General features: G+C 36.0%; 9 protein-coding genes and 3 pseudogenes across 10 annotated transcripts; 4 read left to right on the top strand and 8 right to left on the bottom strand.

Moving 5' to 3' along the window:
• The first annotated feature begins 13,148 nt into the window (after nucleotides 1–13,148).
• LOC137715899 (auxin response factor 18) lies at nucleotides 13,149–17,459 on the top strand. Its single transcript, XM_068455260.2, has 4 exons — nucleotides 13,149–15,146; nucleotides 15,936–16,843; nucleotides 16,964–17,029; nucleotides 17,208–17,459. Exons 1-4 carry the CDS (start codon nucleotides 14,031–14,033, stop codon nucleotides 17,287–17,289), a joined length of 2,172 nt encoding a protein of 723 aa, XP_068311361.2. The 5' UTR covers nucleotides 13,149–14,030; the 3' UTR covers nucleotides 17,290–17,459.
• Nucleotides 17,460–24,023: 6,564 nt separating this feature from the next.
• Nucleotides 24,024–25,021, bottom strand: LOC137714320 (pleiotropic drug resistance protein 2-like; annotated as a pseudogene).
• A 4,187-nt stretch (nucleotides 25,022–29,208) lies between these two features.
• LOC137716610 (ubiquitin-like protein 5 pseudogene) lies at nucleotides 29,209–29,920 on the bottom strand (annotated as a pseudogene).
• Nucleotides 29,921–31,028: 1,108 nt separating this feature from the next.
• On the bottom strand, nucleotides 31,029–40,771 carry LOC137715186 (uncharacterized). Of its 2 annotated transcripts, none has more exons than XM_068454424.2 (19): nucleotides 40,343–40,771; nucleotides 39,510–39,613; nucleotides 39,217–39,303; nucleotides 38,995–39,070; nucleotides 38,833–38,907; nucleotides 38,697–38,750; nucleotides 38,341–38,400; nucleotides 38,132–38,248; nucleotides 37,404–37,498; nucleotides 37,093–37,301; nucleotides 36,442–36,539; nucleotides 36,106–36,209; nucleotides 35,802–35,967; nucleotides 35,417–35,539; nucleotides 34,989–35,071; nucleotides 33,788–33,929; nucleotides 33,682–33,711; nucleotides 33,017–33,087; nucleotides 31,029–32,227 (listed from the first exon to the last, which is right to left on the bottom strand). In XM_068454424.2, the coding sequence occupies exons 1-19, from the start codon at nucleotides 40,379–40,381 to the stop codon at nucleotides 31,405–31,407; spliced, it is 2,556 nt and encodes an 851-aa protein (XP_068310525.1). In that variant the 5' UTR covers nucleotides 40,382–40,771; the 3' UTR covers nucleotides 31,029–31,404. The 2 variants fall into 2 exon arrangements, with proteins under 2 accessions (XP_068310525.1, XP_068310524.1); XM_068454423.2 differs by having other exon boundaries at nucleotides 31,029–32,230; nucleotides 40,343–40,741.
• Nucleotides 40,772–45,258: 4,487 nt separating this feature from the next.
• LOC137715714 (CASP-like protein 5A2) lies at nucleotides 45,259–47,308 on the top strand. The gene is made up of 3 exons (XM_068455055.2): nucleotides 45,259–45,744; nucleotides 45,878–46,010; nucleotides 46,849–47,308. Exons 1-3 carry the CDS (start codon nucleotides 45,530–45,532, stop codon nucleotides 47,038–47,040), a joined length of 540 nt encoding a protein of 179 aa, XP_068311156.1. The 5' UTR covers nucleotides 45,259–45,529; the 3' UTR covers nucleotides 47,041–47,308.
• Nucleotides 47,309–59,600: 12,292 nt separating this feature from the next.
• Nucleotides 59,601–66,488, bottom strand: LOC137715211 (homeobox-leucine zipper protein REVOLUTA). Its single transcript, XM_068454457.2, has 18 exons — nucleotides 65,301–66,488; nucleotides 64,815–64,974; nucleotides 64,485–64,570; nucleotides 64,280–64,370; nucleotides 64,050–64,145; nucleotides 63,812–63,925; nucleotides 63,631–63,714; nucleotides 63,328–63,483; nucleotides 63,180–63,254; nucleotides 62,705–62,811; nucleotides 62,375–62,558; nucleotides 61,683–61,871; nucleotides 61,403–61,483; nucleotides 61,163–61,297; nucleotides 60,669–61,003; nucleotides 60,451–60,556; nucleotides 60,171–60,320; nucleotides 59,601–60,065 (listed from the first exon to the last, which is right to left on the bottom strand). Exons 1-18 carry the CDS (start codon nucleotides 65,531–65,533, stop codon nucleotides 59,916–59,918), a joined length of 2,532 nt encoding a protein of 843 aa, XP_068310558.1. The 5' UTR covers nucleotides 65,534–66,488; the 3' UTR covers nucleotides 59,601–59,915.
• A 12,498-nt stretch (nucleotides 66,489–78,986) lies between these two features.
• LOC148698142 (uncharacterized) lies at nucleotides 78,987–81,269 on the bottom strand (annotated as a pseudogene).
• Nucleotides 81,270–87,067: 5,798 nt separating this feature from the next.
• LOC137715546 (double-stranded RNA-binding protein 2) lies at nucleotides 87,068–90,342 on the bottom strand. Its single transcript, XM_068454893.2, has 3 exons — nucleotides 89,617–90,342; nucleotides 88,417–88,636; nucleotides 87,068–88,039 (listed from the first exon to the last, which is right to left on the bottom strand). Exons 1-3 carry the CDS (start codon nucleotides 89,860–89,862, stop codon nucleotides 87,273–87,275), a joined length of 1,233 nt encoding a protein of 410 aa, XP_068310994.1. The 5' UTR covers nucleotides 89,863–90,342; the 3' UTR covers nucleotides 87,068–87,272.
• Nucleotides 90,343–105,889: 15,547 nt separating this feature from the next.
• On the bottom strand, nucleotides 105,890–113,802 carry LOC137716061 (vacuolar fusion protein MON1 homolog). The gene is made up of 14 exons (XM_068455453.2): nucleotides 113,081–113,802; nucleotides 111,359–111,438; nucleotides 111,144–111,215; nucleotides 110,976–111,015; nucleotides 110,326–110,427; nucleotides 110,021–110,142; nucleotides 109,300–109,432; nucleotides 109,076–109,167; nucleotides 108,700–108,781; nucleotides 108,512–108,576; nucleotides 108,071–108,373; nucleotides 107,870–107,961; nucleotides 107,361–107,425; nucleotides 105,890–106,207 (listed from the first exon to the last, which is right to left on the bottom strand). Exons 1-14 carry the CDS (start codon nucleotides 113,567–113,569, stop codon nucleotides 106,112–106,114), a joined length of 1,833 nt encoding a protein of 610 aa, XP_068311554.2. The 5' UTR covers nucleotides 113,570–113,802; the 3' UTR covers nucleotides 105,890–106,111.
• Nucleotides 113,803–118,520: 4,718 nt separating this feature from the next.
• Nucleotides 118,521–119,306, bottom strand: LOC137716145 (protein S40-4). The gene has a single exon (XM_068455547.2). It carries the CDS (start codon nucleotides 119,238–119,240, stop codon nucleotides 118,737–118,739), a length of 504 nt encoding a protein of 167 aa, XP_068311648.2. The 5' UTR covers nucleotides 119,241–119,306; the 3' UTR covers nucleotides 118,521–118,736.
• A 9,154-nt stretch (nucleotides 119,307–128,460) lies between these two features.
• On the top strand, nucleotides 128,461–129,224 carry LOC137715559 (large ribosomal subunit protein uL11). The gene has a single exon (XM_068454906.2). The coding sequence runs from the start codon at nucleotides 128,588–128,590 to the stop codon at nucleotides 129,086–129,088; it is 501 nt and encodes a 166-aa protein (XP_068311007.1). The 5' UTR covers nucleotides 128,461–128,587; the 3' UTR covers nucleotides 129,089–129,224.
• An 8,320-nt stretch (nucleotides 129,225–137,544) lies between these two features.
• On the top strand, nucleotides 137,545–139,598 carry LOC137715014 (aquaporin PIP2-2). The gene is made up of 4 exons (XM_068454213.2): nucleotides 137,545–138,042; nucleotides 138,383–138,678; nucleotides 138,856–138,996; nucleotides 139,141–139,598. Exons 1-4 carry the CDS (start codon nucleotides 137,748–137,750, stop codon nucleotides 139,252–139,254), a joined length of 846 nt encoding a protein of 281 aa, XP_068310314.1. The 5' UTR covers nucleotides 137,545–137,747; the 3' UTR covers nucleotides 139,255–139,598.
• The last annotated feature ends 4,581 nt before the right edge of the window (nucleotides 139,599–144,179 follow it).

Below are 144,179 nucleotides of genomic sequence, written 5' to 3' on the forward strand. Positions count from 1 at the left end.
AAATCTATTTGATTGGATAATGCTGAAGATTTCACTTCTAAAACTTTTGATGACTATTGCATGTCGGTTGGGGTTGAAGTTGAACATAATGTACCTCATGTTCACACCCAGAATGGTCTGGCAGAGGTTTTCATTAAGCGCTTACAAATGATTGCTCGATCGTTGGTCTTACGTACCAAATTCCCGATCGCTGCTTGGGGCTATGCAATATTGTAAGCAGCAAAGTTGGTTCGCTTGAGGCCTGTTGCGACACAACCATTTAGTGCCCTTCAGTTGGTTACTGGATACGTACCCGACATATCGCATCTGCGCGTTTTTGGTTGTGCGGTATATGTGCCGATCTCGCCAGCCTTACATACAAAAATGGGGCCTCAATGAAGGATGGGAATCTATGTCGGATATGATTCTCCTTCTATTATTCGTTACTTAGAACCTTTAACAGACTATATGTTTACCGCTCGCTTCATGGATTGTCATTTCTATAAGACAATCTTCACATCGTTAAGGAAAGATAAGAACGTCAACGTTCCTGAAGAACGATGCGAATTATCGTGGATGACTCCCACTTTGTCTCATTTAGATCCCCGCGCCACTCAATTTGAAACTGAAGTGCAACGCATATTAGATCTCCAGAGCATAGCTCAAAGCATGCCGTATGCTTTCATCGATCTAGCGTGCATGGCAAGATCACATATTCCAGCTGCGAATACGCTTGCAAAGATAGATGTACCACATGTACGACGAACTTCCCTTTTGGAGGCACGGGACGCCAATTCTGGTGATCCACGTACACTAACGGCTAGTCAATCATCTGCCCCTACACAAAAGAGTGGCAGACCTTTTGGTTTAAAGGATTCACACCCCCAGAAGAGGAAACCCACGGCACAAGGTCCTAAAGAACCAACTATGAATCCGACTATCGCTTACTCATTCTATCCAACTCATGAGGAAATTCTAGATTATGGAAGCGTCTTTGAAGAGATGAATCCTCCTCCCAAGAATCATGAGATTTTGGTCTATTATGCTAGCTTAGATGATGTGTGGCGTAGAAATGAGATGATTGTCAACGATGCATTAGCATATGCAGTAGCTACTGAGATCATGTTGAGCGATGGCATTGAACCGCATTTCGTTGATAAATGTCAACGTAGAACTGATTGGTCAAACTGGAAACAAGCAATCCAAGTCAAACTCGATTCGCTTGCGAAACATAAGGTGTTTGGACTTGTAGCTCCTACTCCTCCACATGTGAAGCCTGTTGGCTACAAGTGGGTTTTCGTTCGGAAACATAATGAGAAGAATAAAATTGTGCGTTACAAAGCTCGTCTTGTTGCACAAGGCTTCTCACAACACCCCAGGATTGACTATGACGAAACTTACTCACCCGTTATGGATGTGATTACTTTTCGCTACCTTATCAGTTTGGTAGTTTCTGAAAAACTGGATATGCAGCTGATGGACATAGTAACCGCGTATCTCTATGGGGATCTTGATATGGAAATCTATATGAAAGTTCCCGATGGACTTACATTGACTAGTTCAAATATTTCCAAACCCCGAAACATGCTCTCAATTTGGCTGAGACGTTTACTCTACAGTTTGAAACAATCTGGAAGAATGTGGTATAACTGCCTAAGTGAGTATTTGACTAGTCAAGGATATATGAACAACGAACTATGCCCTTGTGTGTTCATTAAGAAATCACATTCCAAATTTTCAATTGTTGCAATATATGTCGATGACATGAACCTTATCGGAACTCCTGAAGAGCTCGCGAGAACTGGTGAGCAACTGAAGTCGAAATTTAAGATGAAAGATCTAGGTAAGACTCGATACTATCTCGATCTCAAGATAGAGCATTATTCGGATAGAATCCTAGTACATCAATTGAACTACACCTAGAAGGTGTTGCGCCGTTTTAATGAAGATAAAGCGAAGCATTCAAGTACTCCTATGGTCGTTTGATCGCTAAATGCAAAACGAGATCCCTTCCGTCCAAAGGAGGATGATAAAGAGATTTTGGAGCCTGAAGTTCCTTATCTAAGTGCAATAGGCGCTTTATTGTATTTAGCTCAATGCACTAGACCTGACATCTCATTCACTGTTAATCTTTTGACAAGATACAGTAATGCACATACACGCAGACACTGAACTGGCGTGAAAGACATCTTCCGTTACCTTAAGGGTACTACGAATTTGGGTTTGTTCTATCCCAACGAATCCTCGAATGGTGCCGCACCCTATGGTCCTTAAGTTGATTCTTGCCTTATTGGTTATGCCGACGCAAAATACTTGTCTGATCCGCACAAGGCACGTTCTCAAATGGGTTATGTCTTTATCGTTGAAGGCACCTAATACTATTCATTTTACCCTTTATTTTGTCTTTTATTTTGTCCTTATTTTGTCCTTATACTAAAAAAATCAAACCTAATACTATTCATTTTACCCTTTATTTTGTCCTTATCGTTAAAACTCAAAGTTTTCAAACTATTTTCATTAGTTTTCTTTGCATTTTTTTCTACCTAGGTTTTCGTTTAATTTCAAATCCATACAACTGTCTTTTAATTTTTTTTAATTTCATGCATCGGGTTAAGATTTTGTACCAATGTCGTACAACAGCAAGAAAATCTGTTAAGTGGAGTTCTTGACCTTGTTGGTATTCGACGATTGTTAGTAGTCTCGACGCAGTCGGGTTGATCTGGGAACGATGGTGGTTATAATGAATTCCACAGATTCCGGCAGCAGAGGAGGGAAGGGGATTTGTCAATAGCACATCGCGATCGCGTTTTCAACAATCAAGTAGCACCTCGGGTTTGCAGCAATCAGGTGCCGTCCGGAGAACTGATCAGACGGAGGAGTGCGACGACGATCGAGAAACTAGAACGGCTGCAGGTATTCTGGGTCTAGCCCTCTGATCATCAGATTTGTAAGTGGCGGGTTGGCTCATCGATGGGTTATTGCTGGCGTTGGGTGAAGAGGAAGATGGCGATCTAAACACAGATGGAATAGAGACCTGGACCAAATCAGGATGGGTGGGTGGGGGATTGGGTTTACGAAGAAGATGAAGATCTTATTTTTTGGGGTTTTTTTTTCTTTCTTCTTTTTTAATTTTTTTTTGCTTTTCTTGCCGCATGAACATTTAGAGGTCGATTTGACGGATTGAATCGATTGATTAACAGTGTAGGACATTGGTATAAAATGGTCAGTCGTTGTATGAAATTAAAAAAATTGAATGATGTATGAATTTAAAGTTTGACGAAAATCTAAAGGGGTAGAATGCAATTTAAGTTTAAATGTGTTTAAGGTTGTTCGTTTGGAGAGTTTGTCGATTTTTTTTATAAAATTTGACAGATTACGTTGTTAAATTGTTCAATTTCATTCACAATCGAGCTATATAGTTTGAGTAAACAAATTGACAAGATAAGATACCAAAACAATTTGGTAAGAAAACACGAACGGCATTTGCGGTTATCAAACAATGAGGGAAATAGTTAATGATGTAAACATATTTAGGTTCAAGTAGCGTCGGCCACAAAGTTGGATTTTTCTCAAATCCAAAACGAAAAGGGTCAATTTGTAGAAGGACCACAGAGATTTAATGTGTTTAAAGAGAAGCAAACAAATCCAGAGGGATGATGATGACCCCACATACATTACTATTAGGTGTTGGTTAACCTCCAGGCCATGGGACGGCAATTTGTACGTTAGTTGGACCAAAGATGTTGCCCTAATAAGCATAAGATAAGAAGAATGAATGAAATGTCACAAAAACCTACCTAATTTGACATTTGCCACGCTAAATTTTAGTTCATTTAGTTAAATTTAGATTAATTGCAAAGGTCAGATCATATACACTTGTTGTCTCAACCTTGTGCTTTGCCATCAATTGTGATATGCTTGGCCAACCAAATTCATTTATCGCCATCTAAATTTTAACTCTAATTCTATACAAATATTTAACAATGCATTGGTGTATAAGATTTAAACATGTAAAGAGGACTGGAACTCAATTGAAGTTGGAGGCTAGACCATCACACTCATAGTATGTTATTTGAAGAAAAAACATACAACATGATAATATTTAAACCACGACAATTAACCCTATTCAAATTATTAGTTATTCGAGAATATACCGATTTGACACCTCTTTGTAGTTGTTGTTCTTGTGTTGGTTGATCAACAAAATTTCGTAATTGTTTTGTGTAAAAAAAAAGGCACACGCCTCTTGAGAGTTTAATAATTTTTTAAAATCTAATAGAAAAGTCTATGACAACGTAGTTCTAAAAACAATCACAAAACCTTTTAATTATACAAAACATTTTAATCAAATGGTTTTGTTTTTAGATGTGGAGATTCTCTAGTCCCGGTCTAAAGTTATGCTTTCGGTAATGTTGACAAATATTTTCGTCTTGTAGCCCATGACCATCACTCTTGGCTTGAATGGCTTCTACTCAGGCCAGCCTTTTGACTCTTTCAGAACTTGTACCAAAATATATTTAAGAAATTGTAACAAAAAAAGCCCTTGATAGAGGTCATATTTTAACCCGTTTGAGCCACGGCAATACTTCTGACAACTTTGGTTCCCAAATAATGCACCTCACGCGCTGTGGCCATGGTGCACACAAATTGAGCCTTGAATGGTGCCGCACCGGTCCTTAAGTTGATTCTTGCCTTATTGGTTATGACGACACAAAATACTTGTTTGATCTGCACAAGGCACGTTCTCAAATGGGTTATGTCTTTACCGTTGAAAGCACCGCAATCTCTTGGAGGTCAACCAAACAGACCTTAGTTGCCACTTCGTCTAACCATGCCGAAATTCTCGCCTTACATGAAGCAACTCGGGAATTCTTTTGGTTGAGAACAATAGTGGGCCATATTCAAAGCTTCTACGATCTTTATCATGCCGTTGATGTCCTGACGATGAACTTTGAAGACAATACAGCATGCATCGAACAGCTCAAGAAGGGTTACATCAAAGGAGACAACACCAAGCACATTGTGCCGAAGTTCTTCTTTTCACATCAACAACAAGAGCATTAGAAGATTGAAGTCACGCAAACCCGTTCACAAGACGATCTGGCCGACCTCTTTACCAAATCACTGCCGAAGACAACATTTCAAAAGCTTGTTCATGGAATTGGTATTTGTAAACTTTTTGAGTTATAACTTTGCTATTTCTCCTTGGAATTATGTCAAACTTAGGGGGAGTATCCTGTAAATACTTGTTTGATCTTAATGTACTCTTTCTCTCTACAATTAGGAGCATTTTTCCCACTGAGTTTTTGCTACCTAACTAGGTTTTAACGAGGCACCCACCTTGAGCTGGTCATATCCCTGATGACGTCTCGTAGACATTTCTTTTGACTTTGCATTTCTCACACATTTTTCCTTAGACTATGGATTTTATCCGTCCTTGGGTTTTTGACATAGCCTTAGGGTTTTTTAATGAGACATACTACTTATGCAAGTTCCTTCCTTATCGAGAATAAACGTTATTCCTCAGAATCAGTGTCGACGAGTCAACTTCCTCAACTTCTGCATGATGTTAAATCTACCTTGAGTATTTACACACTCAAGGGGGAGTGTTGTAAACATTCCTAGTTTAAGTGTGATTGTGTAAATCCTAGATTAGATTTGATTCTAGTTATCCTTTCCTATTGTATCTTGCATTCCTTGGGGATGAAGGAATATCTTCTCTCCTTTTACTACTATAAATAAAGGCACAATGTAAGAGGGATAACAACACAAATTCCCCTACAATTCTACAAACACATCTCTCTCTCTCTCTTTTCTCCTTGCCACCGGCCCCCTTTAACCTTGTCAGATAAAATAGACCACAACAATATTTTAGTTATTATATTTGTTCTCTAAACTTGCACGCATTAGTAGAATAAAAACTTGCAATTTGAGTGTCTGAGGATTTAAACTGTAGTTTAATAAGCAAAGATCGGATGTCACTAAACCAAATCGATATCGAGATTTTTAAACAAATTAGACATTAAGTTGATTTTGTTCCTAGTGTGGCATATACCCATACATAAAACATTGAAATGATGAGAGAAAAGATCTTACATACATGTATAACTATATTTTGCACATAAAATCGAATTACCTATTCCAAGTAGAGGAAACGGTTGATTTGTTCTTGTAAGTGGTAGATCGTTGCAGTTGATATGATCTTTTTCTTTAATTCACTACATTATGTGTTAAAACTTTTTCTCTACTGTAATTTAGAGTTATAATATATTTTCCATTTATAATAATAACATCTAATTCGTATTTTAAAAACAAAGTTTTGTACGAATATGATCGGATTATTACGTAAGTTTTACTCCAAATAAGAAGCTACTTGGATTAAAAAGATTATTAATAAACAAATGTGAATAGTTGGCCTTCATCCCACCAATCAATTGGAGGAAGGCTGTTCACCAGCACTCATCAACTATTGGATTGGGATTGGATGCTTGGTTTGGTTGACTCTCTTCAATCGTCGGCTGCATTTGCTTCTCTTTCTCTTGAGATTTTTCAGTGTACTCGAAATACAAATAAAAAATACTAAAAATAAACTTCTGCAGTTACATAACACATAATGTATTTGTGTGTTCCAAATACATAGAAAAATATCTCTCTGATCTACTGCTGCATAGACCAATCAATCTCTGGTACAAATATTGGTCCCTCCTCCATGATCCATCACCACTTGCTAAAATGGTCACGACCTCAAGCAAGCTCTGTGTTTGATTTGTGCTAGAGTAAAAGGCTTTTGTCCAATGAGTTTCAGTTTTTCACCACCAAATTGAACATTATTTTCACAATTGGTTCACTTTTCCCTGATCTTTTCGGGACCAGTTGGTACGTTGCCCTGCATTCACTTTTACAACACTCAGTAAGTAATCGTACTGAGGTTTTTAATTTGTAAATTTTTCTTTTTAGTCCTCGGATGAGCATGATATCTTTCATAAAGTTAAAATAATAATACTCAGCATTTATTTATGAGAAGTGCATATATCTTACTTTTTGCCAATGACATATATTCACCGTATAAATAATCTTGATTTTGGAACAACATTGTTTCAAGGTTGTAACCTTCCCAAAGTTGCTTTGGTCACCTAGTGAGAATAATATGTAAAGAGATAGAGATGGGGAAGCAAACACAAGATGTGAGTAGTTCACCCTAAGTTGGGCTAGGTCCATGAGAGTAAAGGAGTTCTACAGTTTACATGATACAAAGGTTTAAGCATAATCATCATTATTGAATTCTAATAATGGATTAAGTAGAATAATAGCATTCGAGATTAATTGTGGGAGAATGAACTCCTTTTATAGTTAAGGCGAGTCCCTTATTTTCGTTCACGGGTGATGTGGGACTCTAGGAGTTTTATTCTGATGTCGACATGTGTCATGTTGTGATTGGTCTTTTTTATTGGAAAGGAACTCATTTGCTTTGGCAAGGGTGCTTCAGCACGAATCATTTAGTATGTCTTCATAGGTATTTAGTTGACCAGTGCGCAAAAGTTTCGGGATTTGTAAAGTATGGCACGACCAAATTTCATAAATCGAACCTTCAATTTCGTAATTTTTATTTAAAGATCATTCCTACAAAAATAATTTGAATTGAAGATTGCTTAAGCATCCAAATGTATAGAATAAATGGACGGTTCATCATGTATATATTACTTTGTAATCACATCATCAGTTTGCTCCATGGGTAATCATATCGTCGATTTGTTACATACATTTGAATGCATAAATAATCTCCAATTCAAATGACTTTTTTGAATGACTGATCCTTAAACGAAGGTTAATAAATTGAAAGATTCGAATTATGGAATTTATATAATGAATATACAATATTCACAAAGAGTGTGATATATTCAATCTCTCCTATACGAATAAAAGTATTATCCAGAATAAATTATGAGCATTCTAAAAAACATCACTGTTTTGGCCAATTGAAGTAAAGGTTATCTTTGTGCCAAATAAAGAAATATAAATAAACATTACCAAGATGTGCAAGTGCAAAGATTAATTTTTACGTACTCTCTTTATCTCTCTCTCTCTTTTTTTTTTTGGGATTTATTCAATTCAGCGGTCGTATATAAACGTAACGTTGACATGAAATAACTCAACAATAATATTTCGGTCTAAAAACACAATGTTATACATAATTTTATTCTTGTATTATACGATCGAAACATCACTGTCGGGGTATAAAGATCCATATTAAGTCCTCTTGTATTATTAGGTGAGATGTTTACATCGCTTTGGGTTTGAGTTGGGTTGGGTCATGAGTGTGAGTCCGACATTCTTACTACGACACAGAAGCCGCAGGCCCACAACACGACTCCTTAACGAAGTGCCGGGTGTTGTATTGGCCTTCTTCATCTGCTCCCATCGTAAGCGACACGTGTCGCCAGATCCGGTCTTCAAGCCAAACTATTCAACTCCGTCCGATTCAGAGCTCAAACTAAAGGCAGAGATTCGTGGACTGTTGCCTGGGAGTGGGCCCCTACAAATACTAGAGTCCATTAAAAATTCTGCAGACGTGGGAGTGCCACGTCATCAGAAAGCCCTCATGTCAAAACTCGTACGACCTCTCTCTCTCTCTCTCTCTCCCCTCAATCCTCATCCTCATGGGTTGTCTCTAGTTGTCCATCTCTTCTCACTGTTGCGAAACAGGGAGGACGTCCAACGCTCAATGGGCACCCACGGCGCATGCTAGCAAAGGCTGGTGCAGGACAACAATAACCCCCACAAATTAATTACGTTTTTAATTTTTTTTGTTTGAACAACGACAGTGTAACCGGCAGTAGCGTCAGTTGGATTGTCATTTTTAGGGCCAAAGACAAGGACAAAGCTGTCGTTTTCGAGCTAAATTTGTACGTAGTTTTAAAATAGTTGAAAGCATCTTTAATGAAAATACTTTTAAAAATAAGCTTTAGTTAAAAAAAAATAAAAAATTCTAAAAAAACACTTAAAGTGTTTTTTAAAATAAACAACTGGCGTTTTTTGTAAAAACTTAAAAAGTACTTTGAAATGTTTTTAAAACTCAAAGATATTTTATTCTAAATTAATTACTATTTGGTCGTTGAAGGGAAAAAGATCAAAATTGGACATCGAAAGGAGGACAACGGTCTGCTTTTCAGAGTATGAACATGGTACGTGTCCTGGATTGGTGTGACTGTTCGCTAATTTTTCCAGCTCAATTGATATAAATGGTTCAGATCCTTGGCCTCGTCGTCCTTCTTTACATGGTGGAAAACCCTGCCAAGAATTACCAACGGAATACCGCTTTTATGGGGTCACGTACGTGATTAGCAATTAAATGTGTCAGGCAGGTAACTAATAATTGCAAATGGTGCTTTTGTTGCAAGTGTTAAAAAGCAATTATGCCAATGTAGATTTGATCATTTATCGATTTTTTTTCTTATTAACAACTAACAATTCAATCCATTAACTTTGTCATTTGTAAAGAAAAAAAGTTAACTAGTAATTAATTGTGGAATTAATTACATTTTGGAAAATTTTATTTGAACCCACATAATCTCTTTCTATACCCAACTTAAACTATAAATGAAAATTATCTTTTTATCTTATTGCATAATTTCCATCAAGTACAAGATGAAATTAACATTAAAACTAAAATTTATAAATAAACTCACCCCTAATAATCAAACCCTATCACCTTTTTTACAAAACAATATCAATACTGACAGTAAACTTAGACAAAAATACTGAAAAGAACCTTCAAATGGTGGTCCTTAAAGGATCTGAACTATTAAGCAAGTCGAAAGACGAGCTGATCGATGTCACGAGCCATGCAGATTTGATGTCCCAAAATTAGGCCACTACATAATATACTGGGAGATCAAAGGATAAATTGAAGAGAGAGTTCTTAGTGAATGTTGTAGAGAAATGGATGCAACAGTTTTGGATCATGGCTATGTGGTCTTTGAGGAGAAGCAATTTGATCTGGCCTCTTGAGCTTCGAATTGTGGAGAAGGGAACTTACAAGAAAATTTTGGAACAGTTCAAGTGAAAAACTGATCAGTTTTTCAAATTATTAACATTCAATAAGCCAATAATATACAGAACATTTTCATATGTACCCAAAATCAAGCTTGTTAGCTATATGGAGTTTTTTTTTTTTTTTTTCCCAGTTAGATCCAATTTAATTTTAGATTTTATTTTATAAATGAGTGTAAAGATAATTTTACATTTTGAATTAGGTTTGGAAGGATAGTTTAGGTAATAAATTTGGATTTAAAGAGATATTAATTCTTTAATTGCAAATAATATGGATGTAAAGAATAAATTAGGGGTAAAAAGAGGTTCAAATAAAATTCCCCTTACATTTTTGGGACTTTTAACAAAAAACTCACGGTTCTGTTCACTTTAACGAAAAACCACATTTTTACACTAAAAAAATCAAACCTAATACTATTCATTTTACCTTTTATTTTGTCCTTATCGTTAAAACTCAAAGTTTTCAAACCATTTTCATTAGTTTTCTTTGCATTTTTTTTCTACTTAGGTTTTCGTTTAATTTCAAATCCATACAACTGTCTTTTAATTTTTTTTTAATTTCATGCATCCGGTTAAGATTTTGTACCAATGTCGTGCAACAGTAAGAAAATCTGTTAAGTGGAGTTCTTGACCTTGTTGGTGTTCGACGATTGTTAGTAGTCTCGACGCAGTCGGGTTGATCTGGGAACGATGGTGTTTATAATGAATTCCACGGATTCCGGCAGCAGAGGAGGGAAGGGGATTTCTCAATAGCACATCGCGATCGCGTTTGCAACAATCAAGTAGCACCTCGGGCTTGCAGCAATCGGGTGCCGTCCGGAGAACTGATCAGACGGAGGAGTGCGACGACGATCGAGAAACTAGAACGGCTGCAGGGTTTTCTGGGTCTAGCCCTCTGATCATCAGATTTGTAAGTGGCGGGTTGGCTCATCGATGGGTTATTGCTGGCGTTGGGTGAAGAGGAAGATGGTGATCTAAACACAGATGGAATAGAGACCTGGACCAAATCAGGATGGGTGGGTGGGGGATTGGGTTTACGAAGAAGATGAAGATCTTATTTTTTTGGGTTTTTTTTTCGTTTTTCTTTTTTAATTTTTTTTTTGCTTTTCTTGCCGCATCAACATTTAGAGGTCGATTTGACGGATTGAATCGATTGATTAACAGTGTAGGACATTGGTATAAAATGGTCAGTCGTTGTATGAAATTAAAAAAATTGAACGATGTATGAATTTAAAATTTGACGAAAGTTTAAGGGGGTAAAATGCAATTTAAGCTTAAATGTGTTTAAGGTTGTTCGTTTGGAGAGTTTGTTCATTTTTTTCATAAAATTTGACAGATTACGTTGTTAAATTGTTGCAATTTCATTCACAATCGAGCTATATAGTTTGAGTAAACAAATTGACAAGATAAGATACCAAAACAATTTGGTAAGAAAACACGAACGGCATCTGCGGTTATCAAACAATGAGGGAAATAGTTAGTGACGTAAACATATTTAGGTTCAAGTAGCGTCGGCCACAAAGTTGGATTTTTCTCAAATCCAAAACGAAAAGGGTCAATTTGTAGAAGGACCACAGAGATTTAATGTGTTTAAAGAGAAGCAAACAAATCCAGAGGGATGATGATGACCCCACATACATTACTATTAGGTGTTGGTTAACCTCCAGGCCATGGGACGGCAATTTGTACGTTAGTTGGACCAAAGATGTTGCCCTAATAAGCATAAGATAAGAAGAATGAATGAAATGTCACAAAAACCCACCTAATTTGATATTTGCCGCTCTAAATTTTAATTCATTTAGTTAATTTTAGATTAATTGCAAAGGTCATATCATATACACTTGTTGTCTCAACCTTGTGCTTTGCTATCAATTGTGATATGCTTGGCCAACCAAATTCATTTATCGCCATCTAAATTTTAACTCTAATTCTATACAAATATTTAACAATGCATTGGTGTATAAGATTTAAACATGTAAAGAGGACTGGAACTCAATTGAAGTTGGAGGCTAGACCCTCACGCTCATAGTTTGTTATTTGAAGAAAAAACATACAACATGATAATATTTAAACCACGACAATTAAAAGCAAAATCATAAATGACTAGTCGAAGCAAACCTAGAGCTACTCGTGTCCTCACTACGAACTCCTTGTTCTGAATTGGGGTTGATGGCCTGTCACGTCTGTTGTTATTGTGGCAGATCTACGCTGGTGGTTCCTATTGGTTCTTTTTAATGTGGTGGCCATATAGCGTTTTTCTATCTTTGTATGTTTGTACATATTAACCCTATTCAAATTATTAGTTATTCGAGAATATACCGATTTGACACCTCTTTGTAGTTGTTGTTCATGTGTTGGTTGATCAACAAAATTTCGTAATTGTTTCGTGTAAAAAAAATGGCACACGCCTCTTGAGAGTTTAATAATTTTTTAAAATCTAATAGAAAAGTCTATGACAACGTAGTTCTAAAAACAATCACAAAACCTTTTAATTATACAAAACATTTTAATCAAATGGTTTTGTTTTTAGATGTGGAGATTCTCTAGTCCCGGTCTAAAGTTATGCTTTTGGTAACGTTGACAAATATTTTCGTCTTGTAGCCCATGACCATCACTCTTGGCTTGAATGGCTTCTACTCAGGCCAGCCTTTTGACTCTTTCAGAACTTGTACCAAAATATATTTAAGAAATTGTAACAAAAAAAGCCCTTGATAGAGGTCATATTTTAACCCGTTTGAGCCACGGCAATACTTCTGACAACTTTGGTTCCCAAATAATGCACCTCACGCGCTGTGGCCATGGTGCACACAATTTGAGCCTTCATTTTAAAATGTTTTTTTACACCAATCTAGGGCTTAAACTCGACTCGGCTCTTCTTCCATTTTAACCTTAGTTAAACAGCTAACTGCCCAGTCGGATTGGGACCGACCTTTTCTGGCTTTTGTGCCCGCCATTTTTTCCGTCCCGTGAAAGCTTTTAGCTCGTGATTAATGGGATGGAGAGATACACGAGCGCGCGGGAGCATGGCGTGGTGTCTGGTAGGGAAGTGGGGTCCGCGATGTTTTGGTCGGGGCGGATGTGGAGGGTTTGATAGGGTGAAAGCGTAGGCGAGAGAGACTGAAGGAAAAGGAATTACATAGAACGGGTGTACGACATCTCAGTTGAAAAAAGTTGAAAGCTTTTTTTATGTTTGTTAAATATTCAGTTTCAGCTATTTTTCATTGTTTTGGATGTAAAAAAGGCAAACACATAAAGCTGCAAATACTCTGCTGCTTATTCTCACAAAAACAGTTTTACATAAAAGTTTATCAAATATTATAATACTGGTTTTTTTTCAAAAGCACTTTTACAAAAAATCTTACCAAACACTCTACTACTTATTTTCATAACATAGTAAAAACAGTTTTTTTTCAAAATACATCAATATCAACCCAGCTCTACCTTAAAGGGTTTAAGTGTTTGTCTCTTGACTGCTCTGATTTCGGAGCCAGTCCAAGGACAGGTACTATAACTACTGCTCTGATTTTACTAGTTCCGATCGGGATATTTTCCAGTATTTTATCGGGATGGGAGATCTTACCATAACTTTCTATAATTTCTTTGAATTTAATGATGAATTTGCTGAATTTCAAAAGTAAAAACAGAGTGACTATTTATTTGGTACGATTTGTGTGTTTAGATTTGGGTTTCTGAAGATTTTGTTGCACCAAAGAGGGTGAAAAAGGAGTGATTTCATTGCAGTGATTTGGGTTTCTTCCTCACAGCATTTACTCACTGAAATCATCAAAAGCCTCTCTCTCTCTCTCTAAAAAGCTCAAATCTTTTTGTAGTCATGAAGTTGAAGCCTTTGTTACTTTCATTGCCTTTATATTATCGTTCCTTTGAGACAAGAGCGACACTCTAACAACAAGAAACCCAAATCCAGAAAAGCAAAAACCCCGAAATCCATCATTTTTTTGGAGTTTTGATCATCTGGGTAGTTTTGAAATCGACCCAGAACCATGAAAGAGTCGGAGAAAATCTTGGATCCTCAGCTGTGGCACGCCTGCGCCGGCGGCATGGTCCACATGCCTCCGGTGAACTCAAAAGTCTTCTACTTTCCGCAAGGCCACGCCGAGCACGCCCAATCCGGCGGCGGCGTCGATTTCTCCGCCGCCTCCCTAAGGATCCCCTCTCTGGTTCTCTGCAGAGTGGCCGCCATCAAGTTCATGGCGGACCTGGAAACCGATGAGGTGTTCGCCAAGATTAGGATGAACCCAATCGAGAACAGCGAGGCCTTTGCCACTGAAGACGGGGATACGGAGGCAGATGGGTCGGAAAATCAGGAAAAGCCGGGGTCATTCGCCAAGACGCTGACCCAATCCGACGCCAACAATGGCGGCGGGTTCTCTGTCCCCAGGTACTGCGCCGAGACCATTTTTCCAAAGTTGGACTACTCGGCGGACCCGCCGGTGCAGACGGTGATCGCGAAGGACGTCCACGGCGAGGTATGGAAGTTCAGGCACATTTACAGAGGGACGCCTCGGCGGCATTTGTTGACTACTGGGTGGAGCATATTTGTGAACCAGAAGAAATTGGTGGCGGGAGACTCCATTGTGTTTCTGAGAGCCGAAAATGGCGATCTCTGTGTTGGGATTCGGAGAGCGAAGAGGGGACTAGACGGCGGTGGAGGAAATGAAGTGGCTTCTGGATGGAACAACAGCCACAGCAGCGGCGGCGGCTCTGGAGATTATCTTCTGCCTTACGGCGGGTTCTCTGTGTTTCTGAGAGAGGAGGATAACAAGAAGAGAAATGGGGGTGGGAATTTGAGCCCCAATGGGAATATGAGAGGGAAGGGGAGAGTGAGGCCTGAGAGTGTGGTTGAGGCGGCGACTACGGCGGCGAATGGGCAGCCGTTTGAGGCGGTTTATTATCCGAGGGCGAGCACGCCGGAGTTTTGCGTGAAGGCATCGGCGGTGAGGGCGGCAATGAGGGTGCAGTGGTGCTCGGGAATGAGGTTTAAGATGGCTTTCGAGACTGAGGACTCTTCGAGGATCAGCTGGTTCATGGGGACCATTTCTTCTGTTCAGGTTGCTAACCCGATTTGTTGGCCTAATTCGCCTTGGAGGCTTCTGCAGGTATTTTGTTCTTCTGTGATTTTGTTGCTCAACTTGTATTTCTTTTTCGAGTTTTGTTTGTTCGTTTTGCTCTCTTATTCTGATGTTTGTAAAGTTCCTTTAGATTTTTTGGAATCTTGGTAGGACTAACACAAAAATGATTCATAGCATGTCAAATCACAGTGTCGTTGGATCACGAACCGATTAGAGTTTTAGTCGGCTCATCTGCCTTAGATTTTCGTCTCCCCAGCTTACTTTCGTGAGTTTCTACGTTCTTGTCTTCCGGTATGTTTAACTGACCACCCTCGTGTTATTTGGCGGTGAATGTGGTCTGATGCACCAACTTTTGTGGCTGTTAGTGGAATATATCCCCTTCTGCTGATGTTCCTGAATATTGTAACACACTACTGTGTCCAATTCACCTGCCTAATAGCCAGGATCTCATCGTTCGTAATTGAAACACATACATGGCATTGTCGTCCTTAAGGTCTAAAATTGGCACTTTGGGAGTCCAGAACTCACTCGGTAGTTCATATTTTGCTCGGGCACAGTATGAGGTATGAACTCTATATGGAAGGAGACTTTTAACTCTGATCTCAAGTAGAATAATTTGCTTCAGTATGAACTCCAATGTCTGCAATGTCTGAATAATTTATGTGGTCTAGACTCTGTTGTTTTATACGTTCCTCGCTATTGTTGATTTGTTGCAGCTATCTCCGCTCTGTTGTATATTTAAACAGTGTAACCTTGTTGAAATCCTGCCATTTAATCATCTGGCTTGACATTGATTAACAAACCACAATCTTACAGGTGACATGGGACGAGCCAGATTTGTTACAGAATGTGAAGTGTGTCAGCCCATGGTTGATAGAGCTAGTATCAAATGTTCCCATGATCCACATGTCACCCTTCTCATCACCAAGAAAGAAGTTGTGTCTCCCGCAACACCCAGATTTTTCTCTTGACAGGCAATTAACATTGCCATCATTTTCAGGCAACCCACTCGGGCCCAGCAGCCCCTTGTGTTGTTTACCCAACAATACTCCTGCAGGCATACAGGGAGCCAGGCATGCTCAATTTAGAATATCTTTATCAGATCTCCACCTTAACAGCAAACTGCAGTCGGGGCTGTTCTCATCCAGTTTCCAGTGGTTCGATCAAAGTTCTAGAATCTCCAATGGCATCAGAGCAGGCCATACAAGCAGCAATGAGAACCTATCTTGCTTGCTAACAATGGGGAATTCTAGTCAGAACTCGGAGAAGCCTGATAATGCTAAGAAACACAAGTTTTTACTCTTCGGTCAACCAATACTTACTGAGCAGCAGATTTCTCGGAGTTGTTCAAGCGAAGCAGTTTCACAACTTCTTCCTGGGAAAAATTCAAAAGACGGAAATCAAGACAAAACTAAGTTTTTCTTTAACGGTTCAGAATCAGCACTTGGGCAACAGGTTTCGCTAGAAAAATCCACCAGTGCTGGGTTCTCATGGCACAAGGATTTTCAAGCTACTGACTTTGACCTAGAAACTGGTCATTGCAAGGTGTTTATGGAGTCAGAGGATGTGGGACGGACTCTTGACCTCTCGGCCCTTTGTTCTTATGAAGAGCTATACAGGCGGCTGGCCAACATGTTTGAAATAGAAAAACCAGAGATGATGAGCCATGTTCTTTACCGAGATGTAACAGGTGCTGTTAAACAAACTGGAGTTGAAACATTCAGGTACCAATTTTTATCTTCTCGTCTTAAAGATCATCGTATGCTTTTGAACTCCACCTAAATTAGTTTTATATGCTATTTTATTAACTCGATTGTTTTTCCTTCTACTTTTGAACAATGCAGCGATTTTACGAAAACTGCAAAAAGACTGACTATTATAACACATCCAGCCAGTGAAAGTATTGGAAGGTAAGCAATTTTATGAAAAATGATCTCGCTTTATATCTACGGATCTTTATTCCAACGCATTGCTTTCTTTCGAACATCGCGAAACTTTTCAAACTAATTTGAACTACATAAGATTAGCTTCTTATGTTTATCATACGTGAACAACCGATAAACTGAAAGTTGGAAAACTATTTTGCAGGACGTGGATTCGAGGAATGCAAAATGCAGAAAATGGACTGGGAGCAACAAATAAGACCGGTCCCTTGAGCATATTTGCTTAGTATAGACTCTAGTATGGCATCTGAGAGTAGATGCTTGGGAATACTGAATGAATGTTAGGAGAAATGGGATACTGTACTCCTCTCAATGTTATTAACAGTGTTATATTTCTTGTGTTAAGTGTACATGTTCTTCTCAATATCAATAATATTGCCTAATGTTTTGGTGAAAATTATCTACTCATGAAGATCTTAGCAATTATATGCATTTAGGAAAACCAACTAAATGCTTTTTAAACGAGATAATGCATCCACAACAAAATTACGCGTGCTCACATCTTTTTGAGTCGAACGTGAGATTTCCTTCAGCCGAATGGATCATGAAAATTGAAAAAGAAAATATGTACTATAACTTTATCTTTAGATAATACCAGTTAAATATGTTATTATTAAAAAAAAACAATTGGAGTTATGCCTGGAGTGATTAGGTTTATCATGTGGATTCGAGGTATGCATTATGTGGCTGTTGGGATTCTTAAAGACAAATGATGAAGGCAGTGTTTGTTGGGATTCGTTTTGAGGAAAGCCAGGTGCTTGGTTGGCTTCCATGGTATTATTATGCATGTTGTTAAAGCTTGAAGCCAAGTAATACGTGCATGTGAACTAGATTCCAACAAATGTATATGGACAGACTGTCTACACATTAGGTCATCTCCAACTGAAGAGTCGAGAGCGTCAAAGGGTCGAAAATAGTCCGAAAATAGTCTCCAACTGAGGGCTAGGCCAAAGAGCTCGTGGGCCCCACTGGACAAAAAAGGAACCGGCTGGCCCAAAGCAGCCAGCCAGCCAGCCTCGGGCCAGGCCAAAATTTTCATTATTTCTGTCTGTTATATCCGACATTATTGTACTTATTCCTATTGGTTATATCTGACATGAATGGTAGACCAAAATTTCAAATACAACGGCTAGTTACCGTTGGATTCAATTTTTGTTTTTTTCGGGCCAATTTTTTTTTAATGAATTTAATTTGTAGTTTTTAAATTTAACTTGTAGTTTTTAAATTTAAATAATAAATTATGTGTGGCCCTATGACCCTTTAGCCCTCGGTTGGAGACGGTTTTTTATGACAGGACTAAAACGAGCCCTCTGACTAGTCTTGGGTTGGAGATAGCCTTACTTCTAATAAAAAAAATCTAGTTATTTAAGATTAAGATGTTCCATTTTCCACAACAAAAACCGATAAAACAATGTGTTTATATCTCTCTTTATTTAGGTTTTAACATTTTTCACCTTCTGACATGACTTATTAGTAAGCCAAGCACTTCTGTTCAGATTTACCCATTTGTATCTGTATCGTGTTCATATCAATTCACAGACATATCAATACGTATAAAGATATGAAAATAAGAAAATTTATCATTCTATTATAATTTTGATTGAACAGTGCTAATCGTGAACACATTAGGTCCTATATTCATGCGAATTTCGAACCGATTAACTTTCGTATCCAAAATTGTAAACCCTATTCCAAGCCACTTCCAATGGTTACAAACTTACAATGTTCAACGTATTGATTTAGTGAGACGAACCCTGGTGATTGAAAAGGTGAAGGCCTTTAGACTTGACGACTTGGCATTTAGTTTATGACTTTATAGAATTGACTTTTGCTGTTAAGATTTGCATTGACAAGATTAATACGGAAAGAGATTTTCTCCGGATCTCCTCCATTAATGTCACTGGATTAAGTGATCCGAACCTTTCAAATTTCATCAAACGGTCCACCTGTTTTGACCCCTTAAAAACTATGATAATTTTTTACCGTTGGATGAAATTTGAAAGTCTGGATCACTTGATCCGATGACCTTGATAGAAGAGATTTGGAGATGATCTCTTTCCGATTAATACAGCCACTTTCCTACACTTTTGGTGTTTCTTCTATTCAAAAGTGTCTTACATTTTTGCCTTATTTGGTCCAAAGAATAAAATTAAACTTAATAAAATATCACAATCATTCTAGTGGTTCGAAAATAATAAATATTTTCATACAAAATTCAATTATTCTGTTTGTTGCGTATAGTTTGCTTGTGTGACTTTATCTGCTGTACTTTGTGTGAAATTTTTTTCTTGTAAACATTTTTTGATGTGATATTGAAGTATATCTAATTAAGCGTGTAGTTAGTTTGGTAACTGAATTGAACGACTATTGAGCGATAGTGATTGCTACAGTAAAAATTTGAACTGATATTGCACCGTCAAAGTGACCAACGTTTCTAACAAAGCAAATGAGTAAGCAACATGTCACTTAAATCTTACAGTTTAATTATACCTAGCTGCTTGATTTATAAGAACAACATAAATTGGAAAAATTGCTTTGATACGAGCTCAGTAAGAAGCTAAATGGGAAAAAAAAAATAAAATGAACACTGAATGGCTTTTTTATCGTAAATTATAATCTCAAGCACAAATAAATATTTCATTCGAACCACAAAAAATAAAAGTTTCTATACACGTTAAGTTCCAATTTATGCACAAGTAAGATGGATCACATTAGCAAGTCCTAATAATATAAGGTACGAATTTTATTCAATATCTAATTGTTGCGAAATGAATTTTTCCATTGGAGCTAATTTTTTTTCATCAAAATGAATTTACCTAGCCTATTAGAAATGCTGTGAGGGCATGGGGATCTGAAACCCCAGAAACATGACATGCTGTCTGTAATTTGCGTCTGGTCAATTGTCATTGTCAATACTCAGTCTCAGTATTCCCAGGTTGAATTGATTTAGTACTTAATTATTTTATTAATCCCAACAAAAAAATGTACAAAATCCAAAACTATTAAAAAATAAAAAAAGGGAAAATGCACGAGCCCAAAGCAACGTACACGTGCAGTGGACCCAAATGACAATTAAGGTTGGGGATGATGACATCAGCAGGCACGTGCGGTCCAACACTTGTGTCGCCTTTTTGATGGCCGGGCCTCCTTTTCGGCTAATGGAATGATTTGAATATGGTGGGATTGTGTGGATTGGACTCCACCCAGTCCTCCTTCCCTTTTAAATTGTGAATTCATTGAAAACGATATCATCGGTTCAAACTTGTACATGCACACCCATAAACTCAATGCCCCTATCTGTTTAATTAATTTGAGGTTAATTACTCTGCTTAATTAGGGAGTGTGAGCAAGTGTTGAATTATTATGGTGGATATAATATTCAACTATGACGCTTCTTGGGTTTAATTATCATCTCTCTTCTTCTGTTTAGTGTAATGTAATTTAATTAGAGTAACAATATCACTTGATATAATAGCTCCTCAAAATATTGCTTATAATAAATAAATAAAACAGTAGAGAATGTGAAGGACACACCCTAGAAAAAGTTTGTGGGATACCAATTTATTGAGATCATATAAGAATCACACTCCTATAGTGGGCCAGAAAATTTAAGTATGATACCAATATCTTGAACTCATGAGTTCACTATATTAAACTCATGAGTTGTCTTATATTGAAGTCATGACTCTCGCAATTATAAACTCACACTAGTGTAGTATTAGTAGTGTTATAAGTATCAAACACAAGTTGTCTTGTTTCTACGTATAAGTATCACTCACTCAAAATTATTGTTAAAGACCTTGTTGAAAATTTCTCAACTTAATTAGAGTAGTAATAACAGCAAAGGAGTGTGTAATTCAAGTAACCAACCACTTGTATTATGATAATTAATGTAGTGAATCATATTCCCAATATAATGAGAAATCTATCGAAAGTAAGAGTCAAAAAGTCAAATGGTCAAAGGTTGGCTTGGAGGAAGAGCCAATTCGTGAATTTTACGTGCAAAGGCATAAACATGTTTAGAAAGCATTCAAATATCTAAGTTTTTGGTCTAGTAAGTTTTTAGTTCCAAAACCCCTATAATACAATGGGATCCCAGTTTCATGCATTGGGATATGAAACTGTCTTAATGGATCATTAACGTGTGAATAATATAAATCAAAATACAATCCTACTAATCACTTAGAGCACACCTAGCAAGAAATATTTCTCATAAAATATCATTTCATAGAAAAATAAATCTAAATACAATCGAACAAAACCCACGGCTATGATGTGTGACATTATGAGTTTGTTTGAAAATACTTTTAATCAACAAAAGCGCTTCTAATTTTGAAGTGCCTAATGAAAGAAGCACACATGCTTTTCTAAAAAGCACTTGCAGTTTATTAAAAGTTTCAATGTGTTTTTATAAAAGCGATTTTATTGAAAAAACAGATCCAAACTAGTTATAATTTTTTCAACAGTATATAATTGGAGTCGGTCAAAAATTAGGGTTTTATGACATTTTATCCTTCGCATTCTTTTATAATAATTATTATATGTATTTCAAGTTTTCGGATAGATCCGGAATCATTTTGACAGAGTGATCTGAACCATTTCATTGGTGCTTTGCTCAAGTTTTACAGTTTAAGTAAATTGTATCGACTTTACGATTTCATACATCGTGTTGTGCTTTCTCGTAAAAACTGACCATAATGCTCTTTCTAAAAATATGTATTTCAAGTTTTGGGATTGAACCAGAATTATTTTGAGAGTGGTTTCATTAGTTTTTAGTTTTCAATTATTTGGGACTGTAGGTGAATTAAAAAAAAAAATCGACATTTCACCAGGAGGTTGTTATTTGTTATCATAACCGTCAATTTCTTTGAAACATATGGATAACTAAATGGCACCAAATTGAATAAATTTTTCTAGAGTTGATTTTAAATGAAGATGAAGAGAATTTGTGGTTCCAATCATGGATGGAGCTATAAATTTTCTTTAGAGAAGGAATCCTTAACCTCTAGCTGTACAATGGATGTAGACGCAAACGTAGACGTTGACGTAGAGGCATAATATGTATTGATCAATACTTTTCACATTTAGTACTTACATAGCAAGTACGTGTTATTGGTATTCAAAAACTAGTTGTGCTGGACAGTATTGTGTTAGGCTGGTTAGCCCGCACACTGATAGGATTAAAAGCACACCACAAAGCAGCACACAAATGATTTTCCTTATTAAGACTAAGATTTGTCAATTGTAGCATATGAAAATAAGGGTCTTTCCCACAGAAGATTGTTTTATCTAACTACTTTAAATGTCACAAAAACTGTGTTGCTGTCCCTACCGACCAGTCACCGAAAAATAATTATTAGACCGACTTACACTTATCTAAAGTCTACGAAATTTTATATGAAGACACTAGACACACAGAGCTACACTCACACAAATTTTTGGGATTTTTAGAGTTGATTTGCTATTTAAATTAAATCGAACAAAAACAGAACAGAAACAGATTTTTAAGTAGTTCACAAATTAAGAAAAACGAGTTAGGGGAATTGCTATCCACCACTAAATAATCATGCAAACATGTTATGTTTCATTCAAATTCCTTTCATTTTCGGATGAAGATGCTCAAGTTGGCTCAATGTTAGAATTCAACCTATTACTCTTTCTTATGTAGTATGTTAAGAGAATGGCGTTTTCAACTTAACTTAGTCCCTACCATGCAATCTAGAATGGTGTGTTCATAGATTTAACAACTAGAAATCATTAAGAACGAAAAGAGTTTGAGTCATCACAAGGCATCGTAAGTACTAGCGTTGTCTTACTTATCCTAGAAATTGATTCACATGTTAATCGCAATTAACAAGTACTACTCTATAACATATGTAGGTCCTCATTCGACAAGGGCAGGCACACACATATTCATAGCATTAGAATCCTAGATATGCTTACTAAGTATGCATCCGTAGAAAACACATAAAGAATTCATCAATGAGACAAGTAGTGAATCAATTTTCATCCATTCATAAAAGTAATTCAAACGAAATGTCATAACAAACTTGCAATCATATTCGGGACTTCAAAACAGCCCCTAACTACTAAAAATTAGTTACACATAATTCTCAAATTAAACCAAAAGAAAGACATGAGTTTGAGAAAATAAAACCGAAAGAAGAGAATGCCAAGATTTTCTCCTTCCTTTCCTTCCTTCCCCAGCAGCAGCCTTGCCTTTTTTCCTTGCTTTCCTTCCTTTATTTCTATCTTTTTTTCCACCTTTTTTTTTCCTCTTTGCCGTTGCAACCTGCAGCCCTTTTCTTCTTTTCTGCTGCCACAGTTTTTTTTTTTCATAACTCACCCCACTAACAGCCATTTAGTGATGACAATAAGTGAGAGGAAATGCTAAAACAATTGTAACTCTTTGGGTAGCCTTTATGCCCATTACTCCCACTTAATTTTCCATTTCCTCTGATATTTGAATAGGTGTCAGCTGGCTTGTTCTTGGCTGCATCAGTTTTGGCTGCTAGTTTTATTGGATTTATTGCTTTCAATGCTTTCTTGTCAATTACAAACTGCTCAGCCTCTTGGGAATCTTTCAGTGTTAAAACGGCCATAACTTCTTCTAGAAAAATGATATTAACAATCCGCAAAATGCTCCAGAAAGTAGACATTCGTAGCTTTCCAAGAATATAAGGCTCATTCTCTAATTCATTCTGAGATGGCCGCAACTTGCTTCCAAAGTCAGCTGACTTGCACAAGCAATTTTGACGAATTTGTTACTTAAAATTCCACTTGTGTTATTTTTCTTTTCTTTACTTGACAAATCCTACAAAACACAAAAACAAAGTAAATAGCTCAAAAATATAAGGAACTAACTAAAAAAAGATAAGTGAATTTGATGTAAAATATGTATAAATATGAGCTTATCACACAACTATTTGATTGAGAAAATACAGATAATTTTAATATTTAACTAATTGTCAGTAATAGTAAAACAATTTAAGTTCAGAGAGTAGAATACATTTTGGATTATGAGATTGACGTCACCCATTTGAGATGTGAAGACACCATAGATTGTACAGGCAACGGGAGAACCCCATTAGTACAACCTCCACCAGATGGAAATTAGCTATAGTATTGAGACTTATATTAGGTATACAGTAGTAATAAAGATGATCCGTAGCAAGGTAAATAACATATAAAAAACTTGAAATGAGAAGAACGATTCAAATGACATACCGGCATGGGAATGAGGAAGCCCGAGAACAAGTTCCGGAAACTCAACAAGAATGACATAACAATTGCAGCAATTTGATGGCCAGGAGTCAGGGCAACAACCATCATTCCGTACATAGAGAAGTAGGTAAAGCACAAGAAGATGAAGTAGTAGAAGTACAAAAACTTCTCCACCTTGAAATTGTACCCGATCATGAAAAATAGAAGGCATGAATAGACAAAGGTTTGGATTGCAACGTAAATTATCTCAATAGCCACCTATAACACCAATATATATGTCAACAAACAAAGATATGAAATTACAATGACTATAAAAGAAAAACAAGCACATAAACAAGTATGGATGTCAATATCTTACCTGAACAAATGCATAAGGCAACTCTGGATACATTCTAGTTGCTGTTTCATGATAGAAAACAGTTCGTTCACCCGCAACCACGGATTGCACAACAGAAGCATTGGTAGCTCCAATGAAGAGAATGGCGGAATAGGTAGCTCCCAAAAGATTGATTAGGTCTTGTTGTTTGTGTCTGTTCACAAGAATATATAAAGTTAAACATTGTATAAGTAGCAATGTTTGGAGAAAACATGCGACTGAATCACATTTCAAAGAAAATGTGTACGAAAGATGTAGATGATAATAAGGTTCTTAAACTTACATTTAGTCTCCTTTGCCCCAGAATATGACACCAAATAATACTACGACGCAGATTGTCATGAAAAACCTAATGGCATTGTATCGTAAGTTCCTCCAGTATGACTAGTGTTGTTTCCAGAAGCATGCCTTGCATTGTGTTGCAAAGCTTTGGGAGTATTGGGCGGGGAAGTAAAGATCACTGGAGCCTGGTTCTGGAATGCTTAGTTCCATGATAAGTTCTTGATTTCTCCTAAACAAACGAAACAAAAAGGATGAAAAAAAATAATTAGCGCACACAGACGAGTGGAATATTTTAAATGACTAATGAAAAATTTCTCACATTACACATAATAATGGAAACTGCTCTAGCATCAAGACCTGATGTTAGCTTATCCATGAAAATGATGGTAAGTTTGGCAACCAATTCTTCAGCAATAGTGAGCCTCTTTCTCTGCTCAGTTGAAAGTCACAATTGTGCTTGTACAGTATCGTGTTGGGTTGGGTTAGCCCGTATACCTATTTGATTTGATTGAGAAATTACATATAGTTTTAATATTTAGCTAACTGTTAGTAAAAGGTGGGCCAGAGAAAGCTGAGTTCACCGACGAGTGACCCTTCTTTGATCTTTGCAACCCCTAGAATACCCTGCAAAATATTTTGTATTAGTCAAACAATTTAAGTTCACAGAGTAGAATACATTTTGGATTACATGAGATCGACCGAAGTGATTCAAAGTATAAACTTGCCTCAAAGTATTCAACAAGTTTGTAAGACTGGCGACCTAGAGGATGGCATAAATCAACTATCCTCCTTTTTTTCGAAAAGCTGCAAGGCTAAATGAAATCAATGTGAAATATTGTACATGAATAATGAAAAATTCTACCGATTAAAAAGTTAGTTTGTACCTTATCAAAAGCTTCAAAAATGAGAATGCTAGGCTAGTGAATTGTGCAAACAACAGTTCGTCATGTATCCATAGTGTTTCTCACAGTACACATAATAATGGAAACTGCTCTAGCATCAAGACCTGATGTCAGCTCGTCCATCAAGATGATAGAAAGTTTGGCAACCAATTCTACTGCAACAGTGAGCCTCTTTCTCTACTCAGCTGAAAGTCACAATTGTGCTTGTACAATATCGTGTTGGGTTGGGTTAGCCCATATACCTATTTGATTTGATTGTGAAAATACATATAGTTTTAATATGGGTAAATTACATTTTACCCCTTCATGTTTGAGAACAATTTCAATTCTTTACAATATTATTAAAACATTTTAATTTCATACATTTACTTATCATTTTATTTCAATTTTATACAACCGTTAAAAATCTGTTAAATTAACTGTTAAGTGATGACGTGGCAAATATGGGGTCCCCATTTGTTATGATGGAGCTGCCACATATGTGCCACGTGGCTAAACAACTAATAAAATATTTAAAATATTAAAATAATTTACTAAAGAAAAGTTATATAAAAATAATAATAATAATAATAATTGAAATCGTCTTCCCCACCCATCCCTTCCCCTTCCCCGCAACCCCCCCACCAAATCCTAAGGATTCGAAGTTCCGGACCGTTGAAATTTGATCAAATTGGCTACAAACATGGGGGCCTTCTAAAAGTGATAATAATTGTAGCCATTAGATCAAATTTCAAGGGCCCGGATCTCTGGATCCTTAGGCCTTCTCCAACCGAAGGGTCCAGAGGGCCGTAAAATGCCTGAAAACCGTCTCCAACCGAGGGCTAGGCTAGAGGGCTCGTGGGCCCCCACAGAATTTGAAAGGGCCAAAGGGCTGGCCCAATCCAGCCAGCCAGCCCCGTGCTGGCCAGAAATGTGAGCATTCATGTCGGATATAATCAATAGGAATATGTATATTCTTGTCGGTTATATTCGACAGGAATGCTAGGCCAAATTTTCAAATGTAACGGCTAGCTAACTTCAGCTAGCCTTTATTTTTACACTTTTATATATTTTTTTTATTTACAAATTTTTTTTCCTATAACTTCTATTTTTAAATTCTATTTTTTTCTATAACTTCCTATAACTTCTACTTTACAAAATTTGTTTCATATTTTTTTTTCCCTATAACTTCTATTTTACAAAATTTGTTTCATCTTTTTTTTTAATTCCATTTTTTTCCTATAACTTCTATTTTACAAAATTTGTTTCATATTTTTTTAAATTCCATTTTTTTTGTCACATCCCAGCCCGGGGTCCACCACATCCAGGGCCCGCTCCACCACCTTAGCACGATATTATCTACTTTGAGTCCCGACCACACCCTCACAGTTTTGTTTTTTTGAATTCCATTTTTTTTCCTATAACTTCTATTTTACAAAATTTGTTTCATATTTTTTTTAAATTCCATTTTTTTTGTCACATGCCCGTCCGGGGTCCACCACATCCCGGGCCCGCTCCACCACCGTAGCACAATATTGTCCTCTTTGAGCCCCGACCATGCCTTCACAGTTTTGTTTCTGGGAACTCACACGAGAACTTCCCAAAGGGTCACCCATTATAGGAGTGCTCTCGTGCGCTACTCGCTTAACTTCGGAGTTCCCATGGAACCCGAAGCCAGTGAGCTCTCAAACTGCCTTGTGCTAGGTAGAGATGGGAATATACATATAAGGCTTATAAGATCCACTCCCCTAGGCGATGTGGGATGTTACAATCCACCCCTCTTAGGGCCCGACGTCCTCGTCGACACACCACGGCCAGGGTTAGGCTCTAATACCAAATTGTCACATCCTGGCCTAGGGTCCACCACATCCCAGGCCCGCTCCACCACCGTAGCATGATATTGTCCGTTTTGGGCCCCGACCACCCCCTCATGATTTTGTTTCTAGGAACTCATATGAGAACTTCCTAGTAGGTCACCGATCATGGGAGTCCTCTCGCGCGCTACTCGCTTAACTTCTGATTTCCCATAGAACCCAAAGTCAGTGAGCTCCCAAAAGGCCTCGTGCTAGGTAGAGATGAGAATATACATATAAGGCTTATAGGATCCACTCCCCTGAGCGATGTGGGATGTTACATTTTTCCTATAACTTCTATGTTACAAAATTTGTTTCATATATTTTTTTTTAATTCTATTTTTTTTTCCTATAACTTCCTAAGCCATTATACAACATTAAATTAAATTAAGTAACATGAACAACATTAAACAATATGAAACAACATTAAATAACATTAACCAATATAAAAATTATACAACATAAAAATAAACATTTAACAACATGAAACTTAAACAACATTTTTAAAAACATTTAACATCAAATTTAAACGCCTACTCCATGCTGATGTCACTTAGCCGTTGGATTTGAATTTAAGTTGTAGTTTTAAAATAATAAATTATGTTTGGCCCTATGACCCTCGGTTGGAGATGGTGTTTTGTGACAGGGCTAAAACGAGCCATATGACCCTTTGGCCCTCGGTTGAAGATGGAAGCAAATATGGTCATGTACTGTTCATTAAAATATTAATTTCTTGAAGGGCCAGAGGGCTAAAACGAGCCCTCTGGTCAGCCTTCGGTTGGAAATGACCTTAGGACTTGATGGGGGAAATCCGGCTGGGATCTCTGCCCTTCTAACTGGTTGATTTTGCAGTCGTGAGGCACCCCGACACCCACAATCAATCAAACAATTTTACTACAAATTCATAATTATATTTTTTTATTAGACAGCTCATAGAAATAGTGATTCACCAAATGAGAGTTAAATGTGCATATTGTCATTGGATCACTACGCATCTTAATGCCACTTTAGTTCCCTAAGACAGATACGTTTAAACAAAAAAATGAATAACCTAAGAAATTTTTAAGATGCGTCCAAATGTGATAAAGAAAAGACCTTGCATTCATAATACATAAAATCATTTTTCTATAAGAAAAAAAAAAAAGGAAAAGTGGCTAAAATACTTATTATTAGTTAATTTCAATTGAAAATACGTACATTAAGAGTTTTAGAGGATTGATGTTCAACAACTAGTGAGTATTTTTGCCAATTCTCTGAGGGGAAGACACAACAAAATTTAAGAGCACCAAATATGGACAAGGACAAGAAAAGATAATACATACTGATGTCGTGGTCCCGATTGAAGAGACTAGAAACCAATTTTTGTTCACGAGTAACTTCTGATTTTCTCATGAGAACCCATAACAATTCCTTTTTTCTATGGGTAATTTAATAGTGCAGCCAAGAATTATACCGTTAGGGTTGAATCTTAAATATCTATATGGTTAAACTGAAAAGGATAAAACAAGTAAAGTTGTTCCCAAGCCAAAATACATGATAACGTGTTTGGTTGATTGAGATAGTGTACACTCTAATATCATTACATCTTAAACGAAACCATTTATTTCTCAATTAGTTGTCCACGAAACACAATTACGCAACGTGGAATGGAACGACACAACGTACATGTAACGCACTTTCCCCCAAACCTGCAGAACGCCAAACGACGACGTACCATTGCGATTCAGTTATAGTAGAGCTCGAGGCCCATGCCGTCGTGGATCTCGTAATCCTTGAGAGTGATGTGATCCTTCTAAATGTTGTACCATTTCTGGATTCGGATCTTATCGGGTCGGGTCCCGGTCTGGGCCGCCACCAGCTTCTTGAGGTCGCCGATGGTGTCGTCCTCGTTGCATTTCACCCGGACCTTCTTTCCAAGCCTGTCGTTCAGCACTACCTCGATCATCTTCTCTCCGCCGCCGCTCCGTCGTATTCTCCTCCTCCGATTGTAGGCTGCGAAGCCCTGAGGCTGGCAATGGAACCGCTGTGCGCGCTTAAATACTGAACGGGAGGAATGTTTGGATCTTCGCTCTGGAAGGTTCTACAATGTACCAGTAAGGGTATGCTCGTCTGTTTGCTCTTTTGATTCTATTGGAATTTGGAATTGTCATGCACTATTGCTATTTTCCTGGGCTAACCACATTTTGATGTTCATGCTATTTTTACTTTTGGGCTTAACCCCGTATGCTTTGTAAGTGTTTTTCAATGGTAGACTTGTTGTGCTGTGAAAAAAGACACCGTTTTCAAGGCAGGGTAGAGTTGTTTTTGTTTTTTGCTGTTTTAAACTCATGATTTTGACAAAAAACGCTTTTTTTTTTTCATTTACCAAACACAATTTTAGCCTCAACTTCTTTTAAAAAACTACTTTTAAAATACTCTCAGCAATACCAAACCAATCCTTAGCTATAGCAATAGCAATGGTTTTTTTACTTTTGTACACCAAGAATAGTTCTTTCTTAATGGCTGAGCTGCAAACCACCACAGGATATCTCAGTAGTTGGGGACGAATTTCAATCTCGTATTCCACATTGCACGTTCTGAGTTTGATTCTTGATACTGATGAATCACACGAAAATGGCCAGAAAAAGGATGGAATTTCTCTGAGTCTTTCCAGTCCTCGAAAAAAGTAGATTACCGTGGTGAAACCACCAACTAAGATTTATGTTAACACTGCTCACTAGACCACCAGGTAACTTGTAACTTAAGGATAAATTTGTTGTCCAAGAAATGATGACAAGGTCATACAATGACATTGTTATTACTGTAACATCGGTTTACATCGTTAACCTTGTATTATAGTAGCTATTATGTGCGGGCCATGATTGCGTAAATTAAGTATCGGTTAATTGACCCGTACCAACAAAAATAAAAGGCGATGAAGATCAACCCTTTTTAGCCCGACCTTAATCCATTTTCCCACTTCCTCAATCTGCGGTAACACAAGTTCTTAAATCTGTGGTTTCTAGAATTTTGCAGCATATTACGACCAAAATCTGACAAGGGACTCTTGATCTGCTCAAAACTTCAACATTTCGTCTCATTGACATTGTCACGCAAGTCCATGAGCTATGGAATCGATCGTAATGTGTCCAAACATTTGGCCATAAATTTCAAACTTGATATCCTTCGCCAAGCAACCAAATGAGAGCAATTTCACAACCATCTTAGGAGTTTAACTCACGTAAAATGGCAATCAAACCGACACATACCCTGACGTTTGGTGGAAGCGAACCAAACCGAAAGGGCAATGAACACATTGAATCCCTTTGCTTGCTAATAAGAAAAATTCTATCAAGAGCGAGACAAGGCACTGACCACCAAAACTGCGGTAGATATGTATAGACTCACAATACCTAACCAATGTATACTTAATGAGTCCGGATTCCACAATGATACTGATCCCACATTACGAATGATTCCAGCGAGAAACGAAAATACGAAAATATTTTTGGATCTGGGACATTCCCATAACCGGTATCAGGGAGAAACCAACCTTTAAATAGTAAACAATGAGTAACAATAAATAAACAGAAAATAACCATAACACAACCTACCTTAGGAACAAAAATATACTGTACATGACTGCCACTGCTGTAGAAGCCGCTGACACTGCCAACCGAAAATAGGCTCCTGGCTGTCAGACCCAATTTCAGGTTCAAACAGCTTTAAGAAGGATCAACCCACCATTCACTCCGAAACAGCTACTTCCTGATCAACCCTCCAGTAGTTGGCATCATTGAACTCCTTATTTGCAGCCTCACCATCGGCAGGGTTCTCCTTTTCTAGCGCCTTTGGCATAATGTTTTTCTTCAATGGCCCTGCCTCCCCTACTATGCCCTCTTTAAGAGCCTGCTCCATAGCCTTCTCAGTACCTTCCAACTCCACACCGACAAATTCAACATCCTCTTCAAACAGTGATGGCACAGCAGCTGATCTCTGGCTCACATCACTGCCCGCTGACCCTGCAGTAGAAGCAGTGGAGGATGGAGGAGAGCCATTTGAAAGTGTAGATTCTCCACTTGAGTGCAAACTAGCACCAACATCAGATGCCACTACCTCCGCAGTGGAAGGATTGACAACTGAGTCATCATGATCCTCAAATGGATTTACACTTGCGCCGCCGAATTGCAAATCTGAAGCTTCACTCCATCCCACCCATTCAGGCAAAGGCCTGTCTCCATACATGTCATCATTATCGGATGTCTCAAATCTGAAGAAACCCCCCAATTCATTGGATGCACTTGTCTTCTCGCCATCTGGGTTCATGTTTCCACTGTTGCTAAATCCATTCATAAGGTTTGTATTGGAACTGGATGTGCCATTGACGGAGTCTTTACTTCCAGCCAATTCATCATCATCCCCTACCACAACTTCATCATCACTACTGCTATTACCATCATTCGCAGTCCCGTTCAAGTTTACTTCTTCCATCTCCGACGGTGATGTGCCCACAGGTTCATCACCAATTCTATCATCTTGGAACGCAAACCAGTTTGAATTTGTGAATAAACTGCTGCATTCAGGATTAAAACAATTCAGCATCCACATTAACAATATTCTACACCAAAACTTATAATACACAACAGATGAGCCAATTCTAAGTTCTCATACACTCCACACTTTCAACAATATCAAGCACTTGCATTACAACCAGAGATAAAATTTATAAGACAAACAATTTCCAACCGAGGTACATCACTCTAAGCATATACAATATGATATACATATGACATTACTACTAGAGATAAATTTATAGACGTCAAATGCCAGCCTCATGAAGCAATCAGTTGAACATATTTAATACATTGCAAGGACATATACGATGTTATGCATGTGATACTCCACCTTGAACAATGGAAGATACGAGAATACAATAAAATCTCATTTTAGCTTTTCTAGCTATGTTGTGGTATTATAGGTCTACAAGTCAAGCTGCTAGAGGCTATATAAGTGTCTCCGAAAATGGCGCAACTCCTTATACACCTAACTGCTAGTTGCACTTGAGGATTGCATGCGAACCATCAAGCCTAAGAAGCCTTGTTAATTATTTGTTTCATTTCAATCTATATTGTCTTGGATTGACTCTTTAGAGGAAACCTAATTTTCTAGGCCAGTTTTTACCTACAGTAGAAACTAGCAGATCCATCAATAGGGATGATGTTAAGAAAAATCGACATTTTTATAAACCAAAACGAATTTGAAACCCTTTCAAAAGCAATGTTTCTCCACTGAACCCCAATTTCAAAGTTTATTTTTCTTCATACAAACAGCAGTATAAAACAAAAGGTTACAAACTTACCTTCCCTGGTCATCACCAAGACGCAAGGATGATATGACCACTTCAGCAGATTCATCGTCAAAGTAGACATCCTGCAATTTTACAAATCAAACCCACTCATTTCAGAATGTAATTAAACCAAAAATAAAAAGCAATTAAAATTTGCTTTCATGGGTTATCATGTTTCTACTTCCAACCTTTTACAGAGCTTACTCATGCTCAAGGTTCTAAAGGCGCTAGGCGGTACTCGGGCGGCGGGAGGGGCCTAGGCCTTTTTTTATTTTAATTAAATTTATTATATATTATGAGATATAGGTATATGAGTAAAATTTTAGATTCTGTTGGTTTTGTACCATTTTCTAACCCCATAAGTTTTGTTGGGCCTTTTATTCTCATTAAAAAAATGGAAGGTTGGGCCTTATATTCCTAGTTTTAATTTGTCGCCTGCTTAAAATAAAAAACCCTAACTAAAGCTGCTAAACCACTGCCGCCGTCAGCCATCCCGCCCAGCATCCGCCCAAGCGGCCGCCTTACGCGGCCTAATAGCCTTGCCGATTTAATAAACAATTTCAGGTTAATCGAGGCGACTGCTTTTTAGAGCACTGCTCATGCTTCAATAAGAATAGTTACCATCAAGTATTATACATCAACTAAGGAAACATCAGTGATGGAAACAAAATAATTACCTCGTCATCTCGATCAAGAGCTCCCTGGTCCTGTAATGCAGAAAATTCAAATCATTTGCCCAACAAAAAAAGTGGAGGAACGAGAAAAGAGGACAGAAAGAGATACCTCTCCTGCATCCTCATTCTCATAAATTTTGTATCTAAAAGCCTGGCTTAGATTATTTGCTAGAGCTGCTACATCAAAATTTCTGTCATTCATGTCATCCTCGTCGCTATCCCTTGTCCTGTCTTGCAAAGCAGTTGGGCGACTGTGTGTAACAAGGATAAACACAAGTGAAGCTGAGATCCAACAAAATGAGTTTGATGTATTGAAGGGTTAACCACATTGATCATTTAATAAGGCTCAACAACTATAAGCAAGTACTTAGTGTACCGTGAATATATCATCACATAACAGAAAATAAAATCAAGGACTACATACTAGATATGAAATGGTATACTTAAGTTCATAAATATAGATATATCAATGAAGATATTGAGATTCATATCAAATAGCGATTTTTTTACAAGAATTTGTGGATAATTTATATGGAATTTACGAACAAAATTAAAAACATCAACTAAGAATGCATCAAAATTAATAGAGAAATAGTAAAGGAATTGTTATTACTTATTAGCACTCCAAAAATCTCATTCTACACTCCAAACTTTCTATATTAGGAAAGAAAAATACACTTGTGAGGAGTGTAGAATGAGATTTTTGAAGTGCCAATAACACTTCCCAATAGTAAAATCGACATTATGAATTCATAGTATATTTTCTCTTTATGACTGAGTAAGTGAGAAGAAAATATAAAGTGAAACAAAAAATATGGAAACGAATATTTTAAAAATTAAATAATAGAGCAAATGTGTGAGTCTGTATGTGACAAGAGATAGATATAGATTTACAACAAAAACATTCCATAATTTAAAAGAGGGGCAAAGTCAATATATAGGATATTTTCCTCACACAAAAGGCAATAAAACATTTTGAATTAAGGATATGCTTTAGCTGGTTAAGACTATTAAGAATAGCTTTATTGTTTGCTTAGGGTAGAGTTCAACTAATATATTATAATAACCGCAGTGTGAGTCATATGAAGAGGCGTCCGACAAGAGGGAAAAGAGGAGTTAAAGGGCAAAAAACATCAATCTTATAATTGCAAGACTACACCCAAAAAGGCCGTCGTCCTAACCTAACTGGCAACTTTGTTACTTTGAATTGAATGCTATATAAACTTGAAAATTATGGTAATTTATAAGTCATGGTCCCTAATCATACTTGAATAATGTACATTTCAAAACAGATATATGGAACAACATACCCACAAGCCCAACGATAAACATTTTCAACTGCATTGCGCCCCTGCAGAACTGTTGTTTGCCACTCATTCCATTCGCTATTTTCCTAGAAAAACAAGCCAAGAAAAGTTTTATTAGAAAAGACACTAATAATAAAAATTCTGTCAAAAACACTAACACCCACTCAAGTATCCCAAAATGTGACAACATCACTATCTTACCAATATAGAGAGGTAAATGACAATAAATTTGAGTTGATAATGTAGATGCAGACTTTACAGCAAAGATACGACATGAAATATGGTAGAATTGCTTCACAGAGAAGTCATCTTACTATAAAAGTTACAAACAATTAAATATGATCACTGTCAAAATCACAAATAAGAAAAAAAGCCATGATCCATATATGTATGCTTCTTGTAGTAATTTACAGTTCAGACCTGCAACCTACCTGAAGGCATGCCTGAACACGGCTTTGGCTGTTTCCCAATTGAATGAGCTTGTTAGAAATTCGTGTTATGTGCCCAAGGTTTCCTGCCCGTGGTGCTGACTTTCCGGCAGCAGGTACCGTTGGCTACATAATCAAGGAAAAAGTCATTATCAGAGTTTGAAATAAATCAACAAACAACTAGAGGTAGTCACTGACATACGGTTACATGCACTGCAAAAATCTAAACCCCACTCAAGTATAACCATGCTCTCCCCTTTATAATACACCTCATCCAACAAAGGAACTAGAGGCATTATTAACAAATCTAGAATGTTGAGCATTTAAATTTTTCCTACAACATTATTATGCACAGTTAAAGAAGTAGCGAAGATATCCATTTCTCTACCTTATTAGCATCACCAGATAGAATAGGATGTTTATCTGTTTGAAGGAACTTTCCAATTAAATCACACTCTCGAAGAAGATGGTCAACAATGGCATCACTCTTGCTTTCCAAGCATGACGATATTATACTATCTACATGATGATGTAAGGAACTATTGTAGGGGTACCTGCATTAATTAAATAAACATATTAGGATACTAGTAACAGGTAAGTCATTCACAACAACAAAAGAGAAGAAATTGTCTCTTAACAACCTATCCTCAGCACTCACTAATTCAAAATAAAAAATTGAAGCAACAGCTTACTCAAAGAAAAGATCAATAACCCGTTGGATGGTTCCTGAGCTAACCAATTCCTTTTCTGCCTCTTCATTGCCTGATCTCAGTAGAACAGCAATGAACTCCACAATCTGAAATAAATTGCAGAACAGTTTAGAAATGGCAAATTGACAGTTACAGTATTCCAATAATTAAAAAATTTCTCATTCTGTAAATTAGGGCGGAAAATTCATTTAACAAGTAACTTCTTATCAAATAAAAATTCTGCCAGCAAGAACTGCATTAAAAAATCCGTCAACAATTTAGTAGATAAAACAGCCAGAATACTACTAAACTCCAGTAAAGATAAAAAGAAAAACCAACCTTTAAACGATGCTTTCCAAGTGGAGGCCTCAACTCTCCATATGTTGTTGGCAATGTTTTCTCATCCGATGACACATTCAAAAGCATAAGCAAGTCACCTGGACAACCACTTTGAAACTTAAAATTTCAACAATGAAACAGTTCTTTTTCTTTAAGGCAGCTATAATGAAAAACTTGCACCCATGACTGAGTAAACGTATCATTGTACTGAAATCCTAATAGCCCTCAGGTTCTGTACAAATATGAGGCATATTCCTCTTGCAGTCCCAAGACATTACAATATTATTTTACCCTATGACATGAGCCTTCGTCATATCCCAAAGCCTTGTCATATTTCAAAGCCAATGGGAGGTTCAATGGATTACATCCACCTTCCACGCACCAAACCCTAAGTATCCCCTACTACTTTCAAGAAGCAACAAAAGGTCAAGTTATATTAAAATTTAATGGCAAAGTGAAGATTCAGCATTTATTGTTGAAAAATGCAACTGAAAAACTAAACAATGATGTAACGACAGCAGAAATATAATCAGCCGAATAAAATAAACATCAGCAGACAAGAAACAATAATTATAAATGCAAGGCAGCTAGAAAAACGTACATTTTTACAATTTTTTTAACATAATTATGGCAAGAGATATTTGCACTCACCAAGTTTTGGGAGCATTGTACTGACAGTATCTGGATTAACAGGGATTGGAGACTCGTACATATGTTGGCTCCGAAAAGAATGGAACAAGGGAGAAGAAACTGCTGATCTTTTCGGATCCAACAAAGAGATGCAGACCGAAAGTGAGTGTACAAGACCAGACTTTGAATGTGAATCTTCCAATGCATGACCAAATATTCTTGTAACAAAACTGCATAAAAGTATTTAAGAAAACTAAAAACCAATCCAAAAAAAATGTACCAAAACGTAATAAATAGTCAAAGCCAACCAAAACAGTGTTCTGATCACAAACCTTGGACTGGAAAGTTTGTTGGCTAGGGCCGATGGAGCATTTCGAGTTATAGCAGAAAGTGTTTCGGCTGCATTAGCATGAACTTCAGGAGGATTCTGATCCAAAGTAAGAAAGAATGTTGTTAGATGTAGAATATGCACCAGGGCTGCTCTAAAGCTACGTTATTTTATTTAACGTTTATATTTATTCCAAACTTCTTAAGCTCATAAAAAAGTATGTTACCATTTAGTGTTTTCTCCAATTAAAATTTTAAGTTCAATCGCAATAGTCTCTCTTTAGTTATTAATTTCTACCAAAAACAACAAAATCACATAGAACTCCAAGTAGAAAGGCCAAAGGCATACAGTTAAGGTGACAAAGCATGCAATACTTCTGATTATGTGTTTCCTGGATCTAAGGGGCAGCACCTTTTATGCAACAACTAAAGTAGTGCACAGAGGCAAAAGTAGACATACACAGGGCACATGAGCATTCAAGTAAAACAGATATCCATTAGGTTATATTGTCAACATATCTAGTTCTCAACTAAAGGTATCGCTAACTGAGGAAGTAAGACATTGTTACCATAATGACTAAAGAAACCAATTGTACCCTGGTGCATGCTTAATGGCTATGGATGCAAAACAAAATGCATAAATAAGCAGTCACTAGTCATATATGTTTCATAAATAAGTAGATAAGGAAAGAAAAATTTCTATAGATAAACAAGAATATAATCTTCTGCGTACATTTGGGCTCAACTTATCTACGATCATTTCAAGCAGGTTACTTTCAGCTAACCATTGCATCACATCAATAAAATTGGGATACACATGGTCATCCGCACCAACAAGTCGAACCAAAACCTGTGCCATGAAAACACCTCAAATTGATTTCCAAAGAGGATCCTACAAGAAAAATGCCAAAAACTTTGAACTCAATTCAAATTCTTAAATACCTCCATGATGGACGTAATTCCTATCAAATCAACTAGCTGACGGAAAACATCCTGATGGGCCTGCAGACACCAAAGACTGTAAATCAAAAACATATACACAAACAGAAAAGGGATTTCAGGATATCACCCATATTTCACAGCTAAAACAGTTCCCACAAAACTTTGTTTCCAAAACCATGGCTTCTTGACTTAGAAGAGCATGCACTGCAATCAGATAAATATGTGATATAGATGCTATTGCTGGCAATGCAAAGAGGCAACAGGTCCAAGGGCAAAGTACTGTCCCAAGTTGATGCAATGAAGAAAACCAAATTGCAGAAGTTTGAATATGAAGATACGCTAACAGAGTTACTTACTTGAACATAATTCATAAGTGGGACTGTCTTCCGCATCATTAGGCATACAACAACCTAAAGTTCCCAAAAAATTTGTCAAGGACCCATTTTGAGATGAGATAAAGCAGGACAAACGGTAAATATCCTAAAAAAATACCTTGCTGAAATACCCAGCCAGTGGGGCACTATGAGGACGATTTGGTTCCAAGAAGGAGAAAAGTAAGTTCATTAGCTGCAACAAAATAAGCATATGTCAAGACTAGACAAGATTTTATACGCCAAATTCCTTACATCAAGATTAAGATATAATCATAAATACCTTCTCTTCATCCACCAAAGTCTTTAAGATAACATCAATTTCACATGTAAAAACCTCACAAGCAATGAAGGGGAACCTAAAGATCATGAGGAAAAAAACATTTAATCAAATAACCAAAAGCAAAACTCAAAAATATAAAAATATCAAACATTTTGGAGAGAAATATATGAGTATAAATAAAAAAAATGTCAAACGTAATGCTTTATCAAGATGAAATAATACTTGAAGGCTCGTTTGCTTTCAGCATCCTCAGGAGCTTCTTCAACAATATAACGCAATAATTGCTCCACCTGGTCTCTATCTCGTAAACTGTAAACATAAACTTACACAAGAGTATCAGTTATTCATCCACAATCAAGTTCCATATTACACAATCAATTATTCCTCAAAAAATTCCCAAAAACTGTAAGGAGAGCCAACAAATTCTGGTATTGAGTTTAATATATATACAGGAGGGAACTTTGATAATATCAGTAGCAGTACAATCCGTAAAGAGAACACCAATGAGACATTACAAATTAATGAGACGAGTGTTTAAGGCTTTGCATTCTTGGATGATCTCTTCTTCGTCCAGAAGCTCCTCTAATGTAAAATTTTCCTTGTCTAGCACTGTCTCCACCTGTACGGGAGAAAAACGACAAGAAAAAAGAACTAATAAGAGGCCATAAGAACAGAAGCGTCACAGTCGCAAGCAAAGAACCTTATGTGAGCTCAATGCACTTAGAACTACAGCAGTCAAACACTGTTACTCATGGTTTATAGCTGGCCAAAGAAAAGGCAGCGCATGGGAACTAGATGCAGCTAAAGACTGCAGCCTCGAAATCTAAACCCCATTAACCAAAAACTATGAACTTCAAAAGTAGTTCTTTCCCACTACTTCCATCAGTTTCTCAGCAACCAAACAGACGATAATCACACATCGCAAAATTACCAAATTTGAGCTCCCCCACTTCAATCACAATCTTAATAGTAAAAGACCCCACTTATCCAAACCCCAGCAAATACAGGCGGTAAATCGCATATCCCGGAATTACAAAATTTTGAGCTACCCAACTTGAATCTCAATCACATTAATACCGCTCTTAGAAAGTAAATCCAACCAACGGAAAATACAGCTCACTAATATCTAGTTTCCATTCAATTTCTGAAACTAATACAGCTACGTCCGATCAGCCTAAACCAGTTTGTAACAAAACCCAATCAAACAAAATTAATTAGAAATTAACTCCACACCAGCTAAACTCTAAAATTGGCAAATTGATCAAGAACACCACACCAGTCAATTTCGACAACAAGCAGCTGAAATTAGGTTTCGAAATTACAGAGATTGGAAAAGATAGAGAGTTACAGGCGATGAGGCAGAGAGAGAAGTGAGCTTCCAAAACATGGTGAAGAGAGAACAGAGCTGGGAAGTGAGAGCTGGCTTAGATCTGCAAACCCTAGAAGCAGCAGCACCACCACCAGGAGGAGAAGCAGAAGCAGAAAATCTAGGCCGTCGCGGGAGAGGTGGAGATTTTTGGGAGCAGGCGAGGAGGTCGGTGGATTTGGAGCTCGAAAGGCGAAACCCTAGCTTTTTGAGAGATCGATGAGGGAGGAGGGAGCAAAGACCGTGAAGATCGAGAGACAGAGAAAATGAGGCCCAAGAAAATAAGCGCAAAAAGGGTAATCGGCTCGTTGGCTTCTTTGGGGTAATTCCCGAATCTCGACCGCTGATGGGGAGAGAGACGCACAAAGTACTAATTGAGGTCAAATTAACAAATTTTGTGAGAAATTCGTTATGATCAGTTTTTAGTATGTCATTAATATATATAATCGTTGTGTCGTTATCTTCGATTGTTTTATGGTTCATATTGAATTTTGATCAATTCAACAAGTGGTGAATTACCGTAGTCGATAAGATTTTTATCTTCAATTTATTACGGTTTGTATTCCAAACAATAATTTGATATGTAAATTGAAATTTGATACAAAATCTCCCTTCTTCTTGTTTTGTTCTCTTTTTCACTCACTTTTTTATTGTAATTATTAGTTATGATGATTCATGAATTACTCTCAATTGACCGATCACCAAAAGAGAAAAAAAAAATTGAATAAAGAAATATGATGATGATGATGTGTGTGCCAATTTATGGGTATAAAACACTGCAATTATATATGACTACATATTGTTGGTTAGGAATGATGGTGATATTTGATGTTAGTGATTGACCTAGATTATGTGGCTCTTTCACGTCTTACAGAAAAAGACATAAATATAGCATAAAATTATAACTACTAAGATGAACTAAAATAATTTATTTTAATATATGATCAACCATAAAAGGAATTATAAACCAATTTCTACCAAAACTATATATGCACAAAACTTTATATGGGCATATATACTTATGGTAGAACTACCTACAGGCTGCTTTTAAAAGATGCTGTTTAGAGGTCGTTACTTTTAAAATGAGCAAGATATTTTATTTTTACCAAACACTTTTGTACCGCTGAACTTTAAAGTGAAGCAGGTTTTAGTGAAAAAACAATATCAAACTAGGCCATAATATCTTCTTTGAGTTTAGGGTTTGTATGCATAAAATTTATTCATATAGAGGAATATAATTGTGATCATTAAGCACGACATAATTTTGTGAGAGATGTATTGACATTATGTTATTTTTCTTCTTTGAACTAGGAAATTCGGTACAAAAATAAGAAAATAAATAAATATAATTGATGACAAGGCAGTTTAGTTCATATTTTGTTTGGCTTTTAGTCACTAATTACCCAAAACAAAGGTCTTTAGACAGAAAGTTTTAGGGCGGTTTCCTTAAATGGTATGTGAATACGAAGGAATGAGAATGTGCCGAACTCTCAACTGGGCATGAGATAAACAATCCACCTAAAAGTTGAAAGAACTAAGTACCCAATTTGGTTAGCTCATATATCACCCATCCTACAAAGTCATGGTCTATTTGGTTACGTTGATGGGACCTTCACCTCCCTATCCAAAACAGTTAAAGGTTCAAATACTCGCTTAGCACGAGAATTCGGACTTTTTGCTAGATATGGTAAGTCCCTAAAGTATTTGCTTAAGTTGATTTCCGCAACCAACAATTAAGATGAACGTCATTCTTGATGATACGACGCTTGCTTGCATTTCGACCGAAGATGATCAACACATTATAATATGTTGAAAATTATAAAGGAAAGTATTTTAGAGATTTTATTTGATTTGGTTTAAGTTTCCTTGTCTTGTAGTCAACGGTTTGATTTGATTTATTTCCTATTATTACTTCTTTGTAATTTTATAAATAACTCCATATAGTTTGGGATCTTAATCTATTTACAAAGATAATTTTAAAGGTAAAATTTCTTGTTCAACATTCAGTGAGGTGTTTTTTTAAGATAATAAAATTTCATTAATGAAATAAAATGAGGAACATTATTGATCATGAATACTATTTCATGATTATAAACGCAACAGAAAACAATACAAAACCTACCAACATAATCACGTCTAACCAAAATGAAAGATTACGCTTAGGGCTGGGCAAACGGGCCCTGGGCCCGCGGGTAGGGGCGGGTACGGGGAGGGTCTTGTTTTTAAATAGGGGAAATGGGGCTGGGTGGGGCGGGGCAATGACATTTTAGGATCGGGGCGATTCCAAATGTATAGAAAAACGGGGCCCCAGATCGGGCCGTTTGTAATTGAAATGGACGACCTAAATTGAAAATAAACATATCTTCCAATCATGACCGTTGGTTTTTACGCTAGTTGAATCTGATTCAATGCATCTTACTCTCTCTCGACCTCAACCTCGACCTCTCCGTCTTTGAAGTCTGACCTCGTCCTCGTCCCCTCCCCTCCCCTGAGCCCTTCCCTTTCATGGTTCCACCACCCACACTCTGTCACTCCCTATCAGTCATCTCCTTGCCCACCCCCAAGTCTGACATCACCATCGTCGTGAGTTTGGGCCCTAACGACCACCACGGCTGATCTTCTTCTCGATTGTTCTCTTCAACGACATCTCACCCCAGACCTAGAGAACCCAGGCACCCGCACCGCCCATCTTCTCGATTCTCGTTCTCTCTTTCCCGACGACATCACCGCCGTCGCGATCACCAACACTCCATCGCCGTCGCCAATTCGGGTGAATTCTTTAACCTCTTTTTTTTCTTTTTTATAGGTTCTTTAACCTCTGATGTTTGTAACTTTGTAGTTTAAACTTTGATCTATTGGGATGTATCATGTATGTAATCTGTGCTCAATCTATTGGGATGTTCATGTTTGTTCTTGCTGATTTGGTGGATTTTCTGATTTTTTAGCTTGTTTATTAGGTGTTTTCAGAGTTAATACTTAATTGAGCTGAATTTTCGTACCTGCAGAAGAAGCAAAATTGGTACTAAATTTTTACTCTAAAGGTTCATCTATATTTGTAGTGCCTCAGATGTAGTTGATTTGTATCTTGATTTGATTTTTAGATGTTGGACGATGTAATATTGTTATTTTGGATGTATTGTTAATTTATGAACTTGGATGTTGGACTTTGTATTTAGATTGGATGTTGTGAATAATGGTGAATTTGTGCAGTTTGCTATCTATGCAAATCTGTGTAGTTTGCAATCTGTGCAATGCAGTTTGTAATCTGCAATTTGTGCAGTGCAGTTTGCAATTTGTGCAGTGTAGTTTGTAATCTGCACAAATTTGTTTGTAATATGCAATCTGTGCAGTGCAGTTTGCAGTTTGCATTATGTGCAGTGCAATTTGCAATATGTACAAATTTGATTATTATTTTTTTTTTGAAAAAAAAAACAAAAAAAAAAGGGGACCTGTGGACCTGGCCCACACCGGCCCGTTTCAACTTGGCTAGGTAAGGTCCGGTTCCTATATTAGAAAATGCAATCCCTGGCTCGGCCCGTCCCGTTTTCTTTGAACCTAGGTCCGGTCCGGTCCCTTCAAAATTGGGCTCGCCCCGGCCCGTGCCTAGCCCTTATTACGCTCACGAGGACAAAAACCTTTTATCTCTTTCTGATGAACTTGCAAAGACAACGCTCCTTCGACAAAGAAGCCCTACTACGAGACATCACGAAGATGCTAATATAGTCATTTTCCAGGCAAATAGACAATGAAACAACAACCAAAATAAAACAAAAAAAATGACACAACACAAAACAAACTCTTTAGAGGCACAATTCCTCAACTATGAGAGACCCATACCTAAACAACATGAAAGATAAGCTCACAAAGCATAAACCCTGTGAGTTGGACCCAACACTTTCAAGACACACAAGGTAAACATCATACCATCATCTGAAGAGCTTGCAACAACAAGAAAACATGAACGTGAATTCCTCAAGCCATTGCAACGACCCCATGAGGAAAAGATCGCACCTCCCTTTGGTGATCTTACAATAGTCGACAAAAAATATGCCATGAGTCACCTTCAAAAAACGTCAAGCTTACTCTACATAATCCTTGCCAAGCATAAAAATCACAAAATCACTACCTTAGATTTAGATAATTGTCCCTCTAAGATCTCGAGTTGAGCATAAATCATAATCGTCACAAAAACTCTTCCCTAAAAGAGAGAGAGTAACCACAACTACAATCACAAAGGTTCTCTTCAATGAAGCGAGGGAGCGATCACTTCGGAAAAAGAGGAAATAAAAAGAAGGAAAAGGTAAAAAATAAGGGATGTGATATCCACACATCCCATTTTACTTCTTACACACTCTTCTAATTTTCAGCTGTCAGATCAGATGAATTGAAGAAAATCAACGGATAAAAATTAACAAGGAGTGTGTGAAAAGTAATTTGGGACCCCAAAAAATAATTGCCACCGATCTAAAGGCTAGAGGCTGTGTTTGGCGGTAAATTTTTTCTTTGGGTTTTTTTCCTCCAGGGGCTAAGGTTTTGTTAGTGAGGTGGTTTGGTGAAAGAATTTTTTTTGTGACGATCAATCTGCCACCTATCCTCATGTAGTCTCGTCCTTTTCACGTAGTGATTAAAGAAATTTGATATTAACAATCAAGATTAAAATATTAAAATCGTTATCAATTAATCTCAACTCTTATATTAAATTCAAAAGTAAATAACCGGCACTGTTCGTAATCATAAGTGACCAAAATAACATTTCGTATGAGATAAACTGATAATAACTGCGTGACGACGCTAGAATTTACTGAAAATTTACCCAACCAATTACCCAAATCCCTGTACTGTAGTCTGCAGCGAGCGCTGAGCAAGGGTATATCAGCAAGAACATAAAAAGCAGCGAAAATGTCAAAATCTCATTTGATCCACTCGTCATGTCATAAGACAGCGAAATGTCGCTCGCAGCTTCTCTCCCTGACACCTGAGATAAGTCCCCATTTGATCTCCTGTTTCTTTATCTTCCACTCCGATTTATCGAGAAGTTTCTACTCCCACAACCCCGCCGAACTCAGATCCCGCAACCACCGTGCCCCTTCGATTCAACCCTCACCTCCGATCCACCATCGTTGACTGATTAACGACGATGGTTCGGACCAACTGAAGACCCAGGAGGAGATGAACGTAAGCCATGGGTCGGTTCACCCAGTTGAAGATATACCCACCACAGACGGCGCCGGCCCGAACCCACCCCGGGTCCGAATGAAGGATCTTCCTGGCATGCCCGGCACGCCGGGCGGCCTCGTCTTGCGCCTCGCCCAGTTCTTGTTCTCCGCCGCCTCGCTCGTCGTCATGGCCACCACCTCTGACTTCCCCTCCGTCACTGCGTTTTGGTGGGTAGCCGCCACAATTGAACCCATATCTTCTTTTTCAGCTTATTTTTCTCTAATTCTTTTAATTATGCTTTAATTTCCGTCAGGTAACAATTGGGTTTTTTGGGTTTGTTCTGTTTTGTGTGGATTTCAGCTACCTTGTTGCAGCTACTGGTTTGCAGTGTTTGTGGAGCTTCTCGTTGGGCATTGTGGACGTTTATGCCCTTCTAGTTAGGCGTTCCTTGCAGAACCATCGAGTTGTATGCTTGTTCACCCTTGGTGATGGGGTAAGATTAATCGAAATTCGAATTAATTTTTGCAGATTTCGGTGTATTCAACAATTTGGAGATGTGGGTCTTGCTTGTTTTTCTTTGGTTTTAATTTTCGACGTTCAAATTGAAGCATTTTCGAGTTTTTGTCAGTTGTTCATTTGTGAATTTACTTGTAAATAGCTGAAAAAGTTGTTGCCTTCTTTACAAGCTGCATAACTTTTTAATCAGTAGTGTTGAATCTAATTGGTGCTGTCCCATTTCTAATCACTAATAGTGCAAAAGCATAATGGATCTGATTCTCAGTCTAAACGAATTGGTTGACAGTCAACGGCTCTATTTGTTTAGGCATCAATGGTGCTTTCACCTTGCCCTCTCATTAGTTTGAGTGATATATTCGTGATAACCTCTGTTGTAGGAATTATTTTTGGTCAGTACTTGGTCTATTTTGCAGGGTCCTACTTTGTTTTATGAATGTTAAATTGCTATTCCTAAGTCACGATTAGATGATTATATTTGAAACTTAACTTATGTCTGAACTTGAAGCAATCTTTATATTATAGTCACTGTCGGAGCATTGATACAAAAGTAGATGCCCCAACATAGTTGATCAGTGAACTTTTATGGAAAGGAAACCTCTTTATCAAGTTCATGCCTGAATTACCTGAACATTTGATTTGTCCTACCCAGTGAAACGCTAAACAAATTTTGCAAATGCGATTGTACTTACTGGACTTGCTCCGGATATTGCTGTCGTTGTTACTGTCAACAGTTTTACTTTTGTTTGCATAGAAGTCTCAGTTTGATTAGTTACTTGTTCCCCATGGCTGAAACAATCTACTGTTATTTGCTGCAGGTGACATCCACTCTTACATTTGCTGCAGCTTGTGCTTCTGCAGGCATCACAGTTCTTATTGACAATGATCTTAGTAGCTGTGCCCACAACCATTGTGCACAATTTGAAACAGCTACAGCGATGGCTTTCATATCCTGGTTCGCTGCATTACCATCTTTTCTCTTGAATTTCTGGTCACTGGCATCTCGATGAATGCGTGTATAGTGAAAAAACACTCGAGAAGAGGATGATGACATGGGTCATGTTCGAATGCTAGCCAAGCTTATTGTGTTTTGCATGATTTTTCTTGCCTGTCATGTACTGCAATGTGCTTAGATTGAAACTTGTAGCTTTGTGTGTATAGTTGCTGTGACGTCAAATATTCGGGGTCGTGAATGTTTCGATAATTCAACTTGTATTGTGGTGAACAACTAAACATTTACATGAAGTTTGAAGAGATGTATGTTTTCATGTGATAAAACTCTGTCTGCCGTCAACTCTTCGTGCGCCTCTCTTCCGTTCTTTATTGCACGTACAAGTGACTTGGGAAGGAGAAAGAGTTGCATTTAATCATTTTAGATATTTAATGTTAGGTATGATTCTCGTCATTCGTTGTGGTTGACTATTTTGCGGCATTGCCTTGATTTTGGTTTATAAATATTGTGGTTGACTATTTTGCGGAGCCGGAGAAGAAATTCTACCATCGCAAGCGCCAACTGTGCCGTTTAAGCGCAACGAAATAAAAATCATATTCAAAGTAGAAAAAGGGATGTGTGGATAACTTTATACGCACTTTTTTAATTTGCAATCGTCGGATCGATTGAATTAAAAAGATTAAATAACAGAAATTAACAAGAGGTGTCTGGATAGCACCGCTAACACCGATAACGAGGGTTAAGTTTAAATACAAATCAAACATGTAACAGCATAAACACGAAATTTACAAGCAACGGTGCCAGGATTTCTCCGTGGTGAGAGACTTAAACATGTGATCATCGGATTGTATATCGGTCTCCGATGGTTTGAACTCTTGGCAAATCATTTGGCAGTCCAAGGAACCTTGCAGTCGATGCAGAATAGTGAGGAAATTTCATGCATTTCACGCGTCCTTCGTTAACAAAAAAAATTGTTGGTAAACTCAGACCTTCCGTTTGCGCATCACTGAACACTTGGAAATGGGCAGTATAATTTCTCTGCATTTGCAACAGGACTCTCGGCTATGCTTCTAACTCTGGGCAACCGGTTTCCAACTTTCCTTCGAGGTCCCGTTTGACACAAGGCAATCAATACATGTGTCATGTGTGGCCAGTGGCCAGTTGAGAACATCTGAGCAATATCAAAGTCTTGGAGACAACCTAAACTAGTGTCAATTTCAGTTTCTGCGAGAACATACGGCGCTTGTCGCAAGTTCGCATGCAGTCTTTCTTTTTTTTTTTTTTGAAAATTTTCAATGGTACAAGGGAAATTTTATTGATAATGAAAAAAAAAAGTTGCATCTAGTCAGGCATGACATAAACCTTACTTCTAAAAAAAAACAGATACAACAAAAAAGAATACACGAAAAAGAAGCGGGACATAAATCTTACCCTTTTAGAGATAAAAACAAGCATGATATAAAGAAAAGAGGGGGGGGGGGTGGACATGAAACCTAACCCCTCGAAAACCAAACCTAAAGGTCTAAACCTGCAAAGCAAGTCGAACAACACCCTAAAGTAAGGAAAAAAAAAAGTGAGACAAGCCTGGATGCCAAGATGCACATAAATTTGTGAAGCAGTAGCTAAGCAAGCCAATATAGTCTGAAAACAAAGCAGCATGAGCCGCCGATGGAGGAGAATCATGCCATGTTAAAGATGCAGAAGAAAAGCCCATGTTAGCAAAATTTCCTTCGCAATATCTGTGAGATGCGTAACAAGCTATTTTTCAAATGCGATCCAAACAAATAGACCATTGCATAGAAAGTTCGCATGCATTGTCAATCCGCACAAGTTGGACAAAAAGACACCTGCGGCGATTAAGCTCAAATCCAGCAACTGTCCACAGAACAATGAGTGAAGTGCTGAAACTCTTGTAGACAAGTGACTCGGTTGACTAATCTCTCTAAGCTTGCTGCTCCTGGGAGGAGGGAGTTTTTGCGATCTGTGTTTGATCGAAAGTAGTCGGTCACTAGTGAAGACAAGAATTATACTCAGAATAACATGTCAACTGAGTACAATGAAGAGCTTGGCTTTGCTGATTAAGTAGTAACTAACTGAATCATCCGGCAGAGAAAGGATGTATCATAATTTAGGTTCTACCAAATTGGTGAGACGCTTGCCATCCTCGAATATCAGATTGTTCTTCTCGTCACAAATTGCTACTCCAGCCCCGGTCACGTCATTCTCATGCTAGTACCACACCAAACCTTTGCAATACAGCTTCACCCACTCACTCATGCTTGAGTACTTGAGTTTGTATTAAACAAACAATATTTCCGACTGCAGAAGTTAGCTAGAGCAGTGTTCCTCCCTCAGCACTCAAGTTCGTATCATTTCCCCAGAGTTTAGATGAATTTCGTGGGTTTTAATGAGGGAAACCAACCTGCGATGTGGCACATATGTCATCTTTTAATACTAATGAACATGCATGATTGGAGTAGAAATTTTATTGTCGACTTCACTTAATTCGTTAGTATGGTATTTTTTGGTGCTGCTAACATTAGATTAGCATGGTTGTTGTCTTACGATGTAATCAATGTTTTTGGTCTCCAAATGTTTGGAGGGGAGTCTAGCTATCCTCTTTGTCTCGCATACTTACTGAGATATGGCGCTAGAGTCTCTCCTCACTTCTGCTGCCGAGGGAAAGCTGAAAAAAGTGGCTTCTCTTGCCGCTCATCAAGATTTCGGCATGGCCTTGGGATTCAAGGATGAATTATCGAAGCTTAGAGAATCATTCTCCAGGATTCAAGATATCTCAGCAGATGTTTCCAAGCAAGCACAAGGTCTAGGCAAGGCAGTCGAGGAGTGGGCGAAGAAACTTAAAAGATGTAGCTGAGGATGCTGACGCTGTGTTCAATGAGTTTCAGTATGAAGATCTCCGGCATAAAGTAGAACTGGAACACCACACCACAAAAAAATGGTACTCAACTTCTTCTCATTCTCCAATCCACGTGCATGTCGTCTTAAAATGGCACATAAAATTAAGCACATCAATGCATCTTTGCGGAATCTGTAGAGTAAATAAAGCATCTATGATCTGTTTAGTTGCAAAAAAAAGTGTAGCTACAGCAGGTTTGCATCAAAGAATTAGAGGGGACAGAGAAACCGACGCATTCTCAAAAAACCTTGGTGTAATTAGAAATGGAACACCAATATTTAAACCTTAGGTTGTTGCACATATCTGATGTGAGACTCTCTTCACATCCATCTTGGCTTGTATTGAGCCAACCTTTTACACCAACGTCTCTAAACCATACAAGACTTGGGATCAAAGGTCAGGATGCACTTTTTAAAAACCTCCGAGAAGAGATAAAAGGAAGATGATATATTCTCATACTTGATGACGTTTGGAACGAAGATCCTTATAAATGGGACATTTTGATAATTTGTATGTCAAAACTTGATTCTGCGCCGTGTAGCTACATTATTGTCATAACCTGTAGTGCCAAAGTTGCATCTATCACAGAAACACATCCTTATTTAGGTGTGATTTGGAGAATAAGTAAATCAATGCTGGTGCATCTAAAAAATAGTGCATTTTAAAGAAGTTAAGGCTCCATCATAAAATTATGTGAGTTTTAACGAAAAGCTCACGATACTGTTCACTTTAACGAAAAACCATATTTTTACACTAAAAGGTCAATCATGGTACTATTCAGTTTACCCTTTATTTTATCCTTATCATTAAAACTCAAAATTTTCAAGTCATTTTCATTAATTTTCCTTAAAACTAATTGGCCATATGGAATCACGGATTTCTATCTTTTTAACATACAAGAAAAAATACCCAGGCGATACCGCAGGTTTATAACTCTAGTTACATAATTTCAACGATGTTTACAATTCTATTACTACATATATACAACCAAATTTACCATCCTATTTATACATATATACTAATCAGCATTTCTGAACTTCCTTATCAACACGTGATTCAAAAGACAGTTGTTCACTTCTTGCATCATCAAACTTTGCTTGGCAAATGTAGGACATTCAGGCAACATGCAAAAAATATTTTCATTAAACATTTCTATGCCATTTGAAGTGCCAATAGTATGAGCTTCTTGTATTAATACATTTATTTTTGGCATAATGTGCAAAAAATTTAAAACCTCAAGCAACAAATTGATAGTTGGGAAGAAAAAATTTAACATGCTTAAATAAAAAAGAAAACTAATGAAAATAACTTAAAAACTTTGAGTTTTAATGATAAGGACAAAATAAAGAGTAAAGTGAATAGTATCAAAATTGACTTTTTAGTGTAAAAATTTGATTTTTCGTTAAAGTGAAAGCACCGCGGACTTTTTGTTAAAACTTTCGTAATAAAACTAACATATGCCCACACTTTGTGTGTGAAAATAATTTTTATTTTAAAATGGGAAGGAGAAAGGGAGAAAAATGAATGTTGATTAGAGAGAGAAAATTTCTTTTTTATATTTTATTTTTCAAAATTAGAAGATGTTAGAATCATCCTTGGGTGAGGCTTTGAAAAAAACCGTAAAATTTAATTTGTGTAAATTTAATTTAACGCCCATGATTTTGTTTTGTGGTAGAAGATAAAATTATCTTTTTATCCTCTTTTGGTTGACAAAGAAGATTTTATAGTAGTTTAGATTTTAATTTTTCGATCACGATTATAAACTGTAAATAAATAAGGAAAATGAACACTTATCATACCACAGAAGTGCAAGTTTCAAAACCTACAATTTGTAACTAATGTGCAATCTTTTTTTACAGAAATGAGAGTCAAAGCAGTTTTGAAATACTTCCAAGACAGATACATCACCCATCTAAGGTAGGAAAACAGGAAAAAAAAGAATGATGAAATAACAATTAGGCAATGAGTTCCTTTTTTCTAAAAGAACCGTGATGATGAAAAAAATAATAGGCCCTAATATTGCTACACCAATTCAATTGTACAAACGAACATCTGTTTGTGATCAAGAGAGAAAACCAAAAAAATCTACCGAGTTCTATAACGATGAAAAATGAAACAAATTAAGAAGGTTTGTACTGTTGTAATGACCAAGAATCTTCTCAAAGGCTTAGGATATATTGGAACGCATCCAAACAATTATACATTTGGTTGAGTAAAACAAATCTAGTGATTTACTGTTGAGAATAACTTTAGGAAGAAGGAAATGATTGAAAAAGAAAACTTATTGCCTGCATGAAAGGAACTCAATTAGATTTTTACATTTTTAAAGTTTGACATTAAAATAAATTCTTGATCACAAAAAATTTTCATTTGGCCAAATTGATTGAAGAGGCAATCCAATTGCTTGCATTACAAGAACGCAAGAAATCTTCCGTCCCAAAAGTTTGTATTATTGTAGCAAATCTTCGGTAATTATTCAAATTCGTAGATGCATTATCCAAAAGGACTTGCAAGGAAGCCACAGTTCTTATAATTCACTATCAAAGTAAAAATATATCCTAACCAAGTATAATCGTTATAATACACACAGAGTTTGGTGTAGAGAAGTTTGATTATATAATGGTTAAAGTACACACAAAATTTGGTTTCCATGCAAAGAGTTTACGTTTGGAAGCTTGTACTTTTTATATTTCAATATATGCACATCTTAACGGAACCGCAAAACTGAAACACTGAAAACTGACTGAACTATGAAGAAAATTTATTCTCCAACAGAAAACTCTACGTTACACAAATTTATTGAATTAGAATCAAAATAATGAGATTAAATTGAACAAAACCTAACTCAATTGAAGCCAATCTTGGAAAATCCTCCAAATCAAATCAATAAAACTAAAATAAAAAAATTGACAAGTTAGAAATCACAAGAATGCAGATTAAAGCAAGCAAAAAGACGGAGACATAGCATCAAGTAAGAGCAGCTTTTCTATTTCCTTAATAATCCGTGCATCTATATCTTACCTCCCCCATATATATACACACACTGACACAGACATGGAACCATAAGAATCTAGTATTACTGGGTTTTCATATTTTCGAGATCAATATCAAATTTTTTGTCGGTAAATTGGGTATGAGTGAACCTGCTAAATTCCGAATGTAAGGAAGAGGGAAGTTTTATTTTAAGTCAACAACCGAGGATTGTTAAATGGCATGATAATCTTCACAACGCAAAACAGTAATTCTCATTGGTGACCCTGCCTAAAATAACTGCATTGTAAAAGATATGTAAACATAACAGCAAGAATTCAAAAGAACAACTATTAAGAGTGCAAACCCATTAAAATGAATGCACTATTTGATCTGTGAAATAGTTAGGGTTGATTTCAATACCAATAGTTCGATTAATAGAGATTTGCCAATGGAATCACTGTTTGATCTGAGGGATCAATTCTCATTTGATCCATTTCTAAAAATCCTAAGTAAAAGTTACCAAATTTTTTCGTATTAAACCTTTTTTTGAATATATGTATTCAATATTTAATTAGGGTTTACATTACACGGTGAGACAACAAATCAAGAGTGCAATTCCGATTAATAGTGCTACAGAACACTTTTGTATATTTAATTAAACACCAAATTGGATAGAATATATAAGGGTAAATCTCAGTTTACTACCCTCAAGTTTCATGATTTTCAACATGTAGTGCATGAAGTTTTTTTCGTCCCAGAGTTATATCTAAAATGTTAATTTTGGGACAATCTCATACATCCGTTAGTCTGGCTGTTAAGTCTATCGTTAATTGATGATGTAGCGCCCATGTGGACGATGACTCGGCGCCACGTGTCATTAAAAAAAAATTAAAAATTAAAAAAAATTAATTATTAAAAAAAAAAAAAAAAAGCCCCAGAACCCAGAACCCAAAACGCCTTCATCTTCCCCACCCAAACCCCTTTGTCATCATCCGACCCCTTCCACCATGCGGTGGATCCAGAATTTTAAACTCGGAGGATCCCAATTATAAAGGTTGAAAAAATCATAGACAAAAATAACATCGAAAATTTAAATATAATACATTTCATTCAAAAATTATATGCAAAACGATATTACAAATTATAAAATCATAATTCAAGCATCCATTACGAGGTATCATAAGTTACTAGGGAGTACATAGGTTATTGATTATCTAATATGAACCACAAAATTTAAAACACCGATCAAATAAACTCTCCCCAAACTCTCACTATCTTTCTAACCAAACATACCATTTTTCTCTTTTACTAGTTTCCAAACATTCACCTTCTCTCTCATTAAGAACAAAGCTGCCATACCTTCAGCAACCGCCTCCCTCCCCATTCTCCCGAAGCCATGGCAACTCCACCCGTAAATTTCACCAACCCATAACAGATCATATCCATCTTACTAACCTTATGAAGGAAATTTCACCTATAAGAAAAATTACTAAGATGGTTGAAATAATTTGAGGAAATTTGGGTTTATGTACTGCCCCTGCCAAACGACAGAGAAAGGTTAGAGGAGAAGTAGGTGGGATCGACGGATGAGACTATGACAGAAGCAAGGAGGAGAGAGGCAAGAAGGGTTCCTATTTTCTTTCTTCTCCGTGTGCGGTCATCTTCTATAAGAAGAAGACAGCCACAACAACCTGCAACCTGCACAGACCTTATACTCAAGTACGAGGGGTCCTCGAAAAATTTATAGCAGTGATTTCCATGGACATCGAATTCTCGAGCATTGTGGTCCGACCCGACTCTAACGATCCCAATTTCTACCACCGCGAACCCGCCGCACACTACCTCATGCTCAAGGTCAACGTCGATGGCCTCAATTTAATCCAGGTCGGCCTCACCTTCTTGGACAACAGAGGAAATCTGTCGGATTTGGGAACCAAGAATCTGTACATATAGGAATTCAATTTCCGGGACTTCGATGTCGGGCGGGACGCCCACGCGAACGACTCGGTCGAGTTACTTCACCGCTAGGGGATCGATTTCGAACGAAATGAGATTTCTTGTTGGACTCGGTCCGGTTCGCGGAGCTGTTGATGTCATCGAGGCTCATCTGCAACGACGCCGTAGAAGGAATGAAGGGTTCTGGCTTCTGACCGTTCTGGGTTCTATTTCTTTTTATTTTTATTTTTATTTTTTTGTTTTTAATACTTTTATTTAATTAAAATTTTTTTAATAACACATAACATTCAATCATCGTTCACATAGATGTCACATCATTAATTAATGGAAGACTTAACATTTAGATTAACGGATGTACGACATTATCACAAAATTAATACTTTAGGTATAACTCTAGGATGAAAACAACTTCATGCATCAAATGGTGAAAACCACGATACTTGAGGAGAGTAACTAAAATTTACCTAATATATAATGTGGAGAAATTATCGCTGGTTTCTGAAAAAAAAAATTGCTGGAAAACAAACTCCGATTAGCTCACAACGAAATCTAATTCGAAGGTGTAGAGTAAAAATATTACCTTTGCTGGACCCAAAAAAAGGTCTGAAAGGCTTGAAATTGGCCCAAAAAAAATCGGATCTTCGTAGGAAAAACCTACCGCAAGCTGGACTTATGGAAATCTTCGATTAAGGGGTAGATTCGAGCATGCAAAGCTCAAATGATGTTGTTGGGACTCTATGAGTCGAATAGTTGCGGTTGCAGAGCCGGCCACCATCGGAAAACCTCTGAAAGTCGCCGGGAATTTCGAACCCAAACTGGGTTCGAGGGTTCTAAGGGCTTGGGTGCGAATTAAGATTAATGGATGATTGTGTTGATTTGGGGAAGGAGATGAAAATGTTTGCGTTTGTGTTCGAACGGGGAGTCGGAGTCGGGAGGAGCGAGAGGGGAAGAGAGATGCAGAAGAAGAAAATAAAAATAAAGTGTATTTATATTTTCTGAGATAGTGGCAGAAGAAGTAATAACACAAACTTGGCACGGGCAAATGGGAATCACACTATGCTTATGTACAGTGAAACAAGTTGGGTTTGAGTATATACTAGCTAGTATTGCCCGATACTACGGGTTCGAAAATTATATGAAACGCTGTGTTCAAAAGATGTGGAGATGGTGGCTTAAAGCATTAACATTGTTTATAACAAAGATATAAAATATTTTGCGGCCTAAAGATTTAGCTGGTGCAATGTATGTTTAAAAGAGTGGCATTGTTATTTGTCCATATGCAAAATACACGACAGTCATCCATATTGTTGCAGCAATTATACATAATTTTCCATCAACAGCAACATTTGCATACAAAAGGCTGTCAAATCTGTGTACATCTGCAGGCAAAAAATATTACATCCATCTATTGTATTCTAGGAGTTCTATGTAACTTCGGTGAGCAGCAACACTTAGAAAACATTACAAAGCGCTGGTGTATGTACATGCAAAAAATACCATACAATGTTTATCACCAAGGACTATTTACATCCCAAAAAAATATTAGAAGCATTGTCTGATGCAAATTAGGAAAAGCTGGAAATTTTTCCACCTAGAGTACCCAAAGTGATAGTAGAGTATTTTTCACAATGGAGAAACCAACCTAAACAAAGGAAAAGAACGGGAAACATTTAGATAGGCATTAAATTTATGCTTCAATAAATTTATATCAAAAGAAAAACTGATGGTAGAGTATTGTCACCTATTGTTTTTTTGGAAGAGTCAAATCTGCCTTTGGAGGAGTGGGAGATGATTTTTTTTTTTTTTTTTTTTAACAGCTTGATGGGAATTTGATCAAAGTCTACATTAATGTTTCAAATCGATAACAAATGTTAGAAAAAATGAACAGAGAAAAGTTTAAAACCTGTACAAAGGAAAGATAGCAAACAAACCTTTGTTCTTTACCAATAAAAAGAGGTCTTCTCACCGACTCTCTTTTTCGCTTGTGGGATTCTGCAGTTGTGTCTGGTGTTGACATAAAAGATGAAACCGCAGTTGTGGGCATAGTAATTTCCCTTAACAATGTATGTGGAGTTGTTGGCTCAATACTTGCATCGTCAGAGACATTGTGAATGAGAACATCACTTCAATTAAAGTTGTTTCTTCTATTGCCAAAACGTAGGTGATAATTTTTTTTTTGCCCTATCAATCTGAGAAACTCATTGGGTAATTGTTGTTAATCCACCAATCTCTGATTTAGGATCAAATCTTTGCAAGGCGTACCAAAAACTTTTTGCCAGATTTACCAATTATCAAAGTAGTGATTTCATTGGTGTGGTCCTCAAGAATCAAATTTACTTTGTACCTATATTTAAAATTTGGGTGATATATTTTTGACACAATCGATCATTCAAGGGAGAAATGTTTTTTGTACCAATGCATTAAACGCGAAATAGTATTCATGTTAAGTGAGGAAGAGCATAAATTATTAATTATATATAAATTGAAAAAAAAATGGTGACAGATTGTATTTAAATTTGCAAGACAGAAAATTGAAACTGAGGATGTAACACATTACCAAGGCGTTGGAATTTGATCGTGGTGTTTTTGGCAAACTAGTTGTCCACTCGCTGGATCCTTATGCATCTGCTTTACACAATTTGAACAAGAATTGTACCACCAATCAAATCACGTGTCAAAACAATTGACAGATGCCTTGCACAAAAACGTGTAGTCCTGGAAAATGTTTTGATATATATTTGTATAATGATGAGTCAGCATGTAAATAATTTTGAGTAAATTTGTAGTTATCAAATTTAGAAAATATAAAAAGTTTTATTAAAGTTTTATACCTTATATAAATTTGGATCCAAGAAAGCTAATTCATCAATCGTTAATCTCTTGGCAGTTTGTAAAATTTGAGCTTCATTTGCCTGCCGCGAAGAGGGTGGCAGTGTTTTAACAGTCTCTATGCGAGTAAACTTGCAGGTTTTAAAAAATAATGTGACTTGAATAAGTTTGTAAAAATAACATATCTTTTGTTGTAAAAATAATAGGTATATTTTCGTTCTCTCTGGAGAAATGTAAACGTACCCACACTGATTTATATGAGTTTAACTCTGGGATGTCTGGATCAAGGAAGAAAAGCAAGGAACTAACATTAATAATGGAAACAGTGGTATTCAACACAATCTTATCTGTGCATCGGAAAAATAATGGAAACAACATGAATACAACATTAATAAAGAGTCCATATAATGTCATATACGTTTAAAGTTTCTAAGTATAAAATCGTAACCTATTTCATTATTGATAACAAATTCGATAAAAAAAAAAAAAAAAAAAAAAAAAAAAAACCAATCAGAGATAGTAAATGCTTTGAAGTCGTGTTATAAGATATGGTTAACACAATTTACACCATATGATACTTAAAAATAGGGTAATAACGATATGAAATATGTTAATTTTTAATCGAATTAAATAAATAGATATAAATTTACTTTCAAACTCGTGAAAACGACAATAATTGGTGGAGACAATGCTTCCATCGACAATGAACACAAATTCTCTCTCTACAACAACTCCCCATAACGTAACTTTCAGTTCTTCTTTTCTGTTGCAAAAGCAAATCTAAAGTAGATTTTCATACAGCAAGAAACAATGCATTTAATTATTATATAAAAAAAGTAGATAGTAGATATCATAAAAGACACACCCCGATCCGGAATGTTCACTTGGACTTCGAATCGAGCTATACTGGTCGATACTTGGAAGGTGATAAAGCCATAAAGTGTAGTGATGTGGAAAATATGAATAAATTTAAACATAAAAGTGCCTAAGTATAAGAGTGCGCTATGAGCGGGAATGAACCCATTTCACATGTGATGTCAAAGCATAAGTAAAGTACAGTGGAGTGGATTGAGAATCATACCATCGAAGGTAATCTCCGATACCAAGATTTACCACGAATCCTTGTCGATAAGAAAGCTCAGCTACTAAAACCAGAAGTTCGCGAGATTGAAATTTACCTTTGGGGTGTTAGGTCCAAAAGAAATTTGAGGGCAGTAAGTGCCGAGATTCTGTGGCATGTGAGAAAGTTTGAAGGACATAGAGATTTTTAAAAATTTGAGAAGTGGTGGACACTGTGTTGTTCTGGTATGCTATAAACGGGTCGATTCGGGGGCCAGTGAAACTAAAGTTTTGGAACCACCCCGCCCCGTCCTGCCTCGTTCATTCTCTACTAAAATCGAACTTGCCCCATACCCGTACCGAACCGATTGTACCCGGCCCGTGCCCCACGGGTCCTAGACCCATTTGTCCACCCCTAGTTTACGTATCCTTTTTGAGATGACTTCCACACATCTGTTTTATATATATAGGCAACTCTTTCTACATATTGTACATTTATTTTGACCACCTTAAGCAAGACATACAAATGTTACAGAAAATTATTCTAAGCAGATGAACTTATCGTGATCATACGAATAAATGTGTAGTCAAGAGTAAATATAACAAGTTAGGAGTCGATGATATAATCCTCAAATTGATTTAGCCATTTTTTGTACACTCGTGAAATTATAGTTGTGTCTATCACCCTCAATGAGATGGGCAAATTGAAGCTGTAAATACGACCTTGGGCAGCTTGCTTAGAAGTTTGTCGGCTAAAAGGCCAAAATCAAGCCCTCCCTTATGGTTACTATGGAAATTAGAAACACTACATGGCACCTTAACTGAAAAATCAAATAAAAAATTTGAACTGCAAAATTTAGAAAAATATTAAAACACAAACCACAAAACGAAGACTTTTTACCAGTCAAATTTCTAATCTGTCTGCAAAGAGAAATGTCCTATCAGAAGCCAATGTAAGTCAAGTATATACAAATGCTTGTGCCTTTTTAGCCTTGATCACTTAAATGCCAACATTGCCAATTGCAGCACAGTTGCAAATCAAAATCAACTTAAATTAATCTGATGCAAAACCTCCGGCAGGGGTAGAGATATTACAAAACTTCTTTTCCTTTTTCCACATTTCTGCTTTTCTTTTTCTATCAAAGCTTCTTTTGCATGTCTAGTGGAAGAAAGGTGAGGGATGGAACCAATTAAAATGCTCACACAAAAGACCAGTTTATGAAGGAGAAGGCCAGGCAATGGACAGAGTTTTCTTCTGCTGCAAGTACTTTCCATGCAATCGCTTGTTCGTACGACACGTGGCGAGCCATCGTCGACATGCAAATGCCGGCTGGCAAGTACGCAAAACCCTGACGAGGAAGAAAGGATAAAAGATGAATTAGGCTACAATGAGAGACAGCATATGGCTTTACACGTAACTGAGGGAGGGAAGAAAGTTCAAACATCTGATGTACCTGGTTCATTAGTTTAGAAAAGTCTGCGCACAACGTCTTGCGTCCGGCCTCGTCAAAAATCTTATCCAATGAGATGTCCTGAAGGGCGACTAATGTTGTTTCCAGCATGTCAAGTCCTGCCTGGTTTGCAAAGGTGAAAACCGGCATTGACTGCAAAACAAACAAATTGCGCAGATTACGATCTCCACAAATTATTAATCAGAATGACATGTTAAATTTGTCCCGCTACTCGGAATCGATATAAAGACTTAGCATGTGTGTCAGTCATGATGCAATGTACCTTTAATGAACAACACAAAATAGCATCTTGGTGATGCCATAAATGTTTCAACATCGAGTCACCACCAAAGGAATCAGGTCTCAGCAGTTCTCCCCCAACATGATAACTGTAGGTGAGAAAGAAAAGGATTGAGAAATAGAAATTATGCGCAAATATGGTACGTTTTTCCCAACAGATGAATCATGCATGCAATCTAAAGTATTCAACAAAGAACTTGCCTGTAACTCTGGCAGATCCAGTGAGCCAGTGTCTCAGCTTCTGGAGAGCTGGGAGATAGTTTTGGTCCCACAGACGGACTCAATCCAGATGGAGATATAGCCATTGCAACTCTCTGCACGGATGAAATTACGCTACGAACATACTGCCGTGCCATGTTTGCCACATTCTCTTGTAGACTATTATCAAGCGGAAACTGGAAGGCAATCGTCAATACTGATCGAGTATTGTGAAATGTAGTTAGATCTCCAGCTGCATTGCTCGTTGTTGAGCCGACTTCAAGACTGGATGCCAGATCTAATGTTCGATGCGTATTCAAAGTAGCCTTTGAATCACTCTGTATTCATAATTGCAAGACATTAGCATGTTGGGGGAGCCCAAAAAACACATTAAGATGCAGTCCAGCATGGCCCGAAGGCTATGACAATATTGATGCATATGTCTATTTGGTTGAATTAACAGGTAAAACCCACGTGAAGCACAAAAAAAACTCAACTGTTTTTGAATCCAATGGGATAATACGGAAACCAGAGGGAAGCAAGGGAGCATCATCTGGAAACATCTCATCAATTGGGGCAAAAACAAGCTCAGAACAGGCTCCGGCAGCATTCTCATCAACTCCACTACATATCTGCCAATAGAAACAAGACATTTTTTCGTATGATCAGCACACAATAGTACCCCAACAGATAGTAGCAAGGACGGCAGTAGCTGAACAAGCAGCAGGAAAAAGCACCTGCAAGAGATGAATGTCCCTTGATGCAAAAGCATCCTCTTGAGTGAGAGAATGGCCTTCAAGTCGAACAACTTCAAGCAACTGGAATCAAAATTAGAGGTTAGAAAAAAAGAAAAGAAAAGAAAAGGGGGATGAGAAGCACTCTGTAGAATATACTTGCACTCTAACATGACAGAAAGTGGTTGCAATTATCATCCTGTTGATGTAATGTTTCACAACAATGGTTCAGATGTTACTCACAAAAGTAAAATAAAAATCTGAACCAATTGAAACAGCATACCTCCTCTTGTTCAATTGTGTGACCAAGCGGCATGATAATTTGTCCCCCGGTAAACCTTGTTGGCCTCATCCCAGGATAAGCATACGAACCAGCTTTCAAAGATGCGGCAGAGTAGGCATCAACATTGAAATCTGCCCACTCTGAACGGTGCTCCCTCAAGAAACGAACGAGAACAGCTGGGGGAACATTCTGGAGTTGAAAAAGATACGCATGCCAAGTTCTCATTAGCTAAAATTTACGGTTTAGACAACAAGCTGGAGAAAGCATAAGCTCTTAGCCATTCAAAACTAACACTGATTTCCACTAATCCAATTAGACAGCAATATTAAGAGATGCAGACGGGACAAAATCATTGTAAATGCAGCCCTCTGGATAAAGCTCAATGCCCAATCTCAGAAAAACAAAGCAATAAAGAAGAATCATGGACATTCTACTATTTTCCCAACACAGAAAAGGCTACTCAAACTCTACAAAATAGGTCAGGGACTCGGGACAAACATATACATCTTAGGTATCAAGAAACATAAATTGAGTTCAAAAGACATATATCCTCATTCATCATGCAAGAAGATTAGATAACAAAGCAAATATGCTCTTTCATGATCCGAGAAGAGTACATAACAAAGGCATCTTAGATCATAACACAGAAACTATCATTTTTAGAGTTGATGGTCGTCAGATTCCAGACTTACTTGTAGTAACATGGAAGCCTTTGCACAAAGAACACCTCCAAGTAATGCAAGGGAATTGGCATGGTTCGAAGTAGAAGTTAAATTCTTGGTTGAATTAACTGTAATTATAACATCTTCAGCACCATCACAGTTGACCAATGACCATCCATCATCATTGAATCCATTGACAGCATCATTGAAGCCTCTAAAAGAAGACATATCGATAAATTTTATTTACATAAATGATATAGAAAGATGGTGGTTATTAACACTGAAAAAGGTGACAAAGCAATTATACAAACAGATGTATCAAATGAGCAAATGATTAATAAGTGAAGTATAATAACCCACCTGATCAATCTTTGGCTAAAGGTTCGCAGAACAGCTGGCTGCCTGCCCAAGCTGTATACCACTTCACCACTCGTTTCCTGAGCTATTTGCCTGATATACCGTAACGCCTTCATAAAAGAAGCTTAGTTAGTACTTCTATTCTCAAAATATCTAATGAATTTTGTAGGATGGGGAGGGGAGGGGAGGGGTTTATTAGTTTATCTTTCCGTTCTACAGTCAACATGCTATTAACACTAGCACACCGCAGTATTCTAAAGAATAAATGGAATTTACATTGAGAAATTCTACTTTCCAGGGTGCCTTTGGTTCATATCAAGGGGTTTAAAACTTAACGTCTAAAGACATAAAGGAAGTTGATCACATAATGAGAGCTCAGAAAATTCACTTTTTATACAGAAATCAGAATATCAAGCACTTATACATTGATTGTACAGAAGAAAGTATCAAGTCAATGACTCAATCATTAACTACTCACCGCAATAGTCATTCTTTGTGCTACCACTTTGGACGATTCATAAAGCGGTCGCAGCACCTCTGGCACACTCCATGCCTGAAATAAGATGAGAAACAATTGAGTTTTTCTACCTAAGAGACTTACGAGAGTAAGAATCCGAAATTCATACCTCAAGATTCAGGTGGTCAACAATATGAATGATTGATCCTCCACCCTCACATGGTCGAATCAGATAACCACTAGGAAGCATCACGCCTCTAACAAACTGTGAAGCAGAAGCTGGATTTGGGCCAGCGCCAGAACCAGAAAGAGATCTTTCACACACCTTATAACATAGATAACAAAATATTTTTAGAGCACATTAGGTATCCACTTACAGGAGTACAAAAAAAAGAAAAGGAAGTCAAATTTGTATTTGTCATAAACTGGTATGCACTAATTATGACAACATAATATACACCAGAATGCTTACCACAAAACTGCCATTGTCTAGAGATGTAGTGTATCTCAGGGTCCAAAAATCCCTTGCAGGAGCCAAAGTAGTTGGAGCATATGTCTGGAACAATTAAATGTTAGTTATTCCTTTAAACAAAAACACACGGTAAAACATAATCAGGGAAAAAATTTCCAAGTTTGCAACCGTTTTTGTTCACCTGTGTATATATAAGTTCTATGGTTCCTCCATTTCCAGCAGGAAACATGGTAAAAACTTCAAGGCTCCGACAGTCCCGGAACCAAGATGGACGATCTTTAAGGATCTCTGCAATCTGTTGTACATGAATAATTAACTTCAAATTCAAATGCTTCATGTACCTTGTCGCATGAAACTAAGGTGTATACAAATATGTAGCAAAAAAATTTCTAGCACTATCAAATGATGTACATTCTTACCTTCGTAGGCTCTAAACTTACGAGGCCACAGGCTCTCGCTGCCACTCCACTGCAACTTTGTGAAATGGCAAAGATCCCAACCGAATCCGGACCAGGCTGGCAAACAATTGATTAAGATGATTCAGCATGAATAAGAAGAACAATTTATACCATATGATTGCACAAAAATTTAACAAGAGAGAAGATACACAAACGAGCATTTCCCAAAAATAATAAAAACAAGAAGCAACCTTCATCCCAGGCATCTGGACCCAATCGACAGCAGTTCCTGTAGCCTTGGATAGGAACTCTGCCAAGGTCTCCTCCGCTATGGATAGGAGTCTGCCAAATAACATAATGAAGATTAGATCATGTAATACACGAAAATCAACATGCCAGTAAATATTTACAAAGGGAATTAGGAAAGGTGAAACTCAATTGGCAGTAAAAATTTACCCAGCAGGGTTATTAGCATCTCTAAGAGAATGCTGAGGAGTTGTCACCAGAGAGTCACAGCTTGCATCAGTAGTTGCAGCGGGTGCCTACAAGAAAATCACTTATTAGAGGGTTAAGTTCTAGCCACCACTAAATTCTACTGCAATTCAGCTGGCCATGCTAAACTCCATTAAATTGGAATAAATGCAAAACTTGCAGATGCAATATTAAAACTTGGCCAAAACATATTAAAACTTTCTAATAAATAACTGCTAAAAGACAAAATATAATTCCAATCCCGGACTATAAAAAGAAAATTCATTCCCTAAAATCTATGATAATTATACTTACAGTATGCAATTGTTGGCGCATATAACCATTTTCACAAACAAGCTGAGAGACTTGTTTCTGTAATCGATCATTTTCCTCCATCAGCAGTTTGTTCATTGCTGATAACTTTCTGTTTACAATCTGCAGTCTTGAGGACTCTTTTCTCTGCTTCTCCCTACACCTGCATACCCAAAACACCAAATCCCCTTCTTTTTTTAACCCAAAATGAATAATCTCAAGGCCAAATCAAACATTAAAACCTTCAAAAAAGTGGAATTGAGTAAAACCCAATTTTTAAATCACCTCATATATAAAAAAAAAATGAAGAAAAAATCCCATATGTAAAAGCTAAATTCTAAAAAGTATGGTCTTGAACTTTGATCAAACTGGGAAATTGACCAAAACCCAGTTTTCAAAATTACCCAAGAATCAAACTTGATGCATCCAAAAGGACAAAAGCAATGAGGGTAAAAAACCCAGTTGCTAATCAGTCCTGTTCATATGTACCTGCGGTTCTGGAACCAGACTTTGATCTGTCTGGGCTCAATGTTTGATAAAATGGGGCACTCCCGGATCAATTGTTGCCTACGCAGAGAGCTCGGCTTGGGGCACTCGGCGTAGACTCTCTCAAGAGCTTCCACTTGCTCAGATGTGTAACGTACATATTTTCCGGCATCGAGGTGCTTGTTTATGCTGCTCCCACTGCTGCTCTCCCTGTGGTGAGCCACAACCATGGCCATTTTCCCAAACCCCAAACCAACAAAAGCTTAAAGCTAATATAAACAGCAAAAAGTGGGAGGAGAGAGAGGAGAGTGATGGTTTGTTTTGGTTTTTCTCTGGATTTCAGAAGAAGGTTAAAGATTTTCTGCTTTGTAAAGTCCGTCTAAAGAGAGAGTGAGGAGAGAGAGATTAAGTGTAAATGGTTGAGCAAGACTGGATTTTTGAGACAAAAGATTCTTGGGTTTGTGTGAACAGGGGCAGTGGCTGCTTGCTTGTTGGTGAAGACCCAATTCGGGGTTTCGGTTATAAAATCAAAGTCTGGGTTTTTCCTTAATTTCTTCACACAGCTCTCTGTTATTGGTTGCTGTGATTGGAACTTTGAATACAATACAAAATTTTACAAACGAAAGCTCAAAGCCAAAACTTCTAGCTCTTTTGAACAGAAAGAAACCAACTTCTTCTCTTTCCAAGAAAGTCCAAAGATATGACACAAAACACAAAACCCACTTATTCCTTTGAGTTTCCAAAACCCACCACCTCAATCAGTCTTTTTCCACCCATAGATCCATTTTATCATACAATGAATAGAAGCTTGTTACACATTGCAACTTTGGTTTGAACAAAAAATACAAAGCTCAAAATCATAGTGTCAGGAGAAATTAAATCTCCAGAAGCATCAGAGAGATGGATGTAGGAGAAGACAATCCAGAAGAAGAGAGCGAGAAACCCTAATCATAATTATCCTAAAGAGAGAAGCTGTTTTTGCCACTTTCCAGTGAGAAAATGTGAGAAGATTTATGGGGTTGGCTTCATTATTTGATTATTTTATCAGAGAGAGGGGAGGGGAGCTAAAAAGGCAGTGATCTGAGCTGAGCAGAAACAGTGGAGAATAGAAGAGAGGAGAGAGAAAGGGAGTGTTTATGTGGCACGCATATCGACACATTTAGCAGTGTCGAGCTCCCAATTTTTTATTTTGAGTAGTTTAATATTGATGATTATTTATATGATTTCGGCGCATTTACGTCGTTGTCCCTAGTGTATTTTCGTAATGACGTCTTATACCATAGGGGACACATATATAGGGGCTGAGGCACTCTTGTCAAATGCCTCGGTCAAGTAAACCAAATCTTATCTTCGCATCCAAAAAAACGAAGAAATGCTAAAGAGAGTCCTTCAAAGTGGGCTCTCTGCGCATTTTTTGTCAACTCGTGTTTAACTTTAATTTTCGTATTAATACTAATAAATATTGTGTTAATAGTATAAGATGATAGAAAGTTTATAAAGAATTTTTCTTTTAAGAGAGACTTCTAAGCATTTCTTAGAAAACACATTTATAAATCCATAGTTTAATGTTAATTTTCATGTTAACATTATAAAATATTGTATAAAAAACATGAGGTGACAGAGAGTTCATAGAATCTCACTTTTGAAAAAACCTCGTTAGCATTTCTTTTCAGTTTTTCAAAGTCTCAATTTCTCAAAAAAAACAAAAAAAAAAAAAAACCAATTTCACTTCGCTTCGGTTCTTCTGTTTAGAAATGATTCTAAAACGGCTAAAAACGTATGTTTCTATAGAAAAGTTTGGAAGTTTTCTAATTATATCAGTTCTAACCATTGCGTATACTTTTTCTTTTTTATTATTTAGATGTCACATGAAGGTTTGAAATTATTACAATAATTTAGAGAATTAGGAGCTTTGAACTCATGATACATGGGTGGAAATTCAACATCATATCTACTAGGATATTGAATATTCTAACACTTTAATTACATATAGAATCTTTTCTTCAACTCGATTTTGAGAGTATCACTAATAATACCTAATAAAATAATTCCTTCTAGGAAAATATATTTATTTCAATTGGACAAAAAAAGGGGCATTTAAATTTGAGTTCAAAAAATTAACATGCTATTAAGTAAAGTCTGATATTATCTTTTTTTCTAACAAAAAAATAATACACTAACATAAACTCACCTACAAAGTATACGATCTAACTCAAGGAAGAAATACATGAATGAATAATATACTTATAAACAAGAAATGAAATCTAATTAAAGGGCACAAAAACATAATATATCTACAAGTAAGACACATTAATATGTGATACTATAAAAAAAGTATTTGACATATAAGAAGATAAATACAATTACATGTAGGGGTGGTTCAATATGGGATCCCAAATCGAAAATGGATCCCGAATTCCAAACCGAAAATTTTCAGGATGGGAATTGAAAACCAATCTTGAGCTGAAATTCGATATTCCTAATTTTTGGAATTCCCGAATGTTTTCAGTATTTCAGGATGGATCAAGACTAGATTTTGTGTTTTGGGTTGAAATTTGAGATTTTTGGGTTGTAGGCCGAAATTTGAGATTTTTGGGTTGTAGGCCAAAATTTGGGCATTTGGCTTGAAATTTTGTTCCTCAATTTTATATCAATTGAAATACCAATTCATTCATACCAAGTCAATTTGATATTCCAAAGTTCCAAAATACTCAATTTCATACTTCTGTTTCTAATATAGTCTACTATCAAACTACTCAAATTTAACATTTAACAGCAACCAAAATAAATATATATATTTGGTTCGGTTTGGGATTTCCAAACCATTGAATATGTAATACCGATTCCCGTACCGAAAGGTTCGGGATTGGTTTGGTATGGAGTTTCAAAATTTTCAATATTATCGGTTTTGGAATTTTTCGGTATAGGATTGGGATTTTTTTTGTTTGGTATGGGATTTTCAGGAAAAAATTCCAACGTTAATTACTTGTGATATAGGTTGATTATAAAAATTAGAAATAAAATATATGAATCGGGTTTAGAGGAGGAAGAAGAAGAAATAACATATATGAATGGGGTTTAGAGTATGAAGAAGATGAAGAAATAACAAAAAGAAAACGAAACAAGAAGAAATAATTACAAAGATAATTAGGAAGAGATTTATTTTCTATAGTGAATTTTATCATTAAAAAAATAATTAATGATAATAAAATAATCATGAATACAAAGGATCAGACCTATTTTAATAAAATTGAGTATTCCTAATATTGGTTCAAAAAGTTAGACTTTATCAAGTTTTCTCTAAAAAAAATTATAGCAAAATGGTACTATGAAGAATAACCTTTTTATAGTCATAAAATTTAGAGAGTTTTAACGAAAAACCTTCGGTACTGTTTATTTTAACAAAAAATCTCTTTTTTACACTAAAAAGTCAATCATAGTACTATTCATTTTACCCTTTATTTTGTCTTTCTCGTTAAAACTCAAAGTTTTCAAGCATTTTTCGTTAGTTTTCCTTTAAATTTATGGTCCCAACTTAAGCCAATTATAAAGTAAGAATAAACTCCACATTATAATAAGTTATTATCTTTTTATTTCAGTCTTGAATAAACTTGTCTCATCATAGTAATAATTGTAAATAAGTCCAAAAATATCAAATGCTACAAATAAAGGTTTAAGATAAACTAAAATATTTCTGTAAAGTTGTTTGGGACCATGTTTTATTTTAGATTTGATGCCACATTGTTGAGCTTGCATGTGCGTAATACCTTGTGCTTCTAACTTCTCAAGGTTGTTTACAGTTTCTTGGTATGAAACTTTTGTATGCTTTTAGAGCTTAGGTGTCCCCCTTTTTTCATTGTTACATTTTCGATATTTGCATGCTCCATTATTAAGGTAGTTCCTTTGTATTCATACAACTTTCCTTAATTAAGATTTTTTTTTTGAACAAGCGACATTAAATTACAGTCTAATAAGTAATAACCTCCTTATAGTAATACAATTGGTTTGGTCCTAAACATGAAAACCTCGTTTTCTAATAAGATTGGAATGAAATGAATAAGAATTTTAAAGTATTTCGAAGGGAAAAATGAAAAAAAAAAAACATTATGACTAACTTAGATGTAGGGGATAAATATTACTCAAGAATAAAAGTTATCAATTCCATTCCTCTTCAAAGTATAGTAGGATTACAAACGAGAAGTTTCGTTCATGTCTAATCTATTCTCCTTCTACTCCCTTTAAAATAAAATTAAAAAAATCTTTCTCCTTTACTTTCAATAGATCGTGAATTTAAAAAAATTATACATTATAATTCAATCCTCCATGAACGAAGCGAAAGACATTTTTGAAGCCATAGAATAAAGGAACAAGGAGGACCAGTTGCCTTGAATATGATTTCCAAGGGAAGTTTCATTTAATCCAAGACCAAACATCATCAAAAGTTAGAAGAAAAAAAATAAAGTGGGTTTTTGTTTATTAGGAAAAATAAGATAATAAGATGAATATAACAACAATATATGTGCACCGTCCGCTACATCTAAGTGGCAACAACTCTATAATTTTTCAAAAAAATTAACATTATATTTGATGCGTGATCAAAAATTGAGAAGGATAAGTTAGAAGTAAAAATTGGTATGTAAATAACACTACTCTTTATATTTCTAATCATATTTGATGCACTTTTTAATTTCTATTAATACAAAAAACTAAGTGGGATTTGATTCAAATTTGTTTTATGGCATTTTCACTTGCTTTTGGCATGCGTAAAAAGGAATCTCACGTGCTTCCCATGTTCCCATTATACCATCTACAAAACATGTAATTTTTCTTATTATTAAAAATGTACTTCATGAGAAATCATAGTCAATTTGACTTAATTAATGTTTTTTCAGCATTGGGCAAGCAAATGTCTTTCTGTTTTTAATTTTATTGAATAAAGAAGGAAATACCCAATTACCAAAAGGATATTGCATCAGAAACAACAAGGTGGTATAAAATACTATAGTTTTCCACATAGGGTTCAAATTAATCTTTTTGATACAATCATACTATCATTGTTTATTTTTTTGTTGAATTTGTTGAAGTAGAATATTTAAACAATTGAGATGATCAAAGTGGCCCTAAGTTCAAGGTACAGAGCTATGACCCCATGAAGAATTCGCATTTGCAATTGATTGAATCAATATCCATCTGCTTTGTTACTATAATTGTCAATTTTGTTTTGTTTGACACATACGGATAGCTAAACATTCTTCAAATTTAATAAATTTTTCTAAGATTATCTTTAGACGATGATAATGAAGATAAACGATTATGTTTATAACATTTGTATGACTAAACGGTATCGTGTCGTTATTGAAGGAGGAACAATTATTGTCGTACAACTGATATATTTATTAAATAACTAAACTAATTCAATTTCATGTAGTAATTATGTTTTGAGTGTTGCTATACACACATCATTTATACCTTCCACACTTTTTGTTAATTTATATTTTTTAACATTATTTAATTCATTTGATCTGAAAGCAAAAAAAAGTTGGATTTTATCTCAAGGTTCGACCATACTCCACTTAAGAGAATGTCATTAGGCATATCAAAATTCTACCCCATGAACTTGTATGAGGGTTTGGGTTAGTGCCATTAACAAATATAAATGTCACAAGACCATCCCCACTTTACGGAAAACGATCCTCGTTGGATTCTTTTCGTTAGGTACTATTTATATTTAATTTTAAAATGATTTATGATCACACGATATACAATAAGCGATCACGATCACAAAATCATTAGGAAAAGAATCCGGCGAAGATTCTTTTCCCCACTTTACCATCTGTCCGTCCATCCTTACCTTTAAAATTCCACTTGTTTTCCATAAAGATTGTGGAACAATTATTTGTACTAAAATAATGAGCAAATGATGAAAAAGTTGTTTATTTTAAACAATAAAAGAATTATTATTAAAATAAAGAGAAATGTAAAGGAGGTTCTCTCAAAGTGAAGAGAAATTTTTAATTGTGACGGGAATGCAGATGGTACACCACATATTTTTATGTAAGTGGTGGACAATTTTAATTTTTAAGTTATTAATCTTTTAACACACGTATCTCACCATTTATATAGGGACACATATTGTACCACCTCGTGTGGCGGTCACATTGAAAAATCTCTCCAAAGTGAGACTTTCTATAGTCTTACCATCAATCAATGCACATTTTTGGCATAATATTTTATAATGTTGGTATACAAATTATGCAAAAAACATAAAATGACAGGGCACATGAAGAATTTCACTTTTAAAAGAATCTTCTTAACATTTCTTTAAAATAAGGAATGTGATATCCACACACCCTTTTTTATTTTTCACATATCATTCTAATTTTCGGCCTTTGGATTTGATGAAATGAAGAAGATCAACGAACATAAATTAATAAAGAATGTGTAAGAAGTAAAAAATAATTTGTAAATATCACATTTATAAAATAAATATGCAACATGGTTAGCCAAAAGATAAAAAACTAAACAGATACAATTTTCTATGTATAATTATGTAAAATAAACAGATACAATTTTCAATGTACAATTTTCAAAATACAATTTCCGATGAAAGCACTGCAAGAGAGAGAATTTTGTACTCTAAAAATGGATAAAAAAACATAGCACAAATTCAATCCTACTCCTAAAAAAAATAGCACAAATTCATGAAGGAACAAATCCTGGACGTCAGTGAGAATTTAGAGCATGTCATATCAAGAGATCCTAATTCCTCTATGATCCTATCTAAGTATGTATCAAAAAGAATTTATAGCTTAATATTAATTTTTGTACTAAAAAATTATAAAATATTATGTCAAAAACATAAAGTTACAAATAATCTAAGAAAAGTCTCATTTTTTAAAAGGTTTTACTTTTGAGAAAATTTCCTTAGCATTTCTTAAAAAAGTCTCATTAATAAAATTTCTATTAATTAATAAAATCTTGGCAAATTCCGCCTCTCCCACTTCCATTTTCGGAACGTGAATCGGCACTGGTCTGGCGAATCGTGATTCATATCTTGGCACTATAACTGGGATAGATGTATTTTGTTTGGATCTGATAACGGGAAGCTTAATTCAACAAAAAGAAAGTTTGACATTCCAGTGTGCTGTCTGCCCAATATGACTTTGCATTCGCTACCTTCCAAGCACATGAAGCATGCGAAATGAGATGATCCAAGTAAGAAGAACATGTGGAAACAAAAGAATACGGAAGAAAATAGTAAAAAGCATAAGAATTTGACTTTCTGCGTTGAAAAAGTTATTCATGCTCCCATGTATGGATATGGTGGTGTTGGCATGATTGTGCATAATCAGCCCCGACACAAGTCTCTCTTTCATGCACATGGAGGGAAGGGGAAACCAAGGATATTCTTTATGTATTGGCAAGATTTTGGGAGCATCAATCATGATGTGCCTATTTCATACCTAATATTGTCTTACGATATCTATCAGCACCATACATATCGAGTATAAGCCGTATCTTAGAAGTAGTAGCTATATGATTTTGTTGAGAAGAGTCTTCGTGGTTGTAGTGACTTTATCCTTCTGAGGAGGAGAGCATTTTGTTGTAGTTTTGACTTACAGCTCAACTTCTAAGCTTAAAGCAACAACACTTGTTCGAATTTGAGGTGATGGTTTTGTGGTTTGTGCGCTAGGCAATAGCTATGAGGAGGAAGCTCAACCTTTGTTGGAAGTGACTTGTAGGAGGGTCTTTTTTGCTGGCAATTGCAAGATAATCAAAGGGTAGTGCACTCTTTCTGTTGTAGTGTCGTTGTAGTGGTTTTGAAGGATTCATAGCCACATTTTCTTGTTGTTTGTCATTTTCAAGACCGTTAGATGATGATACGATGTTTCCCTTGTGTGTTTGATGGTGTTGGGTTCGGCTTCGAGGGTTTAGGCTCTATGAGCATATCTTTCATATTGGTTAGGTTTCTCATGTGGATGATTTTTTGTATTATGTTTTATTTTCTTTTTTGTGGTTTAATAATCTGTCCGTCATGCAAGGGACTATGTATATCTTCGTGATCCCTCATAGCAGGCCGTCTTTGCTTAAGGAGCGTCTTCTTTTGCAAATACAATTGATTAGAAGGTGACGCAAGGTTTGTATTCATAACGTTATCTTTCCATTTGGTTGAGTATGGTTATGTGGCTAGGTTTTGTATTATCTTTCGGCTGCGTTTGTATCATGGAATTGTATTCCCAATTGATGATGTTCCTCGTTCTATTTTATCAATGAAATGTTTCTTACCATAATATGAAAAAGAATAAACCGTATGAACATAGTGTTAACCCTAAAATCTACAAGCCTACTTGGAATGTAAACCAAGAATTTAGGACTTGAGTACGTCATTCGAGAGTATTGAGTGGAACATGCATGCCAATGTGCAACCGAGAGGCCGCATGTATATTTAGCGTGCTGATGTTTTGCACTGGTCTAAACTTCAAATCAAACAATTACCGTCGATGAAAGACCTTCTTGATCTTGGATTTTGCAATCTAAAGACAAGGTCATGCTAATCGTTATGATAGTTTCAATATACAACATTGTGCTCTGTCTCAGTTCAAAAGTCTCTCAGACCAAAACAAGGCTAATGGGACAAAGGTACTTGAACGTTATGATGGTCGTAATAACAAACGCTTTTCAACTATGTTCGTGCATAAATGTTGTATATGCTCTAACCACAAAATGTCAATCAAGACCATACGAATATACCGTATGAAGCATTTATGCAATACAAAATTTTATCATCAACATTAAGAAATACCAAGCATCTTTTGGCTAAAAGTGAACAAAGATAGCGGAGTTCTTCCATTCCTTGACATATGCAGGCTTAATAAGAAAGTAGATTATACCTATTCCAAAGTACATATTATGATTCATGGTTGCAAAAGAGGAGCCATATAACACATGGTAGGTGGGTTATGCATCACATATATAATACCTGTTTCCATATATGTATATATATAGTACACAATCAATGAGGTATGATGGGCAATAACAAGAATCTGGATCTTCGTCAGATCTTCTTTGTGAGGATTTCGGATATTCATGAATAGTATTCGTTTATCATACATCATGTGATCAGAAATTATTTTAAATATTTTTATTTCAAATTAAACATAAATAGTAATTGATAAAAACTAATCACATAATATACAATAAACGGACATAATTCACGAATCTCCAGAAGCATAAGAATCCAAAGAGGATCCTGTTGCCCTTAACAAAGTCAAATGGGGTAAAATACTTTTTCTTCTTTATAAACTTTAGATGATGAGATTGACATCCTTCCACTTTGTCCCCCTCCTCCCTTATTGTGCCCTTTATTTTTTTGACAATATTTTTATACAATGATATTAAGAGGTGAAGATTTATGGAAAAGGATTCTCGCCAAATTTTTTCTTCTTCTGAAGATTCAGGATATTATGTGATTATAATCATTCATCGTGTATATCGTGCTATTAGAAATTATTTAAAAATTAAAATTTAAAATTAAATATAAATAGTTTGTAACAAAAACTGACCGCACGATGTATGATGAACAGTCTTGATCCCGAGATACCCCGATCTGGCGAGAATCATTTTCTAAGATTTATAATGCTAGAGAGATCAAAATTTTAAATCAAATTTATAAATTAAATGATGTGTCACTAATAAAAAATAAGCACGTTAATAACAGTTGATTACCAATTCAATCATATACAACCATATTATTTGGTTTACAAATTTAGTTTAAGAAATTTGATCCATAGCATTTCTCTTTAAATTAAAGTACACAATAATTACAATACTTTGATTTCAGCTCGTCGTTAATGAGAGTTTAATCTACATTTTTCATTTATAAATAATGAAAAATATCATTAAATCATAGTACAAAATAACAATACTTGTGCTACACTTTCATTTTTTGTTTGGTTTATTTGTTTGATATTTTTTTCTTCCAAATGGGTGGTGGGTTCCCATCTTTCTTCTTTTTCCTTGAGCCATTGCTTTTCTCATAGGAAAGGAATATTGCCAGTGCTTCTGAAAGCCCTTTTTTAGGGGCCCTTTCCAGTCCAATCATGTGGGCCCATTCTGTCTGGGTAGGCCCCATACATTTGCTCTCTATTCATTAAAAAACGTTGTTGCGTAAATCAATAGACTGCTCACGTGGCATCTGCTTTGAGGGGTAGGTGTCGTCGAAGTGGAGACTTGGCCCCACCCCAAACACGCTACTTTGTCATCGTGTAAGACTGTTCTTTGTGAAGTGTGACAGCTCCTCTCTCTCTCTCTCTCTCTCTCTCTCTCTCTCTCTCTCTCTCTCTCTCTCATCTGAATGTTGAAAAAACTAATCAAAATTATTTGAAAATTTTTGGTTTTAACGAAAATGATAAAATAAAGAGTAAAGTGAAAACTTTGAGTTTTAATAAAAATGATAAAATAAAGAGTAAAATGAATAATACAATGATTGACTTTTTAATGTAAAAATATAATTTTTTGTTAAAATAAACAGTACAAAGAGTTTTTCGTTAAAATTCTATTAAATCTTTACTTGTTTGGTAGACACGCTCTGTTATTTCCACCATAAAGTTTTACCGACAAATGGATGAATGCCACGAATGGTTACTCGGTTAGAAATTGGTTGAGAAAAAGTTTATCTTAACGCTAATGCACTAGCCTGTTGTGTTGTATACTCTTCTTCGAATTCACTACATAGGTTAAATTGGTAAACAAAATTTGATAAACTAAAGAGTAATGTTATTCATATTATATTTTTATATTATATTTCTACACCACTTTAGGTGATAAATAATATGGACATCTACATCATTTGAAAAATTTGCAAAACCCAAGGAAATGAAAGGAAAATTAGAATTCCCTACAGTTTTTCTATATCATTTAGATTAAACATATGTACCTTTTTAAAATTTGATTAAATTGCTTTGACCAATAGTCACCTCTATTTTTTAAAATTAAAATAAAATTTGAATTTATCTTTTTATCTGCATGATGCATTTTTCCTTATTTAGTGGAGATTTTAGTAATTAAACTATATTTTCTCTTCTTTCAAATATGTTTTTTTTATGCAAACATTTAATATTATTTATTTTTTCAAATAGTTGGTGATCAATTCCGTGTAATTTTTTTAATTTTTTTGTGAAATTATATTTTTTGTTGTTGTTTTTTTTAAGTATAGTTGTTGACGAATTATTATTAAGTACAATATATTACGTATATATTAGTTGTGGGTACGTTTGAATTTATAAAAATCATTAATTGATACGTTTATATGCAATTTTGGTACGATTCATTTGATACATATTGTTAATATTGGTACATTATTTTTATTTTGGTACGTTTTATTTTGTACACATTGTGTATTGGTACGTTTATACTATTCTCAATCCTATTTTCTCTTAACGTACTTAAAAAAAACTCATTTCGGTACATTTGATTTTGGGGGATTTAAAAATATTTTAAACTATTTTGAAAAGAAAATATCTTCAATCGTAGATAATTATTGCTAAATTGTAACATTATTGTGAAAATAAATTGAATCTAACCAACTTTTTTTTTTTTTTTTTTTTTACAATTATCTCTAACAGAAGAGAGTGTAATCAAAATGCTAGTAAATTTGTTACAATATAATGTGCATATAGCACCAAAATTATGACAAAAAAAAAGTTTAATTAAATCAATAAAAGACATGGATGTTTGATCTAGAAAATTCAAAATTGAGGCACCTAATATTAGAGCAAATCCGCTCCATTAAGACAATAATTTCCCTATCAATTATTCTCTTAGTGAATAATAATTATTCAAGTACATTTTTTTCCGTAATTAATAATGAAGATAGTATGGTTTCTTTTTTTTTTTTTTTTTTTTTTTTTTTTTTCACATTTCATTGTGCTGCCTGGCTGGATCTAAAAGACTCCAAATTGATAAGGGGTGTTACTCAAGCAATAGTGCGGGTAAACTTTGGAGAGTGAAAATTCTGGCTCTCCTATGTTAATCATGTAATCAGTTACTACAAAATACATAAATCTCTAATACTTTAATAGAAATGTTATAAAGACTCTTTCAAAAGTGAGACTCTATATAGACTCTTCGTCATCTTATATTTTTGACATGATTTCTGTAATAACACGATAAAATATTGTACGAAAAACATAAAATGATAGAGAATTAATAAAAAATCTCACTTTGTAAGAGAATTTTCTTAATATTTCTTGAACTTTACATGGAAAAGAATTCCTAGAAGAAGTGAACGAGCACTATATGACAAAGTCCTTTTTAAAGCATTGGATCTAGCAATGGGAAGAGGATCTCTCCGGATCTACTTTGTTGGGATTTTAGGAATTTCCACATTTTGGTCGTTCATCATATATCATACGATCAATTTTCGTTAGGTACTATTTGTGTTTAATTTTATATAAAAAAAAGTACAATAATTTTTTATCATAGCACGATAAATGACTAAGATGTGATCACTATGATTCCTATAATTTACATCTGAATAAAATCCAAATCCCTAGCAATGGATCGACATTACCCAAAGGAAAAAAAAATAAAAATAAAAAAAGTAATCCATTAAATAACAAACTGACTTTAGCAACCTTAATTACAAAAACACATAAACTAGGCACTTCGATTTTTATAAAACGCATAGATCTAAATCCTCACTTTAAAGGGCTCCAATTTAAAACATAATTTCACTCAGTTATCCTCCGAAACACGACAAGTTATTCACAAAGGCTTTTATAATTGACTAACAGTCTCGCGATTCCACAATAAAAATAGAATAAATTACACATAACTATTTTAATTATTGAATCATTAAGAATTTCATACCTCATCTTTAAAAAGTTTTAATGTCATACCTTATTTACGAATTTGTTGCAATGTTCTATCTCCATTACGTTGTCTGTCAATTCGTCTGTTACATGTTGACGTGGCTAAAGCTGGGTCCCACCATCTCCACATATGAACTTCCACGTGGTCTGCCACGTACATTTCCTGCCAAAATTAATTTCCACGTCATTTTATTTAAATAAAAAAAATTTGAATTTTTTTAGCATAATTTTTTCCTTCCAAAACTAGTCCACATCAGCAAAAAAAATAATATTAAAAAAATTAATTTTTTAAGGGGTCCAATTTTGGAAGATAATACAACCTAAAAAAATCAAATGGAAATTCTACATAAACACATGATCCCACATCAACACATGATGTAAGATAGAGATGAACACAAATCCTACATAAACACATGATATAACCAAAAGATGAACTATAACCAAAAGATGAACACAAAGTATAACCAAAAGATGAACACAAAGTCCACTTCAAACAAAACATTTGCAAAGACCAAAAGATGAACTGTAATTCATATGGCATCGTTAATCCATCCAACATTTACAAAGATATCCATTAGACATCCTTAAATATCCCAAAATGCCCAGTGCACTGATTCCAAAAACCTACCGAAATCCATCTAGCAAAGTAGTGTTTTTAGGGTTCCAAATCAGTTCAAAAAACCAAAAGAAATTCAAAGTTTGTGATGTCTGATTCCAGAACCCATGTACCATAATTTCAGTTCCTATTGCACAAAAAACATGAACTAAAAAACAATAATTTGTTACAATGTCTGGCATCTTTAGGTCTTGGTTTGCCTTATCTTTCTCTACTTGGTGGGTCTTGGCGAATGAGCTTCAGGATTTGCAGATGAACCATCCCCTATTTAATTTCAATGTTCATTACAAAATGTCAGATGCAAAGTAAGGTTCTAAACTAAACTTGCTGTTGTAAACTACAAAGAAGAGGATTAGGTTTTTACCTTAGATTTCTTTGTCCTTTTTCTATGTGTAGCTTCGGCTGATGATGATGCTTTCCCCTGTGCTGATGTGGATGCCTATAACAAAGTATAAAATCATTCATTAAAGGATTAAAGGATTAAAGGATTAAAGAAAGTACAAAATGTTACATGTTTGTCCCTTGGAGGAAGATGTCGATGATAGGTCCTTGAATTATATCCTTCTTGCTTGCATATAGTACACTTCAAAGCACCTTGCACTTTCCTTCCTAGCTTAAGTGGATTAGGATTATTTGGTGGGTTGGTGGGAGTTTTTTCACCATCTTTCTTCAATTCAGCCGTTTCTCTGTTTCTCTTGTTCCTTGGTCTTCCAAGTTACCTTGTATATAATAGAGGCAAGATTGGTGGGTTTTCAGTATTCTCCCATAATGACATACCATTCATTGACATTATCAAGTGAGAATAAACTTCCAAGTACCGTGCCTTTGAATAATAAGGATCCAATAATCCTCAGGTTTTTCTCTCTTGAAATGGATGGTAGATATTGCATGGTTGCAAGGTATTCCTGTCAAGTCATACTTCCTACAAGAGTATGTCTTCTCAACTAAGCCCACCTCATATTGTTCCACACCTTGAGCACCCACTTGAAATTTGGTCACTCCTGACCATTGTGCAATGCATATGCCACTTAAGAGTTTGGCTTCCTCCAACTTCTTCTTAATCTTAGGGTAGAGATCTCCTACTTGCTTCATCATTATACTTTGCCTCATTTGAATTTTCTTAATCAACATAGTGTGAATTATTTGCAGCATAGTTATAATAGGCTTTTGCCTTGGCACGAGTATGACTACATTAAATGATTCACACAAATTATTCAGCAACATGTCACACTTTGGATAGGTTTCAAAGTGGGACTTGCTTCATTGAGTTGCAGGTTTCTTCCATAGCCATTTGTAGCCCGCCTCATCTAGCTTCTTAACATCCTCCATTGCCATTTTGAAGTGTGGAACCGTTGTTGTTTTGGCAACTACCCATAGAGCATCCTTTAAAGTTTTCCCCTTGAACAAATTCCTATAGTTTGTTACAAATGCCTCACACAGAATTTGTGGTGGCATCTGGGGAGAACCTTTTGAAATGCTGGAATTAGCCCATTTTACTTGTCATTGATAAATGTCCACCCATTTTGGTTTTCTATACCCACATCATCAGCTAACAATTATAAGAACCAAATCCAAGTTGCATTCTTTTCCATTTCCACCATTGCATAAGCAATAACTCATGTCTCATCGTTTGGATCAATGCCAACAGTACATAGCAACTGCCCTCCATGTAAAACCTTTAAGTGGCATCCATCTAAACCTATCAAAGGTCTACATCCTACCTTAAAGCCTTCTTTGCATGCCCCCAAACAAACATATATCCTCTAAAACCTTTCTTCATCCAACTTCAGCTTCACAGTGCTTCCAAGGTTAGTCCTTCGTACTTCCTCAGCAAAATCCTACAGTTTGTATATTGCTATGCATGTTTCCCTTCAATAATCTTAAAAGCTTTATTCAATGCCCTATAAGCCTTCATATTTGTACACCCATAATTCTACTCGGATTCCACAGTGGATAAAAAGGATTCGACAAGCCATGTGGGATTGAGCTTTATCCGATCTAAGTACAAATCTGTGAGTAAAGAAGTAGTCATGTTCTTATTTGCCGAAGTCCTCCCACAGGTGTGGTCATCAAGGATTGTCTTGATTTGGATGTTGTTTGATCCATACATTTTGCCAGCAGCACACATCCAAGGGCAGTCTTTTGCACACTTGACAGTAATCTTCAACTTCTCATTCCTATGAAAATGAATTTCTAAGGAATACGTCATGACGGCTCTCTTGAATTGCACATTGTCTCTGAAAATAAGCCCTAGAGTAAATTTTGGAAACTTCATGTCCGTTTTCTCATTAAACTTTGGATAATGCTATCTGTTTTTGCCTCATTCCTCATCTTCAAAGTGTACACTTTCCAAAGCATCAGAATTATAATCTAGATCATGAACCAGATTCACCTCCCCATTTTCAGCTTCTTTAACCTTTTGTTGTCATTCCTCTTCTTGTCTTTCCCCTTCTCTTTCATTGACTTGCTCTTTTTCTCCTTCATTGCTTTCCTCAATTGGCCTTTTTTTTTCCTTTTCTGAGATTGCCTTCATGTTCTTTGCTCATATTGCATCTCATATGTTTCTTGAATCACATTATACTTAGCAAAATTTAGGTTATCTTCATCACTCCCATAATCACTCTCTACAAAGTCACTGTCTTCTTCAGGATCTTTTTCATCACTTCCTTCTTGGTCTCCTTCAAAATTGATAGGTACATCAAAGAAGGTATCACCATATTCGTATTCACCTTCTTCACCAACTTGTATTTGTTCATCAACTTGTACATCTTGTTCATCAACTTGTTCAGCAACTTGTACATCTTCAACCTCAGCCACACTTGTACCAGCCATCTCTTCTTGGTGAAAACCATCATCCGAGCACATAATAGTCACCTTTTCTTCAATAGACACCCCCTTATTATCTGAGGGTCCCTCAATAGCTAGCAACCCCTTTCTTTTTCTTGGTTTACAAGTTATTGCCATAACGTCATCTTCCTCATCACTTAATTCCTCAATAACCATTGTGCTTGGACCGATGCACTCCATAGACTCCATAAAATGTTGTTGCTTGGTAAAGGCTTCTTATGCAGAGAATTCTTCAATGTACATGTCTAATAGTCGAGCCTTTGGAGTAAAGTTGCACATCTTCTATACATCGACATCACTTTGAATGGGCTTCAAACCATTATGAATGTCCATGTTGGGAATCTTGTAGTAGTAGTAGTAGTTCATGAATATCTCATTATATCCTAAAGCTTCCACCGTATCATCTATCATAGGAAGTGACATTAAGTCACAAGAGGACCCAAAAGGACCTCATTATCCAACAAATCAATAAGCATTTTGAATAAATTTGAAAATAACCTACCCATCTCCAACAAACAAAACACCAAAAGGACCCTCCATTATCCAACATTAGAATAAACAAACAAAACAAAAGTACCCAAATTTGAACTTTTGTTAAACAATTATCCAAATGACCCCCACGACCACCAGCACCCAAAATACCTTTTCCCCAACAACAAAATACAAAGCACCCACCAGACCCCCTGGACGACTAGCACCCAAACAACCTTTTTCTTGACAACAATAAACAAAGCACCCACAGGACCCCCATTCTACAACATATCAATATACATTTCGAATAAACAATCAATGAAACCCACATATTGCCTACAAAGATTTTGGAATCAACAAACCTAGAATAATAAGAATAAAAAAAGGGAAACAACGAAGCACAAAACGAACTGAAATTTGTACTTATAGTAGGTAGGCGTCGTTTTCTTGGGATCATCGCGCACATTCCACCCCATTTCGATTCCTTCGAAATACTGTCAAATCCTTCGAAAACCAGAAGAACTTAGGGTTTTCAACAAAAACAAACAAAAGGAAGGTAAGTGAGGACAAGCCCTAAACAAAGGGTTTTTGCTGAATGAACTATTGATCGTGATTTGGCTGACGATTTGGGGCGGGTGATATGAAATTAAGGTTAGGGTTCTTTGATTTGGGAATTAAAACGATGAGAATGGAATTGCATGGTTGGGGCTTCAGGCTTCAAGTCGAATTGCACACTTCACAAGGGAAATTAAATATAAAATATAAAATATATATATATATTTTTTGTTATTTTAAAAAAAATTAATTTTAATTTTTTTGTAATATACATGTGTCATCCTTTTAGACAATCTACGTGTATCAGAAACCAACGTAGAAGTTCATATGTGGAGAGGATGAGACCTAGCATAAGCCACGTCAGCATATAATGGAGTAATTGACAGACAACGTAACATAGGTAGAACATTGCAACAAATTTGTACATAAGGTATGACATTGAAACTTTTTAAAGATGAGGTATAAAACTGTTAACTACCCGATAGTTGAGGTAGTTTTTTGTAATTTAGCTATAAGAATATGTTATTCGAGATAGGATTCTCGCCGGATTCTCTTTGTGAGGATTTCGGAGATTCTTTAATTTTTTTCGTTTATCGTACATCGTGCGGTCAGTTTTCGTTATATACTATTTATGTTCAATTTTAAATAATATAATTTAAAATAATTTCTGATCGCATGATGTACGATAAAAGGACATGATTACACAATCCCTGGAATCTTCACAAAAAGAAACTGACGAAAATCCTATCTCATGTTATTCTAAACAAAATTAGCACACTTAGGTTTAAACTCAATAAATATATCGGTGTCACATTATTGTGTGTCAAACTTGGCATTGTAAACGTTAGTGAGCCTTGAGGTAGATGAACCAGAGAGATACCCAAGCATGCATGAAATGAATGGTATATACAAGATTTGCAAGCCAAAATTCTAGATGATTTGGACCACTATTTTAAATAGGAGGATTGCTCCGAGATTCTTTTTAAAGCAGGACTTTTTATATATTCTTTGTTGTCTTATTTTTTTTTTGCACAATGTTTTATAATGTTGGTATAAGAAAGAGACTTTTTCAAAGTGGGACTCTCCATCTCACAATTTAATGTTAATTTTCATGATGCTAACATTATAAAAGATTGTGCAAAAAACATGAGATGACAAAGAGTCCCACTGAGAATGTCTCCTTAGCATTTCTCTTTTAGATATGGTAAAGAGAGTGGCGGATTCATGATTCGAATCTTAGATGGTTTCAGTGTTAAAGGTCCAAGTTTTTTAGATAGAAACAAAGCACGAAGTGCGCAAAGAAAAAATCAAATTATTCACTGAGATATTTCGTCGGACACTTTATGAGTTATATTGAGAGAATTTGGCTTGTGTTATTCACGCAACTTATCAATATATGCCTAGCAAGTATTACCCTCAGAAGACATTCAAATATATATTTTCTAAACTCCGGGTGGTCTTGGGAGACCACCTAGGTCCTAGCCTGCATCCGACTCTGGTTTAGGAACAACACATTTACAAAGCTTTTAGTTGGGGAACTTTTATTAGCACTCTAAAAATCTTATTTTGCAATCCTCATAAATGTGCTTTTTGTTTCCAAATATAGAAAATCTAGAGTGCAAAATGAGAATTTTGAAGTGCCCATAATAATTCTCTTTAGTTATTGTGTGACTATAAACAATTTAATAGAGCATTATGTTCACGCAGAAGGAAAAAAAAATCTACTATATTACTAGTTATATGTAATCATGTATTTATTTCTTTACCATGCACGTACACATGATGAGATATATAAACTCATAGTTATATACAACTTGTGACGAGAGTCTGTCTAGATCTATTCGTTTTGGGATGAAGATGACCTGAGAAATCTGTCCCAAACCAATTGGTGCACTTTTATAACCAGTCAGAGTGGTAAATACGACCTGCAGTTTCTGATCCAACAAAGATGTGAGTTTGATTTTGTACATTTCCTCTTTCGACTGAATGAATTTGTACCTAAATTTATTGGTCCATGGGATTCTTTTGCTGTCTGTTAAAGGGACATAGACAATTCCCCGGTGGTATGAGGACAATATGGATTCAATTGCAATAACCATTTTGCGTGTTTTATAAGCATTCATATGGCCCAAATTTTGGTGCATTTTGGTATTTGGCTCCTACATTTTAAGAAATTAGGACGTATATGGCTCAAACTTTGCTTTAAAAACCTTGTAGACCGTTTAGGTGTGACCAAATGCAAGAAAAGATGGGGTTATGAGCAAATGACTTGAACAGCCTATCCTTATGTTCAATTGTTCCTAGTTAAGAACCAATGTCCTGTGGGGCTTACCAAATACCAAAGACTTGAAGACTGGCTTAATTCAATTGATTGTTTTGCTTCTCACATGCTAAACATTCTATGAGACTGAGAGTACATCCCACAAACCAGAAAAGGACTACGAAACTACATATATTACTTAATGAACTGAAATCAACGAAACGTTACAAAAGTGCTAAGAAGGTTATAGAATTCAAGGAGAGACTAAATCAATGTGAGATTAAGTCCATCCACATTTCTGGCTTGTATCGGGTGACACAACTCCAGTAGTTCTTGTATCATTTTACATAATAACTTAAGGATTTCTATTTCAAACTAATAAAAACTTATGTTCCCCGCATGGAGTTCCCAATTTCTCCCCTTAAGACAATCAATGCAAAAACACAAAATAAAACTCGCTGGTAGAACTTGTGAATTTAACTAGTCCACCGCTGGTGTCAACTCATTCCAACAATGCCTCTTACACAAAATATTTTATCCTGCAATCAAGACATAGTCTGAATAGCATCATTCGCCCAATAAACGCTTGTCACATATTTAAAAGTGAATTTATCATTCAATAGATGTTTGTCATGTGGCAAACTGATGACAATAGAGTGTCTCTCTCCGACACCCCTCCCTTGCACCCAATGCCCTCTATCACTTATAATATAAATTTAGAACTTTATATTTTGTTGGGTAGGAAGAGATATTAATTGGTAAACAGAATGAATCATATGCTTACCACTTCTACATATAAGTAAGTTTACTCATGCCTAATCGTATGCGTACTACTTCATTATCGATTTAGTCTTGCAAGGTGATTCTTGCCAAATCACATGAGATTCCACGTGACCTAGGTTACTCGGGTTAGAGCGTTAGCAAGTGATAATTTTGGTTACCAGACTCCAATCTCCATTGCTTTGCCGTGGAGGGTGAGTCAAGGCTTAAGAAGAGGACAAAGGCATAGTCGATTTATAACATGTAAATATTCTTGTCTTATGACTTGTTAGTTGTTCACTGGTAGTTGTTATAACCTTATGCAAAAGAAATTTTTTTGAAATGTCATATGAACTTATAGATTTTTTTCAATTTTTTATATGAACTAAAATTTAAGTAATTTGTCATATCAATTTTCGACATTATTAATTTGTCTTCCCATCCTAATCCCGTTAAAATTTTTATCCAAAATAAATCATGTGCACTTGATGTTCAAGTTACTTCGAACTTTTGACCTCAAAAGAATTTCTTGTGTGAAAGGAGTTAGAATATTGGCATAAGGTCCGATCCAGTTGGATGGTCTTGAGAAAACCTTGCTCATGTTGTTGTGGGAGAGCCCAGCCTAGAGAAGATGGATTATGATGAGGAAAGGATTTGGGCCATGTTATTTAATTTTTTGGCAAAGGATTTTGGGACCTGTTTAATCCACAATTCTTTGTGCACCATCAAAGTGTAACGTAGTGTTGAAGAAATTGTTTATAGTGATGCAAAATACAAAGGCTTTATTTCAAGTGGTAAAAATGCAACACTTGTAATGCAAGTTACATTAAAAAACATAATTAGAACGGAGACTCAAGTTAAAAATTGACTCGAAACTCATGACCTCCTCTAACAAATTGGAGACTGATACTGAATCTCACTAGACCGTTGTTTAGCGATTTATTTGACTCGCTAGAACTTTGATATGCGAGGGTGTTGATTAGGAAAATGATTTCCAAACCCATTTTCTCCTTCGACACACCCTTGCTCATTTCAGTTCATCTTGTTTTGGTTTATGAAATGAAATAAACGTGTAGGAAGAGAAAAATGATGTGAAAAAACGTGTCGTTACCGCATACACTAGCAATTCAAATCAATACATGTCAAAATCATGTGTCATTCCTATTCTCTGCAGCACGCAGCTCGTTTTGAATGGCATACAGAAGTAGCGTAAACGATATATGAAGAGAGTTGATATTCACTCCCCGTTTTCTCCTTGTGCACTCATTTTCACACTCAGCATTGATGCATTCAATCTAGAGGCTATAAGAAACAGGAGGGCATGGGGGCCTAATGCGAGTGCAGAAATCACTTTCCTAATGCAAAATTAGTAATTAAAATAGCAAGCTACTTTTGAAGAGCATAGATATGAGATTTTCTAATTCTAAATCAACCTGCCAACTGAAGTTTTAACAGAACAAAAAGGGATAAAGAAAACACCGGCAACAGCAAGAAAAAAGACAACACATATAATAAGATGAGAAATATGACAGGACGAACTTCAAGCCAACAAAACCACTTGTACCTCCCACGGATTAAGTTCTTCCCGACGACCATCAAATTTTTAGTTGTTCCAAGATTTCAATTGTCCTCAATTCCTCCAAATCGTTGGCAGCTGCTGCTCTTACAGTTTCCTCTACTTGACCTATTGATTTATTCTGCACAGCTGGAGCAATAACGATTGGAGAATCTTCTTTCTGAACGATTGGAGAATCTTCTTTCAAAATGATTGGCGATTCTTCTTTCCGAGTGGTCGGTGGATCATCTTTCTTAACCGGTGAAGAAGAAAATACAGGTACAGCCTGCCTCACAGTGACAGGAGGAGCCACTCGTACGGGTGGAATATGCATTGTTTGGCAGGGCATTGCATGAGGTGGTGCTGAGAACACAGGCACCGCTGTCCTTATTGTCACTGGCGGTGCAATCCCATGGCAAGGAGTCCTCAATTGTCGGATGGGTACATAAGGAGCTGCCCCTGCAGCAGGGAATCTTTGGGGACGCATCACACGACTGTCTATTGAAGAAGCCTGTGATGATGTAACACGATTATCATGTGTTGCATTTGACTGGAATCTGCTCCGCAGAGCTTGCTTTTGGCAAATTAAGGGCAGTATTTTTGAGGTGTGAGCAGGTGGAGGTTGTGGACTTGTAGGTCTGCGGTTCTGAAATGGAAACTTCTTCGGAAATAGAATTGGAGCGGTTGGATTTGCCATTGTCATTTTTTCCTTTAACCGATAATTGATTAAGGCTCGTGCTATAGTGATCTGTTCCAGCTCATCATTGTGCTCGGGCTCAGATGAAGAGCTTGCAGTTTCCTTTGCCACTGTCCAATATAAAATATGCGATTCAAGTTAAACACAAAAGTTACTAAACTTTGACCCCAACTCTCATAATATATCACCAAGTTCAATACATAGAAGTTTTTTTTTTAATTGGAACATAATATGGAAGGATGACTTCAAAGAGATATCGCGATAATTTCATAGATGAGTATCATACAGAAAGAAACGACACAAAAAAAAAAAAAAAAACAGAACATCTTTTATTTGCCAAAGAGAAGAACATTAAAATGAAAGCAGCAGATGCAAAAGGGTTTAGGGTTTAGATGGGCGCTAAACTAAAATCAAATTCCAGAAAAACTGTGATCCAAAATAATACAATGCGATGAAATATAAGTCTGACTAGTACACAGGAACTCACATTGTTTCAAAGATGACCAAGCTGCCATCGCTGCATTCTTCTCTGCTTGTTTTTTGTTCTTGGCAGGTTCCCCTGTAAATGTGATTCCAGCCAATTCAACTACCCCGGTGAAAACAGGTAGGTGGCCAAGGCCAGACCTGAAGGTTTTGTACTGTGGCAACGGAGCTCCTACTCGTTGAGCAATTTCCTGCAAGAGGTTCTTGTAAACTCCCGTCTCATCCTGAGCAAAACAAGGCCTATCAGAATCAAGACAACATACCAAATGAAATCGCAAAACGCATTGTATACCAAGTTACAAACACATCAAAGTGATAATGACATTGGAAAATTACAGACCCATTTCAACTAATTACATTTGGTAGCAAAATTTCCTAAATACTTTTGGAAGGGAGGATAGTTTAGGTGTCATATCAATTCACAACCGACCCGAAAAATGTAGATAAAGCATGGAAACAAAGTTTAATGGCCATTTCAACCTCCTTGATGCCGATTAACTCAACGAGAATGCATCAATTTCCATCAACAACAACAACACAATCAAGTTTCCTGAGATCAAATTTCCTCCTCCAAATTGCACCAAAACACATGCCAAGTTGTAAATTAAATAATAAACCAATTCCATATAAAGTTACAAAAAGAAATTGACTTGCTCTGTTTTCCCGGCAACCAATCAGGCGGACAACTAGAAAGAGAACAGGTTCCCTGAAGTTGACTATGGAAACCCACATTTTATATGACCAAAATACCCCTCCCTGACGATTTAATTACTAGCACGTTTCCAGTTAGCATAGTCATCAGCTTTTCAGAATTCAGAGAATCCAAACTGGATTTTAAGAACGCCCCACTGCTATCAAGTACAACAAGAAGAGGGGCATTTCCGTCATTTCGCCCAGTTCCCAACCTCAAGAGCCTAATCCCGGCCGGCCAGTGATCCCCACCTCCGACTTCCGCACAAGTCCGGTGAGCAGGACATGCTTGATCACTTACACGGCGCACATTAGCAAACCCCATACAAAACACCAAATTTTGAAATTGCAAAAAGAACAAAATTATAATTTTATAAATTATTGATTTCAGTTGCGAGCTCATCATGTTCGCACAGCAACTGATCAGCGAGAAACCGAGCGGCGACTGAAGACCACGCGCGCAAAACCCCAAAGGAATCCCAACGGTGTGAAGAGAAAGAGAGAGATAACTAACCAGAATCCTAGCGGCAAGAGAGTGAGAGGGGCCGCGATTGGAGAGGTAGTTGAGGGCGACCTCGGCGGCGGAGTGTTCGGCCTGGCGGAGAGTGGTGCAGTGGTGAGGGCTTTCGAAGATCTCGCCGTTAAAGTTGACGTTGGCCTTGAACCTGGGCGCGTGGTCCGGACCTTCCCGAATGCACGTGTAGGAAGGCAAGTTGAAGCAGCTCCTTTGGGCCAGCTCTTGCAGCTGGTTCTTGTACATTTCTTCGCCCCTCTTCTCTTCAGTCTCCCTCCCTGTGCGTCTCCGTCCGACCCAACTGTTCTCGGAGCTCCAAGGTTGGGTTTAGGTAATGGGAGGAGCCGGCGCGAGATCGGATCGGCGCCGATTTTGGGTCGGGTCGAAAGTGGATTTGGGTTTCTGGGGGCCGGAGGGAAATGGTTCCGGTTGAGATCAGAGGATTTTAGGGTTTTTGTGAGTGGTGGTGTGAAATTGAGTTTGCAGAGAGGAGGTTGGGACTTTGGAGTTGGGGGATGTGAAGCTGCGAAAGGGAGGGAGGGAGAGGGAGAGAGAGAGAGAGAGACATGGAGGAGAGAGAAGGGAGGCCACTCAGGGTCAGGGGGGGTAATATTTTAGGAGAGTGGAGTTTGTCTTTTGGGGAAGGTAATAATAAAATATTGGGGGGGGAGAGAGAAGAGAGAGACGGGAGTTAAATTAAATAGTGGGGTTTTATTGGTGGGAGTCAACTGAACGTTAGGCTGCTTCTGCATGGGTTCCGTGGATGCCATCTTTTCTTAGATTTTCTTTTTTTCCTTTCTTTGCTAGTGTACGAGATGAAGTGACACTAATTTAATTTAATTAACAATTGCAGTGAAATTTTATATAATGTAAAAATATACAACATCACTTTGCGTACAAACTTGGTATGTATTTCACCGCCATTTTTCTTTTATTTTTCTTTCCGTGTTCTATATTTTTAAACTTCAAATATACGACAAAAAACAAAACAAAATTTTAAATGTTACAAAGTAAGTATTAGGTTAATTGATATTTTATGAAGAAATGACAACCGCATATCATTTTTCTAATCGTTTATACTTTTGTTTAATTTTGTCTAATGTTTTTATTTTATTTATTTATTTTTCATGATCATAAATCACAAGGGATTTTTTTTTTTTTTGAACAAACATTATCTACACTAAGAGGGTAGGAGAGTGGTCTAAATTTCATAATGAGTTAGTAATAATATGTTTAGATTTGCCTTTGACGAAAATCGAACCTAAGACCTCTTACTTATAAATAAAAAAAGAATATCACTACGTCATAATACTAATTGCAAATCACGAGAGATTTGTTAACAAGAGAAAGATAATTAATTTTTATTTTATTTTTACGCTAATCAATATTGTATTATTTTGATACCATTTACCGATTATAACTTAATATCATTTAATTATGTTTCTCAAAAGGGAGTGAAAACATGTAGTTGTTTTAGTGCATACGAGCGTGTTACATGCATTGATATGCACTGATCATGTGACTGTAGAACCGATGCATGTGAGACACTCGTTGTAAGCAATAAAACGGCTAATGTGAGTTATGATCAGTGCATGTGAATCGATGGGTTGTCTGCAACGGGACAACGATATGTCAGTTATAACCAGTGCATACTAGACGCTCGTTGATTACAATTGTGGCATTTAAGATTTATTGTTTGCTTTTTATGGCCAATGCATGTTCGACACTTGTTAGTTGCAATTAGACAACCGTAAAAAAAATTGCAATAGGTAAGATTTTCTCCAAAACAGGCTCATGTTGATTGTTTCAGTGTTACAAAACATATCTATTAAACAATTGAGATTTGTTTCGTGTAGGCATTCAAGAATTTATTTCCTTTTGTTTTCCCTCACCATGTGGAAAAATCAATTTGATTTCCTCGTCAACACAAAAGCTTTGCTATTAAATCATAGAGGGGTGAAAAATAATGGTGAGTGGGCCTAAAAATAAAGCTTTGTAAAACCTTTTTGAAAATATTTAGGCCATCTCTAACCAAAAGGGCTAAGTTTAGCCTCCATTCAGATTATAGTCTTGCAAGCAATTATTTTTTAATGAACAGTGCTATGCCATATTTATATATCATCTCCAACCGAAATGGGCTATTTTTTAGCCCCTCAATAATTTATTATTTTAAGTTTGTTATTTAATTTTATTGGTTAATTGAATTAAACTACCATATTGAAATAAGGTTTTTAGACATATTTTGAAGGCCACTTGTCGCTAAATATTGTTTTAAGTTTCATGTTATTAAATATTTTAATTTTATTTGCATATTAACAACTTAGACATTAAAATGAGGTAATATAGTATGGAATGGTGAAAAGAATGTGAGAAATGGTGTAAAAATGACCTAGGTATTTATAGAAAAAAAATTAGAATTTTTATTATTATTTTTTTAAATTTCATCTTAAAAAAAAAAAAAAAAACTGCATGACATCAGCTAGCAGCACAGCTGGGCCCAACTTTTTGGCCTAGTTATGTTTACCTAGCCATTTGGCTATATTTTGGCCTAGGGCAAGGCATTTATTAAAAAAAAAAAAAAGGACTCATTGAACCGCCCAAACTGTACCGATGGTTTGGTTTGGTTTGGTTTTTTTTTTTTTTTTTTTTTAATTTTCGGTGGTTAAACCGAACCGCACTGACCTTAATTGGTTTGGCAATCGATTCTCAAAAATCTTAGGATGCGGTTAACTGAACCGACCCGCATATATTTTATTTTATTTTTTAATCATAATTAATACGTGTAGTAATATAAATTGTTAGTTATTTACGAGTTTCCGTGTTTTTACTACATGAAAACAAAACCTGAATAGTTTAAGAGTCATTTTCTAGAATAATAGGGGCACCATTTGGAGAACTTAGTCTATAAGGCATTACAATATATAGCTAAATGTACTCTCTGTAAGATCATTATCTTAATACAAGTTTCTTTCTTCTTCCTCAAGTCTAATACTTTCTCTCCCTAAAATCGCTCACAGTTATACATTACTACAAAATCGATATAGCTTTACATGGTATTAATCGCCAGAAAAGCTTAGTTGTTGCTTTGGTGCTATCCTTGGGTTGCTTCATTTGTGTTTTCCTTTGAGCAAACACTCGTATTGGTGTGGCCTTTGGAAGATAAATTTATTATGTATTTTTGTCTTCACATAAACATAGAACCAATCCAAACCAACCCGCCACATTCGGTTAACCAACTCGATTAGTTGTAGACCTAGCTTGGTCGGTTTCGATTTATAATTTTGGCCAAACTGACTAGGTCGGTTTGGTTTCGGTTTTGGCCCAAAACTGACCCAAACCAACATGCACCCACCCCTATTTTGGCCTATGGCCCTGTGGCCGGCAGCCGGCTCCATTGGAGATGGCCTTAGTGGCAGAATTTTTGTGTCGATGAAGATTCATGACAAATGTTGTTATAGGAGATTACTTATGATGGTATAATTCTTATTTTACTTATACTGTATTTTATTTATGTTCTGACATCACATGTGGAATGAGTTCAATCCCGCTCACATGAGCACTCTTGCATTTAATCACTTTTAGGTTTAAATTTACTCATATTTTTCCACATCACTACATTTTACGGTTTTGTCACCTTCCAAGTGTCGGCCAGCACAACTCGATTCGAGTCCAGGTGGACATTCCGGGTCGGATATGTCAGTTATAACCAGTGCATGTTAGACACTCGTTGAATACAATTGTGGCAAATAAGATTTATTGTTTGCTTTTTATGTCCAATGCATCTTCAATACTTGTTAGTTGCAATTATACGACATAAAAGTTACGACTGGTGCATATTGGACACGTGTTAGGTAAAACTGCAGTAGGTAAGATTTTCTCCAAAACAGACTCAGGTTAATTTTTTGTATGTTTTCTATGTTACTAAATAGCTATTAAACAAGTGTTCTAATATTTTATTTCCTTTTGTTTTCTACACCATGTTGAAAAATCAATTCATCTTTCAATATTATTCTTACAAAACATAAAGGATTTTTAAGATATATTTGTAATGCATAGCAATTTTCACTCTAGCTATATATGTGATATCCCGTCCCGAAATTTATTATTATTATTATTATTTTTACTGTTTTGAGAAAAATGATTTCAAATGGCATTTTGGTCATTTTAAATTTTACTTTGGCGTTTGGAGGTGGATTTAGAATAAATGGATAGAGCTCGATTCTATGAACACGTAGGCTCAACCAACGCTTAATTTCGAGTTAGAACAAAAAAGTTACAAGCATCGAAAGTGATGGGCATTTTGGTACTTTGACCTTACTATAAATAGCAAGTTTGACCTAAGAATCTTCAAAATTTCAAGTTCCCCAAAATGGAAACTTAGATCCTAGCATACCCAGATTATATGCGATCGGGTCGCCCGACCCAAAGTGTGACATGGTTTTATAACGACTCAGGTTTTTCCTTCTTTGGCCAATGGCGATCGTCTCCACCACCACCAAAGTGTAGCCCTTGTGTAACAACCCGTCCCGAATAATTTTACAAATTTTTTATTGGAAGGGTATATTGGTAATTTCATCAGGATTGGGCTAGATATTTTGAATGGGTTGCCTTTTGGGTCTTATTTGGTGTGCCCAAGGGGGCCACCCTTTGGTTTTTGTCCCTCCAGCCCAACGTTTCATTCTCTCTCTTCCCTTATCCCTGTGACAACTCTCGAACCTCTCTCTCTCTCTCTCCCTTGTTGCATCTTCTCTTTTCCCTCGAGCACCACACATGCATACACCCTTACAACGATAACAACACCACTCACCACCTTCACCCTTTGACCCTGCGAGTTCTACGAAGCATGGAACGAAGGAAGGACACCATCAACCTCCCCGTATCTAGTTGTACCGTGGTTGTGCCACTGTGCACGTCCTCCTCCGACTAACCCTCGACGTAGGTAAGCCCTTAAAATCTCTTGGATGGTGCATATATTTGAGTTTAGGATGATGTTGAGTTGTTTTGGTAGTTGTTGGACGCAGAAAACGACTTAGTGAGTTTTCCCTAGATTCCGGCGAGAATGTCGTGACTTCCAAGCTGTTTTCTGGCCAACTTTGACCACGACCAAGGAAACCAAAGGTATCACCTTAATCTACACTTGTTTGTCTTCATTTTGGTAGGTAGATCGTAGGTCATGGTTGAGAATCAGGGTTGATCGGAGTTTGGGAAGCTTCGGCTTCATTCTTTGTGAATCTGGTCTGAAAACCGAGTCAACCCTACCCGGTAGCCCAAAACCTGTAACCTAATATAAGCCTAAACCCATAGAACGCAAGTCCAATTCTAGCTACTCGGACCAAATCTTTGGGCCAAGGACCTAAGGCCTAACCTTGTAGCCCAGAAACAAACCCAAAACCCTGGCCAGCACGCGGGTGGCACGTGGGCCTGTATGTGGGTGCCTGTCTTGTTCGACGCGTGGAGCACACGGGCCTCCACCGGAGGTACTATGCTCCGCCGCCGTCCACAGTGGCGTTGGCAACTTTTCTAACAACCCAAATCAACGCGTAGGGGTACCTGAGGTCCCCCTTATATTTTTCGACGTCCTGAATCCTTTTATGACATCCGTTTTCCCAAATTCAACCATTTTAATATATTTTTGTTTATTGATACCTTTATGTGTTTAGGTGCAATTATTTATGGCGTTTCCCTTCTCTCTAGTTTGCACGGCTCTTCGACGGCGAAGTATCTGTGAGTGGACCCCGTCTAAAATGCATATTTTAATATTAGAAATGCATACATGAAAATCATGATTTGTTGGTTACGTTTTATGAAACGTTCATGAGTAAATTAGATTTACACTTTATGATATATTATGCATTATCGGATTTACGTTCTTTGAAGTATATATGATTTATGATTATATACTTTGAACATGATTTACGATATGACGTTTTAGCTACTGAGCTCCAATTGAGATATATATATATATTAGAAATATTATGTTAATGTTTTTATGTGCTTATTTAGTGGTTACTCATACGATCTGCCTATGGGCAAATGATACTGTCTATGGGCGATGAATATTTATTTCTGCCTACGGGCAAATGATACTTATATTGGCTTCGGCTGGGGGTTGTAATGCCTATGGGCGGAAGATACTTATATTAACTTCGGTTGGGCGTTTGGTTAAGTGGCTTCGGCCAGGCGTTTGGTTGGTGGCTTCGGCCAAAAGATACTTATATATGGCTTCGGCCGGAAGATATTTATATTGGCTTTGGCCGGGAGATATAGTGCCTTTGGGTGAATGAAGTTATATGTATGTGTGTGTGTGTGTGTGTGTGTGTGTGTGTGTGTGTATGTCTTGAGCTACTACTACTAAGCATCATATGTACAATATATGTTTTATGAAAGGTTTTATTGCATGCTAGGATTTTCAGAAAAACCTATACTTATCATGCTATACGAGTTTTCTAAACCTGGGGGTTAGTATGCTAAAGTTTAATGCTTTTAGTATTACTTATATCAACTTGGTTCACTTATGTTTTGTTTTGTGCCCCTTCAGGACTTAGAATTGATGCGTACAATCTCGGCATCAAGGCACTCCTACATCTACATCTTCTAGTCCTCTTGGAGTAGGACCCATTTCTTTGTTCATTCAATTTTTATTATTCCTTTTTAGTGTCTCGGATTAATTGTATGCTCTGAACACGTTCCACAATTGCATATTCATTATAATTAAATTTACAAGTTTTATTTATGTTGGTTAATTGTTTCTAGTTCTCATGCATCCTAATATGGTTTCGTCACCTTCGGGTGTCAGCCAGCATGTGCCTACCCTAGTGTTTGGAAAATATCAAGGTCGGACGTGTCACCTTGACACCGGGAACAAAACTTACCAAAGTTCCAATACGATAAACCACCACATGCTACGGTGCGAGGCCGTGATCTTTCTAGAGTTTTGACGACCTTTTTTTTTTTTTTTTTTCAACAAATATATTAAATGGCAACGGTCACCACCACCTCGTTTAGGGTAGCATCAACCCTAGCTTCAAAACCCTATCTTATGATCGTCCATCAAACATCGGACGGCGACGCGATGTGGTTGCGCCTTTCGAGGGCTTTCAGGAGATTTCGTTGTCTTTCATCCATTTTTGTAATTCGTAGCAGGTATAAAAGTTGTTTCTTGTGTTGAGATTCATCTTTATGTTAAATTTAGTGAAATTTGGGCATAGTCGGAAATTTCAGTTTTCGTTTGCCAGAAACATTGCGCGCTTCTGCGATTGAAAAATTCTGATGACTTAGGTTTTGGTAGCGAGACGTTATTGACTCGATGATCCCATATCCAAGGTTCGTTTGTTGAAACTCATTATCTCCATTTAGATTAAGGAGAATTAGAAAACAACTTACTACACTTCTATTTCATATAAAATTTCAACAACTTTAACAGAAATTTAATTCTATTCTTTTCCATTCTGATTCCTCCTCAATCATCTCTTTACACTTTGAAATTAGTAAATGAGCCAATAGTATTGTAGGCTTTTCCAAGGTAGTCCAGAAATTAGGTTATTTCACATGCAAGAAAGGTGATTAGAAAATTGAGAATTCATGGGTTAATAGGTTATTTGTTGTTGTCATATCCTGAAAACTTCCCCATTTCATGTTGACGCTTTAGCAGCTAGAAGAGTGGTTGTTTTGCCTTCGGTGCAAGGGTACCTCCAGGTTCTTCTTGAGGGTGATGCTTTACAAGTTGTCAAGGTAATGCAAAAGGAAGAACCGGATAATTCAGTGGTAGGTGGGCTCATCGAGAATTCAAGGGTAATAATGCAGAGCTTCAATGCGTCAAAAACTTCCCATGTCAGTCAGCAAGCTAATGGTGCTGCACATCAGTCTATATTTTGGACTTTTAGAGTTGTTCGGGGTAACTTAACTTTAGTTTGGTGTTTTAAATTTGGGTCCGTAATTTAATTAGTGGTTGATGAGGGCTATCAATCATAACTTGATATAAGTTCAATTTTGTGAGTTTTTGTTAGATTTAATCTACTTTGTTGGATAAGGTCCAAACACTGATTATCTTTATTTTTATTATCTTTTTATTAAATTGTGATAAGTATCCCCTTATTTATATAATTATATTTTACTTAATTTTAGGATTAAATATTGTTTCTCCTTATTCCTGCTCCTAATCTGTATCTCAATTTTTCCTTCTACTTCATCATAGGTTAACTGTTTTAACTAATTTATATTGTAAGTAGTAGTATTATATATATCAGCTTATCAACATATATATGGATTTATGATCGTATGAGAGATGAAACTTCTTTAAACTATTTTCATGGATAATGGATAGATTATATTTTATTTATTTTCGTATAACCTCTAACACAGGTTAAATGTCTTTTATCTATCTATAATATCGGTATCATATATGATGACCTATATATTTTCGTTTAACTATTTTTCACCAAAAGTGATTAGACTTTTATATTAAAATATTCAGCTTAAAAATTTGAGTAAAGAACATAAATAAAAAAATATTAAAATTGAGAAAAAGAGCAACTGAACTAAATTCAATAATTGCTCATATATTTTGACCTGAATCAAAGTGGTCCATCAATTATTTAGTCATGAGTTTTGGACTTCTAATTTTCCTTCTTTTCTTCCCCTCTAGAAATAAATGGCTAGGAAAGAAAAATCGAGCCCCCATTTGATAAAAATAATACTTATATCTATTTTAGCAGAAAAGATTTAGTTAATTAAATGTAGCTCTTAACCATCATAGGTGGCCTAGTGATCAAGTCCGTATTTTATGCTTTGGGTTCGATTCCTAGCGCTGGTGAATGACACGATAGTGACCAAGGAAGATTGAAATGCGTATGTGTCTTTCAGGCTCCCAAAAGAGTAAATTGCTGTAGCGAAATCACCAACTAGTTTTTTTTTTTGAAAAATTGAAAAAAAGAAAAGAAAAAAGCAACTATAGGCTGAATGTTATAAAACAATTTTGAATTTAGGTATACTTCAATTTGCGGCCTGGGCCTGTGGTTTAGGTTGCTAACATATACACCCAATTTTATTTCCACAAATCTTAATTCCATTGATTAGAAAACAATAGCTACCTGTTCTGTTCTGGATTGATTTAGAGAAGACAATAGCTACCTCCCACTCCTACCTCTGCTAATGTGCTATGCCCTTTCCTCATTTCTACTTAAGTTGGTATCTAATCCCAATTAATCACACTAATTTCATTGCCGTGGCAAATTAATGGTAGATATGTCAATTACAATGTGTAACGGTATATGGATCATATTTACGAGCCATATTATTCATGAGAATTTTCGTTTGAGTGAGTTTCATTTATATAGATGGATCTCAAACAAGGTGTTATTCTCTAAATAAGGCATATTTTAATCTCTAAATAAGACATTAGCAGTATGTTAAAGAGAAATGCCCTAATTATCAGAACAATCCACCACTTGCCTTACAACGAAATATCTTACTCTAAACGGTCATTATACTCCCTATATAATCAATTCTGTTAATAGATGATATCACAGTTCAATAAAATTAAGCATAAGCGATATCTTCTCGACGCTTCCATTGTTTAAGAAACAACCGCTCTTGTCTACAAAAAAAATTTCATCTCAAATGATTTCCATCTTGTAAAAGATATAATCAAAATTAGTAATATTTTTCTTGGTAGAGGGGAATATGAACAGGTTTAACGAATGTCAAGTTTGTTATGAACACAATGTATTTTGTCAATGACATTGTGGTCAAAGGACATCGATACTTTTGTATAGAGGTGATGAGTATAAGAGACTTTTAAGGGGACCAAAAAGTAGTCATCCATACGTGACCCTTCCCTTCCTTTTTCTTGCATAATTTTGTGCTCCATGAGTATATTGCATTTGCATGACAAGGTGATGCAATCTTAAATAAAAATACAAGGGGCTAGCCTATTGTGATGCTAAACCTACCTCCTCTTCCTTAGTATTGATAATATTATTTGTTTAAAAAATAATAAAATAAATATAAGGATAATACAGGTAAACCAAAATTTTAAATTCAATTTTGTAAACCAAATAATATATCATTAAAATAAACCCGCTAATAGTGTTTGAGGATGAAAAGCCTTTTGCCATGTAGAATATGGACCAATCCAAATTGGTCCCTCCCCTTCCCTGGTGAACAATTTTAGAGATTGGTCTGGGGCCATACCCTTTTACAGATAATAAATACCACCATCTAATCAATAATACATAAACTCTGGCTTTTTTGTTATTTGATTCTTATTTAACAGAGATTTTTCATTGAATAACAAATCAAAATAATTGATGGTGGATAAATTCAAAGATCATTTTTATCGATTTCAAATCACAGGAACCAAAATGAGGAGTTATTCCAATTTTCAAAAACCATTTTGGATAAAATGTATTTAATTATCATTTCAAAGTTATTAAATTCCCCTTCTTTTTTTTGGTCGGTATTAAATTCCCTTTCTACATAAAGGGATTTTGAATCTTGTTTTCCACTTCGAGTTTAATGAAGGTAAGACTCACATATATTGCAAATTGTTTTAATCAACTTCGTTAATTAAGTTTTTCGTTTGATTTTTTTCCTAAGTTCGTGTTTTAAAAAAAAATATTAAATTTCTTTTGATTTGTGAAAATATCAATGGGATTTTCTTTGTGTATTGAATTGTGAGTACAAAGCATTAAACCTATGCATTTAAACCTCATGCAGCTGCTGCATCAGTCAAAAGCATATCCAAGAGAAGAGATTCTACTACTCAGGCAACTTTAATGCCCAAATTTCTTGGCAATGGTGATACTCCTGCTGCTCATTTCTTTTGTGACACCACTAACATTGTACCTTTTGGTTTCATCTTCTTATGAGTTATAATGTTAGACTAATCATATTTTATGATCGTAACTACTGCCCACATTGTATGATATTAGTCTTTTTAAGCCATAGTATGCAACCGGAAGACTTTATCGGGACAATTACTGGTTGTCAGGAACGCAGAGAAAATAAAATGTGCAGTTGATCATATTTAGTATGAGTTGTGCATGCTCGTTAGCCAGAGTAGCGGCTCTCCGGGGTTCCATCTAGGATCCTTGGGCAAGAGGATCGAGTTGGCCCTTAGAGCATCTCCACCAGTCATCCAATTGCAAGGGCAATTGGATTAAGTTGCCCTTCACCCAAAAAAAAACTCCTCCGGCAGTCCACAAAATGGGAGGCAATTGGATTAAAGGTAGCTACCCCAATTGTAAGGGCAGCTAGCCCTTCAACAATTGCAAAGGCTTGCTCCCTACTTGAAGCGACGTAGGTTAGGGGGGCACGTAAAACCCATATGTTCAACTCGTGGGCTGTTCACCAACTTTCCCGTTTACCCATCCACGTGGCTTTTTGTGAGCCTTTGATTTCAAAAAATAAAAACTTCAATCCAATGACTAGGATTAATCCAACTCTAAAAAATAAAATATAAATTATATAAATTACCAAAAAAATTATTTAAAAAATTTTAAAAAAAAACTTACAATGTTCACACTTTAAAAATCTTAAAAAATTCAACACACTTGCAAATTAAACGTTTAAAATTACCCAAAAATCTACGGCGATGATATGTAGGGAATAGTAACTGCACTTGCTCAAAGATAACTATTGTTTAAAGTGAAAAGTAAGAGTTTTATTACCCTTACCCTCTAATTACCATCACCCTCTATAAACTGGTAGAGATGCTCTTATTAACAACAGATGCACCATGTCCCTTCAAACTTTTAAACAAAGTACAACAAAAGAAGGAAAAATCCCTTTGTTTTAAGGACCTGGATTGTCTGCCCTCCCCATTCCATACCCTTTCCATCCCCTCCTATTTTTGTGGTCACGGTTAAGCCACATAAACATTTTATATTGATTTTTTTATAGAAATAATAAGACAAAAAACAATGGGAATATAAAATGTTGACGTAGGTTAACCGTGACCACATAAATAAGAGAAGATGAAAAAGGTATGAGATAGGGAGGACAGACAATCCAGATCCTTGTTTTAAAACCAAAAATATGTTACATATAATGTTACTCGCAGTTGTTTCGTGTCAACACCATAAAACCAACGCCTCCACGGTCGACATCGGCCAGTCAATAGTGCACTCTTTCATGCACATTATTATAATTCCCAACTCAGAGGAGCATGGAATCTCCAGCACCGATGTCGTCAAATGATCAAATTGCCCCCTAATTTTCATAAAGTTAAGTCGTTTGTCCAACTGTCCAAGGGTGTTATGGTCATGGTACACGGACAAGTAAAAGTGGGGAACAAAACAAAAACAAAAACTTCTCTAACCTCCGAAATTGATGATGTTTGACTATAATATGAAATACCGAAAATGTCATATATATATATATATATATATATATATATTTTTTAACAAACGATATTATCTACATTAGAAAAACGATATTATTTATATTAAGGGGATAGAAGAGTGGGTCAAGCTTCACAGTGGGTCAGCGATAATAATGTGATTCAAATTTACATTTGGTGAAAATTGAACCTAAGACTACTAGACCGTAGCACTAACACTATGTTTGGATGAAGAAATTTAAAATTATTAAGGAATTTTAAAATTATGGAAATTAAAATGACAAGATTTTATTTTTTAGAATTTGTAAATTTTCTTGTTTGATTAACCTCAAAAACAATGGAATTGAATATGAATTTGTTTTATTTTTAAATTATCAATCATAAAAATTGGAAAATGACACATATTTACATGGAATTTAAACTTGAGAATTCAAGGTGTCAATTCCAAATTTTTTTCCACTCAAAAATTCTAAATTTCTATATTTATGAATTCAAATAAGAGAATTTGTGCATGTTAATTTATAAATTATAACTTTAATCTAAATTTTATTATTATATTTTTTTTTTCGTCGAAACATAGTCTTCATCAAGAAAATGTCATTATACTTTTGAGGAAGGAAATTGGAAGACGTTTTTGGGGATAGCGCCCCCGGGTTCCAATTCCAAATCCCAAAATTCCAAGTTAGTCCACAAAGAAGATGGACGAGTAAATGAAAAGTTTGAAAAAGCATTCCCACTAACTTTTAAATCTTCCTGTTGTTGTTGCCGATGATGATGGAATTCAATTAGGCATTTAATGATGTGCGTAGCCTAACAAGGAGGGCACCATCTTCCAAATTTATAAAATAATTAATCTTACAAATAACAAGGGAAATGATTAATTATAGGATCCATTTCACATCGAACTTCAACGATCCGATTCGTTTATTTTGTAAGTTCTGATTTATGATTGCATTTTTGATCACCATCATTTAGTGTAGTGTATGTTCACTACCTAATTTATCGTCATTAAATGAGTTTAAATTTTGAGATTTATGCTTATCCATTACACAAATCTCGAAATTCAAACTCATCTAACGGTGATAAATATGGTGATGAGCATACATCACACTAAATGATGGTGAGCAAAAATGCTCCTCTTGATTTATAGATTATCACTTGAGTGAAAATTAGGTCTCTAAACTATTTTTTTTTTTTTTTTTAGAAAAATCTGTCCTTGAATTATAAAAATCTGTCAATTATATCTCTAATGTTAGATTCGAAACTAATATATTCAATTTTTCATCAATTTAAGTCATACTACTTGCATGTGATACACATTGAAGGGTAGATTGGTAATTTTCCATAAAGAATTAGTGTATGGATTAACTTTGGAGGATAAATTAGACGTTAGATTCGTAACCTATATAAAATATTAAGGGCTTATAGGTAAAAAAAATGATGGTATTACATTCTAAAGTGTGTCAAGTGACTGAAGTTGACGAAAAATTGGATAAAATTAGCAATTTTTATGACTTTAGGAACTTATTTTACCGAAAAATTAATTCTGATCTAATTTTCACTGAGATGATAATTCCAGGACTAAATCGGCACTTGACTATATATATATATATATATATATATATATATATATATATATATATATATATATATAAATATATGAAACCTTTAAGGGAATGGATCCTTTTTTTTTTTTTTTTTATAAAAATAGGCATTAGTTGTGGAGTTCACACCACATCAAATTTTAACGATCCAAACCGTCTATTTTTCAAGTTGCACCTCATAGATCATCCTTGCAAAATATTAGCCAAATCGAAAATGTTTAGGACATCTAATTGAGTTCAAAGAAATTAACGAATACTTTGTTATATAAGAAACAATGAAAATTTATTTTGATAATTAAATAGGCAAATGGTTTCGGATTGAATTGAATTTTTGTAAGGATGATCTATGAAACGAGACTTACAAAATATATTGTTCAGATCATTGAAGTTCGATGTGAAGTGGACTACACACCTAATCCCCATTTTTTTGAAAAAAATGAGGATACATACATACATACATACATACATATATATATAGACACACACACACACACACACACATATATATATATATATATATATATTATTTTGTTACATCATGTTAAATCCGAGACGAGTTTGATCATTGATCAAAGTCAATGGAGCTTGTTTATAGGCATGCAAGAAAAGAAAAACTTGAAAATGATCATACAATGGTATAGTACTAATATCATTTGTCACTTGGAATGATATTTAAATGATCATACCATGTTGTCGTACTAATATAGAGAGTGTTTTCTTACTAGTTTTGTTGGCGGTTTTGCGCGCATAATCTTTTATGTAGTTAGGTTATGAAGTGATTGAATTTCCAATTATCAAGATCAAAGCGCTTTTTACTTTGAGAGTGATGGTTGATTTACTTAGCTGCTTCTCATGCATGTCATGCTCACATATCAACGTATATGATAGCTACTAGATTTAATCCAGAATGCCATCTATGAAGTTTTTAAATTTTCTTAATGTTTTAAAGAAACTGCTACCGTTTCACTTTAAAAATAAAAAATTAGTAATGCCCATTTGAATTATAATTCGGGTTATACTTTACTCTTTATCAACCGGTTGGAATTGTCACACCTTTTACACTTTTTAAAATTTCTTTTGTGTCATCTACTACCAATTTTCATTAAGCTTTCTGTTAAGTGTTAAAACTAAACAAGTGAAAAGGTAACTATTTTTTCATGGGCATAAAAAACACAACGCATGATGAAGACACCATTGCTAAAATTTTCCGTTGAAACTAAAATGATAGCTTTCAGTTTTAACACACGAAAGTTGTACTAAGTAGAGAGCTTTAGTCACGGGATCCTATCACTGCATGAGAGAGAGAGAGAGAGAGAGAGAGAGAGAGAGAGAGAGAGAGAGGATCTTCTGGCTAAGTATCGCAGGTCGATCAATTTTTGTCCCGCAATTGTTGGATCCAGGTCCAACATGTTAATTAACAGTATTCTTGTGAAGATTAGTTGCAAATGTTTAATTAACAAAACCCTAATCAATGATGTGAACGCAACATATGCCTCTAAGGCCTCAATCACTTGATTACATAATTTACATTACTCCCACTCAAATAAGTAAGAGAGAGAGAGAGAGAGAGAGAGAGAGAGAGAGAGAGAGAGAGAGAGATTCTTGGTCATTGGAGCAAGTTATGCATGGAGCACAACATTCAATAGGGTTTTGAGTTTGGATTCAAGGTGCATGATTCTGTAGCATCTCCAAAGAGGAAGAACGGTAAGGCGAAAACGATCAAATTTTTCGACCGTAACGGTGCTTCTTCGACCGTAAATATTCAAGTCTGACGTGGAGTTCATGCCAACATGGAAAGAAGTCATTCTAACAATACACAAACTCAATGTTAAAGCCCAAGTCAAAGTTATAACATTTAGGTATATACATCGAATGAGGATCCTCTCCAGATCCTCTTTGTGAGGATTCCAGTGATTCTCCAATTGTGTCCGTTTATCGTCTATCGTGCGACCAGTTTTTGTCAAGTATTGTTGATATTCAATTTTAAATAAAAATATAAACAGACCCTAAATACATAAACTCTAGCTTTGGAAAAGAATGGCAATCAAGGATCATGAGCCTGGATACTCTAAAAAAAAATGCCAATAATGTACCAAAAGGGCAAATATAAGAAACACAAACACACACCGAAACAAGTACAAGATGTGCAGTGACAAATGGTGCTGATTAAGGCATTGTTCATGGCAATTTCATACGTTAAACCCTACACCCGTCAACGAAAACAAGGCTTAAAATGATCCTGAAGTGTCTTCGCAAACATCCAGCAGACCTCAATCCGGAAAAGAGAAAAACATCGACAGACAGAATGGAGCCATTTCTTACACAAAAGTTTGCGCGTGAAAAAACTTATAACCATGTGTTAAAAGGATTGTTTTTGTAACTGCTTTTACATCTGTGCCAAATGCAAACCTTTTGAAGCTGAAGCAACAACGTGGTAAGTTAAGATCAACATCGCCTGCTATTTCAAATGCGTATGACAAAAATGATAACTTGAACTTTGTTAAAGAAACAGAACTATGGTACAGGAAGTATTACAGAATATAATGGGATATCACCATGAAAAGGGGCTTGCTCCTAGCAAAAAAATCTCGTTTTCCACATCTTTCACCCACTGACAAACCCGGTTGCAAGTCTTTATTGCCAATGCCTGAAAACCAGTACGAATTTACGTTGAGAAGGCATTTAAAGAAGAAAAAATGCATCTAAAGAAAATCCAAATCAGCTACAACTTGCTTCTCCAAGAAATATTAATTATAGCCAAAACAAAAATAATGTAAGCTTAAAATCTTTTGTCAAGGAAAAAAGTCCTAAGCCCATTTCTCCCACTGGCTTGACGAGAAGTTGATTTTCCTCAATGCCTTGACATTAAAGAAAATGCACCTTGTGAAGGGCAGATTTCTGTTTGTCACATGCTAATAAGTGGATGTAACCAGCTGAATCTACCTTACCCTAAGTGATTATAATGAAATGTCGAAGTGTAACGACACATGAATGAATCACAGGGTTTGAGTTTCATGTGCATTGTAGGGCCTGTTTACTATCAGTCTTTCAGTGCTCAAGATAGCCCTGCCATTCATTTTCTTCAATTTCTTTCACTTTCATTTCACATTACCGCGGTTATTTCTTACTTTGCTACAAGTTCTTGTCTTCTAAGGTGTTCTGTTTCACTTCTCTGATTTCTCCTTGTCTATGAGCATCTCCAGTCCCACTAACTTGGTTGAGATTGCGTTAGCCTAGTGATAATATAAGCAGGGCATACAAAACGTTGATAACCTATGAGTTGATCACACTAGTGACAAGCTCTAGCATTGCCCATTTATTCTGCTGCTTAACCAGAAACACATCTCAACCCCTATCCCGCGAGATGAACACTATAATGCTCTTTGGATAAGCGATCATGCCTCATTCAGAAAAACCCTTTCTTGTCAACTCATCCCTAAATCTATATTCAGTCTAGAGAAATGGAAAAACAAAAAATTTGGATGGAAGGGCAAGGATTTGCATATATACCCCTTCACTGGGCCCACAATTTGCAATTCACTGTTTGTAGGAGAAATGAGGCAGCCAAAAAATACGCGGGAGTGGGGGGGGGAATTATATTACTTAGCATAAGCTGGGACCCACGACTTTTTACTTTTTTATATTCTTGCTCTCCCTTTTGTCTAATAAAACCAAACAAGGCCGGTGGAAGTAAAAAGCATCAACCCTTTCCCTTTTATTCCCTTTGGCATATGTAAAAGTGGACAAGTATGCATAGTGGAAAGGGGTAGGAAACAATAAAACCTTAAGAATAATCGTACCTTGTCTGCAAGTGGATCAAAAGCTGCATAAAGCTCAAAGTCCTGGGTGGCCCAGCATAGTAAAACTGACAAAACAATATGATCATATAACTTCATCAGGAATGTATCATGCATGTCAACACAAAGTATGATGTGATCAAAGCAAAAGTCAACTGTGGTATCCTATATAAAAATGTAATGTGAAGCAGTAACAATGACACACACAGAGTAAAGATCAAGTTCGATTACCATAGAGTTTTTATTAATTACAGTCATAAACGTGAAGGGATCAACAAACAAATGGCTAGTTGAGAAACTATGACTTCAAAATACCTCGAGTACTGGCCATTAAATGCCGGTCGTTTGAAAAGCCAACATTAATATTCAGGTTTGAAAAATGATACAATCATGGTTAAAAAACCAAAATTTGGACGATGCAGTAATGAGAGTGCATCCACAATATTAAAAATTTTCAGTGTTTCAACTTTTCCTTTCCACATATGCATGATGCAGTATAAATTCAAAAGTACCGTAGTTCTCATCTCTTCTAAACTGGGTTTTGTGTGGCCCAATTCCTTTGTCATGCATGGAAGCATAAAGCTTCTGGTAAGCTCTGTATAATCTGCAGGAAGAAGAATTAATTATCTACCTACAACAAAAAGTGACACACGACTTCATTGTGGGAGACATTCGATTTTATGCTTAAATGTACTGTTAGATTCAGCTGTCACCTTTTCTGCTGACGAGGACTACTTATTGGCGGTGAGAACTCGGATGATACATACTGATCCAAAAATATACTCCTATATATAAAATGCCAAAGTCCAGCAGGACCGCCTACGCCAATATATGGTTCCCTGAACCTGTCAGGAGAATCTGTTTGAACTGTATGTTGAACCAAATGAGGAGAAAAAGATCCAGCACGTGGCAAAGGATCGAGAGGCAACTCCTCAACACGCATCCCACCATCTAGCATGGATCTCTGAATCTCGCTAAGTACATTTGACTTCAACAGAACCGATTCAATACGAATCCTATAAGATCACAGGAAAAATTATAAAGGGAAGAAAAAACTAGTTAATGATTTGCTATGTAACAGGATAAGAAATTGCCACATGAAGCCCTCCTACAGCACAAATATCCTTCATAATATCTATGATTCTACAACATACCTGCAATCCTTGAGATGATAAAAGGCATCTGAACTAGTAGTAAGCAACATCAAGTATGTATCAACCTGCCAGAAGAAAGTATTATCGTGTCATGATATTTTAAGTAGAAAAGGCTGACATGAGGCAAGGTATACTATATGTGTACGCAAATTTACTCAAGAAATGTCATGAACCTAAATGTCACTCACATCAAGATAACGGACATAAGCATACAAAAATGCCATGGGATTATATCTAGGCAAGCAAATTGGAGAGAAAGATTCAGATGTCCTGCATAAAGAGAAAAGGAGAATTTTATGACTATTGCACCTGAAAGTGTCCATAAATAATTATCACCCACAATTGAAACCATGTTAGCAGAAAGAAAGTACCATATGGCATTTTAGTGTTCGATTGTCCTTAAAAACTGAAAATCTTGTGATTGGAAACTGAAACAAGTACATGGGATTGGAAATTGAAACTAGTACTTAGTATTTTCTGTATCATATCGTACCAGTTTCGATTCCCATTCTCATTTAAATCACTGAAAATATGACACCAGACCTATTCAATTAATCTACTTGCCTAAATGATTCTGATGCCATGACAAAGTTGGAAAGTAGCAGCATGTCATCAGGATGAAGAGAGGCCTTTTGAGCACCAACAAGACAGATAACCTGCAATCAATTTCAAGTTGTTACATTGCAATTGCAAAAGGTTCATAGACTGTGCCACGAAATATAAATTTTTTAAAATGTCCTTAAAGAAAAGGTTTTCCCAATTATAAACAATAAGGTGGATGACAGAACCTTGTGTTTGCACATCAGTATTGCGAACAGAACACCAGAATCAGCAACATCTTGCAATATGGCACCTGCTGCTTGCCTTGTCGCATAAGCAAGGGGAAGACAAGTGTATGCATGAAGAAAAGTGGCAGGATTCCTGAAAATACAGAAAGAAGTAAATAGTATAAGCATCATCTGCTTTAGATTTTTTATTTTATTTTTTGGCCGGGGCAATGAGAATCACATTGGCAGCATATAATAACAAGAAAAATTAGGATATCAATAGTAGTAACCCAAAAAGTAAATGAGAAAGTAGCACAGCATCTAATATATATCACATTTCAAGACAACAATGACTTTGCTTATGTAAACTTCATATTGAAAAGCATAGTTTTATCAGATATGTTCTAAAAATTTTACAAAGAAAATTTAATTTGAAACTTTTATGATCTCCAGACATGTAATTTTGAAAGTGAACAATCAGTTTAAAACAGATCAGGTTTGATATGATAATAATATTGAATCAGGGAAGCAGCCCCTTCATTACATTGGATGATCTATTACTGTCTGAACTACAATATTTCATCACCAATATAACATTATCAGTAACATACTACTTGTGTTAAACACTTAAATAATAAAGACGACCACAAGTGTATACTGGATGGTTTTTCAAAACCAAAAAAGAAAAGAGAAAAAATCCATTTTCCAAATTCAGCATGCCAAGGGAAGCAGAGAAACAAACCAACTGAATGAATGGATGAGGGATGAGAAGACAGTATCTGTTCCTCCTAGCAAAGGTGTCATATCAAACTTCGGATTCTTCTCAAAACATCTATTTACTGACTTAGTAAGAATAAGTAGCATCTGCACCCACATAAAAAAAATTTAAATGAAGTGCAGTTACTAACATAAGATATTTTATTCCATTAAAAGGAAAGTACAAGCAGAATATTTTGGTTATTCAACAAATCACTAACAAAATATGACCTAACAGTCAAACATATTAATGCATAAAGACTTTTGAGGAAGGGAAGAACCCAATGCTACCTGACCATAAATAAGTTCCAATTGCACCCTCAAAGACTCGTAAGGCTCTTCTGTACAGCTGATGCATACTAAGTAAATTGGTCCCTTTACAAGAAAAATCACCTGAGCATACAAATATTTCATGCCAATTTAATTTAACTGATTCAAAAAAGATAAGACTTACAACTGTGAGTTGTATTGTACAAAGTAAAATAATGTCATTCATTCTAGACGTCCATAAAACAATAACAACTAGGCATTTTGAAGGCGATGAACATTATGTTTATATCATTAAAAGTTAAAATACATAAGTTGATGCTCAGGAATAAAACTTAACTCATTTCACATCATATAATCAAATTCAAAAAGTACAAGCCTAAGGTCCCTTGCCATATATTTTTTTTGTAGAATAACATGCAAATATCACTATGACCAAACTCTGCCGAAGATAGTGTCAGGATGGACGGCGCAGCTACAACAACTAGTTCAAAATTAAAGTTGTTTTCTGTTCGGGGGGATGGTCAATAGAATTCAAGCAAGATCATGTTAAGTTTATACAACCAGGAATATGAGAAAGTAGTTCTTTTGATCATCCTAGCAATCGCGGATTATTTATAGAAGAGATAACTTGAAGAACAAAAATTCTAAACGCATAAAGGAACAAAACAGACCTGATGCTTTCCAGCCCTAACCAATTTGACATGATCCCCACTGTAAAACAATTACGGAACCAAATCACTGGAAGTTTTTTACCTTTCATTAAAGTAAATCTGTAGACAAATAATTAATAATTAAGAAATTGGAGAAGAGAATCAACTCAGAAAGGTTAAGGTGTGTACCCATTCTCCACAAAGGAAATTATGGCTTGTAATGTTGCTGAAAATCCTGCTAGCTTGTGTTCGTCTCCATATCTGCCATTAAATAAGAAATTCAATAGAAGACAAATATATCACGACTGCAGAATATAGATAAACTGGTTTCCCTTTATTTTCCATAGAGATTATTGTAAATTTTGCACTTATTTAAAAAGATAGTTGAGGCACCTGAGACAAACCTGGAATATATTGGTTTGCCAGAGTGACTTAGTATGAAAAAGTGTTTCTTCCTCTTTCTCCATGATATGGAAGCATCATCCTGCACTTCAATTATAAATCAAACAGACCATTGCAGTTATCCTTGAAAATCACTTTTCCAGTGAAAGTAAAGCTATGTGCATGTAGCGAACTGTGGATGAATAAAAAAGACACTGAACAGCATATTATTTTCAATCAAGTTCTCTATTGAAGATCAAGGTTTAAGGACTAAATGCCACAGTAATGCGCAATATATGATCATCCTGTACTCAATACCTATTATGATGTATTATTAGTTATTGCAGAACATGCTATATGCTATTTTATGTCACTGACCATGCTAGGGAACAAAAATTGGAAAGCCATCCTTTTTTTTTTCTTTATCAAAACTTTAAGGCTTTTAGCTCTGTAACTCAACTAAGATTTCTCGTAAACAGGAATTTATATGACCATATAGACCCAAAGAGTTACAATAAATGAGTACAATAAACGTTTATCATTCAAAATCTGAATGCCTTATTCAGGTGCACAAGTACATGCAAATATCTTAAATTTGAACATTAGACAGTCTATTTACACTTATTCTAGTCAACAAGAACACCAGCAGTAGAACAATGTTCGATGCATAGCACCCCTTCAAGTAAGCCTATACCCCTTGGATATTTTGTATTATCTTAGAATCTGAATTATTGTCTAATTCGTCTTTTATTGAAGCATTTTTTACTGCAAACACAAAATTAACATCCTAGACATTGGATCGTCTGTTGATATGAAAGAAATGAAAGCTATTTCTCATGTATTGATTGAATTCCCAATAAAATGAAATTATTCAAGTCCAAGAAACACATTATTAATTTGTTATTACACCTTCCCTTCTACCTTTGGAACCGTTTCATCATTAAACAATGGTGTGAATTTTGGCATTTACATTGATATGGTTAAGGCATTGTGAAAATTCAACAAGATTGTTTGAGTAAGCACCAAATCATTCAGCAGTTAAGGGCAGTCTAAAGGTAAAAAATTTGGCAATTTTGGCTCCAACAATTAAGTGTAACTCCGTACTGTGAGTTCGTCCAAAAAGGTGCAAAACTGGCTTCATCAAAAGAAGGTATAAATACATGTCAAAAAGAAAAACATTGTCTGTCTCAATTTCAAAATATTCATTGTAACATTAGCGGTAGACTTTGGTCTATTTTATAGTAGTAGCAAGTATTCTCAGACATTATGGGACATTTCTGTGTACTTTCAGACAACAATAATGCAAAGTGTTCAATCTTAATTCTTATTTCCATTATATTTGTCTAAGACTCTAAGGCAACTAAATATTGATCACATTCTAAACGAAAATCTTTTGACATTTTGAATTTCGTGAAATACACAAAAATACAAATGAATCGACTACTTGAGCTATTTCCAATACCATTTCCGGAAGAAGTTCGTAGGGAAATTACCTAAATCTCTTCACAATTTCTCTCTCAATCACTACTGTTTATTTTGCAATACTAAATCACAATTAAAACTCTCACTTCATATTCGATGTTCAATAATGTTGAAGTTTCTAGGACAATGCTAAATCGTCGCAACAATTAAACTCTAAAACAAACACCTTGTTTGACTGACCAATACAATGATCAAGCAATTCAACCAATGCAATCAAATTTTCAGACAAATTACACAACCAAGGAGTTGTTAGAACGCAATACCTCATCGACATGCCGTTTACTGGGCACCCACGGGGTTTGCGAATCTGGAAACCTATCGACAATCTCATCTTTCCTCACTTCCGAAATCTCATCAGTTCCAGAGCCACCACTACTGGCACTACTACCTCTTTCACCCGCATACCCACTGCTGCTAGGGCTCGACGGCCCATCAATCTCCAGCTCCGAATTGGTCGTCGCCCACACAACACCACCGCCGACTCCGCCACGTGGCGAACCCTCGCTCGCCTCCTCCCCCTCAGCTAAACCAGGAGCAACCGAATTGGCCTGGACTTCCTCCTCGTCGCTTTCGATCTCCTGGTGATTGTTCTCCGCGGCCGATCCATGTGCGACGCCATTCCCGTGGCTATCGACCTCCGACAATGCGAGGGCTGCCAATTGGTCTTCGGGGGGTTTGGGAGTATGGTCAGGGTTAGGGTTTGGCTCAGAGGCTTTGTCACCGGAGGTCGAAGCTCCCGATTCGGAGGACATGGAGAACCAGAAAGGTTAGGGTATCACGGTGAGCTTTGGTGAAAGTGAGAAATTAGGGCTCCAATCGAGTGTGCTTGGAGAGAGAGAGAGAGGGGTCGAAACTAGAGAGAGAGGGGCTCGTCTACCAGTCGTTGGTTCTGTCTCTGCTCCGCTGCAAATTACTCCATTCGCAACGCGGCTCTGACCAGTAGGTGGGTGGCTCCGAAATCCGAACTGAGCCGTGCTAGTACGATACGGGCCGTTTTGTAAAGTTCGGATTTTATACTCTTGGGTTGGGGCAGGTCAAAGGAGCTTTTGGGCCAAGTCAAAGGAGCTTTTGGCCCAAGCCCAAAGCTTCTGAAAATTGTATGTTGACCGGGCTTCTCCTCACAATATGATTACACTCGACAAATCTCAGTTTCTGCACAGAATTTATTAGAAAATGAGCTCCATCTTTTGCAAATAACGTATCTCTATCATATTAACTCTATAATCGAAACTTTCAATTTCTTAATCTTCATTTGAAGATCATTTTTACAAAAAAAATTATTTGAATTGGAAATCGTTTAGTCATCAAACTGTATGAAAGAAATGGACGGTTCATCATAAATATGTTTTTTGGTAATCACACCGTTGATTTGTCTCATACATTTAAATTACTAAATGATCTTCGCTTCAAACGATTTCTGTAGAAATGACCTTCAAATGAGGATTAAGAAACTAAACTGTTCTGATTATAAAATTTACATGATGAAAATTCATTATTCAAAAGAAATAAGATATGTGTATTCCACCCATGGGGGAACGCAAGATTATTCTTATTATTTTTTAATTTTAACTATAGAGAAAACGCAAGTATTATTCTTATTATTTTTTAGTTTTAACAGTCTCTTTATCATACCTAAAAATCTTACAGGTTAACTTTTGGTAAGGCTATTGAATTTTATCAATATCTAGTTGGACACTCAAACATATATTTATTTATTTAATATTTGAACTTTATAAAATAACATGTCAAAACTGGCTAATAAGAGCATAACTCTTGACTTATGAACATCTCAACTAAACCGTTTCTATACATGGAAATAATTTCTCATCGTATATCTGGAATTTTATATTGCCAGATTATCTATTTGGATGTTCATACATTTTTACCAGATATCACCTTATCTAGTTCAAATTGACTGTCTAAAAAATAAAATTAAAATAAAAACAAATTGTCTCGCAACAACTCATAGCAAATTGTCTTTTAGCATGTTAGACCATTTGCCAACAAAGATTATGGGGCAGGATAACTTTAATTATAAGATTCGAGTTTCTTTAATGGTCTAGAATTATCTACCATTGATTTATTGTATTATTTATTTATTTTTCTTTAAAAATTAGATAACTGGTTGCAAATTATGATTATTCACTCCTTTCAAACTCGGATTGGATATGAGAAATTTCATCCTGCCCGTGATCATAGTTAAGCAGATTGTGTCGAACTCACCACGTTTACCAAAGCATAATATGTTGTGATCTATCAAGTATCTTTATTTAGGACCTATGTTTTAAATGCAAGGGAGACTAAATTTGAAAACAAAATTTTGAAAAATAAATGATGTGTCACCAATAAGAATGAGTATATTTATCAGCGCTTAAGTAATAAACCAATCATCAACTCCCATGTCCTTTAGTTTTCAAAAAATTTATACAAATTTAATCTCTCTAATATTACCCTTAGAAAATTACACGATTCAAGAGAATTTTCGTTAAAAAGGCATCTCCTAATCCACGTGTGATCATTTGATTGAATGGTAAAATAGATTCAATAGTAGGTTTATCCTGAACTAGTATATGACACGAGCATAACGGTTTATTTCACGTAATCACCTCGGATTAAAGATGATAACTTGTATGGTATAGATTCATCGTTACAATGATTTCCGTGCCAATAACTAGAGGATTTATGACGAAAAAAATCTATCCACATTTCTTTATCTTATTAACATAGGACATGGACATTACGTGCGGTATACTCATATCATACTGATCTTTATCCACATTAAGAGTGAAGGACACATTATTTTTTCTAACCAAATGATTCCAACTTGGAACATAATGGAAAGGACTATAAATTTCTACCCCAAACGAAAAAGACCGGAGGGCCAGGAGGACGGGGAAACTTAAATAAAACGGGTGAGGGACTGGAATGGAATAACCCCCAAACCTGTGGTCCCACTCAAATAAAAATCAACGGTTAAGATCCTTCCAAACTTCCGTTTCGGAAAGGAAAGCCGTTGCTTAAGCCTTATTGCCATCCATTCATTTTTGCCAAGACAAGGTCGAATGTCTCTCGTTGTGGAGGTTGGCATAATGACGAAGTGGTCCTTGCTTTATTCACCAAGTATATAACGCTTGGTGTCCTAATTTGTCAATTAGTCGTTTTCATTCAAAAGCATAATTGAAATATGACAGAACTACCCATCTCAGAACATGGTTGCCATTTTCTTCACTTTTTTTTTTTTTTTTTTTTTATAATCTTTTTATTCGTTTAAAATTTTCGTTTGTGCAACAATTTGAAGTGGAAGAGGCAAGATTGAAATATCTGTGAATATGAAACTAATGAATAAATAAATAAAATGCTAAATTGCACTAACGGTTCATGTATAATGAAAAACTCAACTCCGTAATTTAGATCTAGTGAAGCTTATAAGCAAGAGTGTTGTTTATTGCATTTTCGTTCTTCTAATTTCATTTCGTCAACACCATTAGTTCATTTAAGTTGGGCTTTTCTTTTCTTTTTTTCCAATGAGAAGATGTGCATACGGAATTGATGAAACATTCAACTTCGTGATCAATTGAATACCGCGAAAACAGAACAAAATTACAAGAACAATGTTAAAAAAAAAAACTACAAAGAAAACAACTAATGTTACCTTCAAAACTCAATACAAGCCAAATTAAGCCATCACATTATTATAGAACAAGGATGAATATAACACATCGCGCTTGTGTGTCTTCTAAAAAAAAAAAAAAAAAATTATGACACAAGCACAAACATGTCGTTACATCTGCTCAAACCAATAATGCCTCCAACTTGAACCTGAACTTTCCCTCCATGCCAGTCATGACTCATCTCATCTCACAAAAATAAAAATAAAAAAAATGAAAATCAGAAATCCCTCCTCCTCCTCTGGTTCTGGTTATCCTCCAGCCTACAATGCGACGAGCGAGTCGTGTACATGTAAGCTCTCGTTTCCGGTTGTAGCCGACGGTCTTCGTCGAAACCCAAATCTCATCTGATGGTCTTCGTCTCCAAATCTGTGTAAAATACAATTGTTATAATTAAAAAGAAGAGTACATTTGTTAAAAGTGTAAAATAAAATTTTTAGAGTGCTAATAATAATTTCCTTAATTAAAGAACTGAACACTACATAACCTTATCGAAGAAGCAACTAGAGCCTTATAAAAAAAGCATAAGATTTGTAGGAAAACAAAAACTATATATGTAATGGTGGTAGTCTACATATTACTCAATTGATTAAAAACGATTGACATCTCACCATAAGAATATTTCAAAATTAATTAAGGTTGGCTACAAGTTAAAGTATTTCAGACTAGTTTAGAATATCATGATATAGTTTAGATTTTTCACTTTGGTAGATTAGAGCAATTTAAAATATTAATTATGTTTTCAGAATAAATAGACTGCCTTCAAATTAAAATTAATCCTTCTACAATCTGCCATGAGTATAATCCCTAAATGTAGGGATTACCATATTAAAAAATTATTATTCATTTCCTTGAAGTATTGTTGCAGTTTGATAAAAATAAAAAAGTTTTCTCGTGTTGAAAAAGAAAAATTAAAATAAAAAAAAACCAAAAAGATAAGTTGTTGTGCATCATTCCTAAAAAGAGAAGGCACACATCGGTGAGGTTGTTTCCCACTCAAAATCAACAGTAAGCCCACTCTTTGAGTCTCTATAAACAGTCATCAAATTTGGCGATTTCTTTGAGGTATCCGGTGAGTTCTTTTATATTGAGATACTTTGAGGACTTATATTCCGACCCATTAAAAACCTTATATCCTTATTTTAGGGACTGTAAGGTTGTACAGACTTCATTTAAAGTCCCCATTATAGATGCTCTAAAAAACCTCATAGCAATTGCATTGAACAATTTCTTGTATTAGTCGTCATATGAGCATATAAGCAATTATTAACTGCTGATGGAGCCATTTAGTATTTTAATCTCGTAGTTTTTTTCTTCACTTGAAAATAAAAAGTCGGAGGTTCGATTCTCGCCAGATACAAATTTGAATCACATTATTGCTAATCCATTATGAGGCTAATTTCATCATCTCTATTAGTGTAAATAATATTTTTGTTAAAAAAAAAAAAAAAAAGAACGGCTGTATGGTGTGAAAGTAATTGTCGACAACTGCCGATGCATTTGTAAATCCCAATCGACCCAAATTGCAAACACAAACATTTTTCAACCATTTAGCTACTGATCTTCGACTCAACGACCAAAAATTTAAAAAAGAATGTGTATAGTAAAATATGCAATATGAATAACACCGTCTAAAGATAGATTGATGAAAATTTCAGGGACGACGACAAAACTAGAAGGGAAAAGAAAAAGGGACTAGATTTGACACCTTTGTATTATGTGCATTATTATTATTATTATTATTATTTTCAGGTTACACGGGAGAAGAAGAGAGGGCATTATTTTTCAATTGCGGTCCTTCTCACCAGTTTGTAACCTCTGCTTTTTATTTCGTACCAACCCCACCAACAATCAAATAATTAAAAGAACACCCGCCAATCATTTACTTTCCATTTCGATTTACCAACTTGGCCCCGCCACTGCCACAGCCACCGTTTCTCCCCTACAATTTTCAAACTTCAAACCCAAAAATTAACCACTTTCATATCATCCGAAATAACAACCCAATTAACTTAATTAAATTAAAAAATTGGAATTTAAAGAACAAATTATGTTAATATTTAAATTTAAACCTACGAGAATTTCAGGACAATTCTCCAATTCGGGGTTACATTCGTAAAATCGATCATCTTGATCCCACAAACTAGAAGAAAAACGAGGAGAAAATTCATCAGAAATTAAAAAAAAATCTACCCAATAATTTCCGTACACCCCAAACCCCTATGTATTTCCTTCTTCTGAAAAATAAATATTAATCTTCGAACCCAGTTTTTTCCCAAATTGCATTTCGCACCCGACTGAGATCCCTCCCTTTCAAGGTCCTCCCGACGCCTTCGTGCACCGAGAACGACGCGATTCTCGTTCTGGCCATCTGCCTCGCCAACAACTCGTGCGGCGGGATCCGCATGCCTCCCTCCACGTCGTCCTCGCCATCCGCCTCGTCGTCTTCGCTCCTCCGTTTCTCCCGGTACTCGTCTCTCAAGATCTTAGACCAGTCCGGAATGCCGACCGGCAACGACGACGGCGTGCCGCAGGTCCGGTCCGACCGGTCTCCGTAATCTGCCCTCCGGTTCTTCGACGCCGAGACGCCGCGGGAGTTCGGAACCGGTTTGCGGAACTCCGGCGAGCTGGACCTGCCGAAGTTGTAGATGTCCGACTCGTCGAGCTCGAAATCGGACGATAGGGTTTGGTGCTGGTGGTCACTGGTGAGGTACCGGTAGTTCGGCCTAGCGTAGCAACTCTTAGTAGTCGCCATTCGGGAGGCTCAAAACGCTGCGTTTTGGTTCCAAGCTTGGGTTTTCTTCTTCTGCTAAATGAGGGCGTTTCGATTGCCTTTTATACAGGTCGGCTCGCCGCTCGGCAGAAGTGGATAAGACTGTCCTCTCTCTTCGAGTTCAATTATGGTAAAATTACGTAACTGGCCCTTCTAATATTACGGGAATTGACACGTAGGATTTTCGATTTATCCACTCGGGGTTAGGTTCAATATCTCGGGGGTAGGGCCCGGGATTATATTGCATCGCACGGTTCTGCTGGGCGAGGTTTTTATTGGACCCACTCGGAATTATGGAGTTGCGCTCGCTACGTGGCTGGATAGTAGTGGGTGGCAAATAGACAGTTGGTGTAGAGTCGTATGCTTGGTGTTTGATCCTTTTTGTTTGGCCCAAATAACGTAATAGATCTTTTGTAACTGTAAACTAGAAAAGAGACACTGGTGATATTTTTGTTTTGAATTATTTGTTTTTTTCTTAACAAAAAAGAAAAGATCGCAATGGAAAAAAAACAACCAAGCCCGCCGATTTTCAAATTGTAATGCAAAAGACGCATCCTTACACCATATGTGTAAGAAATATGAGATAAGTGGACTTAGACAAAAGCTTTTGTGTGTTCAACTCATGAAGTTATTCGCCAAGGTTGGAGGTCGCAAAATGGAACTAGCGAAAATACCAAAGTCTGAGGCGATAATTGGGTCCTTTTGCTCTATTCTTTTAAAGTCTTCTATCCAAAATTAAAAAAATAAATAGAAATTGTTAAAATTTATGACGTATGTAAATATGTTTTTTTTTTTCTCTTTTTGGCGGCCCAAATAATTATAATCATAAAGGATGTCTTGATATGTACTTTAGTAATGCTTGTATCATATAAAGTTTTTTTCTTGTAATTTATGTGAAAACATTATTCATGTTCACAATTGATTTTGTTTCTTCAAACCACATAAAAAACGCATTGCCGGTTAGGAAACCTGATTTATTTTAGATGCCTGAGTTTCACATGAATCTCACCACTGCAAACAATATAACTTACATTTAAAAAATAAAATATGGTGGATTTGATGAAAAATGTGAAGGAAAAGATGAAAAATGTGAAGAATACTACTTTGTATTTTCCGTTTTATAAAAAATAAATAAATAATAAACTTCGTAACTCGCCAAATATTTCGGCGCCGTTGGTTTCCAAGCAGTCGATGACCGCCACGTAGGGCGAGGCAATTGAAAGCGTAACGTAGAGAGATTGCGGGGGAGCGGACAAAAAGGGTGAGAGAGGGGCAGTATGGTAAATGCGGGTTTGTCATAAGACGAGAACAAAACAAAAGTACAATGCGTCTCGCGCTGGGAGTCACAAGTTTTGTCGCGACATGGAGGTTCACTTCCCCTGGTTCTAGAAAAGAGGCCAAAAGTGGTCCCGTTTAGACGTTCGAGGCCTTGGACACGTGTCCCGTCACCTGTATCCTTGCCACGTGGCGGAGTTTGGTTTCACGCAACTGCAGAGCATGCTGGCACGTGAAGTTGGCCCCACTGCTCGGATCTAGCGCGACTCATACCAGCTGGCCCGTTGTCCTCTCAAACGCGACAACCAAGTGCGAAAAATCGCCGCGCACGTATCGCGTTTTATTGGATTGGTATCGTGAGTGGGGGGACCCACCGGAGTTTATGGAATTAGTTGAACGTTGAACGGCAAAGCAAACTTCACGCTTTGCTTACGAAAGCGATAGGATTCGCGCTGTGTAGAAAATAGAAAGGAGGAAAATGCGAATGCTCAAGTCGGTCCAGTCAATCGGTCTTTCTTTACTTTCTTTTCTTTTGTAGATTGTTAAACCTGTAATTATTGATTTCGTAAGATGATTTTTAGACACCCCTTTTTTCTTTCCATGCACGCGATTGTTTATTTTCAACATTTTGGTCGAATAAAACACATAATAATTAATAGACGAAAACAAAAATCAATATCCTATATAGTAGAAGATAAATGATATGCAAAAAATCATTTCTCATTGGTCCTTTATTTAATTGAATACAAAATTACTCTGATTGAATTTAAACTCGAGCATAAGCTAAACTAAGGCGTTATCCTCATCAACTTATCTAACTCTGATATACTTGTACCTAACTTAATTGGCTACCAAATTCATTTTGATAAAGTTGAATTAATTAAGTCAACTGATTTAATTCACGTTATCTGTATCTAACTTGTTTAGCTACCAAATTCGTTTGGATAAAGTTGGGTTTAATGCAGTCAATTTTTAAGCATAAGTTTTGATTCGAGCAAATGAGTTCACAATAACCCATGGGAATATTACGTCCTTTTGGCTGGTTTCCATGAGAATGTTATATTTTGATGGCTAAAATGTGGTCTAAATCATCCAATAAACACTAGCATTGGTTTTTTTTTTACTTTATTTGTGTTCACAGAATAGGCATGAACATATTCAATTTGAGAAGGGTGACTCCAAATTATTGACTGATAATATTTGTTATATTTAGTTTATAATATAGGGGTTGCGTGATTATCCGTGACGGTATGATGCATGTGATGAATTACTTTGGTAAATAAAGCCTTCCTGCGATTCGATTTTAATAACACCAATCCACTCAATGCCATAGTGATTGTTTCATTTCTTAATTTAATCTAGATCATCCAATAATAACTTGATTAATCAATTCGGTGATGACGTCTTGTCTTAATTATGCGATGTTTCGTTTATTATATATTATATTCAACCATAATATAATAATTCGAATATTATATAATACTTTCATTAAAAAATAATTACACTCCAATAATGATGACCTTATTTCAAGACTTGTTTATTTAGGCTACGACCTGATGATGATCAAGTCATATTATATAGTAATAGTTACGATTTTTTTTTTTTTTTTTTTAAAGTGGAAATCATTTCATGCACTAATCAAAGATCACTTAGCAATAAGCCAATAACAAATTAATTCAAGCATCTTAAGACCTAAGCCACTTGCCATAAACTTTTTCTATGGAAAAAAAGTAGGTGCAATTTCATAAAGAGAAGCACTTTTCGTTGAAGTACTTGTGCTATGCCTTTTCCTTTTGGTTAGAATATTGTTCCACATTTGTTCAAAAAGAAAAAAGAATATGGTTTCACATTTAAGCTACAAAGAAATATGAGCGCCACATACACATTTTGGGTTAGTTTGGAGTTGTGTTTTTTTTTTCTTTTCAAAACTGCTTATTCTATGGTGTGAAAAGATATTGTTATGTAAAAAGCAGGTAAGTGTTGGTAAACTGTATAGTGCTAAAAGTGCTTTTAGGAAAGAAAAAAAAAAAAAAAAAGAGATGGGGTAGGATTGTCAAATGAAAGTTTCATTAATTGGTATTGTCCACCTCCCTCTAATGAAAAAACGTTTTTTTGATAAGCAAGTGTAGAGCTGCTTCTGCTTTTTGCTAATTTGGACCCAAGTTTTGAATTTTTTTTTTTTTTTTATATACCAAACACAGTTAAGACTCCAACTTTTTTAAGAAGTTGCTTTTAAAAAAAATTAAACAACTTCGTACCAATCCTTAAACAAGTCGTTGATTTGATGATTGAATTTAACAACTTATTTCGAGTTTGTATAAATTGAACTCTTTTTTCTAATTAAATCATAGTTTAAGGAGAAAGAGAGATATGCATGTAAGGGGACCAAATGGGGCAATAATTAACCAAACACCGTCTTAGACTTATCCTTAAATATTTATTTTCAATTAATTAAATCTATGTTTTAATTTGTTTTTGCAAAGAATTGTTAAAAGCCAGATAGTCATAAGTGGTAGATATTTAAATCACGAGGGACAACAATAATGCGATCCTTTTGGGTAGTGGGTATTGGATTACCTTATCGAGGACTAAAATGGCATCAAAATTGGATCTTTGAAAACAATTATAATTCCACAGCAGATGATCCCACCAACAGCTAAAAGGCATCACTTCTTTGAAATTCAAAGTTCCACCCAAATATGGATATTAGCGGTATATGTTTTGTTGGTTGTGCGGCTTGTGACATGAGTTTTTCAGTTGTTTATGCAGTTTTTATCTGCTTTAGTTTTGCGTTTTCGCTTTATTGATTTTCCAATATTGTACAAATGTTTAATGTAATGTTGATGATCTACTTAAATTATATTTTGTATATTATATGATGTGATAGTTAGTAGTTGGATTTTTTATTTAAATCATTTGAGAAGTGTCCAACCATCAATGGCCACCTCATGTGGTTTATAAAATATGGTCTCTCTAACATTTTCCTTTAATAAGAATCCGTTTAGATTTGCTTTTAAAATGACTGAAAACGCTTTCATAAATAAAAAAAAATTAATTTTTTTTTTTTTTTTTGAGTTCTGAAAGCACTTAAAGTGCTTCTTGCAAAAAGCACTAGAAGAAATTTTTAGTTGTGAAGGGAACGCAAGTGGTACACCATCTGTTTTAATAGAAGTGGTGGGAACTTTATTTTTTAAGTGACATACGGCGGTCAGCCGTCCCGATTCGCCTGAAATTCAACTATCTCCAAAAATTCTCAAATTTTATAGAAATGAAGATCTCAAAGAGCATAGCAAGTTTTATACCTGTGACCAAGTCCAATTTAGCCAAAAAGGTTCCAATTTCACTCAAACCCACCGGAACCCTAAAATGGGTGAACTTCGATTCTCCTTCCTCGGTGTTCCAACGTCTCTACCACTAGTTGGGTCTTGTTCCTGGGTCCAAGGGAAGTTGATTAAGGGTAGTTGTGGGTGGTAGAACTCGCCGGATCGAAGGAATCACCGTCGAGCACCTCCGGTGAGGTTCTACACGGTTTTGAACCTAAACCCTTTGAATTTGGGAGGAGATGTTAGATGGGAGGTTGTAGAAAAGATTGCAAGTGATGGATGGTTGAGTTTCACCTGAAAAATAAATGAGATTGGCCGGAATTCACACCAGTTCGAAACCGAGTTATGGAGCATGGATGGGTCGACGGGAAAGGGTGGTTCTTTCTCACCCTTCCTGATTGGTCCCTCCTTTTACCACCCCCCCCCCCCCCCCCCAAAAAAAAAAAAATCTCTGATTGGTCCTAAAAATAATATGATTGGGTGGTTCTAAACCTTGATTGGTTACAATTCCCACATGGTGGGAGTTTTAATCAATCTAATATTCATAGCTTAGTAAAACGACTTTAAATGTCCGTAACTATACCGTTAAAACTTGGACTCGCAAACGGCTTTCGTCTATGCTTTCACAGCTTCGAGATCTATGCGTAGACATTAATTGTGACTTCGAACGGTCAACGAAAGTCAAACATCTTCGCCTCTAAGGGCATTTTCGTAAAATCATTACTTTAAAATTTATAAAACTTAAAATTAGGGACGAGAGTTGTCACAGTTATGATTTTGAGAATAATTTATTCTATTGTTATTCTTTTATATTGATTACTATATATATATATATATATATTTTTTTTTTTTAACAAAAAATATTATCTATACTAAGGGAGAAGGGGTGGACTTAGCCTCATAATGGGCAAGCAATAATGTGGTTCGAATTCGTCTTTGACGAGAATCGAACCTAAGACCTCTCACTTACAAGCGAAAAGGAATACCACTAGACTGTAGTACTATATAATTTTATATAAGCAAAAAATAAACATATGATTTTATGGCACTAATTTTAGTTAGCCCACCCAAGAAAAAAATCCACACACCCTTGAGTTCCAAACAAATTTAAATACGTTGATTTTCATAATAAAAGAATTCCATTATAATCACCCTTCAACTTAGATTATTACTTGTGAGATAGTGTTGCTGTATTATTGGTTAATAAGACGAGTGAGAGTCTCTATCTATTAAAAGGCATGGAGGAGGAGAGGGTGAGAAGGCCTAACAGCTAGGGTTTCACTTTCATGGCATAAAGTTGATGTAAGTTGTGGGCCGTTGGATTGATACGTAACCCCTTTGAAGCATTCTAGTAGAGCCTAGCTTAGCCGAGTGTGTTTGGATAATGACATTTTATGAGAGTGATTGGATAGGAGAGGGTGATTTCCTTATCCAAAGTTGGGTTGTAACTTGCAACTTTGAAGCTCCTTTATGCACCCTTATTTTCCTTTGAATGTGATGGTTTTTGCTGTTAAAACGAAATAATTTCTGCATATTTATTTAATTTTTATGGAAATATCTGTTTATTTCAGTCTCTTGATTTTTTTTTTAAATTTATTTGATGCTAAAGTTGAAATAAACATAAATGTGCAAAAATATATATATTGCAGAAATCACTCTCGTCTAATAATGACTCATTTTATAGAATGATTCATTTTGGAGTTTAATTGATCAATAAACTTGTTTTTTTTCTTTCTTTATTAGTGATGTGGGATGAAGGGGAAAGATAAACACATGATCCTCAATATAAGAGGGAATGTTACTTAATTACTTAAGTTATGAGTCATTTGCCAAGGTAACTCAATTTAAGCTCAACCACCGGGATAATCAAGATATTAAGGTAGTGGTAATGATTACAAAGTTTAAATAGTCGTGATATTTGTAAGAGTAGCTAGCAACCTTCTCATATGGGTCTTCTCAATTTACCATTTCGGGTTTTTCTCTAATGTTGCGTAATACTCTAAGTCATCTATTTTCTAAATCATAAATCTCTGCAATGTTTACAAAATCTAAAATGGCTTGCTTATCAAACAATTAACCGTTAAAGAGGCGAACCATGCTTCTCACTTGAATATTTGTAATAGAGGTGCAACTCGGGCGGGTTGGAAGGTCAATCCAACCCTAACCCAACTTTTACAATTCGGGATCGGGTTCGGGTTGGGTTTTAATCGGGTTTAATCCGGTTCGGATTTATTTGGGTTAGGTTCGGGTTGCCCAACTTTTTCAAAATTAAAATTCAATTCCGCAAATTGTATCCGTTATAAATTTAAACTAAATATGAATGTTTCAACCATGCAAGGTTTGAATTAAAATACAAGAAATACCAAAACTAGTACCAACTTGGACATTTGCTACCGTATATAATGTGAATTCAACTTGTAATCCAAGATGGTGATTCGGTTACCAGAATTCAAGGCTTGATTAACTAAAGTTCCTCAGGTTTAGCAATTTGATGGAAGTCTCAAATTAAATGTAACGCTATAACCATTTTATATGAATATGAAAGAAAGGTTCAGGCACGACATACTTGCTAAAGGCCACGACCAAGATCATATGTTGTAGAGGAACTTACAGAAACTTCGCATACCCCAATATTTTCAAATGTGTCATCACCTGTAATAAAGATTTTCTGCACACCTGCTTGTTCAGGTTTAAATCGGGTTGGGTTCGGGTGGGTTATAACTAAAAAAAATACCTGCTGGTTCAGGTTTAAAGTCGGGTTGAACATGAGCCGGTTCGGGTTGGCCCAACCAAAGTTGCACTCCTAATTTGTAAGGTTGACATCGTTAATTAAACCATTAATTAATCGGTCTAATTTTATTTTACATAATTGATATTTATAGAATGACCTAGAAATTAAATGGTGTCGACCATCAAACACTGTAAGATAAAAAAGAGAGCAGAAAATGAGAATATTCGAATGAAAAAATTACTAACGTTCCCGAATAGTAAAGGAAAGATAGTGATGGTCGTTCTAGAATTGTGATAGTAGTGTGGATTTTTATGTCAAGTTATTTCAATCATTTCACCGTGAGAAATTCTAAACTAAAAATGAAACCCTAACTGCAACTTCCAAACTCTCTCCCCACCATTATTTGTTTTTGGCAATTGAAATGACCCCAATACGATCAAATCCCAGTGTCCCACACTAAAAAATGACTCTTTTTCATTCAAATAAAGCCGATCTTTTCTCTTGATAATTCAGTTAAATAATTCGTTCAGGAGTTGAAAGAACAATGATAGACCTGCCTTTTCCCCTTTGATACAAGTAGTAACGGAGGATAACGAATTAAACAGAGAAATACAAATGTAAGCTCTAAGGCAAGAAGTACGGATGTAAGCTCTAACACGCTTAATCACTTGAGATATAAACTCCTTTACATGATAACCCAATTTAAGCAAAGATAATCGAGGTAGACCGAGACAGGTTGCGATAACAGTTGCAAAACAAAGACAGGTTGAATCTCGACGTGAGGATATTTGTGTAAACAGGCTAACGGCTGTAGTTTTACTACTTGAGCTCAGCAGCAGCACCAGGTTTCTGGTACAGAGGTGAGTGTGGACTCTTGTGCATGGGTTTTGTGAGAGTGATAGCATCACTTTTTTGATCGACAAAAATACAAGAGAGTCCTGCTGTGTGTGGTATGACATCAAATCAACCAAGAAAACTTTCAACTAAGGTGAGCTTCGTTAACAAGACCGAAAGTTGTTGTAGTGCACGACTGAAATATCAAAACATTCTAATGCAGCAAAATACTTCAAACAATTAGAAAATACCGAATTAGATTGGCAGTGACAGAGCTACGTTCCCCAAGACACAAAACTTCGCAGTTCGACGTTTACATGGCTGAAACACGTTGATTATAAAAATGCTTATCTCCTTTGAATATAGCCTGATACTGATTCGGCGCACCTATATTTTTATGAATATAGTCAAGGCTGCTGAACCTCTTGTTGGTTAGAACTTTGCACTGATCAAGCCAACCTTGCATTCAGGTTCTAGAATCCAAGGCCGAGAAGTGTTCCTTCTTTGGCTGTAATTGCTCGAGTACAGAAGTCAGCAACGCATTCAACATTACCACCCCTACATCTATTCTACTCGTCCAGCCGAGCTTGGTCATGAATTGACATGCTCGCATTCATAAGAAGAATCTAGTTAGCTCATAATTGCTCGGCCTCGAGCTACATAGGCATTGCAATTTCTAAAGTCAACAACACTGCACTGATGAAAACTCTTAAACTCCGATATGCGAGATAAAGAGAGTTACCCCCTTCCTTAATTTTAAGTTGTTGATCACGAAAAGGCTGGACGGAGAGTAACTCAACGGCAAAATATGAAAGGCAATCAGGCAAATATAAAAAAAGGCTGGACGGAGAGTAACACAACGGCAAAATATGAAAGGCAATTAGGCAAATAGAATAAAGCCCAATGACAGTAGGTCAAGTCTAAGTAGTGGTTTTACCAGGCCCAAACCCAATTTAAGGAAGAGCCCTACAAAAAGCCCAAATTGCCACAGACAACTCTACGTAAAACTTAACTTTCCGCAAACACCAGGGCCAATTCCGACATTTTAAAATATCAATCCCTGCAAAACCCTAGCATATAATTCACAGCATTTCCCACTCTCCGTCTGTCGCCTTTGTTGAAAACCCTAGCATTTCACTCTTTGTCCTTCGCCATTATCTGCAACAATGCCGCCAAAGTTCGATCCCTCACAGGTCGTCGATGTATACGTCCGCGTTACCGGCGGGGAGGTCGGCGCCGCCAGTTCCCTCGCCCCAAAGATCGGTCCCCTGGGTCTCTCCCCAAAGAAGATCGGAGAAGACATCGCCAAGGAGACCGCCAAGGACTGGAAGGGTCTCCGTGTCACCGTCAAGCTCACCGTCCAGAACAGGCAAGCCAAGGTCTCGGTGGTGCCGTCGGCGGCTGCCCTGGTAATCAAGGCCTTGAAGGAGCCCGAGCGCGATCGCAAGAAGACCAAGAACATCAAGCACAGCGGCAACATCTCCCTCGATGACGTCATCGAGATAGCCAAGGTTATGAGGAACAGATCCATGGCCAAGGAGCTCGCCGGCACGGTGAAGGAGATTCTCGGAACCTGCGTCTCGGTGGGCTGCACGGTCGACGGCAAGGACCCCAAGGATTTGCAACAGGAGATCGCCGACGGTGACGTCGAGATCCCTCTCGATTGAGCTGCTGCTTCAGGGAAGCTCTCTCTTTTACTTTAGCTGAATTAAATTTTTGTTTTGGAGTGTATGCCATTTCGGATAATTTGGGATTAATTTTGAGCACGTTGTTAAGATCATTAATCACACTTTTTCATGGTAATTTAGATGAGTTGCGGGATTTCGAGTCCTATTTCGTGCCGTTGTTTGCTTCACCTGTTTTGGTTCAAGCATTTGTATTGAATTTTCTTTCTGTGTTTTAAAAAACCCCTTGTTTGCACCCCTAGTTGTATCTCGAACTACCAACACAACGCCAATCGAACTATTAGTTCAAGTGTATCTTGTCATTTCCCCTACCAATTCTTCTGTTTTTTGCAACATGTTTACTGTATGTTTTGAATTTCACTTCTGAAAGCCTTGTCTCTCACCCGACATCGCAATGCGCACCTCCTTAAGCATTGTTTCTTTTTACCTTTTCTGTTGTAGAAGTAGTACTACTGCGTGCGGCATGCATTTCACATCTAGAATCCTTGTTAGGACATGCTACCCCTAATTGGATGGAATGCTGTTGAGATAATATTTTTCAGAGAGGCTGAATCTCTATGATTTCGGCTGCTCTTGGATACTAATCCGATATGTAAAGTCAAGTCTTACCTCCGAAAATCGGATGTAGATTTTGTTGTGTGGATCTTTGGCATCCAGGTGTATGTTAAATCCAAACTGTACTGATTTTTGCTCTCTTTTCTACACCATTTTATGGCCTTTAGATTGAATAAATCTTTGGAGAATCGATGAACGGGTTGTTTTGAGGTCATTTCCCAACCTAAAACATACCTTGTATAGATTGACCGAAAAAGAACGCACCATCTAGAAAAGTTCACACTTTTTAGGTCGAACCTTGTAGCAATTAGGCATAAATTTGGCCAACCTATTTTATGTTCATTACCCCAATGATAGGAAGATGCAAGGGATAATTAGAATTCTGTTGCTAAATTTGTTTGTTTAGCCTCCCCTAAGTTGGGCTTTTGCCTAAACACACAACCTATATAAATCCTCAAACCCCTCAAATCTAAACCCACTCAAAACCCCATTTCTCAAATCCCTTGTTATCCCTTCCCTTTCCCATCATCCTCTCTCTTTCTCAACCTTAAAAACCAAAAGGAGAAAGAGAGGCATCCATTTACCTAAAATCTTCTCCACATCAAAAAAGCATACAAATTTCGACATCAAAACCTACGATTTCGCTTCAATTTTGCTTAACAAGCTATGAAGATGGTAAGTTACAAACTCGCAATGCCCAAGGAGCTCGTGCATCCGAGGAAGCCTTGGATTGAGGTTGCACCGCCCCTTCTTGATTTTCCATGGAAGGGTTCTAGCTCTCCGAAATTGGAGACGATTCTCGAGGAGCGAGTGGAAGAGTATAACGACGACGACGATTAGTGTTCTTGGTTTTGCTTTGAGGAGTTCTTTCCCTTTGTTTTGAAGGGGAAGTTTGTGCTGGAGAATGGAGATAGCGTCCTCGTTCAGGAATTGAATGAGAGATGACAATTATTTGAGATGATGGCTTACAATTGTCAGCCACTCTTGGATAATTGGTATGTGTGTTTTTTTATGTACATTTGTGAATATATTTTAATCACTTGTGCATCAATGGTATCCAACTATTCTATAATTTGTGAATATATTTTAATACTCACAAAAATAGCTTTAAATTTAGATTTTAGTTTAAAAAAAATGAAAAATGAAAAATGAAACAGTGAGCAAACAAGTTCTTAATTTCCATTTTTCCACTTGCAATAATTTATCTACATCATGAAAATTTCTTAAATCTTCAGATAATGATCATCCTTACAAAAAATCATTTGAATTGTATATTGTTTAGTCATCCAAAATGTATTAAATAAATCAACGATGTATGTAGGTATCAAGTAACATATTCATGATGAGCCGTTGTTTTATTTGGTACTTGCATTCCTTACGGTGAAGATACGTTATTTGCAAGTGAGGGAATGAATTCATCCTCAAAGTAGGGAATGCAAGTATTATTGACGCTTCAAAAATCTCATTGTATACTTTTCACAATTGTATTTTTCTTTTTAAATATAGAAAATTTGGAGTGTTGAGATTTTTGAAGTACCAATAATAATAATTCCTTTTTTTATGTCACTATTAGAGCAAGAGTTGTTTCTCGTATCATTTTAAAAAAAATTGGTTAGGTCAATACCTTGATTTTGTAGAAAGAAAATTTTATTTGAACCCGTACAACATTTTTCTACACCCAATTTACTTTCTACATGCAAATATTTTTTAATTAAACTATCAATATCTCTTTAAACCCAAATCTATTACCTAAAATACCATCACAAATCCAATTCAATATGTAAATTTATTTTTACACCCATTTAGAAAATAAAAACCTAAGATCATGTCTTGCAATTCATTTAAGGCGTAAAGAAAGCAATCAAATCAATGAGGTTTACAACAATATGTGAGTGATCATTCAAAAGGGGTAACTGGTTCATCGGTTTATCTGACTAATTCATCACTTACGTATTGTAGTCTCTCTCTCTCTCTCTCTCTCTCTCTCCAATGACATTTCACCCATGAATGTTCTGCAACTCATTCAATCTTAATACAAACTAGGTTTATGTAACTCGATACTAAATTTTCCTGTCAATGATTGATTGGGCAACCTTTCCCTGTTATCCAATCTATTCTCAACCTCTCCCTACTATCCAATCGATGTTGTTGCGAAGAAAGTTGGGATTGATCTTAGCAAGTTATGATTCTTGGTTTTATTGTTTTTCTATTGTAGAGCATGCCTGATCACTAATCAAACTACTTTTTGTTTCTATTCTACCCAAATATTGTGTTCAATCTTGATTGAGCTTTAGTTTTCATTACTGCAGCCTACAAGTTCTTGGCTCTCTCTAATGAATGTGTAGTGCATTAAGTCTATTTCTACAAGTGCAATATAGTTGTGTTGTTTTTTTATTTTTTATTTTTTTTATATCAAAAATATAACATATCTATCAAAATTTTTTTAATCATTTTCAAGAGCCACAATATTATTAGTGGGTTTATTAATAAATTTCAATTTTACTGTTATTTTCATCTTGTACTTGATGGTAATTATATAATAGGATAAAAAAGAAAATTACATTTAAAATTTAAGTTGGTTGTAGAGTGATTTTCTATGGGTTCAAATAAAATTTCTCAAGAATCATAGAATAACTAATTTTTTTTATATTAATTAATTTCACAGTACAATGTTGTAAAATCATTAAAACATCAAATTTTACTTAAAAAGAGAGTTGGATATTTTTTAAAGGGTAAAGTACAAAAAACTATATCAACTATTGGTGTCATAAAATTTTCATACCTTATCTTTTAAAATTGACAGTGTCATACCTCATCTTTATAATTTGTGCCAATGATATACCTTCCGTTAGCTTGGCATGAATTTCTCAGTTAAATGTTGATGTGGCTTGATCCGATGCCTCTTTTCTATTAAAAAATTATTAAAAAAAAATCATTTAATATTTTTTAAATATTAAAATAATAAAGAAAAGTTATATTAAAAAAAAAAAAAAAACCAACACTCAGTTCGTCCCCTCCCCCCCCTTCTCTCTCTTCTCCCCATCTTTATCTTCTTCCCCCTTCCTGTAACTGCAACCTAGAAAAAAGAAGAGGGAAAAAAAAAAAAAACCAATTTGTCTTCCCCGTTTCTCACCTCGCTTCTCCCCGCACCCACTCTCTGCACCCAACCTCCCCACCTTCACACCCACCCTCTGCACCCAACCTCGCACCCACTACCTGCAACCCAAAAAAAAAAAAAAGCCCAGATCCCATTGAGGTGGAATTGGGAAACCTTCGCCAGGCCGATTCTGAAGGTTGAGAACCTGGACGAGGGTGGGTGCCCCGGGGGGGGGGGGGGGAGGACGAACTGGGGTTCCTTTTTTTATTTCCTTATCTTTCTTTTTCTTCTTCTTCTGCAGGTTGGGTGGGGCGGTGGCGGGGAGGTGGGGGGGGGACAGACGAATTGGGTTTTGTTTTTTGGGTTGCAGGTCGTGAGTGCGAGGGTGGGTGCGTGTTTAGGGAAGACGGGAGGGGGGAAGAAAGGAAGGGGGGTCGGGGAAAATCACGAGTGGAGGGGGGGTGGCGAAGATAAATTGGTTTTTTTTTTCTTCTTCTTTTTTCTGGGTTGCATGAAGGGCTGGAAGGGGAAGAAGATGAAGATGGGGGAGAAGAGAGAGACGGGGGGGGGGGGGGGTGGGGAAAGGGGACGTGAGGGTTTTTTTTTTTTAATTTTTAATTTTAATTTTTTTAACTTTTCTTTATTATTTTAATATTTAAAAATTATTAAATGATATTTGTTTAGTTTTTAATAATTTTTTAATAGAAAATGTGTCCGGATCAAACCACGTCAACATTTAACTGAGAAATAAACGGCCAAGCTAACGGAAGGTATAAAATTGACACAAATTCTAAAGATGAGGTATGACATTGTCAATTTTAAAAGATGAGGTATGAAAGTGTCGTGACATCTATAGTTGAGGTAGTTTTTTGTATTTTATCCTTTTTTAAATGGGTGAAGCCCATTTTGTACCTTCCGTATTTTAAATAGCATTTTGGCTCTTTTGTATTTAACCATACGATTTATATCGGCCCAAAGCCCAAAAGTATAAAAACAAAATAGAAAATTACAAAATATGTAGTTTTGGTGTAGATATGGGTAACATTATTGGTTTGAATGGACCTTCACTTAAAAGTGCCACAGCGAAGAAGCACACAATTTTAAGGATTTCTACCCAATCCTCATAATTAGCACATTTCACGTATGGACAAAGTCAAAGAACGTGACCTGGTGAATTAGATGAAACATTTCCTGTGAGGAACAATACTAACGTATAGGTATTAAAATGAAACAAAGTCTATTTATTGATATCTCTAGGAAATTATAGACATATGCTTATTCTATCTCAAATAAACTTATTGATATCTCTAGGAAATTATAGACATATGCTTATTTTATCTCAAATAAACTCACTAATAGTCATGGTTTTATTGGGCAAGCAAAATCTGAATATCTCTCTAGCTTGCATAAAGATCTCTCCCAGAAAAAAAAAAAAGTAATGGAAGCTGGAGAAACGCGTTTAAAGCTATGGTACACAACATCACCAACTATCTGCCAAGGTTTTCACTTCATAAAGTTCACGAGTTGCATCGACTTGATGGCAAGTTAGTTAATCCAAGCTTTTCATAATTAGGGGGAGATATAGTCAGGGCAAGCGTCTAAGAAAAATCAATCGAAGAGTTGGGCCATCCAAGGGGGAGTGTTGTAAATATGGATATCATTATTTGGTTTGAATGGACCTTCACGTAAATGAAGATCGGGTAGAAATCCTTGAAATTGTGTGCCTCTCCACCGATCCACTTTCTTTGACTTTGTCTATACGTGAAGGTCCATTCAAGATTAAGTCACCAATAAAACATAAGCAGTAGAAGAAGAAGAAGTTACACAATCTATTGTTTCCATTGCCTTTGTAATTTCAGTTTGGTAATGAGAGAGACTACTACTACTGTCCCTCATAAATATTGTCGAACCTCATAAATATTGTGTCTTATTTAATTTATGTTCCTACACACATACCTCAATTTCACAACAAGTTTCAAATTTTTTATTTAAACTGAGCGCTATTTATCTATTTTTCTCATACAGATAAGAGTAAAAGGAAAAGAAACCAAACCTAAAATCTCAAGCTCAAACATAAATGCTCTCAATCAATTGAGTTACAAAATTCTTGTACCGGATAAGCCGACAAAGGGCACAATACCCGTCTGGTAGGGTTAGCCAAAATGCCTTCTCAATTGTATGCCACTTAAACATGCTGGAAAAAGGAGCTTGGAGCAAATAAAAGGATACACCATTACTCTCCTTCTCCAAAGTCTTTAGATTTGAGCTCTCCCTCCCTCCTAGTCTATTTCACTTCTTATTTTCTGCTCAACAGCCCTCTCTAGTCTGTTGTCAATATATTTTTAGGACTAATTTTTGCATTAGGTCACCATCAACCATTAAGCAATCACTCAAACATATGTCTAAATCATGGACTAAAAAATTTGGGGGAGGCACCGGCCAATGAGGGGTCACTTGCAGCCACACAAAAGCCAAGAACACAAACCAAGTTTTCTTTCAATTACATCATCCACTTTCGAGTTTTGGACAAGTGTTTCATTTTTAGCCATACTTTCAAGGACAATATTGAAAGTTGAAAACAAAACGTGGAATTTTGGAACGGGGAATCAGGATTTGGGGAATGTCAGATTGTCGATTGGAAAAATCAAAAGGGGTTGTAGTTATATTATAGTGGGGCGGCCAGGGTTGTCAATTCATGGCATCCACATTTTACCAGAAGTATAAATTAAAGCAAAAATTAAAAAAAGATTTTGAAAACTTTGAGTTTTAATGATAAAGATAAAATAAATAGTAAGTACTAGGATTGACATTTTAGTGTAAAAATATGATTTTTCTTTAAAATGAACAGTACCAAAATTTTTTTGTTAAAATTCTCTAAATTAAATGGTTTATCTATTGTGAAGTTGTCATGAGCTATGTATTTTTGCACTATGTTTGGATCCTGAATTTGTTTTATGTAGCTGTAGCCAAACTTGGCTTAGTTATATAAATGAAATATGCAGACTTTTTTTCCAAATTTTATTTTGGACAGCATCTTAATTTAATATGAATTATGAAGAGCAAAATTTGAAATTAAGCGTAGTGAGAGTTGCACGTTACTCTTGTCAATATGTAATTTTTTTTATAAGGGTAATAGTAGCGCTTTGATTATGAAGAGCGAAATTTGAAATTAAGCGTAATGAGAGTTGGTCGAAAGGCAAGACGAACAAGACTTGTGTCTTCTGATGTATGGTTAAAGTCATACGCATTCATCACTTATATCTAGTCACACAATGATAACATTCTTGTTCTGCAATTTTACAAAACTAACGAGAATCTATACAAAATTTTCAGGATACATACAAAATTCTAAGTCAAATTACAATACCGTATCAACTTAACTTGAAACCATATTGCCCTGAATATATATATTTTTTTGGGAGAACTATTGCCCTGAATTTGGTTCTAATGAGTCTAAGGGGGTTTGAGAAAGAAAAACACGATCGGTATGATAATTGCGATGACGAATGGTGCATAACCACCATATATGTATACCATTTGATATTAGGTAGGATCCAGACAAGTTCCTCTGGCAAACCATCATCTGCCAACAAATGACAATACGTCTAGGGATAAAATATTCATAAATGAATTAATTAAAACTTTAAGGATAATGTTTTTGTTCCTCATATTATTATTAAATTCCCAATTATAGGCTTCTTATTATATACTATTTTGTAGGTGAGAATTGTTAATTTCTCCAATCTTTCAGGTTCATTTTCTATTGGTTTTCACAATTTGCATGCACGAAAATAAAGAGCAAGAAGAAGAAAAATATTTATACGAGTAATGCTACAATTATCACCTAATTGTACCATCATTTTTATTATTTCTCTAATAGACATAGGGTCGGTCAACACATGTGGGTCTTATCTCTATTAGAAAGATGATACAACTAGATAGTAAAAATATCATTCTTATTACATGAAATTACTATGCAAAAGAAAAGGGATATGAAAGATTGATAAATAATGGGATGGTTCTATTCATGGACCTTTTTTTTTTTTTTTACATTTTACACATTCCATCGAATAAATTGAAGATGATCAAATGTCAGAAATTAACATGGGTGTGTAGAAGATAAAAAAGGGTTGTATGGATAGCACCATCATAAACAATCCTCTTTTGGTAATCTTATACCTTGATTGTTTAGGTATAAGAAGATATGAGATACTTAAATCCATTTATTTTCCTTCCTTGGATGTTAACACATAAACGAGAAACATACCCACTCCTTTCAAATATTTGGCTGTCAATAAACACATAAACGAGAATGTGAGTGTTATAAGAAGATCCGAGATACTTGGATCCATTTATTTTCACTCCTTAGTTATTAATACATGAACGAAACTCATTCCTTTCAATTTCTTATAACATACATTGTGAGTGAAGATATCCCACATAAGTACCAATCTACCCAAAGCAACCAAAAAGCAAAATGTGAGTGTAAGCATTAGACCGTTGCCTACACTTTTTGGGGTTGGATGACCGTTTAACATTTGCCATTTTGCTTTCAAGCGCATTATTATACCCATTGCATTTACCAAGTTAAATTGAGTAACACTTATAAATCTACCAATCAACTACCCTTTATTTGTGTCTAGGTGAGTGGCCATCTCTAAAGTGATGAATAAAGGTGAGAAAATAAAGTAAAACCCTTTTATTTTTAGCAGCCGTTGGAGGACAAGCGGGGGCCCATGCAAGCGAAATCAAGCTAATATGGATTAAGGGCGGCATAAAATAACATAATCATGTATCATTTACTTAAACAATAACATAAAAGTACTTACTTTCCTAATTATTGTTTAGCATACACTAACTCCATCTGCCCCATAAATACCCCTTTACACTCTCACCTCTCAATCCACACTCACAAACCCAAACGATTTCCCTCTTCTCTCATTCCTTACTAGCCAAAAGCCAAAAGCTGCTTAATTAGTCGCAGAAGCCATGGCAAAAGATATTGAGGGAGCTGAGCACGGTGAGTTTGCCACCAAAGACTACCAGGACCCACCTCCAACCCCCTTGTTTGATGCTGAAGAGCTCACCAAGTGGTCATTTTACAGAGCTGTCATTGCTGAGTTCATTGCCACCCTTCTCTTCCTTTACATCACGGTTTTGACTGTGATTGGCTACAAAAGCCAGAGTGAACTTGACCAATGCGGCGGAGTTGGCATTCTTGGTATCGCTTGGGCCTTCGGTGGCATGATCTTCGTCCTTGTTTACTGCACCGCCGGTATCTCAGGTATGTCTTTTTTTTTTTTTTCTCTCCCATCCGTCTTTGGCAGAAATAGATGAAAGTGATCCTGAAACTTTAAAAGCACTCTTGGAAGTGTTTGAGATAAACAAAATAACAAATGTCTATGAAATCTCAGACGCACTCGAAAGCACTTCATGAACAAGCATATGATAAGTGCTTTTGGAGTTTGAGTGACTCTAGGATTTCAGAAGTACTTGAACTTTTAGTAAATTTTTGTTAGTGTTTATAATAAAAGCGCTACTAAAAAAAACTGTTACTGACTAAAAGCGCTTTATACAAGTACTTACAACAGAATCTGAGTCTTGTTTTTCTATGACAATTGCAGGAGGACACATTAACCCAGCTGTGACCTTTGGGCTGTTCTTGGCTCGCAAGGTTTCACTGATCAGGGCAGTGTTGTACATCGTAGCGCAGTGTTTGGGTGCCATCTGCGGTGTTGGGTTGGTGAAAGCCTTCCAGAAGTCATACTACGTGAAGTATGGTGGTGGAGCCAACGAGTTGGCTGATGGCTACAACAAGGGCACTGGTTTGGGTGCTGAGATCATCGGTACCTTTGTTCTTGTCTACACCGTCTTCTCAGCCACCGACCCCAAGAGAAATGCCAGAGACTCTCACGTCCCTGTAAGCACATCTCTCACTCAATTGTTAGCTACGAGATTTGAACTTGTGGCCTGATAAATTATAAATTGAGTGTCACTAGACCAAATGATCGTTAACAGTTTTTTATAACTGATAAATTTTGGTTGTGTTTAAGTAAATTTATTGACCATTTATGTTTTTTTTCCACCTTAAATTTAGGTTTTGGCACCACTTCCCATTGGATTTGCTGTGTTCATTGTTCACTTGGCCACCATTCCAATCACTGGGACTGGTATCAACCCCGCTAGGAGTTTTGGAGCTGCTGTCATCTACAACAAGGACAAAGCTTGGGATGACCAAGTATGATCTCTCTCAGTTTTCCCATACATATATATATATATATATATTAACTTTATTATATTATTTTCTTTTGTGTACGTAATTGATCAACATCTAATTGGTTCACTAATTATCTTAATTAATTGGTTTTGTTTTATATCTCAGTGGATCTTCTGGCTTGGACCTTTCATTGGAGCTGCCATTGCTGCCTTCTACCACCAATACATTCTGAGAGCAGGAGCCATCAAGGCTCTAGGATCTTTCAGGAGCAATGCTTAATTAATTGATCATTAATTAATTTGATCCATGGTTTTCAAACGGAGATGGTGTTTCTAAAGGAATAACAAAATTGAGGAGTGCAAGTCTGTCATGGTCTCAAAAGGAGAAATTTGAAGGGCTATGCAAATTGTAGATAATCATGGTTTTGGGCAAAGGGTGTTACTTTGTATCCCTCTCTTCTTTGTTATCTTTGCTTTGCATGTTTGTGCTATTTTCATTTCTTCTGTGTATCCTTATCTTTTATTATTATTTACTATTTTCTCTTGTTACTTTTTTAAGTGGTGTTGTATTTATATTGGTGCCAGAGAGTGCTAATGAAGTCTGAGTTGTTTCTTTGGTCTCAATCACCTTCTAATGCTTCACATCATGGGTTTCAATTTGCTTGCAAATTAATTAATGAATATTCCTCAACCCAATTATCAGATCCTTATCAGATTAGGTAGAGTTAATTAATCAGGTTTGAAAATGTGATCATTGATTAAGAGATAATGAAAGATAAACTTTAACTTAACTTTATTTAAATGGTGGAATCATCATAATGAAGTGACCAACTAGCTTCTGATGTGATATACATTTCTTCCCAACATTCAAAGAAGTACTGAGTCCGAATTTGATCAACAAATTACCCGCGGAAATGTATATTTATTCATCATTTGATCAAAACGCTAATAAAGCATTTCTTTGTCGAAAGCATAAAGCTTTTGGAGTTAGTCTAAATAGTAAGAAAAAACTATCATAACAAGTTAAAGAGTTTATATGTGTTCAAAGTTGGATCCTCTTCAAAGGGAAATTAGCAACTGTCAAAAGGTTTGAAACGAAAACTATAAAGGCTTACTGTTTTCACCTCTCTCTCTCTCTCGTTGGGATTGTGGGGGTGTAAATTAGTTGCAATATAATATGAAAACCAGAGATGAGTTGAGTTGTATGCATTCTTATCGTTACAATTATTAAAAAGTTGCTGATGAGATAGTTTATGTTATTATAAAGATGCGTTTTTGTGGTGGTGGTGAACCTTGGGAGCGAGGTCGATGGTGCATTTGATTTTGATTATCTTTGGCCAGCAGTTGTTTGGGATATAGCCTATAGGGACAACACATATATATGCCACTACCAGGTCATTCGAGTTGCCTTTGTATTACTTTTTCAAAAGGTGGCTGGATGTTACATGGAACCCAATAATATATAGTTTTGTAGTGATTATTCTACCTTATCTTCGTCCATATTTGATGGCTTTCTGGTCGTTTTCTAGGAATAATAAGTAGGTAATGCTTTAAGCTGCTTCTTCTTGGAGTTACGCATGTAGTGAGAGCGATGTTTTGCCACTCATGTCACTCTTAATATTTTCTTTAGTTTTTGGGTAATTTAATAGTAGTTGGCAAGTGTATGAACATGATGATGCCACCTTATCAAATACTGCACATCTCATTATCTTGATCATGAAAAAAGAGTCTGAAAATAATTAACAGTTATCTATTTTCCTGGTCGGTAAGTATTGATTAAACAACAAATATATATTATTGAGGTTATTGTATGGACTTGCCTTCCCAGGATTAGATAATGCATTCTTTCTAGGGTTTGTATTTTTCTTCTTTAAATTATAGTCTTAGTCTTACAATATATCTTGGTTTTATTGTTGTAATAAGCTACTACTTTTCTACTTATTTTGAAAGCTTCTTTCAAAATAAGTAAAGGTCCACCATCATCTCAAATGGATTAATTTTTGCTATGTCCTCTAAACAATGTCCGAAATCCCACGATGTGAAAATCATTTTGATCCAACTTGCTCTCTAAATCCATTTTTTACGCTAGACCCTATCCTCGAATTTCTTGCTCTCTGCCACCATCCTAGCATTGTCAGTAGAGTGCCGGTCATTCTTTGTAGTTGCTTTGCCAAGGACTTGATCTCTTCCTCCTTACGACCCACCCGATCTTCCATGCTTCTGACGATCGCAGTGAGGCGCCACTCACACTCAACCTTCGGCTCTTTATCAAAGTCTCCCTAGAGGAGAGCTGCACGAAGGTTGTAGGAGGACTCGACCAGATAATTTACTTGGAGAGGAAGACTGAAGAAGCAATTAGCACATAAATGGTCAAAAATCATGTATTAACTCGATCATACTCTGATCCTCACAAATTGGCACATTGTACCAATTTGTTCGCTAATCGCACACAATGAACCGCACATTGGAACGGAGGTCATTTGGAATATCCATAGGAGATTATCCTCAGTAGGAGTCTCTCTGGGATTAGACATTGTAACTTTATATTTTTGGTGAAGCGTGACACTACTGCACTGCTAGTTTGAGGTTCAAACTTGGGCGTGACACCTTTAGTAGGGTGACCCTCACTACTGCCACAAGTAGCATAATCCAAACCGCTTGGGTTGGCCAATGGGTTGGAGTCCAACCAGCGCCGAACCACCCCATGCCCACCCTTATTTCCTAGATAGCAAACAGTGCAGGCTGAGCTCCCAGATTATGAGCCAGTATATAAATGTTGCACAACAGGCGGAACGAGGGGATTGTCCTCTTATGGAATGCTTCACTTGAAAACAAGGCTTAATCAAACTCATTAAGTTCTTCAGCAAAGGTATAAGAACATTACTTCTGAAACTGCAACATTGAGTACAATGTTACCATTTGAGATATATTTCTGATTCAGGCATTGGACAGTGGTCCGCCGGCAGCCGTCGTCACCACTTAAAGGTGACCTCTGGCCCTTGTGCAAGCACTTAAAGAGAAAGAAGACAGCTTTGGTGAGTCCAAAGAAGCTCTGGTATTTGCTTGCTCAACTTGTTAAACCGACACGAAAATAAAGATTCCGAGTCAATCCACTAATGAGTTAGATGGTTATCCAGTCAATTGTTAAGGAAATATAATAAAATTAGAATTTAATTTTACATAAAAACGAGTAATGTAATTAAGTTTATAATTTTATTCTATTTCTATAATTATTGTATATTACAATCTTATAATATATAATTAATAATAATATTTATTATATATTATTCGAAATACTAAAATGCATCAATCCGCAATATTAGTACCCTCTCTCCAATCCAATTGGTTAGTAATGCACGTGAGGATGATGGTATTGAGCTATATTTTGTATGAAGAGGTCCTCAAACCCTTAGATTTGGAAGGAATGAGAGGGCCCACATCAAGGGGTGGTAACCTACATAGCAAAAAGGGGGATCCCCTTCAGGCAAGTACTAAGCAAGTAAACTACATTATTTGTGGGAATTTCCTCCCCACGGTTGAAACAAGGGGAACTTTTGGTTCTGTAGTGTTTGAAACAATTATGTTTTCTACATATTACTATATCTCTAGAGTCAATAATTTTATATGAAGAACTACTGAATTCAATCACTTGCTGCCGTTACTCTTCAGTTTTCTGTTGAGGTCTATGAGAGCAAGGAACCAGAGATAACTAGTAGGGAAATATGAATGAGGGAGGGAGAGAGCTCAGGCATGAGGGACAAAGTTGCTGCCAACTGGAATCTATTTGGATAGTGTACCTGTTGACGAGTCAATTGTTATTAGGTCACTTGCTACAAATTCAATAAGATAACAAGTTTGACATGATATGATTCGTTAAGATAAAGGGTATGACTCGAAAAATACAAACACGACATGTTTGTCAAATCTACTTCAAAATAGGGAGAAAAATACGCTATCAAAATGTTAGGTAATGTGTCTCATTCATCTATTTTTGTTCGGGGCGCAACTTGGGTGGGTTGGAAGGTCAACCCAATTCTAACCCAACTTTTACAATTCGGGCTCAGATTTAGGTTGGGTTTCATTCGGGTTCATTGTGGCTCAGGTTTAATTGGGTTTGGGTTTACTTGGGTTGGGTTCGGGTTGCCCAACTTTTCGAGTTTAATCATATAACAACTTAGTTTTTAAGAATTCCTAAAAAAATTAAGCCAAGTAGCATCAAAGCTAGTTAACTTTAATTTCATAAATCAATCAAACTTGCTGAGGAATTGCTTCGAGACACAAAGAATTTAAGTTTTGGAGACTAACAATCTACTATAAAGCCTTAGGGGGATGTAGTCAAACTTGGATTTGAGAGGATTTTAAAAGACTTTAAAATCCTAATATAGTCAACCAAAAGATTTTTAGAATCCTTGTAAATCTAGGTGTAGTCAATGGAGATTTCAATAGTTAGTTTTAAAGTCCATCAAAATCTAGATGTATTAAAAAATTAAAGATTTTGTAGGATTTCATTAAGTTGTGGATTTTGTGGGATTTGAGAGGAAGAAGTATATATATTCAAGACCAAATAGAATCCTACCTCACACCTTAGGATTTCAAATCCAGGGACCTCTTTGAACGTTGACTCCTCTTCTTCTCACTGCCGGCCACTTTGTTTGCTTTATCTTCTTCCTTCATCTCTGCAATTTTTTCTTCAATTTTCGTTGCTAGGTCGCATCATTTTTATGCAATTTTTTCTTCAACTTTTCATTGTTGGGTTGCAACTTTTTTCTTCATATATATTTGCAATTTTTTCATGTTGTTGGGCCCTCATGCTGATTGCTATTGTTTCTGCCAAAATTTTCATATTACGATTGGACTACTTCTAGTTGTAAATGAAGATGAAAGGTTTCTCTGGATTATGATACCTAGCTGGTGTCTAATAGATTGATCAAGAGGAAATTTTGAGAGCATGTCTGCTTCTTAATTATGCTTGTCTTTGTACCATGCATGCATTTGTTTCATTCATAAATATTAGGAACAAATAAGAATAAAGTGGGGGAGGAAGTAGGATTGGAAAGGGGTGCAACTATGGATCTTTGAGTTCGGTTTGTATAATAATCTTGACTTTTTTTTCGGCTCCAAGGGATGTAGCTCTATAGCATGTACAACTTTATTTGATTAGATTTATGACCTAGATTCATTTATCATTATTGGATTTATTTGACG

The sequence above is a fragment of the Pyrus communis genome, chromosome 3, assembly GCF_041283825.1.
Source record: "Pyrus communis isolate YQ-2024b chromosome 3, ASM4128382v1, whole genome shotgun sequence".
Lineage (NCBI taxonomy): Eukaryota > Viridiplantae > Streptophyta > Magnoliopsida > Rosales > Rosaceae > Pyrus > Pyrus communis.

Bases quoted from the DNA above. Each gene is read 5' to 3' on its own strand.
- LOC137715899 (XM_068455260.2), top strand. From the start codon at position 14,031: ATGAAAGAGTCGGAGAAAATCTTGGATCCTCAGCTGTGGCACGCCTGC. The intron at 15,147-15,935 runs GTATTTTGTTCT...ACAATCTTACAG, and splicing joins CGCCTTGGAGGCTTCTGCAG to GTGACATGGGACGAGCCAGA. The intron at 16,844-16,963 runs GTACCAATTTTT...TGAACAATGCAG, and splicing joins ACTGGAGTTGAAACATTCAG to CGATTTTACGAAAACTGCAA.
- LOC137715186 (XM_068454423.2), bottom strand. From the start codon at position 40,381: ATGTTTTGGAAGCTCACTTCTCTCTCTGCCTCATCGCCT. The intron at 35,968-36,105 runs GTAAGCTGTTGC...TAATTAATGCAG, and splicing joins GTTATTGATCTTTTCTTTGA to GTACCCCTACAATAGTTCCT. The intron at 33,930-34,988 runs GTATGTTGTTCC...TGTTACACACAG, and splicing joins GTTTATCGTTGGGCTTGTGG to TCGCCCAACTGCTTTGCAAG.
- LOC137715714 (XM_068455055.2), top strand. From the start codon at position 45,530: ATGAACGTAAGCCATGGGTCGGTTCACCCAGTTGAAGATATACCCACC. The intron at 45,745-45,877 runs GTGGGTAGCCGC...TGTGGATTTCAG, and splicing joins CCCTCCGTCACTGCGTTTTG to CTACCTTGTTGCAGCTACTG. The intron at 46,011-46,848 runs GTAAGATTAATC...TATTTGCTGCAG, and splicing joins TGTTCACCCTTGGTGATGGG to GTGACATCCACTCTTACATT.
- LOC137715211 (XM_068454457.2), bottom strand. From the start codon at position 65,533: ATGGCCATGGTTGTGGCTCACCACAGGGAGAGCAGCAGTGGGAGCAGC. The intron at 63,255-63,327 runs GTATGAATTTCG...ATCTTATTTCAG, and splicing joins TTGACCACCTGAATCTTGAG to GCATGGAGTGTGCCAGAGGT. The intron at 60,066-60,170 runs GTACATCAGATG...CTTCCTCGTCAG, and splicing joins TTTCTAAACTAATGAACCAG to GGTTTTGCGTACTTGCCAGC.
- LOC137715546 (XM_068454893.2), bottom strand. From the start codon at position 89,862: ATGTACAAGAACCAGCTGCAAGAGCTGGCCCAAAGGAGCTGCTTCAAC. The intron at 88,637-89,616 runs GTTAGTTATCTC...TGTTTTGCTCAG, and splicing joins CTCTTGCCGCTAGGATTCTG to GATGAGACGGGAGTTTACAA. The intron at 88,040-88,416 runs GTGAGTTCCTGT...TATATTGGACAG, and splicing joins TTGGTCATCTTTGAAACAAT to TGGCAAAGGAAACTGCAAGC.
- LOC137716061 (XM_068455453.2), bottom strand. From the start codon at position 113,569: ATGTCCTCCGAATCGGGAGCTTCGACCTCCGGTGACAAAGCCTCTGAG. The intron at 111,439-113,080 runs GTATTGCGTTCT...ATTGAAGTGCAG, and splicing joins GTAAACGGCATGTCGATGAG to GATGATGCTTCCATATCATG. The intron at 110,428-110,975 runs GTCTGTTTTGTT...TTGTATGCTCAG, and splicing joins TTAGGGCTGGAAAGCATCAG to GTGATTTTTCTTGTAAAGGG.
- LOC137716145 (XM_068455547.2), bottom strand. From the start codon at position 119,240: ATGGCGACTACTAAGAGTTGCTACGCTAGGCCGAACTACCGGTACCTC.
- LOC137715559 (XM_068454906.2), top strand. From the start codon at position 128,588: ATGCCGCCAAAGTTCGATCCCTCACAGGTCGTCGATGTATACGTCCGC.
- LOC137715014 (XM_068454213.2), top strand. From the start codon at position 137,748: ATGGCAAAAGATATTGAGGGAGCTGAGCACGGTGAGTTTGCCACCAAA. The intron at 138,043-138,382 runs GTATGTCTTTTT...TGACAATTGCAG, and splicing joins CTGCACCGCCGGTATCTCAG to GAGGACACATTAACCCAGCT. The intron at 138,679-138,855 runs GTAAGCACATCT...CCTTAAATTTAG, and splicing joins CCAGAGACTCTCACGTCCCT to GTTTTGGCACCACTTCCCAT.